Source organism: Candoia aspera, chromosome 3 (assembly GCF_035149785.1).
Source record: "Candoia aspera isolate rCanAsp1 chromosome 3, rCanAsp1.hap2, whole genome shotgun sequence".
In the NCBI taxonomy this organism is placed as follows: domain Eukaryota; kingdom Metazoa; phylum Chordata; class Lepidosauria; order Squamata; family Boidae; genus Candoia; species Candoia aspera.
This window is the reverse complement of record NC_086155.1, coordinates 79,319,976-79,441,871: the sequence shown is the minus strand read 5'-3', so window position 1 is coordinate 79,441,871 and position 121,896 is coordinate 79,319,976. Positions and strand designations below refer to the sequence as shown.

At 40.2% G+C, this 121,896-nt stretch overlaps 1 protein-coding gene across 1 annotated transcript; it reads left to right on the top strand.

The window, feature by feature from the left end:
* The first annotated feature begins 1,660 nt into the window (after window positions 1-1,660).
* Window positions 1,661-65,894, top strand: TTLL7 (tubulin tyrosine ligase like 7). The gene is made up of 20 exons (XM_063298185.1): window positions 1,661-1,839; window positions 2,585-2,716; window positions 4,050-4,171; window positions 6,684-6,751; window positions 11,479-11,637; window positions 12,479-12,695; window positions 13,969-14,133; window positions 14,608-14,766; window positions 17,998-18,092; window positions 19,127-19,274; window positions 19,377-19,450; window positions 23,065-23,200; window positions 24,850-24,936; window positions 36,940-37,129; window positions 38,822-39,096; window positions 41,900-42,028; window positions 49,297-49,377; window positions 54,804-54,964; window positions 55,822-55,995; window positions 64,542-65,894. The coding sequence occupies exons 1-20, from the start codon at window positions 1,815-1,817 to the stop codon at window positions 64,654-64,656; spliced, it is 2,712 nt and encodes a 903-aa protein (XP_063154255.1). The 5' UTR covers window positions 1,661-1,814; the 3' UTR covers window positions 64,657-65,894.
* Window positions 65,895-121,896: the final 56,002 nt, after the last annotated feature.

Below are 121,896 nucleotides of genomic sequence, written 5' to 3'. Positions count from 1 at the left end.
GTGTGAGTATGGAGAGGGCAGGCCTGAAGCTTATGTATGTTTGTCTCTCTCTCTCTCTTTTTTGCATATAATTTTTTATTAAGGATTTTGATTAAAATAGTAAAAACTAATACAAACCAAACTTAAAGAAAAAAGAATAGGAAGAATAAAAAGTGCAAGAAAAAAGAAAAAGAAAGAAAAAAGAGAAAAGAATATGATAAAGAAAAAAAGAAAAGAAATATATGAAGAAGTGCCTTCCAACCTTCATTCAAACAAGTATAGATAAATTTAGTAACTCTTCACCCCCATAAGGTTACAGACAGATACCTCTTCATCCCATATTTCATCCATTATCTACAGGCAGTCCTCAACTTATGACCATTTGTTTAGTGGCTGTTCAGATTTATGATGGTGTTGAATGAATGGTGGTTATGACCGGTCCTCAGAGTTTCAGCCATCCCAGCACCCCTACAGTCACGTGATCACGATCTGGGCACTTGGCAACCTGTTCACAATTACAGCTGGTTGCCAAGCGCCCCACAATCACGTGATCTCCATTTGCAACCTTCCCTGCCAGCTTCCCCAGAAAGTCAATGGGGAAGCCAGCAGGGAAGGTCACAAGTCACTGGGATAAGTCTCCCCCACCTGCACATGCTCCCCAGCCCCTGTATGCTCGTGCTTAGGAGTAGTGCTTGGCTATAACACAAGACTGTAGGAAATAGCGTGTGTTTATTCCTTCTACCCCAAATCCCAGTTCTACCATGCCCTATCATTCAAATTTGTCACTACTTTTTAACTGAAAGGGATAGGGGAGATACCAATGATGATTCCCAGTCCACACTGATAACTGTGAGTTAATTAATTCAAGGTACCCAAATGAAAGCATTTATTTCAGCTATCACACACAATGAAATGAAAAGGTTACATTCTGTCTGAGGTTGACAGTCACTCTAAAATGCCATGGTGGGAAGTTGTTCCTCCTTTTTTAAGCTGCACAGGTTCCTTTGAGAGTTGAATACAAATATGGCTGTTCCACATTATTGTTAAACATATACTTAGCCTATATAATTTATTTTTATATAAATACCAACTTGCAGTGACTTCGCTTAGAGAACAGAAGGTTGGACGTAGCTCCAAAACAAACATCAGGGTAGGGTGGAGAATACAATGCCTGTTTCCAAGCGTGCATCTGGTGGTGGATTTCCTTTGTGAAACATTAAAGAACTAATTGTAGGGTTGTAACTTGATATATATGATTACATTCCATATGGTATTTGTGATTTTTTTCTCTTAAATGGATACAGATAGTTCTTTTTCTTAGTCTTTAAGTACAGCTATGATATGCTTACATATTATTTTAAATTATTAAAAATTCAGGATGTGGGTCTACAGCAGGGAATATAATGGTTGTTTTATCTCTTCTAAATCAAGGAAGCAGGCAAAGCTTTCTGCCTAATAATGTAATAAGGAAATATAAAAGTTTTGGCTTAAATTCAAAGATTCCCTTCCCCCAATTAGAGTCTCTGTAAGATTGTGGCAGGGTGTAATGTAAATGTGATAAATAAACTAAAAGTTCTATTCATCATCTGCCTCTTCATCTGATTCTAAGATGTCTTGAAAAGGAATTTGTGAAAATCTGAATGCTAAAAAGTGGTCTTCAAGGAATGCTTTCTAATTGGTACATATTTCTATTTAAATACAGGCACCTGTGGGTTTTTTTAATCTGGGTTTTGCTGCAGTCTTGAACTGAAATGGTATGAAAAGAAGATTGGTTTGGAAAGCCTTGAAAATTCCTTGACTGTGTGTAGCTCTCTGATTACAGCATCCCAGTGATAATGCCATCCTTGCCTAATGAGGGAGGTAGGCTACATTATTACAGAAGGCTTATACTTTGGGCTTAGCCAGTAATTTAGGGACAGTTCAGACATTATGTATTCTATTCAATCCTAGTAATGCTACATAGGTTGTTGGATAATGGACCTGCATGTATAATTCCATTATGAGTCATACTGCTTATCCTTATTTTAAAAAAAAGGACACAGGGAATTTGGGGGTACAGGTGTGTGTTTTAAGTACTTATTAATCTACTTCCATACTGGGGCTATGCAGTGTTGGTATTCTCTGTGTAAGAACTGCTTTGGAACACACAGAAATGTAAACACAGGACCTGACTGATTCATTAAAACAACTGCATCTGCTTGCAGGATCATTTAGCAGCAGCAGAAATCCAAGGAAAAGGTGATGTCTTAATGAGTTGTAAGCAAGAGTTGCTTTCGTACACCCTATCATTTTAAAATACCCCTTTTGAATTAAATCTGAAACATTACACTGCATTGTATGTTTAGGCAGGGCTGTATGTTTACATGATAGAAGAATCACATGTGGCTCTAACTTACGTGGTTTTGCTAGGATTGAGAAGATTGTAAATTACTTCAGTGTGTGTAATACTTTGCCGCCTTAAATTGAAATTGTATAATTGGTATTTCAGAGGTTTGTAACTGCTTATTTAGCTTTGTTATGTTTTTTAAGGCCATGAGATAAAATGAGTTTCTGTTGCTGGAAAGAGAGTATAGTGATGATTTAACATATCTTTTTTTAAAAACAGATAACCAAGGAACCTCTTCTTTGACTTTGAGCTCAGGCCTATCTTTCCAAAACACAATAAGGAGAAAAGTCAGAGAGAAGAAAAAACATGGAACCATTACTGCGAATATTGCTGGCACGAAATATGAGATTGGTAGCAAGCTACATATTCTTAATTTACATTTAATCCTGTGGTAAAATAAAGAAAAGTGGATGGAGAAAAGAAAGTTGCATAGCCAAAAGAGGTTTACAGGTCAAAATATTACATAACACCAGTGGTTAATTTATTTATTATATTTTTCTAGTCTTCCCTGAAAAAGGTCAAAGTCACTGGCTTGGGCTCTCCTTTAGGCTGTGATCACATGTATGCCTCCACCACCATAGAGTGATGCACTCAGAAGTTTTAACAATAGATTAATGTCTTTCATCTTAAAAGTTAATCTTTGCATTTCAATCCCATCTTGATACATGAGTGGTAACTATTAAAAAAAAATCTTATTCTTTCTTCTGTTAGACACTTGCATATTTATGGGAATTCTTTGTCTTTGTAAATTGCTCTGTCAGCTAACATTTTGACAGTACTATTCATAATGCATTAAGCTCACTGTGATCATTCAATTTCACATTAATTTTACACACGAGTTACAAAAGAGAAGAGAGCACATTTTTGTTAAACTGGAGCTTAGCATTTCAGTTAGGGAAAATCTGTTTTTGATTGGAGGGGATTATGACGTGGTGTTATATAATCTGTCCAGTCAGTACCATATTCTTGCTATAATTATCACGTAGAGTCAAAGTATCATTATTGAGATGCTTCGTTATCCAGAAGATTTTCATACGAAATTAAATGTGACAAGATATCCTGATTTTCTTTTTGTTTCGTTTTAAGTCCCAAGGTTAGCCATTCAGGTTCCTTGATTTGTTGTTGTTTGGAATATGATCAACTATTCTTTCAACATTTTGCTTTTGCTCATCTATAGCTGTGATCTCTTAGCTTTTGTTTGGTATTTCAGTTGGCATAGGTGGAGAAAAGTACAAATATTGCCTGTTAACAGAAAGCAATTAAGCAAGAAGAGAAAAGAGTAACATCTTGTATCTTCCATTATTTACATTTAGTTAGAAAAGCAACAAGTAAGAAACATTTATAAACTGAACTCTATCAGAGTCAACATATTACTACTGATTTTGAGTAAAAATCAATTGGAGATCTTAGTGGATTAATTTGAAAGCTAAAAGGTCTTTAGGTTGGGAACAAACTAGTATTTGTTCCCAACCTAACACACAATCATTATATCTATACAACAGGGAGCATTAAATTTATAGAACTTCATATTGTGTGCTGAGCAAAGTGGGTAATTTTAATAATAATGCTATGTGCTAATATTACTTGCCGTATATCCAGATCTGGAGAATCAATGTTAGCTCTCTGGATATTGAGAAATCTAATGATTTATGTTGGTTTTCATGTACCTATTTCTGTCTTGTAGTACGGGTAGTAATAGAAGAAATGGGATTTGTGAAGACTCGTGATGATGATGAGACAGCAAACCTTATCTGGAGTGACTGTGCTGTGCAGCAAGAAAAAATTGCAGAACTCCGAAACTACCAGGTAAAAAGCAGGAAGCACTGATACCTTGATTAAAGTGGTACATTGCTATATGTCTAGGGTCTCTCTTGGTAGTGCAGGTGTTGTGGTCAATCCTGGCTCAAAATTGGGAATACAATGTTTTCAACAGATTTAGCTGGCAAAAGTATGATCAAGGTATGGTTCAGAGTGACAGATCCCAGTATCTATAGCAAGGCTCCAAGCTTAGGCAACTGTCAGCCCTTTAAGATAGTCTAGCTCAGGAAACAGACAACACAAGTAATGCTAGTACTTTATTGATATAGGCTGTATTAACAGAATATTAACCTTATATAATTTCTTTGTTCCTACCTCTTATACTAAAGAAAGTCAAGGTGGGGTTATATTGAGTTCCTTTCTTATCCGTTCCTGTTTTTCCAGGCTAAGTTCATGTTTTTCTAACCACTGCTGCGTATCTTCTTCAAGGCTACCTCTGTACTCCTTTACAGCAGCAGAACCCTGTTAAACTTCTAGCAGAGATCAAATTGTACGGATAGTCGCAACTGGGACTGGGTTCTAGGCATGGACCAGTTTAGGCTATCACAGATGTTGTTTCACTGAGCTTGATTTCTAGTATTTTCATGGATATGGATGTGTTTTCTTGGCAATGGTACAGAAATGGTTTGTCCTTATCATCTTCTGGGATACAGGTCTGTGTGTATGTATGTTTACATCTTGGTCTAGTCCGTAGCCCTAGTATTTCTCCTATCAACTGATCAGATGTAACTCTACTTATCTGGCTTGAGATAACCAAAGTTAGCTGAGTACGTGCCACCTAGCTGGACAAAGGTAAAGACACCATCAGTTGATTTTGATTGTTGGAGACTTATGCAGGACTTTATGCGAAAAGCTCTTGGCTATACTGATTATAGGGACGCGGTGGCGCTGCGGGTTAAACCGCTGAGCTGTCGATCGGGAGGTCGGTGGTTCGAAACCGCGCGGCGGGGTGAACTCCCGTTGTTAATCCCAGCTCCTGCTCACCTAGCAGTTCGAAAACATGCAAATGTGAGTAGATCAATAGGTACCGCTTCGGTGGGAAGGTAACGGCGTTCCGTGTCGTCATGCTGGCCACATGACCCGGAAGTGTCCTATGGACAACGCCGGCTCCAAGGCTTAGAAACGGAGATGAGCACCGCCCCCTAGAGTCGGACTCGACTGGACTTTACGTCAAGGGAAACCTTTACCTTTACCTTTATACTGATTATAGGTGCCAGACTACCTAAGAGTAATAGTTTACTCCTGAGTAGATAATTGCTGTCAAGGAGCTCTTCCAAGTATCTGGTACTTCTCTTCTTTGTTTTTTGGTTCTCAGTGCAGCAGCTGCCAGTACAGTCTTGCAGATTTGTATGCTACTCAGAGTCATAAATGTTGAGTTGGGCAGCCTTATAAATTCAAGAAAGAAAGAAAGGAAGGAAGAGGAAGGAAGGAAGGAAGGAAGGAAGGAAGGAAGGAAGGAAGGAAGGAAGGAAGGAAAGAATTATTGTATCACAATCAGCATCCAGAATTGCCATTTGGCAGAATAAGAAGTGGAGGGCGTTCTGTTGTATGAGGCCTCAGGGCAAGCCAATGGTTCTTTATGGTTAGGCTCACTAGCTACTGTATCTCGTTTTTGTTCCTCCTCTTGTTTGGGTGAGGGGGCCATAGTACCAGTGAATTAACTGAACAAAAGCACTTTATATGTTAAGATAATGTATTGCAATATTCTTGCTTCATTTGCATTTCCCCCCAACCACAATTCCAAAACTGATTTTCTGGAATAGTAAGGAACAAAGAACCATTGTGTTCCTAATTCCTAATGTTCCTAATTCCTAATGTTCAGGTTAAGATTTCAGTGATCTAGGACCAAAATGCTGAAATTGAGAGAGAGAGGGAGAAAGATTTTGTAAAGAGGATGTTAATCACTCTCTACGTAAGATTGCTTAAGAAGCCCATACAGGTAGTCCTCACTTAGCAACTACAATTTGGACTGGCAGTTCCATCATTAAGCACTGCAGTTGCTAAGTGGAAAACATGACTGCAATGGGCTTACAATGTCACTTCCCATTTGGTTATTAAGTGAGACATCATGTGACAGTGACTTGAAGTTTTATTTCCATGTTCTCCATTAACTCTGCTTGTCGGAAGCCAGTTGTGAAACACAAGAATGTCAATCACATGACTGTGGGATGTGATGGTTGTAAATGCGTGCTGGTTGCAAAGTGCCTGAATGGTGATCATGTGCCTGCAGGACACTGCGACGGTCATAAATGCAAGGACTGGTTGCAGAGCCTTTTTCCCCCCACCATTATAACTGAACAGTCACTAAATGAAGCAGTTGGTAAGCAAGGACTACCTGTACATATTTCTAGTCAATACATTATTTACTAAATTTCAGAGACTACAGAACGTATTTAGTAATATCCTATTGCACTTGTAGTTATTGATTTTTCAGGTTTAAAATGTATCAGCTTTGTGTCAGAAATCCCTAGCTAATGAGTCTATTCTCCTTTTTCACCAGAGAATCAACCATTTTCCTGGAATGGGGGAAATCTGTAGGAAGGACTTCTTGGCACGAAACATGACCAAGTAATTTGCTTTCTGGTTTGTTTGTTTGTTTTTTAACAAAGAACTATTGGTTACAATGCAAGTTAAGAAGTTTACATGTTGTTATTGATTTTTTACTGGATATCCAAGTAGTCATTAGTGGTTCCTGAATGTCATCCAGTTCCTAAGGATGGTCTAAAAGGTCCTGATCCTTTACCAGTCTCTGGTGGTTCTTCCAAAGAGCCATGAAGGATGGATCTATCAATATCTACTTATCAGGGCAGCCATATGTCCAGCAGCTACAATAGGTAATATTTGATGTGAGGGCAGGGGCAACTACAAAAGAAATTTGTATTCTTTATACCTTACTTTTAAACTTCTTGAAGGCTTCTGGTTGGCCAATGTAGGAAACAGCATGGCTTTTTGGCCTGATTCAGGAAAAGTTTCTTTTTTAATTCATTTGATTACTTTTTCTTTGACTTCATAAATAAGCAATAAAAATGTATTTCAAATTGAAAAAAAAATTACCAGTTTTCTGTGTAAGGAATTCTTCAAGTATGTCTATCTTAATGGATGTCTTTAACATGTGAATTGAATGTACTCTCCCTTCCCAGATAACATATGGCTCTAAGGAGGCGGGACTTACCTATTCTGATGTTTTCTACTTGGGGTAGTAAGGATGAAAGTTACAATTTCCTGAGCGCTGTTAAGCCATAATGGAATTTGTTTGGCTTTAGCTTGTCATGGCAATTTGTAAACCAAGAGCTATGGCTCAGCACGCTGTTCAACACCCCAATTGTGGTATATTACATACGTCACTGTTAAACACACCTTGGCTTAAGGTGGTATGTAAATCCATATCCCTAAACATATGTCCATTTCTTCCTCACAATTACAATGTATTCTCACTCGCCCTTCCCCCAATAAATGTCTGTTGCCTGGCCTCATTACACTCTGTATTTTGAAGGAGAAGCTCTTCAGTGGGAACTATTATACCCATTTGAGCCGCATGCATTAATTGGAACTGAGTACAAACAGAGGGTGTTGAACTGACCACTAAGACACAACATAGGGTGTTGAACTGACTAATAAGTCCCCACTCTCTCATGTATGATTCAAACTCTGGGTGAATAAGACCCAAGTTGAGATTAGATTGGCCCCATCCCTGTTGGCCTTTTGTAAGGCCTTGGAAGCCTGGCTTTGTGCTCGAGCCTGGGACCCTGGGCATGGGTTAGAACCCATTGCCTGGTTGAATGGATGATAGATCATTCCCAGCTGCTATGTGTTTTTATTTTTGCTTTATATTGTGTATTTGTGTTTTTATTTGTTTTATTGTAAGCTGCCTAGTCATGTAAAAGTGAGATGGGTGGCTATATAAGTTGAGTAAATAAATAAATAGTGCTTCTGTGGGTAAGAATTGGAATCTTGAGGGGAAATGGAATAGTGTGAGATAAAAGGACTGCCAACTCGTGACTTGGAATCTCTTGCTTAGAGTCCTGGGAACCTTCAGACTTAAAATTATGTCTGGAATCCCACTCCAAAGGTAGATTTATTCTTAAGAACAAATAAAAAGGATAGGAACATGGAATCAGAGTTACACCAAGCCATATAAACAGACAGAGCTTCACCCAGAATATGACAATATATCTTTCTGTAGAAACTCAACCAGCATTCGGGCACTAGCAACAGAAGATAATAAAGAAGATCAGTTACCTCAGAATCTAGCAATTCACCCTGAGGATTTATATCTTAGTCTCTTTCTCCCACCCTTACCTGATAACAGACTTTTTGCTATTTATTTCATGGCCTTGAATGTGGAGGGTACCAACACTGACAATGGGCCCGTCTGGTCTTAGGCTCTTTGCTTTCAGCCCTGGCAGCTTCAGCCCACACAGATAAGCTCACTTCTCCTATTGGAACCCAGTTGATAAAAAAAAGTGGTATTAAAGGGCGGTGTAAGTCTGGGGGACAGATAGTACTGGATTCTGATTGTCTTCTTTCATGATTGGCTATGCTGACAACGATTGTTGTCAGAGTTGAACAATCCTGAGAAGGGCACATATGCTCCATCTCAGCCTTTAGCAGAAGGAGAAAAGGCCATGGGTGACTTGAACAGTTCTGAATCAGGAGATTCCAGAAAATGTTTCAGTTTTCAGCACTTCTATTAATTTTTAAAACATATTTAGAGTAAACTTTTATATACTGACTTTTGGTCATAATTTTCTCCTCTGAAGGCAATTGTCAAAAGTTACACGTTTTTAAAAAGCTTTTTAATATGCTTTTTTTTAAGATTGAAGGCCCAGATGTGGCTCCTGTGCTTGCAAGCTCTGCTTTTATTATACAGTATTTTACCTTCAATAAAAGACAAGTTTATGACTGAAAAGAAGGAAGCAATGGCTTACTGATGTATTTGAAATCATCTGTAGAAAAAAATCGAATTTAGCAACAAGCAATCTTGCTCCATATTTTCTTAGTTACCTTCTCATTCCCCTTTATTTTCAAAAAATGGTATATTTTGATATAGTTTGGAGTTATAACAAAAGAGGTAGTAGATGTGCTTGGACAGTGATAAGCTGCTGCAGTCCATACGCGCGCATGCGTGCGCACACACACACACACATACTTATTTTGATTTTTACCTTATGCTGAAGAGAGTTGCTAGACAACTCTCAGTTAAATTTGCAAGCATGAAAATAGTTATCCTGAGATAATGCCTTGTTTTTTTTCATCTCTATTGTATTTGTGACATTATTAGTAAGGTAGCGGAGAAGTGTAATTAGAAACTCAGAAAGCTGCTTTATACTGAGCCGAGCTACACTCATGGTTTGCTTGTGTGCGTATGTGTGCGATAAGACTCTTAGTTTACGTTCTCAAATTTTGGGGTGGTTTTTTTTTTAAAAACAAAATATATAGATTAGGACTAGTGGAGGTTGACACATCTACTTGAAACCTTACGTAAAATAAATAAATAAAAGTCAAGCTAAAAATCAGCAATTTTGCTACCAAATTTCAGTGGTGTGACCTCAGGAGCTTTGGGCAAGGGAGCAGTGTACAGAAATGGGCTGGGGGTTGCCCTTCCATGTCCTAAAACATATAGTATAATGAGGGGAAGCATTCATATCAATACTTTAAGTACTCAACAAGCAGAGCAAATGTTCTGACATTAACCACTTTAGCTTTCATTTCAAAAAGGGCTTGAGCCAATTAACTGAGCATTACTAATGCCTTAAACCTTGGGAAGACAAGTCTGTATGAATACTTCTTTGTTTGATACTTGAATTATCTTACTGTTTTCCAGATTCCTGGAAAAATAGAAGGGGCTTTATAGAATGGGTTTCTTTTCTTTTTTTTCTTTTTCCTTCATCGATTAGGCCACTTTTAAAGCTAATGGGATTTTCTCCCACTCTGTTTTTCTAAGTAGAGAACAGATTCAGCTGTGTGAAAGAAGCATCCCACAACAGTTTCCCATATCCATGGGAAACTTTCTCTCTCTTCCCTAAAGTAGCACCCTCCAGATTTGTTCATATACCTCTGAGCATTCTCAGCTGATATCCCAATAAGAGATAATGGAAGATGCAATTTTACACATCAAGATGGCAGTGGATTAGGGAAGACCTAGTCTTGACTTTTGGTGGCACCCTTCAGAATATACTGAAGTGCTGCTTCAGCAAGCAGGGCATGTTGTTCATCAATTTATGACCAGCAAGAAGTTTCTACCACCTCAAATACAGATCTTTCAGATATTTAGGATGTGAGTCATCAAATAATAGAGTCAATCGGTGGGAATGAAGATATGAGCCAAATCTTAGTTTGAATGTACTTGTAGCATTAAGAGTATGAAAAGATTATAGCTGTTTTGTAGTTAAGAAAGGCAATAAAGCAATTCTGCAGTTCTGAATCACAGCACTGCCAATACTTTGGATCTATAATGGCTATAAGCACAATTATAAACATTGTAATGATGGTTGTGGATTTTTTCTGTTTTCATTTTGAAGTATTCCTTGCACAATTAGCTAGTAGCATTTGTAACAGTCTATTGTACAAAGACCTTGACGTTCTTGGCTCCAGTCCTGGTCTGCAGATGTATGCTTGGCCATTTTTGCAACTTTTGTACCAGCATAAGCAATTAGGAATATAATCTCTCACCAAATTAATAGAATGACATGAAAGATGTTAAGGTTTTCTTGTTGTTTTTTTCTTTTTATTTATTGTGAAGAGGTGAATAGTAATACCTGGCTTGTACCAACATTTCTTTAATACAGTCTTTGGGTATATGAAAATGCTTGGCTGTCATTTCTATGATAATTCTCATATATCTTTTCTTATATTTCCCCCCCCCCTCCTTCAAAGGAAGGATAAATTGTAAGCAATTTAATACATATTTTTGTCCCTAGAGTTTCCATGTCAGTTGCTGAGAAAGACTGAGTGTGAAAATATTTTGAACAAACAGAAATTATGCACATTTAGTTTAACGGAAGTAACAACTCACATAGAAATTCAGATCTTACAATGGTAATATGTACTGCTGGATAATCTTAAATAATTTTGGTGTATGCCCTGTTCAACTTGAGAGTAGAGGTTTCAGTGAAGCAGTTAAGTCACAATCCAAAATAAATATGGGGATAAATGCCATTACACTTGGGGACTACTTCTAAGTATATAGGAGTATGCTTTTCTTTTTCTAGTTTGCTGCTGCTTAATACTGGAATGTATCAGGTTGAAACCTCAAAGTATGAAGTATACACTGTTCTTTTTGTTCTGTTTTTCAGAATGATCAAATCTCAGCCACAGGAATATAGCTTTGTTCCTCGGACATGGATTTTCCCAGCAGAGTTTACTCAGTTCCAGAACTACGTAAAAGAACTTAAAAGAAAGCGCCGACAGAAAACCTTCATAGTCAAACCAGCTAATGGGGCAATGGGGCATGGGTAGGTGCAATGGTAACCCTGGAGTTCTTTCACATATGTACAGTTGTTTATATTACTGAAATTATAATTAGATACTTTCTTAGAAATGTTATTCATTAATTTAACAAGGACGGTAAATAGGCTATTGATAACTGGTAACAAACATTTCCTTCCAAATAGTGGATTAGATTTGTTAGCTTTGTCTCCATTATTATAAAAGTACTGGATATAATGTCACATTTGCATTATTATACTAACCATATGCAGGTAGTCCTCGCTTAATGATGTTAATTGGGACTGGAAACTATATCTTTAAGTGACAGGCCGTAAGTCAAAAAACCATGCGACTGCTTAGCGACAGCAGTTCCGTCAGTCCTGGTCACTGCTGTTAAGTGAGGACTGTGCAGGTTGTTAAGTGAGGACCTCACATGACCGCAACTTCTGACTTCCTGTTGGCTTCCCCATTGACTTTGCTTGTGGGAAGCTGGCAGGGAAGGTCACAAATTTTGATCACGCGACTGCAGGACACTGTGATGGCTGTAAAAATGAGGTCCAGTTGTAACTACCACTTGTTCAGTGCTTTTGTAAGTTCGAACAGTCACTGAGTAAGTGGTCATTAAATGACGACCATCTGTAAAATGTGTTTATTATTATAGTGTAGTATAATATTATAGCTGAGAGATATTCAAACACTTGGTAAACAATACGGTATAGTAGATTTGGTGTACATGTCTAAGAACTAGGTTTGGTAGGCCTGACTTAAGGCAAATGAAAACAATATCTTAGTATTTAAGGGACATGATTTATGTAAATAATTAGCCAGGATGGAAAGGTTTCAGTTTTTCTTTTTTCTTTTTACTAGGATCTCCCTTGTCAGAAATGCAGAAAAACTTCATTCCCAGGAGCACCTCATAGTTCAAGAATACCTTGACAAGCCCTTCCTTATGGAAGGTTACAAATTTGATTTAAGGGTGTACATTCTGGTAACTTCATGTGATCCACTTAAAATATTTTTATATCATGATGGATTAGTGAGAATGGGCACAGAGAAATACCATCCACCCAATGAATCAAATCTGGTAAGTGAATGTTTGGGTGAATAAAAATAGTGCAACAATACATGCTTAGGCAAGTGTATATATTGTAACAGAGAAAATTGACTTGAGGTATTGACTGCAAGAGAAATTGCTTTAGAATGATTACATTTGCCTTTGTTTTTAATTTCTGTTGAATTGAGGGCCACAACAATACAATGGTAGAGGATATCAAAGGCTGCTGAGAGGCCAAAAAGGCCATGATGGGCCCACAACCCTTACCTACATCCTGACAAAGTCCATCCAGTAGTGTGACCAATCCGTCTCAGTTCCATGAGCACTTACTTAAAAGGTCCAGAAAATCCATTCCCTTTAGAGTTCTCGATGGGGTTAAGTTTAGCCTTTGATCCTAGAAATAATATGTAGATTTCATGATTAGATATATTTATTCTTCATCAATGTATTTTACTGAATTTTATGGTAGCAGATTTGACCAGTTCAGCTTGGCATATATAAAGAAGTTCTTCCTTTTGTCAGTCCTGAATTTCCAACCTTGGTATTTCATTGTCATGTTCACCGTTCCGGTGTTTGTCTACATCGTAACGGTTCGCTTGCCAAAGTGCTGATACGTGTCCGGGCTGGGAGGGTGCTGCTGAGAGCCTTGTACAGAAGACGTGCTGATCTGTGTTTAGGCTATCTCTGAAATGTCAAGGTCTTTTTGCCCATTGATCAGCAGAGCTCATTAGGAGCACCTGGGAATGTGGGGAGAACTGTATGTGAGGGAGGGGGTGGGGTGTTGTTTGCAAAGACGCTATTTAGTTTGAGTTTAGGCGCGCTGTTCTCATTCTCAGCTTTTTACCTGTTTGCACTCTTTTCTAAATAAATCCAGAACCTGAATTGACATTTTGAGTCTGAGAGTTTTATTTAGGATAAGGCAACCATCACATTCATTGGATAAATCCTCTTCTATATTATAATTAAGGGAGAAAACTACATGGCTGATTTTTTTCCACATCATGCATTTTTTTTAAAAAAAATAATTCCTCTGTTGTATTCCCTATTATTTAGTTTTTTTAAACCTAAACAAATCTGTATGTATACTTTCTTGTTCATTTTGATTGATATCACTTACAACAGACTACCTACCTTTTTTTAGATTTATCTATTTTTTCATACTACTGAGCAATGATGTATCATTTTTGCAGTGTAAAAACTGTGCTTCATTAGAGTCATCCTCATTCAATCCCTGTTTAAATATAGATGTGAACTCCCTTTCTCTACTTGTCACTCAGGAATCATTTTCTGATTTCTGTTTTAGAGCCAGTTGTATATGCATCTGACCAACTACTCTGTGAATAAGCATAATGAACGTTTTGAACGGGATGAAACAGAAGATAAAGGCAGTAAGCGCTCTATAAAGTGGTTTACTGAGTTTCTGCAAACAAATCACCTTGACGTTTCCAAATTCTGGAATGATATTTCAGTAAGAGAAAACTAATATGCAATAGTTGTTCTGTGTTTTGTCAGCATAGTGGCAATGCTCCGTACCTTTCCTCTTGGACTAAGGAATAATCCGGATTTTGATACATGCAACTGAAGTCCTTATTTAAATGTGGCATTTTTATACAGTTAAATTACTAACAGGCAGAGCTAATTACTGTTATATGTAAAAATATTGTCATTATGTCAAAAAGGGAAAATGGGCAAAATACCAGATTTTTCCAGGAAGCTGAATAATGTGTTCAACAAATTATTAGAATTCTTTGGCAGTCCTGATTAAATCTTTAGGTATTATTTGTCCTTGAGTTTTTGTGATTTAGAGCAAAGCCAGCTATCAATCAAATTCTTATTTTGTTACTGTCTGATTTTGCTGTTTAATGAAACATCTTTCTGTAAATTCAAATAAACAAAATAATGATGCCACGCTGCTGTCCTTACTTTCTGCACAATCCCCCAGGAATTAGTGGTGAAGACACTTATAGTAGCAGAGCCACATGTTCTTCATGCTTATCGTATGTGTAGACCAGGGCAATCTCTTGCAAGTGACAGTGTTTGCTTTGAAGTTCTGGGATTTGATATTCTGCTGGACAAAAAACTCAAGCCTTGGCTTCTAGAGGTAAGCAGCTTTAGAGTAATTTCAATAAATGTATAAAGTTTACAAAGAAAAACATAACTGGCATGCCACTCAGTACTATTGTTGAATTAAAAATTACATGTTCCTATCTAACCGCTGGTTCATATATTACACATTAAAAAAATAGAATAAGAGGCTTCTGAAAATATATATGTACATACTCTGTATGTATATACAATATACAATATATACTATATATATACACACACATACATATATACATATAACGTGTGTGTGTATACACACCCACAAATACATATAATAGAGCCAATTTGCTGTGGTGATTAAAGGCCCTGCTCTAGAGAATGGGAGACCATGAGTTCTAGCCTTGCCTTAGGCACAAAGCCAATTGGTCACTTTGAGCCAGTCACCTTTCAGCCATAGGGAGAAGACAGGCCTTCATCCTGCAGTGGATTGATTTTTTAAATTTTTTTAATCCTGCCTTTATTATTTTTATAAATAACTCAAGGTAGGGAACATACCTAATACTCCTTCCTCCTCCTAATTTCCCCACAACAACCACCCTGTGAGGTGGTTTGAGCTGAAAGAGAGTGGCCCAAGGTCACCCAGTGGCTTTCATGCCTAAGGCGGGACTAGAACTCTCAGTCTCCTGGTTTCTAGCCTGGAGCCTTAACCACTAGAACATGACAATGATCGTGATGACATCTGTATCTATCTATCTTGCAGTTAAGTAGCAGCTTTCTGGATCAAGGCTCAGATTTTTAGAAAATTACCATAAAAATATTCTCAGATGCAAAATGATAGGGATAATATTGGTTACACGTTCGAACCATGAATCAGGACCTCTTTTCTCTTTTCTCCAGCTGTGCTCACATAGTTTTTCCTCTAGCAGAAGCTTGTATCTCATCTTAAAAGTATTTTGTACCATCTAGTGGATAAAAAGTGAAATGTTTTGTTTCAAATAGAGTAATCTTGCCCACCTTGTTTCATCTTTAATTTTTTTGGATAATGCTGTTTCAGCATTTGCATTCAACAATATATTAATAGGTATCAAGGGAGATATATACTGTAAGGGCTTCCATATTGAACAGTACCTCTTTCTTCAGGGCAGTTGGCGACTCTATTATGGCAGAGGTAGCTTTTTCAACTGCCTTTGAATTCCAAGAAATTTAGAGAGAGTAAATAAGTTACAGATAGATTAGTGTGCTTGAAAGTAATTTTCCTCCATCAGATGTGTTAACCACTATTTTTCATAATCTCCAGTCAATGTTGTGTACAGGAATAAGGGATTTGTAGTTTAACACATCTGAATAACACCAAACTGTAAAGCTGCTTTAGAATATTTCTGCTCTAGTGTTTATAATTTTATGATATTCCATTTATCCATCCAGTAGCAGTAGTTGCATATGAATTTATGAGAAACATAACACACAAGACATAAGAAATGGGCCTTGTTGCCAGGGAAGAAAGTTGTTGAAGAGAATGAGTAAGGTTTGTCATTCTCCCTCAGGCTCTTATTTCCAACCATGTGGCTGTGTTTTCCCAACCTTTTGCCTGGAAACCTTACTCATCTCTATCTTAATGAATTCCATGCATGCAAATCTGTTCCCACTTTTCTTTTTCTCAGGATCTAAGCTAAGGGAGGGGAAACTGTTACACCCCCAGTGTTGCTGACCTACAATTCCCAACAGCCTTAGGCAATAGAGTCAATAGTGAGTGATACTAGAAGTCATAATTCAGCAACTTCTAAAAGACTGCAGGTTCTCCAGTTGCATTAGCACAATTGGACACAAGGAGTGTTTGTTTTAATGGAAGTAACTTGGAAGTGAATTAGTCTCATCCAACTGAGAAAATGGCAAAGCATGCTAAAAATATTGTCAGAATAACTGTGTAGTAAGCTTTGGCTTAGCCAGCTATGGCAATACATTTTTAAGCAGCTTAGTGTTTGTGAGAATTAAGTGCCCTGGTTTAACATCTTTCTTCCTGTTGGTTAGAGGGGAGAGTGCATTGTAGTTATTATTTTCTGCCAGAATACATGTTTGGGTTGCAGAAACCTACAAACCCTTAAGCAACAAAAGCACAAGATCAAAAATAGAGATCTTCTGGAACTTGTTAAGCATTTTGTCTAGTTTTTGATTTCTACTGTGGTCAGAGGATGCCAACAGGAATTCAGAAATCAAGATATAACTGCCTTTTTGTTGTTTCAGAAAAATGTCACTAGTAAATCTTTTACTGTGAGATTGTGTAAATGCTGACTTGGCATTGCAAGGGGAAGATAATTTCCAGGTCCATGTAAATGCACTAACAGCTATAGTCCCCACAAGTATTCATGTTATTGAATAGCAGCAGCATTATTATGAACTGCAGTCAACTGCAGAAATAATTGATTGAACCATCATTAGCTAATTGGGTGATAATGATGATGAAGATGATTTGCTATTGAATTAGACTACCATAAAGTACATACAATAGCTTACATTCAGTGATTTTAAATAGCACAGAATTCAAATTTATTCCATGTATAGCATGTATGGGGAATCTGGCGCACCAGTTGTTATTTAATTATAATTTCTAGTATCCCTAACAATTGACTATGTTGCCTGGCCCTAGATGCAGCACCGGAGTGCCATGAATTCCCAACTTTGGTCCTATTGAGAATAAAAAATGAAGTGTAGCTAATTTTGTATTTTTGAATCTTAGTTTTTCTGTCATAAGGAATAATATGCACATATATATCACCTTTTTTCTATTAAGCATTAATAAAATCCTGTATACAAATATGTTCCCATGCTTTTCAGATTTTTTTTAGTTGCTTTATATTATTAGTTTTAGGTAAAAATTAAGTTTTATTTGTGAAAGGCCAATAATGTAAAAGCTCTGAAATATGAATTAAAATGTGTTACAATGCATAGTACAATACTTCACTCTTTCTCCACCTGTGACTGAGTGTTCATGCTCCAATTATAATAGCAAATAAATAAATAGTAAATGCGTTTTAAATGTAACTCATTATTTCGGATATTTTACGTGCCATAAAATTTGTAGCATTTGTGTAAGTCATACCTACTATGCAAATAAGAGAATTTTTTTTTCATATAATAAAATATGGATGCTTGAGACAATTGCAAGTAAGGATCTTGAAAATAGGGTTTACATGAGACAGGCATATGTATGAGTAATGGATTGTTTTGTGCATACCATTTTGTGGATTAAATGTTCCTGAAGATGTTCTGCCTGTTTTTATTTTCTCAGATTAATCGAGCCCCCAGCTTTGGTACTGACCAGAAAATAGATTATGATGTGAAAAAAGGAGTGCTTCTGAATGCATTAAAGCTGCTCAACATTAGGTAAACATGCATGGGTCAGTTGTCATTATTTATTATGGTTATAAAAAATAGAGGTACATTTACCCTTTTTTCCAGAAGCAAGAACTTGTTTTCATACAATTTAAGGTAAATCCTTTGGCTCTGAACATTTGATCCAAATATAATATAATCTTTGCCATTATTGGAAGAGAGTAGGTTAAATCCTAGTTTGATCCAAGAGCTATAGTGGCCTGGCCAGATTTTTATGAAGTAGTTTCTTCAGGCAGAAGAATGCCACATTCTCGTCTCTGTTATCCACCGGATTAGATTTAAGAATATTACAATGAGACTGGAAATACTGTGTATCTGTGCAATATGAGTGTAAGAATATCTACAGCCACAATTAGGATTTTTTTTAAACCGCCTATTAAGTTTATGAATGAGGCCCCTGAGGACATTGTATATTTCTCTGGTCTAGTTGATGGTAGGAGTTCCAGTATCTTGTTTAGCACCTTCTGTCCAGTGCCTTTAGGAGGAGCTAGATGTACAGGTACTGCCAGGCTAAGCATCTGAAAGCAGCATGGCCAGGCAGTTGCCAGGCCTTCAACATCCTATCAGGACCCGACGTTAACAACCAAAGGTCTTCTGAGGAGGATTGTTTCTGAGGAGGACCTATTTCTGACAGGTCATTGCCTGGTTGGCAAAGATAGTTCCCATCTGCTATGTCCCGGGGAGACATTTATACTAGCAGCTGCTTTTCCCCCCCACTGCAGCTGGTCAGTACCAAGCACTCATTGGCTTGCCAGAGCAGGTAGATAAAGGGTGTCTTGGAATAGCTGCCCTGTGGGAAAAGAAAGGAAAGTGGGTGGCATCTATTCTGCAACCCTGGCAAACTGAGGTGTTTGTGCTTCTCCATCTGGAAGGCTGGTGGATATGGGAAAAGGGACTGCTGCTAGCTTGCTGGTCATTAGCAAATAAAGATAGCCTCTGACTCTGATACATCACTGTGCCAGAAAAGTTGGAAACCCCATTTTGGTGGCTTTTTTGATCCTGTCAGCCTATCATTTCCTTTTCAGGACAAGTGATAAAAGAAAAAATTTAGCCAAGCAAAAAGCAGAAGCTCAGAAGAGACTGTATGGCCAAGGCTCAGCGAAAAGGCTGTCACCTGTATCTTCTGACTGGGAAAAACAACGTCGTTCCCTAGAAAGGAGGAGAGAAGAACTGGTAATTTAAAACATCTATGTATATATAAATGAAGGAGCCACATTTTCTACCTTTTTTCTCTAGCGGTATGTTCAGTCATTTCCACATGTTCTTGGCTTCCAGAAAGAGAGACTTGCACAAGTACGCAGGCAGATCTCCAGAGAAGAGCATGAAAACAGGCACATGGGAAATTATAGGTAACTATGTAATCCATAGATTCCTTTTCAACATGTATCTTGGATTCATTTGATTTAGAATGTAATTCACTTTGCTTGTATCATGCTTGTATAAAGGTGCTTTCTTGTTGAATGATGAAATGGGCTGATGATAATAGACCTTAGGATGGGTATAAACTATTTGTTCTCAAAATGTTATTGCCAGCAACATGATGAATCATGGTTTTACAATTCTCAGAAATACTTATTTTTCCTATTCAGAGTGAATTATTTCCTGGCTAAAATGGAAGTTTAGTATAAGGTGTTAGGACAGATGTAGTATGAAATCAAGGCCATAACTAAGCCAACTTTTTCTTAACTATATTTTCCCCAATCAAACTCAGATTATAAAAGCAAGATCTTACTGAGCTTTTCTTTTTGTTAAATTTCAAGACAGATTTTGAGATGTATCACTATCAGCATATGATGGCATGCAGAAGTATGTCTTGTCATGCATCAGGAATTCCTAAAGAATCATGATGGCTAGAACTGTTTTAAAAATGAGATACAGAAATTTATTCCTTCTGAAAGGAATCCCAAAACCCCAGTATGAGGAAAGATGGGAAAAGGAGAACTAGGTAAAGTTTTAGGATCTTTATAATAGGTTTTCCTCGCATGTAGCAGCCAGAATACCTGGGATAACTGTTGATGGTGCCTGACTACTCTCCAATTAAAAAGGAAAAAAAAACCCTGAAATCTAATAAAATTGAAGATAAAAGTGATAGACTTTGTTGTATCTGTGCTCTTTCATGAGATAAAATTTAGGGCAAGGATATGGGAAATTTTGGCTATACTAATTTTTTATTATCTTGATTTTTAAATTAGCAATTTTTCAGCACTTGCAACATGATGCAAAATTGTATAAAATTATCTGCTACCTACAAAGGTTGCTGATCACTGCACTTGCTGTTTGGACATCTAGCAGATGCCTCACAAATCAATAAAATAAGGTCCAGAACTGGGTCTTTTCATTGTTAGCCCCCAGCCCACCCACCTGGTCTCTGGAATGAGGTTCTTCTGGTACCAACTTGATTGTCTGTTTGGCACCAGGCAAAATCATGTTTATTCTGTGTGATATTTTAATCCATTAAGGTGTTGATTCAATATAGTATTTTTTTTGTATTCTACAAAAAAATTGTAGAAATGCTTTATGTTAGAACTTCTCCTTTGATTGATATAATGTTAAATATTTTTATTACTGTATTTTGTTGTATATTTTATTTGTTTCAGAATTTTGGGTGATATTTGTGTGTTTTAAGATTCCCTGGGAAAACCAGGTTTGGAAGGATGGCATATACATTTTAGATACATAAATAAAGTATGCTTAGGTGTCTGCTGCTAGAAGCTATAGGTCTTGGTGTGACTATAAGGAAAAGTTAATCAATTTCCAGAATTGTTTAGGGGATTTAATTTCCCCTGATTAGGATGGGCAACTAATAGATATATAGGAAGCATTCAGCTCCCTAGTTCTTTTTTATAGCCCTAGGAAACCCTTCATTTTATGCCACTGAAATCTAGTGAAGTTATTTTATTTTTTAAAAAATTGATCACAAAAAACCCCAAAAATCTGAGCATTCTAGTCCTTTCCCTCCCAACTTTTCATTATCAAAGGAGAAAAAAAAAAGCATAGCCCCTGGCCACAGAAACATTGCTTGTGTAAGATGGCTTGAGTCATCCTTAGCAATACTGTTGTGAAGTAATCTTCCCCCCCTTATTCTAACACTGCCAAGTGATAACCTCAGTGTCTGTAAAGCACTTCCCGATATCCGGGAAGTTGTCATCTTTAGTTCTGTATGGGGTTGCACTGCCCCATTCAGAACCAGTGCAGACCCTGGGGGTCCTCCTGGACTCACGACTCCTGCTCAAAGAGCAGGTGGCAGTCATGGCCAGGAGGGCCTTTGTGCAACTTTGTGTTGTACACCAGTTATCCCCTTTCCTGGATCAAGATGCCCTCCGAACAGTCACTCATGCCCTGGTCATCTCCCATACAGACTACTGCAATGCGCTCTACATGGGGCTACCCTTGAAGAGTATCCGGAAGCTGCAGCTGGTCGTGCGGGCACTTATTGGTTCCCCAAGATCGGCACATGTGACCCCACTGCTGCGTGAGCTGCACTGGGTGCCAGTTTGCTTCCTGATCCAATTCAAGGTATGGGTTATGACCTTTAAAGCCCTACCTGGCATGGGGCCAGACTACCTGAGGGACCGTCTCATCCCCATAACAGCCTGCCCCACCCAGTCATGCAGAGAGGGCATGCTACGGATCCCGTTGGCAAGGGAATTCCACTTGGCGGGGTCCAGGAGGCAGGCCTTCTTTGCGGTGGCGCCCACCCTTTGGAACATTCTGCCACCAGAGGTGAGGCAAGCTCCTTCGCTTCCGCCCTTCCGGAAGAATTTGAAGACCTGGTTCTGCCACCTCGCCTGGGGGGGGAAGGGCAATAGCTCTTCCAGGGGGTGGCTGGTGGTGTAGAGTTCTCTCTACCGAATGTAATCTTTGCCACTTGGATATTATATTTATTTATTTTTATTATGTCAGTTATCTGCCTTGTAATTATGCATTGATGGTTTTAAATGGTTAATTTTATTGTAAACCGCCCAGAGTCCCCCTGTGTGGGAAGATGGGCGGTGACAGAAATTTGAACAATCAATCAATAAAATCAATCAATCAATCAATCAATCAATCAATCTGTAATACTAAATGTAGCCTGCTCTGTAATGTGTTTTGAAATGTACCATCACAGAGAAAAGTTGTATGTTTGAAAGAGTTAGTTTTTTTCTCTCATTACACATTGCCAGTTCCATGGCATATATGGAAGGATTCCAAAGTAGTTGTAATACTTTGCATATTTATCTATGCAGCAGCTTTAATGTACCTGGTATGTCCCAGAATTTGTAAACAGCAGAAGGAAAGGCAGGTATCTGTCCTGAAGTATGAAACATTTTTTTCTTTAGTGTTATCCAGCAATCCATACTAGCCAAGCTGGATATTAATAATGAATTACAGTATGGATGTGTGAGGAGGAGAGGAGGGAGCAGTCCTCCCAGCTGAATAGAAGGGAGGAAATGGGTTGTGATTGATAGTTGTTTTCAGAAAAAAGGTAGTGGGCATCTAATGTAATTTTTGTGGCTTTTGTAATGTTTTTCTCAAACTCACTCTCCATATCTCTGAATTATGAATGCAATATATAATGTTTCATGTCTCATGCATACCTGGTTGACATTTCAGTGAGTATTTGAACACTTAAGCTTATTATTATAGAAAGACAAGCATTATTCCTATTTTGCTTTTATAGTTGTAATATCTCCTTCCCCCAGTGAAAATAACACACAGTAGATTTTAAGCAGCATAACTGTTTTTATAGTCTGTGTTTTATATTAAAGACGGCTACCAAGTCAGTGTGTTCCCTGAAAATCTCTGTGGCTTAGCTCTGTGCATAAACCAATTCAGTGCTCTCATGTATGTATCCTTTTGAAACAACAGAAGCCATACATTTTGTTTAACTTCATTTCAGTTAAGCATGTATAGGAGATAACCTAGTGGGTTGTGGAGTTGCCTACATCTCATAGATTTTTCCTTTCTTTTATTCATATTGTAGGCGTATTTATCCTCCTGATGATAAACTACTACTTGAAAAATATGAAGGTTTGTTAGCTACAGCTTTTCAGACATTTCTTGCTGGGAGGGCAGCTTCACTTCAACGGGAAATGAACAACCCTTTGAAAAAGATGAAGGTATCAGTAATGCCATTATTGACTTAATGGTTTAAAATAATTGATTTCCAAGTTTCTCAAATCTTCTCTTAATAAAAAAATTGTAGAAATTTTCAGTAGATTTTTTTTCCTTTTGATCCAATTTTATTACTGTCGTACTGAGTTGTATTTGTACCCCAGTGAGGTCGACATTGTGTTCATACATTTTACTAAGCCATGATTTATTTAATCATAGTTTGGTGGAAAAAGTACAATTTGCTGGTTTCATAGAACATGCTTACTTTTAAATTACGATTTAAAAACCAAAATGGTTGGATTCATACTGCATGGATTCATAAACCATGTGTTACATCTTTGCATGTGGCAACCTATTGTGGTTTGTCTCCAGTAAACTTTTTCTGGCTATTCGTTTATCAAGTTTGCAAATAACACTCTAGAAGAGAAAAATATGTCATGTTACTTCAGCATTTCCTGGGAGAAGGTCTGATAAATGTTGCCTGGTTTTCAAACCTCAAGCAGCTTTTTAAGGAAATGCTAAACTGCTTGTTTGTCATTTCATGCTTGTTTCAAATGGCCTTGCATGGAAAGCTGTGCTGGAATTCCCATGTAGTAATCTCAGCTGTGGTTAGCTAGTGTAATCTTGTCTTTCCATTGTGAAATGTTAATGTTCATAGATTCATAGATCAATAAATGTATACACCTGCAGTAGATTATTTAAGTTATATTAATTCCCTATTCAGTGCAGGAAGCAAAACCTTTTCAACTTAAAAGTTTAGCTTTTGGGTACCCATCAATAAAAGATGGCAAAATCAATTATACAAGGGTTGAATAAAAAGTAATGCCTCCACTTCCGTAACTCAGTTTAAATAGGGATAATTTAATAAATGAAACAGGAATATAATCCTTGAAATGAGCACTTTTGTTACCTATATTTACTTTTCCACATAATCACCACCATTCACTCCACACTTCTGCCAACAGTGGACAGTCGTCACAAAAGAACTCCACACTTTGTCTCTTCAACCAGGTCTTGACAGTCCTTTCTGCCTCTTCGTTTGAGCCAAACAGATGCCCACTAAGGTATTCCTACAATTTTGGGAAAAGATGGAAGTTGCACAGCACCCAGTCTGGACTCTTATGGCGGATGAAGTAAGAGGTGAGATCTAACTTTGCAATTGCCTCTTGGATGGCTCATGAGGTGTGAGGTCTAGTGTTGTCATGTTGCAGTAAAATTTCTTTTTTGTGCTCCAGACTCCATGTAATTGTTGTTTCAGAGTGATAAGAGATGGAAGAGATGGAAAGGACTGTCAGGTCCTGGTTGAAGAGATTAAAGTGTGGAGTTCTTTTGTGACAGCTTTAAGAAATTTGGACATCATTGGCAGAAATGTATAGTGAATGGTGGTGATTATGTGAAGAATTAAATATAAATAGCAAAATAACTTATTTCAAGGATTATTTTTCATTTTAATTTATTAAAATTACCCTATTTAAACTAAAGTTACGGAGGTGAAGGCATAACTTTTCTGTCAACCCTTGTAACCTCAAGTTTCCACTGGCATTGCTTTTAGAGGCCAGACACCGTTAGATGAGAAAAGGGCCATGTTCATAACATACTAAATTTTGTATGCATTCTGTCTTTTTCACATTTATTCAAGAATGTATCTTTTCAGGAAGAAGACATATTGGATCTTCTGGAACAGTGTGAACTTGATGATGAGAAACTAATGGGGAAATCTGTCAGATCACGTGGACCAAAGGTATTTACTGAGTGAAATTAAATTATCTCTGCATTTTTAAATGAAGGAAGTGCATCTGGTTCATCCAAAGCTTGAGCTGAATTAGGCTGTTTTGGACCAATTCTGTGGTGCCACATGCCAAAACTGAATTTCATCTGAAGCAACCAGAAACTGATTGCTGCCTTCACAAAATTTCATGAGCAATTTAACATTCTGGAGGATTACAAAATGGCATTTCATTTGCCAAAAAAGTTACTATGCTTTCATGTTGCTAGAAATGGAAAATACCAGGGTGAGGCAGAGAGAATGAGAAGGGAATCAATTGACTGATTGAAACCATGACTGCCAAGTCTACCTTTCAGTTCAACAGTTAATCAGAAGCCCTTCAGTCATACTATTTTGCTATATGCTGTTCACTCTTTATAGTGGTTTCTCAACACGATGGTTACACTTTAAAGAACTTTCCTGTGGTGTTAGTGAAGTGTGTGTTTGTACTTAATTTTCTCTCTTCCCACCCTGAAAATCAGCTTTGATGGCACTTAATGTCAGAGGCCACAGACTATGCTTTTTACAATTGGTCAGGTTTCTTAGCAAAGGGTACCTCTATAATGTTTGTTATCACAGAATTAGACCACCAAACAAGAGTTCCATTTCTTACCAAATTGGGCCCATGGTAAAACTCCTTCTGTCTGAAATTTGGCAGGGTTTCTCCTTAGACCAAGAGCAGTGGGTTGGCACATTTTATCTAATTCTGAATAACACTGAAAAAGGTACAAGCACTTTAAAGAGTCAATATTTGAAGGAACATATCCACATCACCCCTCTGTATTTGTTTATATGACTGCCCATAGAAGGTTATACTATTCCTGCAAACTTCATCCTGCTTCATTATGAAAGGTTAAAAAGTTACTGCTGTTTGTGGGTTTCCAGGCTACTAAATGTGAGTCACTAAGCTTTGTTTTACAAATCTCATTTTGAATCACACAAAGCTAACAGCATCTCAGTCAGTTTCAATCAAAGTGGGCTATTTCCTGAAACAATACCTAAGCCAAATTGTTTGGTCAGTGCATGTTGTGAATAGCTAGCCTACATTCACAGTACTGCAGTCTTCCTGCCATTCTAAATGCTGGACAGTATCTGCATTTCAGTCAACATTCAAAGGGAGAGAGGCTCTTTTTATCAACTTTGCAAAAGGCTTCTCCTCCTAGATAGAGAAAAAGCCTTGTCCCTTTAAAAGAAAAAAATAGAAATCCGGACAGACACACACAAAAAAGAAGTTGTACTTGAGCTGGGGGAAAAAAAAAAACAAGTGTACCAACTTCCCAACAGTTCTGATAAATGGCTGGAATTACACCAGAGGAGATCCAGGGAAAAGAAACGGACTTTGCTTTAAGATTCAGGTTGTTTCTGTAGAAATAGGTGAACGTTTTTAGCCAGGAACCTTCAAAAGAGGTGAAAGTGAAGTGTGAAAGTGATGTCCAGAAGGTTAGCGCAAGTCATGTAAGCTGTATGTTTAACACAGATCAGATCAGAAAGGAGGTCAGGTGAGGTGCCCCCTGGAAGGTATGTGGTGATATCAATATCTGCCAAGCACCTCCACCAGGGCAGAAAGTGAAGACAGGATGTGTAGACCCAGTGGGCTTCTTGAGGAGGAGGTTTGAAACCTCCAGACTTTCAGTCAGTGGGCCCTGCCATACTGCTACATGGTGGTAGCGGTGGGATCAAGAACACTGGAGAGCAGCCTCAAGTAATAATAATAGTAATATTACTATTACTAATAATATATGGTTTTCTCTCTTTTTTCTCCTTTCTTTAAAGTTTTTTGAAAGGATGTTGTTTTCTGCCTGAAAACAGGTAGGCGGGCAGTTTATTTCCTTTCCCCCCTTCTTATTTTTAAATTCTTTATAGCAGAAATATTAAAGGGCCTGGCATGTTATTTTCATTTTTAGCTTCTAGATTTGACACAATAGCTAGGTTAGTGTTAGCTATTCTAGCATTACAGGGTAGAACTATCCTCTGTGCCAGTGTTTTTCAGTCTTGGCAACTTTAAGATGTGTGGACTTCAACTTGTGTGTGTCCACACATCTTAAAGTTGCCAAGGTTGAAAAATGCTGCTGTATGCTATTGAGAATTGAGAGAACATATTTGCCTATCCAGGCATCAGTAGACATTTCAAGGGACAGTGTGTGAGATTCCAAGGCTGTGGTTCCAGAAGACTCTTATGGGATTCATCAACCCACTGGAGTTCAGGAAATCAGAAATCCAAGCCCAGGTGGAATTAAAAAGAATAGAACTGAAGGAGGAGGAGAAGCATAACAAAATGAAAGTAGAGGAGAAGGAGAACTTAAAAAAATGGAGCTGCAGGGGAAAAAAAAGAAAGACTGAAGCTGTAGAAAGGAGAAAAAGTATGTGCCGATCAACTAGAAAAGAAGAGGTTGAAGAGCAGGGTGTATTCTTCTGTAACTCCAACACTTACAGCAGCTCTTGTAGGAAAGTACACATTTCCAGAATAAAAGGAGGGCAAATATCCAGACCACTTCCTGGACAATTTTTAAAATACTTGCCTTATCTACAAAGTGGGGGAGACTTGGTATATTCAGTTTTTTAGATTAACTAGTTCTCTGTTGTCAGTGGTCTGTGAAATGACTTGGGATGATATGGGCAACTATACAGTATTAAAGAATTCAAGACTAATTCAAGAATTCAAGCAAATTCTTGGCTAGGGACACCAGAAGGAATTTTATGGCTGAAGGCATCTGATTCTTATACGATCTTTCACCACAACATGAAAAGAGCATACAGTAGCTAGTGAGATCATATGAGAGTCAACATGATTTGAAGTCACAGAGCTAGCACAATTTGTATAGTTCATGGCCCAAGTGCCTGACCAGCTCTATGACCTTGTTTCGTATTGGGACTTAAGACCCTAGAAGCAGTGGGAAAGATGGCCCAGAAGCTAGATTATTCGAGTTCTCTAGGAGCCAGGGTTATAAATCAATGCAACTCTACGAAGATGTTTCTAAAATGGGAAGAAACCTGGCTGATCAGGTTAACTCAGGGTCTACAGCATGTTCAGTTCCAGCAACATCATGTCAAAACCAGCTTCATAACAGCAGGCATCACTCAACCTACAACCAGGAGGCAAGTTTCTTGATAGGCTACCTTTAAGTGCTTTAAATTCAGGACATCTCAAGAGGGATTGTCCCTAAGTGAAGGTTCAAGAAAATCAAACTGAACCTTGGAGCTACAGGCCAAAGAAACCTCTCAGTAAAGACCTTCCTAAATTCAGTGTGGATGCTATTACACTCATGAGGTGAGTAGAGGTGGTAATAGTTGGACATCAATTAGTGGCTTAGAGAGATACTAGAGGCATGATCTCCAGTATAGATAGTTCACCCATCAAGGACTAACACATGGCCAGGTATTATGATTGCACATATTGTTGCCAAAGGCCGAACTGAAAATCCCCTTGTTAAACTACCTATTCAGTGGAAAGGCCAGAAAGAGGAATGGGAGTTTGTAGTGATGGAGGATAGTCCCCATGCCATGCTATCTGAAGGCGTATGGGGGGACTCTCCCATCAGGAAAGAAAGATCAAGAATCAGCAAAGAAGTGTCTCCTAACCCTAACAGCAAAGGGTTCCCCAGAACCTCCCTTGGAACCCTGGGAGACCCTCTAGGAGAAACAGATGGAGCAGAGGAGCTCTGGTCAAAGAAGTTAGGTGGTTTCAGAGAATGGTCCCACCTACCCAGAGTCTGACTGCAGTTAGATGGCACAGAAATAGACCATTTGAAAGGAAGATAATCTACAAAGATGCCAGGAGCAGTCCTCAGAGACAATGCAAGGAGTTACGGAGAAAATGAGAAAGGCCATGACTGGTACACAATATGGACTTGTGTAAAGGCTGCCTAAGACACAGCCACCATATGCTCTTCCAACCGGAGTGTGATTCCAGGAGGACCTTCGGATTAAGAACCAGCTGTGCTTGGGGAACCAGAGCTTGTTCAAGGCTAAAAAGAAGATGGAACACTCCATCCCTCAACAAAGCTCAGAATTCAGCTTCATCAAAAGGAAATGACTGTTGTGTCAGTGTAATGATTGCCTATTCCAATAAAAGGAGTCTCATCAGTAATTACTAGAGAAAACTAATTTATTGAATGAATAGTATGCAAAGTACGAAGAAAGCTGAGAATGAGCAAAAGCGCGCCAAACACAACTTAAAAAGCCTTGCTCCCGTTGCGAACCCTCCCCTCAGGCTAGCATAGCAACCACCCACCCCAGATGCTAGCAACCGTTAGAATCGGCCTGAGAAAGTAACCTTGAACAGCAGAGATAACCCAAACATACATTCCAGAAGATCACAAGTCAGCACAAAGGAAATTTACCAGCGTGGCCAGGCAGGCACGCAACTGCAGATATGACATGTGAAACGTTACGAGGAACCATAAACATCGGAACGGGAACATGACATACCACCCCCCCACAAAGAAAAAAACTTAATTGTTAAGGTGCAGGTTTATCAGGGTAAGCAGCATGAAACTGAGCAACCAAGTGGGGAGAGCACACATGTTGTGCAGGGACCCACTCTGGATGAAAGAAATGCTTCCAGCGAATCAGATATTGCAGAGTGGAATGGAAACGTCTAGAGTCTAGTATTTCCTTGACTTCGAAATGTTGTTGACCATCAATCATTATGGGGGGAGGTGCAGGCGGCTCAGGATGCCAATGGGTAGACTCCACGAATGGTTTAAGCAAACTGCAATGAAAAACAGGGTGTAAGTGCTTGAGATTGTGAGGTAAGTCCAACTTAAAGGTAACAGGATTAATCTGAGCAACAATAGGAAATGGACCTATGAACTTGGGCGCCAGTTTTTTGGATGGTTGAGGGGATTTGATGTATTTGGTGGAAAGGTATACCCTATCCCCTATTTGAAAAAGAGGTTGTGGTGCCCTTTTTTCGTTGGCATGTCGTTGATAAGTGGCTTGAGCATCGGCTAAAGCTTGCTGTAGTTTTGGCCAGGAATCTGCCAGTTGTGAGGCCCAATCGGTCGGGGAGGTGGGCGAAGTAGACGGTGGAGGCAATTCAGGAATAGGGACAAAGTCATGGCCGAATACAGTACGAAAGGGCACCGCCCCAGTACTTTGATGCACAGCATTATTGTAAGCAACTTCAGCAAATGGCAGGAGGTCTACCCAGTTGTCTTGTTGATAATTAACAAAAGCACGTAAATATTGCTCCAACGTGGCATTAACCGCCTCAGTATTCCCATCCGTTTGGGGATGAAAAGCCGTGGATAGCGCCTGTTTAGTGCCCAATAGTTTCATAAATTCCCGCCAAAAGCGTGAAGTAAATTGTGTTCCTCTGTCGGTCACCAAGCGGGCGGGGCTACCGTGTAATCTGTACACGTGAACTAGAAAGAGGCGTGCCAGCTGTTGTGCAGATGGTAGAGACGCACAAGGGACGAAATGACCTTGCTTCGAGAAAAAATCCTTAACAACCCAAATGACAGTCTTTCTCTGGCTAGGAGGTAGATCCACAATAAAATCCATAGAGATTTCCTCCCAGGGGTGGGAGGGATTGGCCACTGGCTGCACAAAGCCCTGGGGTTTCCCCCCTTTTCGTTTTGCAGTAGCACAGACAGGGCAAGACTTGACATAGGCTTTTACATCTCGCCGGAGGGTTGGCCACCAGAACTGTCGACGCACTAGATGAATAGTTTTTGTAAAGCCAAAATGCCCAGCTGTTTTATCGTCATGAGACCTGAATAGCACGGTTTTGCGCAAGGTTACAGGCACATAGAGGCGATCATCTTTCCATGCCAAACCTTGCTTCAAAGTAACCTTGCTCTGATTGTTTTGCAACCAAGTATCCGATTTCAACTCTGCCAGAAACCTTTGTTGCAGATCTGCCGGAACGGATACATGTATCGCGCTAGGACCGGCAGGGGTGTCAGGTTGCTGCGCTCGCGTCTGACTGCGAGTGACTGCTGCTAGTGCCATTTGGGAATCTGTCCAGAGGGTTCCCACCACATCTGGGGCTGTTCCTGAATCCTGGGGTTGGCGCGACAGTGCATCAGCTAAAAAGTTTTTCTTTCCCGGAATGAATCTGAGTTTAAAATCAAAGCGGCTGAAGTACTGAGCCCATCGCACTTGCTTAGGGCTGAGCTTACGAGAGGCAGTAAGGGACTCCAAGTTTTTATGATCAGTCCACACTTCAAAAGGGTGTGCCGCCCCCTCCAATAGATGCCTCCAATTCTCCAAAGCGGCTTTCACCGCAAAAGCCTCCTTCTCCCAAACATGCCAGTGTCTCTCTGTCTCAGAGAATTTATGTGACAGATAAGCACAAGGCTTTAATTGTCCTTGCTCATCGCCTTGCAATAAGAGGGCACCAATAGAAAAGTCTGAGGCATCGACTTGCACCACAAATGGTCTGTCAGGATCAGGGTGTTGCAAGATTGGTTCAGAGGTAAACAGTCGCTTGAGTTGGTCAAACGCCTGTTGACAAGCAGGCGTCCATTTTAGGAGTGCCCCTGGATTCTTTGATTTGCGGGTGTCTCCCACACCCTTTGTTTTGAGTAATTCAGTTAGGGGTAAGGCAATCTCAGCAAATTTTTCTAAAAATGGACGATAAAAATTCGCAAATCCGAGAAACGATTGTAGTTGTTTGCGTGTGCGTGGGGGCTCCCATACTAAAATAGCCTCAATTTTGGCAGGATCCATTTCAATGCCTTTATCTGAAATCCTATACCCCAAATAATCAATTTGTGTTTGATGAAATGCACATTTGGATAGCTTGGCATACAAGTCAGCCTTTCTCAATTTGGTTAACACTTGCCTAACCAATTGCACATGTTCCCTCATGGTTTTTGAATATATTAACACATCATCTAAATAAACCAAAACCCCATTGAACAAGTGGTCGTGCAAGACCTCATTTATCAACTGCATAAAAACCCCAGGTGCCCCAGCCAATCCAAACGGTAACACTTTATACTGAAAAGCCCCAAATGCACAATTAAAAGCTGTTTTCCATTCATCCCCCTCCCGAATGCAGTGCAATTACATTAGACTGTTTATATTGTATTGTAATACAGTGAAACTGAAGTTGGGAACTGTAAAACTTCAGAATGCAGCAGGACTATAGACAGAGGCAGACAACAAGGCTTATGCCAGAACTTTTGTCCAAGGTTTCAGCATCCTTGGACAACAATATCAATAAAGCACTAATTTCTTTTACTTTTTAATGAAATAAAAGACATTCCAAAACTGCACTGACTTCAGACAAGATGTTCTTTCTTCTGCCCAGTATTTGTTTGCACTGAACTGGCAGTTGGTGTCCTCTAGAGGGCATACTGTACTTTCTTACTGGAAATTCTTCATAGTCATTCACATTGGCCTAATACTTTTATGCTTGCTAATATCACATTTCTTCTAGTTATTGCATATTCACAAAATGGCATATGTATGTATCGTATGCATATTACCTCTTTCATCCTCTGTCTGGAAAATTTCCTAAGGCAGAGTTTTGAATAATTCTGACTTGTTGCTTCTGTGTGGGGTGAAGGAGAGAGGAGGCCGTAGCACTTCAAACTTGATACTAAAAACTTGGATCCTTTGTGTTTTGAACTACATCCCTCCTTCCCCCATCCATCACAATATCATAACTTAAATTTAGGAATAATGAGAGTCGTAGATCAGAGCTGGGAAAGACCATGCAGTTCCAGACGTAACAACAAACCATGGCTTAGGAAGACAGTTGCTAAACTCCAGGTTTCCATAGCTGCCTGTAAGAAGGAGAATAGCATCTGGGATTTTGTTTGTGTAACAGCAGTGACCAAAAAAACAAAATAAAAACCCAACCCAACCAAAAAAACCCAACTGATTAGCATTTTTTCTATGTTGTCTTGTTATAGCCTGAGTTTACACATGGGTTTAAACCAAATATATCTTCTAAATCCAACTGTCCATGACCAAACAAACTATGGTTTAACAAAATACTAGATTCAGTGTTCTTTAATAGTTATCAAGACGTATATGTTTGCTGACATCCATTCTGTTCATCCATCAGGAAAAAAAAATGAATACAGTATCAGATCCCTCAAATACCCCTAATTCTGATTTGGGCAGATTTTGAACAGACTATAACTGTGTTGGAGAGTAAGATGAGATTTAAGGCCCGTTGTTTGGGAGATGGAAGCTGGCAAAGTGCCCCAAAACTCACCCCCTTGGCCCTCCAGTTTGGCTAAGGGCAAGAGATAATCAGAGTTGCAGTCCAAAATCCCTAGAGGACTCCTGATGGTCTACATATGTCTCCCCACTTCCATGCTTCCATGAGATACATAAGATACATCATGGTTACTGCTTGCTTAACCCATTAGGAGGCAGTAGCTATTGCTGCTTAGCAGTCCCTTCAGTGCATTTAGTCCCACTGGAGAACATGGGGCATTTAGATACCTTTATCTATGGATTTTGCCTTGTGGCTCTTGAGATGTCAGTTTAATGACAGCCCTGTGGAATACAAAGGACTGCAGGGGATATCCTAATCCTCTTCTGGGCATGTGGCACAGCATTGGAAGATAAATTAGCTACTTTGTGTCAAGTGACCTACTTTTCACTTAAGTTTTTATTTGCCTCTGTCCCAATAATTCCTAACAGCATAGCTGGTAAAAAGATTAACAGTCTCAGCTGAGGAGGGCATTGAGGGCAGATTGCAACAAACGATACCTTCAAAGAGGATTGTTTGCACTGATTCTCTGTTCTGTGTCTGCTGTATGGAGGAAGGACACCTAAGTGACCTTGTCTGTTCCTCTGGCTGTTTTCTGTCTTTTGCCCATAGTTTTCTTTTCCCTTCCTTTCAAAAGATAAATGAACTATCCCATATGCATTTGGGATTACAGTGAGATTTACAGAGCAAATTCTGTTTCTGTTGCGGAAGGGTTTATCCCCCAACAATGAACTATTGTTTTTTGTTTGTTTTCTAATTAGTTCCAAATCTGTATTGTAGTGGCTTGTGTTGGATCATTACATTAATGAGCATGAATCAGGAGTAAAAAATTAAAGCTTTGTGGCAGTTTTGGGAAATGTCTAATTTCTATTTTGAAATAGTTGTGGTGGACTCTTTTTTCTTCCATCGTTATTTGCTAAAGTTTTAAAAAATGAGTATAATTGAACTTCTGGGGTCCTTGATTGTGGTTGTTAATTCTGTTTTGTGTTTATTGTATTTTGTTTCTTTGTTTTTACATGTTTTTAACAATTTGTAAGCTGCCCAGAGTTGCTGGGAGTTGGGTAGCATATTAACTTAATAAATTATTATTATTATTATTATTATTAGCAAAACTTCTCATTCTAATTTTTCTTTTTTTGTTAGTGTTCTTATGTAGCTTAACTCTCCAAATGCATCAATGCATTTTAAAGGGAATGGCAGAAATACATTAGTGCTACACTTGATGTGGCAAGCAGCCATTGTAAGCACTGGGCCTATTCGTACATACTTATCTCTATGGATAAATATGGTAGCAAAAGCTGGGACAGCCAACTGGGATTGAAGTAACTGCCAAATCAAAGACAAACAGTTGTTGTGGCATTCCATATGGGCAAGTAATGAGGCTTTTATTGTATGTATGTATGTATGTATGTATGTATATATGTATGTATCCTTGCAGATGCTCAGCTTGTCTTTTACCTCCTTTCCTTCTCAGACCCAACTGCTTATTAATACAAATACTACAAATCCCATTTCAAAATCTCTAAACCTTAAGCTGGCAGGATGTCACATCCTGACAGTGCCCAACCTTCAAAATCCCATTATATTATATTATATTATATTATATTATATTATATTATATTATATTATATTATATTATATTATATTATATTATATATAATTTAAGTATTCAAAACAACAGCATTTTTCCACAGGAAGGATTCTTATTATTAGGTTCAAAATCTTATTTCAAATCCATCTGGACCCTTAGTCCATTTATAACTTTCCAAAATCAATGTTCTAATCACCCTTTTGCTGTTTATTCCAAAAGAAGAATTTTAAATCCCTAAATTTGTGTTTAGAACTTCTTTTGCTAAGGATTGAAGGAAACTCACACAGTGTAGTAAAACTTGCCATTCTGAAGGTTCCTAATATCTGAAAAGCAGTTAACAAGCAATTTCCAAAAGTATTTAGGAAAGGAAGTATGCGAACCCTGGGTCCATGAAGGCTCTGACCACAGTTTGAACAAGATGGCATTCCCTTGTCTCCCAGAGCTCTAAACCCACCAGAGACCACTGTCTTGTGGTCTCCTCGCAAGGAGCAACTGTGTGGAGTACTTGTGGGCGATCCCTAGTCCTCTCCTTCTCTGGAGAGAAATCCCAAAGAGCTGGTCTATTCATTGACTCTTCAGTCTGCTGCAGTTGTCAGCTCCACTCTCAGTGAAGCTGTCTTCAGTTCACTATTTCTTCCCTGGAAGTCCTGTGAATGGGTGTTTTTTTTTTTTTTTGGTGAGACAGTACCTTCTTTGCGTGTCAAAAGCCCCACCTTCAGTTTGTGGTTTCTCCAATTATCAAGTAAATCCTCAGATTATAATAAAGATTTTCTTCATATTCCTTAGCTGGTGTTAGTCAAAGGAGGTCTAGATGGCTTGACTAGGTATAAGATAGCTTGATATATTTTAATGACCCTTGTCCTCTGACACTAATCTATAGCTGTTTTCTTTGGCAGGTGGCCTGAGTCATGGAAATTACTTCATGATGTATTTATTTTCTATTAGCGTTGTTGCCATCTAACATAGCAACGAATCATATGATTCCAGCTACCTGTGTAATTGGATATCTGCTTGTGTTACTAATGTAGTGTGAGTCCACTGGAATTTTGCAGTGACAAATATGTTGTGGGTGATCTCTGGTAGGAGGTCTGTCAAAAGCTTCAGCTTGAAAGTTGGCTGATCTTTCAGAAGCCCTGTATAGTTTTAAATTAAAATACTAGCTTTCTCCCTGATTATCTGTTTTTCATTTAAAATAAGATAAACTCTAATACAGTGGCATAAAACATATTGAAAGTAGGTTTCCCTCTGTTTGGGAAAACACCTTGAATCATTTAATATACACATACACATTTGTGCTACTTTTAACTAGTCTTCTCCAATATCCCTAAGATGGGTACTGTCCTGACTAAGCAAAGACCACTCCAAGACAAGGAGAAAGTCTCTAGTGTTTTATTAACTGCTACTGTAGACAGAAAATCCTACCAACCTGAAGAAGCATGGAAAAACCCCGACAGATAAACCCCAAAACTCAAGGCGGGTCTGTTCTGGGTTTCTTTGAATGACAGCTCAAAGTCTCTAAACTACGCATGCGTTTTCCTGCCTGGATAGGGGCCTCCTCCTGCTCAGCATCCGTACTCATGACAGGTACATTTTTAAAATAAGAATATTGAGCAGTGCTGTTTTCCTTCAGAGAAATTTCAAGCATTTTCTTAAGAGTTTTATACCACAGAGAATTTCAAAGAGCGTGCATCTCCTGAAATCCTTTCTTCTTCTGGTCTCTTAAAGGTGCAGGAACCATATTCTGTTGTGCATCTGGTCATCTTACACCCAGATCATGGGAATTTAAAGGTGTCTAAAATAGGTTTAATGGCGCTCCTTTGAGCTCAGACTTCTCCAAAGTAGTGTTTCTTCAGAAATGTTGGACTTCAACTCTCAGAATTCACTTCTGTTCTGGGAGTTGATTCAATATATCTTGAGTTTCCAAGCTGTGGATAGTTGCAAGATTTTAACTGTCTTTTACTTACCAATGTATTGTGCCTTGGAATGGTATAAAAAACTAAACTCAGATTGATGCATAATAGTAGTTATATATGATATGTACAAGGATTCAACTCTGATATGCAAACTTTATTACAGTCAGTAGAACAGATCTGAGCTCTTGAATGGATTATTTAATTTTCATCTTAAAATTTCTTGCAGAGGAAGGATGAATTGATGAAAGTGAAGGCTGAGCAGAGGCTTATTCGGTTTTTCCTCTTTTCCCCTGCAGCCTCTGTATTCCATGCCAGAAAGTGCACAATTCATGAAAAAGAACAAGAACGACAGCAGTGGGAGTAGTCGTGAAAGTAGCAGTGATGTATCTGAATGGGAGGAGGAAGTTGAGAAAGACGATGGAAATGGGAAGAAAGAGAAAAATGTCTCATTTGATCTTGAAGATAGGAAATTAATAGAGCGATCCAGTAAGTTAAGTAAGAGTGGAATTTATTAAGTTTTACATTAAAACACATTTTTAAAAAAAGAGATTTACTGCTCACTTAATTTTATAAGACCACTTGATTGAGAATATTTTCTAAATGTGCAAATGTATGTGATATCCTGAAATATTTCATAAATTAAACAATACATGTTCCGTTGCTGTGGGGAGGCAGAAAAATGCTAGGTTTATAAGAATTAAAGCACACTCCAAATCAAAAAACCACTCTCCCCACCCATGCCTGTTGATTGTTTTTCTCCCACAGTCCTCATATTACAGCAAGGAGACCACAATTACAATTCCCAGTATCCATTACAATTGGCTATGTTGGCTGAGGTTGCTGGGAGTTATAGTTCAGCATCCTTAGTCTGAAGTAAACAAAGACTTTCAGGCAATTGGTCTAAAAAAATTGGTGGAGTAATGAAGTTTGATAACAGCAAAATGCAGGTAGAGAGAATCCAGATGAAGCTCTCAGGGCACTGAAGTCTGTATTGAAGGCTCCATTGATCATAACTCAAAAGATGTTGATCAAATTCACCAATAACTGGGGGAAGATTTTGTAAGAGATTTGTGGGTGGTTTTGTTATTAGGCATCTTTTGATAGCTAGTGACTATCAAAGTGTTAACACCTTTTGGCTAGATGGGGGCTGTGTGTGCAGACTGATGATGCAAAGGACAGGGCCAGAATTTCTTTTTCTTGAATTTGGTGGTGGGTGTGTATTTATAGTATATTTTAAGCCTACTTCATGTTTTATACAACAGTGTTTGAGTGTTTCCTATATCAAATTAGGAAACAGTACTAATGGATTTTAGCAGCAATGGTCAGAAATAGCCTGGGGTTGCGGAAGGGAGCACATTAAGAAGGGTAGGCATGTGCTCTTGATGTCTGATTGCCCAGTCTGCAGTAGAGTAATATGCTCTGAAAAAAGACCAAAGGCACAAGCCAGACAAGAAAATAAGACCATCAAAACTCTTCCAGGTACATTTTGGAGCAGCTGAATTTTATGAATAGTTTTCATACTACCTGTCCTAGGTCATGTTAGAGTATACTAGGTATAGAATTTCCTTCAGGGGGGAACACAGGCATTGAGCCCATAATTGTGGTAAAGAAAAGTGATGGAGGATAGATCTATAATGCCGCATCCCTAGGAAAGAGACAGATACTACAAGAACGTGGTGCGTAGTAATCTTACTCAGCAGAATCTGGTGTAGTTTACTTTTTTCATAAAAATCATGGGATGGATGAAAGTAATGTGAGTGACACTCAGTATTATCTGGTGTATTTTATGTTTCCATAAGACTGATAGGATGGGAGGAATTAACCATTTATACTTCTGCTAGGCTAAAGAGGTAGGAGTGAATAAGTAGGTGAGTTTGGGGTAAGTTAAATTCTCTTAATCCTATTTTCTTGATTCCCTTTCTTTCCCCATCAGTTTTGCATACATCCAAGGCAAAGTCCAGGGTATTGGAAGATAAGAGACAGGATATATGAGGAAAGGTATTTGGAGAGCACTTGCACCACTGGGTTGAAAAGCCAAGAAATCCACACAGAATTGGGGTACACAGGAAGAACAAGAATCCAAAATATATCCTGAGCAGATGCATGCAAGTTTGGGATTTTTTAAAACCTAGCATTGTGATGTGAGAGAGGAGTTGAGCCTTTTGTATTCATTTCCAGGCAGAATGCACTGGAAGCAGCCTCTTAAAAAAGTCACATCTTATGTGTCTGCCGCCTCATCGACTAGTCCTATCAGACGTTCTGTAAGCTGCCCTCGATCCATTTCAGCCTTGGCTATGCAAATACAAACTGCTGAAAAACGTCCTTTCACAGCCAAACCAGCAGGGCGGCTCTCTCGGTCATCTCCTGCCAATAGGTCACACTCTTTAAGCAGAGGCTCATCTGCTGTCAAAGTGTCTCACACTGCCAACCAGGGTCCTGTACATTCATCTGTGGTAAGTTAGCAAAGTATCACAACTTTGTAATAACAAATATTAATAAAGTATTTGGGTGGCGGAGGGAGATTAAAAGAAATGAGGTTAATATTTCCCGTCCATTTTGCTATCCAAACCTAATTTTTTTACTTCTACAATGAGAAATTCGCAACTAGTTACACTTGTCAGTGGAAAAGAAGGAGATTTAGGCATGGTATTCTACACAACAACCTTGTTCTAAATGAAAATTTTGGCTTCATTTTGGAAAAAGAAGAAGTATAATAGGAACAACACATTTGGATAGTCAGAAGTAAGATTTGGAATCATTAGGAAAAATACTACCTAGAGGGAAGTTTTTGCTGAAACTTCTAGGATGGGGGTGGGAACTGGTTTACCTATTTTATAAGATGAGCAAGGATTATTTGGTTAGCTTTTCGTTTACACGTACATCTATATTTTAAAAAGTCTTTTTGCTGTTCATGGCAATAGTGTGGATTCCCACAGATTTTTTTTTAAAATCTGATGTTCATTTTTTAGAAACTGATTTGAGAAATCCAGCTAAAAGAGACTTCTCTACAACTCAGATGACAGTACTGAAAAAGGTCTACTTATAGCTGTCTTTTTCCTATCAAAAAATGGCAGAGAAACTATTTGTGGAAGACCTGAAAAAGAAAATATGTTAGATGCATAGACTCATAGGGTTGAAAGGAAACTTGGAGGTTTTCTAGTCCAGACCCTGCTCAGGGCAGGAATCCCAGACCATCCCAAATGGCTGTCCAGTGCTTGAAAGTGTCCAGTGGTAGAGCCTTCATGACTGCAGCAGGCAGGCTGTTCTGCTGGTTAATAACTGTAACAATTAGGAAATTCCTCCTTATATTGAGTTTGGATCTCCCTATATAAAGCTTGCAACGGTAGGTTCTTGTCCTTTCCTCAGGAGCTATGGAGAATAAATCCATACTCTCTTCCCTGTGACAGCCCTTCGAGGATATGAAGACTGCTATCCTATCTTCCCTTAGCCTTCTCTTTTTTAGGCTAAATATACCTAGTTCCTTTAGCTATTCATGATAGGATTTAGCCTCTGAACCACTTCAGCATTCTTTTCTGCATTTTCCAATTTCTCAGCATTCTTCATGTACTGTGGTGACCAGAACTGAACACGGTATTCCAGTGTCTGCATATTGACCAGTGCAGCATGAAACAGTCCCTTCCTATTTCTAAGTTATTTTTCAAAAAGCTAGTTGCAGTGTGCGTGAGGTTGGTTGTGGATTATTCTTTCCAAGTTTACCACTGTTTTTTTTCTGATTGTTTTTGTACATGGTTTTTATTGTTGTTCACCACCCAACAATAAAAATAATATTTTTTTAAAAAAATAGCTGAAGTTAGATAAATGTTCAAAAAGCCTGCTTCTGGAAAATTTCCATGATTTCAGGAAAATTCTCAGGGAATTACATTAAAAGTTATAAACGTATGAAATTGCATGCAAATATTTAATTTGTTAGGAAAAGTTGCAAAATAAAATTGTATTTTTAAAAATAGATCTTTAATTTTTTTTTAAATGATTGGCTGAAATACTGCCCTGCTTACAGTACCTGGAGAATCAATTGATCTGAATTTATAATGATCCACCTATTTCTACTGTATAGGTAAGGATGCCTATGGGAAAGACCTAGATAGCTTCTTTCTTAGATAAAGAAGGCTGTAGGATTTATTTTCCATGAGCATTATTGACTAGAAAATCTTTAGGGAAGAGTTTCATGCACTCTTCATTGCTACTGCAAGTGATGGGGAGGTTTTCCATTTTAAACATAATAGAAGAAAAATCCTGAAAGAGCTTATGTTGATATTGTAAAAATATAATTAATTCATTCCCCAAATTTAATTTTTCAGGGAAATTCTTCATCTTTTCAAAATACTCCTTTTCCCCTGCTTAGGATTACCAGATCTGGGCTGCAAAACTCTAGATGACCATTACATGTCAGTGAAGAGATATAGAATATTCCAACTCTGCTGCCATCTTCTGGTTGTCTGGATTTTTGCAGGATAGAATTGGTGGGTCTGCCCCCTGCCCTCAAATGCTCCAGAAGCCATAATGGTAATGTGTGTGTTATTATATTACTTGTTTACAAGTAAGCATACAGTCTTGTATTTGGCCAACAGGCTAAATGAAAGTGCTTTTAGAATGTAGAAAAAGTACTAATTTAGAACAGCTATCTATAATTTAAGCTGAGCCATGAGAAATTTACAGTGTAATACTATATGTATTGTTCATTACTAACCCCCATCACATTCAGTGGGAATTACTCTCAAGTAAAAGTGTAAGAGATTGGTTATTACTGTTTGATTAAATAGTGCTGTCATCAGAGAGGATGCTAGTGCTGATGATGTTACCTAGTCGGGTAATGAAATGCCTGCAAGCAAAGAACCAAGCTCAGAGAGCACAGTTCAACCCTGAGCTACAGATATTCTCTTCTATTGGAACTGTACAAGTGTGCTGTTGCCTTCCTTATCAATTAATCTACATTTGTAAAAGAAACTCCATGAGAATACATGGACTGCCTTTACGGGGTAGGCAGCAGCAGGCCAAACTGGCTTCCATGCCTGTGATCCCTTCACTAGATCATAAATTAAGGCATGCTATTCTACTAATTTCCATTGTATGAATAGTATTACTGTCAAGGTGTTATCTGCGTATGTTGAAGAGCTAGCTGCTAATTCAGTTTTATATGGAAAGAACTGACAATTTAAACACTGAATTGCTTTACAGCTTTCTGACACTGAAATAGAATTCTGTAGCCATCTCATACCCTTCGTTCTGACTTAGCAGGGTGAAATGCAGGAGAGAACAAGAGAAGAAGAGGAATCATTGACAAAGGAAACTTTAGCCATTTTCAGTGACATGAAGATACGATTCCCAGGGAAAACAAATGAAGAAGCAGATCTAATCATTGAAGATGTAAGTAGCACAGAAGAAAATTGTCACTAAGGCAATGTTTAGTTGCAGGTGGAGGTGATGGTGTAGCCAAAACCTGCTAGCAGTAGTAGCTGCTGTACCATATTTTGCAGTGATAACTGAGTGATAAACAGAATGAGAAAGTGATAGACAAAATATTCTCACAGAAAACTTGCTCAGACAAATCAGAGGTGTTGATTGATTTGATAACAGCATTTTTATCCCACTCATCTGCCAAAATGATTTATATGTAATCGGTAAACAAGGCACATTCTGCCTGCAGGCACACTGTCTAAAAGCATGACATGACTTCCGGTGGGGATATGGTGCACTGAACAGCTGTGCCCTTGGGCTCAGTGGGCAGAACTGACAATGCAGCAGTTTTTTTGGGCTCAGGCAGGTTTTTCCTGAAGCCCAGGAGCATTTTTCCAGAAAAAGGAAAATGCCTGGAATCACCCCATCTGTCCTCCGGTTGGCTGCTTGCATCTAGAAGATCACAAACAGTGTTCACGCTTGACTAGTAAGAGCTAGCCGGGAGGCTGGGACGTCACCATTTCCAAGCCACACACTAAGACCAGCCACCCTATTTCTAAATCACCCAATTTATATTTCTTGTAAGTACGTGTCTTCAGCAAAGGATCGTTACCTTGTTGTGGTGCTGAAGCTTGAGCACCTCAGTGATGCCATAAGCTAAACTGTGAAGGGCCACCCAAGACGGGAACGTCATGACAGAGAGGTCAGACTAAATGCGATCCCTGGGGAAGGTAATGGCAACCCACCCCAGTATTCTTGCCGTGAAAACTAAATGGATCTTGTAAGATGATGCTGTCAAGGTAATGCATGCTATATGCCAGCAAATTTGGAAAACACGAGAATGGCCATCAGATTGGGAAAAAATCAACTTATATCCCCATACCAAAAAAGGGAAACACTAAAGAATGTTCAAACTATCGAACAGTGGCACTCATTTCACATGCCAGTAAGGTAATGCTCAAGATACTGCAAGGTAGACTTCAGCAATTCATGGAGCGAGAATTGCCAGATGTACAAGCTGGGTTTAGAAAAGGCAGAGGAACTAGAGACCAAATTGCCAATATCCACTGGATAATGGAAAAAGCCAGGGAGTTTCAGAAAAACATCTATTTCTGTTTTATTGACTATTCTAAAGCCTTTGACTGTGTGGACCATAACAAATTGTGGCAAGTTCTTAGTGGTACGGGGATACCAAGTCATCTTGTCTGCCTCCTGAAGAATCTGTATAACGACCAAGTAGCAACAGTAAGAACAGACCATGGAACAACGGAGTGGTTTAAGATTGGGAAAGGAGTATGGCAGGGCTGTATACTCTCACCCTACCTATTCAACTTGTATGCAGAACACATCATGCGACATGCTGGGCTTGAGGAATCCAAGGCTGGAGTTAAAATTGCTGGAAGAAACATTAACAATCTCAGATATGCAGATGATACCACTCTGATGGCTGAAAGCAAAAAGGAACTGAGGAGCCTTATGATGAAGGTGAAAGAAGAAAGTGCAAAAGCTGGCTTGCAGCTAAACCTCAAAAAAAACCAAGATTATGGCAACCAGCTTGATTGATAACTGGCAAATAGAGGGAGAAAATGTAGAAGCAGTGAAAGACTTTGTATTTCTAGGTGCGAAGATTACTGCGGATGCTGACTGCAGTCAGGAAATCAGAAGACGCTTAATCCTTGGGAGAAGAGCAATGACAAATCTCGATAAAATAGTTAAGAGCAGAGACATCACACTGACAACAAAGGTCCGCATAGTTAAAGCAATGGTGTTCCCCGTAGTAACATATGGCTGCGAGAGCTGGACCATAAGGAAGGCTGAGAGAAGGAAGAGAGGGTTTCTACAGCAAGGAGAAGCAGGTTCTCTTGGTGCTTAACATAATTTTTGGGATCAATTTTTTTAAAATCTTTTTATGGTTTTGGACTTTGTTTTCCATTCAAATATTAAGGAAGATTGAGAGTAAATAGTTGTCTCCCTGTTATTATTTCTGTACTAAATTTGAAGATATTACCATTTTCCCACACGTTGAATTGGCTGTTTTGAACTTTTAGTTTTCTGCTTCTACTTTCCCTGGGGAACTGTCTGCATATCTCACTTTCACTTGTGTAAATACATTCTGGAATTTTTTCATATCTTTGACTTTCACTGGTTAAGCTTCTAGGGGGTGCCATAATCTACTGTCTGAGACATGGAGGATTTTAAACAGACTTTCTCTGACTTCCACCAAGATTTTAAACAGATTCTTTCTGATTCCTACCAAGTTTTTATGGAAGGCATTCAGGACATTGTGGAAAATATGAGGTCTAAAATGTGTCATCTGGTTGGGGATGTCATGGATGAAATTGAGGAATTTAACAGCGACAGAAATGTCTCTTCGACTTCTGTTGAAGGATGAAAATCAGGTAGTCAAGTTGAAGAAATTAAAGGGAGAGATCGAGTTGCAATAAGTGAAATTTATCTTCTGGTGGAATGTCATGGAAAAGAAGGGGTTATTATATATGGGAGATCTCCTGAAGAGAAGTCAGTGCTTTTGAGAGGGGCAGTTGGGCTGTTCAATTTTTTAAAGAAGAAAGCTCTGTGCGCATTGTGGGGATATGCAAATACTCTGGTTTATTTTGAAGTGGGATAAGAGTTTAAGAATATTTATCTGGATTGCTTTTAGGGTTTGGCTTACTTCATTTATCTTTAACGATTTGGATTAAGATTATTAAGGTATAATAAAAATAATTAATGTCTGGTTTTGGGTTTAATATTAAGATTATTAAAATTGTTGTATTATCAAGTACAATGGCAGACAATTTATATGTTTTTTAGTTTGATCTTTATTATAGTAGACAGGAATGTATAGAACAGTAGGAAGGAAATAACTAAATAAATGTTATCTTTTGGGGGAGGTTTATATATATATTTCTTTTAATACAAGGGGAGGGAGCAACTGTATTTAGTGATTTTTATAATGTGTCAATGGAATGATTTATAGAAATAATGTGATTTTGGTTTAATATAGAGTAAGGGATTGATTATGGTAAATTGTATATCCTTGCTGTTAGAAGTTGGAAGTCACCTCTTTCTGTAATTTAAAAAAAAACTTCTCTTGTGTTTCCACACTTTTTTAGTTTTTTCTCTTTTTTTGGTAGTTTTTTGTTTTTCTGTAGTTTTTATCTTTGCTTGGAACTTAATAAAATTCTTATAAAAAATTAATAAAAACATGACACAAAAGTGGGGTGTGTGTGTAGGAATAAGAAAAAAAGCAGTCTCTGGCACTTATTCATCAAGATAAAGGGTAGTTCTTGCAATGAAAAACTGGAATGGAAGCAGTTCAGGGAGAGGAAAAGCTCCCTGAACCCTGATTTCAGCAAGTTGGCATAGTTCTCTTACCTCTCTGTGCTGAAACCAGGTGAAAGGCTTGTTCTTGTTTTGGTATCAGTGCAACACAAGTGATTCAATCCTGTAAACAGTATAGGTGGAATGACTTGATGAGTTTTTCTAAAGTTAGGAAATAACTGGAGTTTGGAGATGGAAAAGATTATTTTCTCTGGGTCAAATTACTTTCAATATATAGTATGTAACCTGGCTTGTTTTCCTGAGCTGTATAAAACTTTCAGAGGAAATCTAGCTCAGTCATAAATCACATGATGCCTTTATTCATTCCCAGGCATCTCCTAGGGTTGGTGGTTGTTTTTTTTAAAGGCTTTGGTATAAAGTGAAGGATGCAGCCTTTCAGCAAGTCTTAGGATTGATGATACATGGTCCAACCTGAAACCACATCTCCCAAAAAAATGCAAAATGCCTCAGGGTGAACCTGTTCTGAGTGCGAGAACAGACTGTGAGAGTACCTTGGAAGCACTTCAAGCTTGAAATAAGGTTTTTCACTGTGCACAGGGCTGTTCTGATCTCCAAACACTTCAAAAGCAGCCTTTTCTCACTCAAAGCAGTGTTTCGCACTTGAAATGGGGTGTTTGGCATTTGAATAAGGGCATTTCTAATTTGAAATGATTTGCTCTGGAGTGTTTTGCCCATCATTAGTACTGGGTTAGGGTTTGCTTACTCTCAAAATGGCTGCCATGGGCAATCTCAAAACAGCCATTATTGGAAGACAAAGGGGTATGGTTGCTCCCCACCGTCCCCACTAGTCCCTAGGGCGCTTTCTATCACCCCAGCTTGTTTTTAATTTTTTAGACAGGTGGATCTAAGGTCATCACCTGTTTTTATTTCCTAAGAATGCCCTTGGAATCTGTGTGAGGGATAGTAGCATTCTTGGTTTGTTAGTTATTGCTGTTGCTGCTGTTCTTGTTAAAAGTGATCCTAAAGGCTGGCTCTTTGCTTGCAGTAATCAGCTTCCTATTAAATGATAAAATCAGGTGGGGGCACTACACTTCCTGAGCCAATGATAAATTGGTGGTGATAAATTTCCAATAATTGTCAATGGTTCTTTAATGACTGATTGTTCCTGAAAAACTGACATGGACAGTTTCTGCATGTGGAAGCAACAGCTCCATTTCTTCCTTCACCATGTGCAATTGCTTGCAGGGATATTTTACACGAATTCATAGGTAGATAGGTTCATAGTCATGGCTGCTCAACAACACATTTTCCCCCTCATCTGCAACTTTTCTGGCAATTGCTGTGGTTGCATTCCTATCCCCCCCGAGTGTTCTATAAATGTTCCCCACTAGAGTGTTGGCACTACCTTGACAAAGGAGGCTTACATGTTGGGGAAACTACAGAATAAGCTAGAAAGTCAGGTACTAAGAAGTATTCAGAAGATATGGACTATAACTATCAAATTTCCCATTTATTTCATATTTTTGGTAAAGCAGGTTTTGCAGATCAAAAGCTTATGCCACAATCAATTTATTATTCTTTAAGATGCAGCAGAACCCTTTATGTATGTTACGGAGCTACTACATGGGACTGCTTTTCAGTTGGTAATAACTTTTGGAAAGATTAGATCCTAATCCTTATTGGCTTATTGCCAGGATATTGTCTCACTGTTGCCATTGTTGGTATGGGCAGAAAGGCATCTGAATATAATTTTTGTTTGAAGTTTCCACCTGTGGGGGGTGGGGAGGAGAATATGAAACTTCTTTTACTTTTACATATAGAGTATTATAAATAATATTGTTAGTCTTTCAGCAAGCTCTTTTTTAAATAACATATTTGCACCATCTAGTGGCACAACTAGTGTAGTACTTAGTAGAACTATCTACTGTACAGTATTTTAAAAGAACTTTTGTGTTGCAAAGTAGTGCTTTAACATCAGACTTAGTTTTCAAAATTTTGCATACATACATCTGTATACAAAAATGACAGCTGTAAAACAGAACAAATAGGAAATGTGCATTTAGGAACATGTTAGGAAATTTCCATTAGCAGTCTCAACAACAATGGGATAAAAGAACAGCTAATCCTTTTGGATTGCTAACTCCTAAATAGACAGTTTTCAGTTTAGAGAGATATTTAGAAGAAGGATTCCCCCAGGAACTGGCACTTTTCAGTCTGTTTAAAAATGAGTAGTGAGATGGCCAGGTTTTTGGTGATACTAAACTATTCAGAGTAGTAAAATCAAAATGGGATTGCAAAGAGCTCCAAAGGATTGTGTGCATAAGTCTCAAAATGGCAAATGCCTTCAGAGTAAATAATGTAAGTGCAAATTATTGGTATAAATATTTGAAACTTCACACTTACATTATTGGGATATTAAGATATGATGTTCTATTAATGAAGTGTTAACATAGCATGCAGGTGCTCTTAAAAAGGGAAATTCCATGCCTCAAATCATTAGAAAAATGATTTGTAAAAATGTAAAAATAAAACCAGTAATTCAGTGATACCCTTAAAACAATTTGGAAGGTAAGATATAGTTTTGGTTACCAACCCTCAAGGATGACATTGTAGAGTGAAAACAAAACTGAAAAAATTCCAATTAAAATTATTATGGGTTAGAGGAGATCCCCTATGTGGGAAGATACAGTTGAGCTATACAAATTCATGGTAAGAAAATATACGTAAAGAGAAGGGTTTTTTTCTTCCCTTTTTCACTTGGGGTTATCTTTAAAATTAAATGAGAGATTCAAGACTGATAAAAGGAAGTGATTTTTTTTTTACATAATATAGTGAAAGTGTGGAATTTGTGGTTATCAGGTACAGAAATGGCCTTCGGTTTAAATGGTATTTCAAGGATACTAGGCACATGCATGGAGGATCCAGCTATTAATATTGGTGGCTATATACAGAGAGGGCATGTTATGGACCCTGTCCATGAGAGAGTGTCAATTGGCAGGGTCCAGGAGGAGGGCCTTCTCTGCCATAGTTCCTGTCCTTTGGCATAAGCCCCAGAGATAAGACAAGCCCCCACTCTCCTGGCCTTCCGTAAGGGCCTCAAGATATGGCTGTGCCACCTCGCTTGGGGTGGGAGGGGGGATAATTCATCATGGGGGTGGCTGGCACCCTGACGCGGCCTCAGGGAATTTTAACAAGTCTGCAATTTCGCCATCTTGGGTTTATATATTATATTTAATATTTTAGAGTTTTTATTATATTTGTAGATTTATATTTTTATAATGTATTTTTTGATTTATATTCAACTGTTAATTGTTTAAAATCTTTTGTAAACCACCCAGAGTTTTGAGATGGGCGGTATAAAAGTACAACAAACAAACAAACAAACAAATAAATAAATAAAATGTCCTGAATCACAGACAGCCCACCTTAAATGTCAGCTGCTATGGGGCAATAGTAACAGAGGACTCTTGCTTTCCTATGTCTGTGAGTTTCTTGAATGCATGTGAGTGGCCACTGTGTGAACTAGGTGAGCCCTTGGCTTGATCTAGGAAGGTTATGTTTTTTACATTAGGTGGCTCCAACTGCAAGCAGCACCTCGCTGGGATGTATGTGTAACAGTATGATGCACATACAAAAGGGGTGGAGCTTCCATTGCAGGGAGTGATGCTAGTTTTGTCAGACTGACTACTTTGACCTCCTCATGGATGCTACTGCCTTATGGTTAATTTGCAGGCAATTCTCACATATGCACAGTAATGGTTGCAATGTTTTCTCCTGCATAGTGGCTAACGTTTGTTCTCATTAGAGCACACTAGCAGAGAAGCAAATTCAGTTGCATTTGACATGTGACAGTAGAATAAATGAATGAGTGAAAGAATGAGTGTATGTGCATAATTAATTAATTAGAAACTACACCGTTCTCCATTCTAACTTTAATTCTTTGGTCTTTGGTACAGATAATGGATAACTGGAAATACCATAAATCAAAAGTGGCATCATATTGGTTAATAAAGCTAGATTCTGTAAAACAGCGAAAGGTGAGTAGCAAATTCTTGTTTTCACTCTGTTAGCCATGTGAACAACTATATTAGTCATATTTGCTTTGTTAGGACCTACTAATGCTATACCTTTAAATTCAGTAGTCCTCCGTATTTTTAAGAATGAGTAGGAGGCATATATATATTTGCCCATTTAAAAGTATCCTTTAGGATGCTAAATACATAGGTTTAAAGATAAAAGAGGAAACTATGATTTCCATCAGCAAGAGTAGACTATGGTGAGCATCAGACTCATAGACTTCCATTTCTCCAGTCTTTCTCATGCTCACAGTGAGAAATGATGCAGTGCTTTTTCACCACATCATCTGTGCAGATGGCACATTACAGAGTAATGTAATGATAGGAATTGCCACCTAAACAGAGCAAGAGAATTACAATTCCAAAGTAGCAAAATGGTGGAACATGCTATACAGAGAAATGTCTCCATTTTCTTTTTATCCATGGGTTTATCGGTAATCCTAAAAATACAGTGCATTATTTGTAGTGCTAATAAATAGAATATTCAAATAAGAGCAGCCCTAAGAGGAAAAGCATATTTTGTTCAAACCAATAAAGGTAATTTAATAATGAAACCTGTCATCTTGACAAGTGATTTCATCTAAAATGCAAAGTTTTTACATCACCCATCAAGTTCTAGCTAAAGTAACTGCACCATTAGGCTTCTTGTAATTTTCAAAAGCAAGCACATCATTGCACAGCTTTAAGGACTGGATGCACTCCCACAATCTGTTATGCACTCCAAAACAGATTATGCACAATTGCACAATGATCAATTGGCATAAATAATATTCTGGTGCAGTTGTCAGTCTGGATACTTGATTCTTGCGTCAAAGGACATTTTCCCCCTCCATTGCAGAAAAGGTCCAGCTTTGATTACGCAGAAAACTTGCCACCATGAAAAATGTTGGTTAGGGGAAAATGTGTCACATACTTTAATATTGAATCCCAGAACATAGAAGGAATTTTGAATCTACCTCATGTTCTTCTTACTGATTTTCTAATCAGTTTCATTCATATTTAGAAATAAAATCTTGGAAATAGCTCCCTGTTCCCTGCTTTACTTCATCTATCTAACCAACTTACTCATGTATTCCTTACTTACGTTACTTACCTATTCCTAACTCTTTATCACTATACCTATGCTATGTACCTAGGTGCCTATGTTCTAAATTCTAAAAATTCCTATTTACAGTTTTCCCCTTTTTCTTATAGGCAGGCTTGAATTCATTACACCTGCATAAAATAACCGGCTTTGTCAGCGCTGTCCCTGGCTATTCTCCTGACCAGGGATTGTGGGGAACACTCCTGAGCTAGAACCACCTCTTTACCCCTCCTTTATTTACCTTAAATTTGGCTGGTTTTGTCGCTGGCTGGGATTTTAGTATTTCAGCCAAGTACAAGTGGCTGCCAGCCTGAACTGGTGCAGGGACCTCGGCATCTCCTAGGTGTTCACTCTTTGGAAGTGGGAAAGATGTGTTACCAGTATCTGGCAGGCTGTTGGTTGTTGGCATTTCCAGAGGAGGTAGAGTGGCTGTCAGCTTCACTGCTCAACTCAGCTTTCAACTGCTGGGGGATTGGACTCCACCCCTGCTTTTCCCATGGTCTAGTTTGGTCTAGAGGTTAAGGCAACAGGCTAGAAACCAGGAGACGGAGAGTTCTAGTCCCGCCTTAGGCATGGAAGCCAGCTGGGTGACCTTGGGCCAGTCACCCCCCCTCAGCCCAACTCACCTCACAGGGTTGTTGTGGGAAAAATAGGAGGAGGAAGGAATGTTAGGTATGTTCACCGCCTTGAGTTATTTATAAAAATAATAAAGGTGGGATAGAAAATAAATAAATAAATGTCACCTACTGCACACTGCACTTTATCTTGGTGCTTCCTCTTGTTTGCCTGCAAGAGCTAACAGTCTTGGTGTCTCTTCAGTCTCTTGGTGGATGCAGCTATATTCAGGTGCTGGGTGCTAGAGGCATCTTCCTTTTATAGTTAGAACATGGGTGTGGTCCAATTACTCATGCTGCCTTGAAGTCTCCGGGGGGCGGGGATGGGGGGAGATAAAAGGAAGGGAGGACTGATGTGAGGCTATTCTTCTGCACACATCTCTATACCATGTTCCATTGGTATCTCATGGATCATTTCCTTCCACTTTCCTTCTCCAACATCCTTCTCCTACATCCTTCCCAAGCTACTGCCACCTAAACATGCACAAGCATGGGATTTCACCATTCCTACAGTCCCCAGAATTAGGGTGTCAAAAAATAAGGAATATTTGTGCTATTTTATTTCTCCTTACTTTGTAGTTCCCATAGCTGTGCTTCAAACTATTCAATTATTCTCATGCTTGGCTATTCTTAAAACCATCCCAACCTGTATTTTCCTATAGGTGGTTAAAGGGGACCCCCTGAAAAAAACCTACATGTCAGCAGCTTTTTCCCACTGATTTAAGTGATACTCCAGATACATGGGCTAAGTCAGGATGACATACTAGATCATTGTGTAGAAAATGTGTTCACTTGAGAAAAGCATGCCTGATGACTGAGAGGATGAATGTTATCTGAAGTACTATTGACTTTTCAGCTTCTTCTGGCAAGCAGTGGGTTGCGGTAGGCTTCTCTGTATTTAATCCTGATCTTGTTTTTAAGGTTAGGTTTGACACTGACATTGCACCTTAACGTATGTGAGTACACAGTGTGGCCTGGTCTCAAAACCCAGTGCCTTCTGTGGTAGCAAGGGCAAGTGCTTAGGAAGGAAGAAGCAGAAAAGAGAAAGTGGCAGTATAAAATATATCTGCATACAAGTAGTCCTCATTTAACAACCATTCGTTTGGTGATGGTTTGGACTTAAAATGGAGCTGAAAAAACTGGCTTGCGACCGGTCCTCACACTTATGACCATTGCAGTGTCCCTCTGGTCATGTGATCACGATTTGGGCACTTGTTAATGTGATTTGCTTAATGACCACATGATTTGCTTAACGCCCACAGTGATTTGCTTTAATGACCACTGCAAAAAAGGTTGTGAAATCGGGTTGGATTTGCTTAATGACCTTTGCTTAGCAACCAAAAATCCGGTCTGGTTTGTGGTTGTTAAGTGAGGACTACCTGTACATTTTTGCAAGATATTTGTTAAGGAGAGTATACAACAATTGTGACAAATCAAAAATACAAGCCAACACTTGGGTGCATATCCATTTGAAGGATTAGGTTAATGGAAAATTTGTGTCTGTGGCCAGAATGGTTCTGCTGCAAAAATGGTTGGCAGATAAGATAGAGGGGGTTTTGGTAGCCATATCATGTATGGGGGTTGTTATAGAAACTTGTTTCTAAATCTGCTTCCATTGTATTAGATTTGTGATAACTGTTGTGATTATATTAGCTTGACTTGAAGCTGCAATTTGTCGCAAAGCTCAAGGAAGGGTATTTTTTTTAGAATATGCTATCAATAGATTAGATTTGTGAAAGAAGAATTTGCTGTTCTGCAGTTATTCTTACACAATACAGAACATGTCCGCAAAACCATATAATGACTATATACAATACAAAACATGTCTGCAAAAAGAGTATTGGTTTTTGTCCCTGTAAATCTAAATTCAGTTTTCCTGCATTGTGTATAAAATTACCTGTGGTTTCCAGGCATTTGTGCACCCTGGTATGTCCGTCCATCCATTTATCTATACTACTTTGTGTAGAGTTTCTGGTCCAGGCATTCTTAAATACATTTTCTTTAAAACCAGCCTTTATTTTAATTCATAGTCAATTAACCTTAAAGCCACAGAATAGTTTCTGCAATGATCTTATGTTTACATTTTCACATTTGATGCTGAGCGGAACATGTTGGTCCAGTATAAAGTCTATGCATTTCTAACCTTCATTTACAGAAGATTGGAATTGATAAGTTAATTGCAGCAAGAAGTAAGGCTATGACATCTAGTCAACACTGAAAGGAATTGAAATAAAGTAGTTACTGTCCTAAGGCAGAAGGACTTGGTTTCATGTGAACAGTTTTAATTTCTCTTCCAAGGCTGTGTATATATTCCCAGCAGTGAGGTCTGCATCTAAGTGGCCACATGGCCCTTTAATGTGCCTGTCCTATGTCATTTAGTTATAGAAATCAGCCCTTCAGATATTACATTACTGAATGGTAAAGAACAATGCATATCCCAAGAAAGAAGAAATACTTCAAATAGTAGGCTAACCATGGCTGGATCCAGAGGGCAATAAAGTTATGCATTTTGTTTAAATACATAAATAGAAGACAAATTAAAGCTGCCATAAGAATAATTGTGACCTATTTTTTTTTTAAAAAAGGTAACAATAATTTCTCACTATGAACCAGAAGCAGTTGTACATAACAGTCTAGTACAATATTAAACAGGAATGGCATCAGTTTCTATTTAAAATGTCATATTTGCCATGCCAGTACTGCCATAATTTAGTGGCTTCCTATGTAATCAAATGAAAGAAGTCACCCTCAAAACCATCTGCAAGATATTCAGAAAACGATAAGAATTGTAGATGCCTTGTGTTTGAAAACATTTATGTAGAGTTTAACTTGGACATGATTTAGGTAGAAAAATAGTATCAGAATGTTCAAATAGTGTCAGCCTTATAGGAAATCAAGGGTGGCTATTGAAGCACAGAAAGGCCAGGGATTGGCTTTTCTCAGCAGGTTGAATTCGGTATTTGCTTGTGCTTGGAATATCAGTGGCATGAATATTTATTAATCAGGACATTGAAACTGGATCGCTTTAACATCTTTTCCCTTCTCTACTGTATATGTCAAGCAGAGATTTTCTCATTTTGATGTACTATAAAATCCGATTCAAAACATCACCATTATCATGACTAACCTCTGTTTTAAATTGAAACACTGTTCCAGAGTTCATCTCATGACATCAAAGATTTATAGCCAATCAATACTGTGTGTAGCCGTCTTAGGTTGCACACAGGAAGAGTGGGTTTCCTTTGAATTTGGCCTTTATGAGAAAATGCTACATCTCAACCACCATGGTAAATGGATTCAAATTATATAAATCTGGAAGCATCCTGATAGGAGTGCTTTATACTCAAAAAATTAGTTCTGGTTCATGAAAGAGAAAATAAAGTGAACTCAAAAAACGAAGGCTACACAACTTTTTTTGAAGTTGCCTCCTCCTTATTTCCTTTTATATTTTCTTTTGTTGTGGTGGTAGGAGTTTCCATGTGCCTAATAAATAAATAAATAATTTATATTTGTTTTTAAATAATATTTCGATTGCATATATTTGAGGTAACTTGTGACAACAAGCAAGGGGCTAAAAATGTATTTTTTTAAATTAATTCATCCTAGAACCTGTCACATAATTTTCAAGTTACTTTTTCAAGTGTTCCTTAACTTCTATTTATTTTTTCTCAATGTAATCTTTCCTGTAGGTTTTAGACATTGTGAAAGCAAGTATTCGCTCTGTCCTGAAGCATATCTGGAGAATTTCAGATGTTGAATGTTTACATTTGTACCGACTTTTTAACCGTGTGTTTAATCGTCTATTATGGAGCCACGGCCAGGGGCTGTGGAACTGTTTCTGTAATTCAGGGTAAGAGTATACACTCACACTCACACAGACACAGACACTCTGGTGGCTTTCCTTGAATAAAAACAAAGCTCTTTCTCTTTTGTGACTGCCGTGGATTTTGCTTTCCTCATAGTTTATTTAGTAATACTGTTTACTTGCTGAGAGTTTCTCAAGAATATTCATTTCTCTAGTTCTATATTCTGTATTCTTAGTGTTGGGAAGATTGTGGATTCAGGACTTTTTAATCAATATAGACTTGCTTAAAATCATAAGCATACCCCTTTGTGAAGCAGTGGTTTGAACTGAAATTTCACACAAACACATACGCAGGCATTTTGCTGCTTTGCTCACTTGCTCAGCTCTATAGAGGAGTGTTCCCTCAGCATCTGGTGGTCTAAAGACCACAGTCATCCTGGCAGGAGATGATCAGAACTGAAGTTAATCAGACCCAGGAGGCAGAAAGCTGGGGAAAGCTGTTCTAGAGTCAAGAGCAGAAGTAGCTCCCTGTGTCTCCTGAAGTACTTTTTGCTCCTTCCAGAGCCCATTCTGACAATGTTGCTGGATTTCAGGGGAACAGTTGCTGGGGAAAAAGAATACAATTCCCATTCCAAAACTTTCCTTTCCTCAAAAACAATTCTGCCACAGAAACTCTGACCAGTGAGGCTTTTTGAAATACAAAGGCTGAATTATTAATTAGTATTTTCCTATTTCCCACCATCTGCTGGTGAAACAGAAACAGTTCTTTACTGTAAACTAACAAGGTCATACATTAATTCTCTTCGTTCTCTGTGGCTAAATTTCTCATGTAGAGCAGTAAAGATTTCAGATTGTCATTTGTGACAGAAAGCATGAGGTCATGTCTGTTTCCATGTCAACAGGAGCTCTTGGGAGACAATATTCAGTAAAAGCACAGAAGCAGTGACTGCCGATCAGCTCCAGTGTTGCCAACGAATAGTTGAGCTTTGTAAACAGTGCCTGCTAGTGGTTTACAAATACTCGGCTGATGCTAGAGGGTCCATCCCTGGAATGAATCCTGATTGGGATGACACAAGGTATGCATGATGCTGAATTTGACATTTTGTGGTCTGATGTTAAAAGCAATGCAGGGATGCCAGGGTGTGATTATGTATGTGATTATACTGTTGGAGTTTGTTGCACAATCTCAGTTGACACCAAACTAAATTAAAAGTTGAATTTAACTTTTAATGTTTCATCCCAGTGTAGTAACTCCAATCCAGCAGCTTACAGGTATTTAAACTGATTCTTATATATGCAATTCCTAGTTTCTGATTGTTGCCTATAAATTTTAGTGCAGAAGTATAGTCACTTTCTCCCTTTAGTTTTCCAGAACTTAGTGATGCAAAATATCTGAGGGGCACCAAGTTGGTGCATGTTAATGTAATGGAAGTGAATCCCATGCATTGAATAGATTGGCATAGGATTGATGAACATCTATACAAAGCCACCTTTTTGGGGGGTGGGGGTGGGCTTTTTAATAAGTAGAGCAAGAAATGTATTAGAATTTCTTCCAGTTTTGAGTTCCTGTAAACCAAAATGATTATCCTTCTTTCATTTCAACCAGAATAATTTCTGAAAAGCTGTTACTTAATGGTGAATGATCTAGAAATCTTTGACAAAGGTTTCTTCAGTTAGTAATAGCATTCAGAATAATTTTTCCATCAGCCTCCCAATTCAGTTTTGAATGCTATGCAGTCGTAGAAAGTACTTTTGGTACACATGCTATGCTCAAGACATTTTGGTTGCTAGATTAGCCTTATGGATATTGATGTCCAGGGCATAGTCAAAGAGATGTAAGGTCGTATTGCAATTCTAAAAAAACAATAAACTTTACAAAATGGATCCTTAGGCTAACATTTCATTATATTTGCCTAATTCTCTGAATACAACATCAGGTTTGCATCCTGAAGTAATTTTTAAATGAATGTCTGGGCAAATTAATAATAATAAACCCGCCGAGAGCTTCATCTATGGAGATTTTGATTTAACTTATAGATTTGTTGCTATACATTGTAATAACAGCCATAGGTTTTATCCCAGCTGTGGTTTATCCTTCCATTTATTTCTGGACTGATACCTGGCCATTGCTCATAATGACTGAGAATGATGGAACTTATAGGCCATACCTACACCTGCTGTATATTGAGTAGCTGAGAATTAGAAGAGTATCATGATAAACTTATGCATACCAAATTACCCATGGTACTTACAAGAAATCAAAAGCATTTCCCCCAAAATGTCTAACAAGCCATTGCTGGAAATGATTCTAGGCTAGATGGAACATTATTTTAATTCAACAGGCCTTTCAAAAAGAAGCAAAATTAAGGATAGGCATTATTTTCTTAGAAATGTAAACCCAGCCAGGTATATCACCACTGCTTATGGAATTTCCTTATCATTGAACCACAGTGATCAGGATGTGGCACATCTTAGACATAGCTATGATATAGAATGATCTCATTGCTCTGAAGCTGACTTACTTCATTCTGAAATAATTCTATTTGTGGTGAATGCTTGGGATACATCCCCAAAATTCAACATGTTAGTGATCTTGCCTGCCTTACTCCATTACGTTGGAACATGTATATGACAAAAATTGAAATACATTTCCAGAGGGTAGCCTCGGCATAAAGTTTTTTTTTAAAAATATGATGTTCGTCTAATTTTTAAGGTGGCAACCTTGGATTGGAGAAATCCAGGTGCAAGTCTCCATCAGACTAAGAACTTTGGGCCAGGCATTTTTTCTTAGCTCTTTAGTTTTACAGGCCTATGGTGGAGGAGGTGGAGGGATAGAAAGAAGGGAGACTCCATGTTAACCAATCAAAGCTTCTAGGAGAAGGGTGGGATATAAATGTAACAGAGATATGCAAAAAGTTTCTTCCAACTCTTTTGAGCCCAAATCATTTCAAAAATCTCCGAAATCTCCTGTTCAATATACTGGTGTAGGCTTTCAGCCTGTTTAATGTTCAAAAGGGCATTTTAAATTCTACACAGTTCAGATTCAGAGAGTTTCTCATATCTTTTTAATGTAGTAAGACTAATGCCCAAATAATCACGCAGTAGCCCTTGTCATAAAAAAAGCTAGTTTCAACCAGTTTGACAACTCTGAGAAAGAGAACGATGATTCCTGACGGGTGTCCCTAGGGCTGAGAATTTCATGATGTTGCAGTAAATCCACCCCCTTCTAAAGATCCACTCTGACTTCTTTTTGTTATAACTAGCCTTTCTTGGAAATGCTCCAGTCCTTAATTTCCAGTTCTGAAGTGTTTAATTTCTTTCCAGCAGTTAACCAACAGTCATTTGGTCATCAGCATTGCCTTTGGAAAGAATTGAAATGTCCACTCTCCATTTCTAAGATCATATGAAATTGCCATCAGAGTGCTCCTTTTTTTCCTGAGGAAAGTACATAGTCTTCTTGATGCCCTTGCCAAACCTGCCTTTCAAATAAGATAAGGGATGGCTCAAATCCTTTGAATTCGTGTTTCTGTCTCCTTTTCCATACACAACATAGTTCCACAGAAAATTGCCACCTCAGTTTGAGTAATTTGAAATAATCAGAACCAGATTTTGATGGGGAAACATCTCAAAGATGAACCAAACTGCTGAGAAGCATCGTCATTCAGGGCCAGCATCTTCAGTTAAGAAGACCTCAGTAGCAAGGCTGGAAAAAGTCCTTGCCTGAGAAGCTGGAGAGCTGCTATAAGGTAGGGTTGTAGTCCAACGTATCTGGAAGGCACCATTTATTTATCTGTTAGATTTATAGATCTACCTTTTCTCTAGGAGTTCATGGCAGCTACATGGACTCTCCCTTCTTTTTATCCTCACAACAGCAATCCCAATGAGGTAGGTTAGGTTGAGAGGGAATGACTGGCCCATTGCCACCCAGTGAGTTTCCAGGGCTAAATGTAGACTTGAGCCTGGGTCTTTCCAGTCCTCATTTGATGCCTTAATGACAGTACCACACTGGCTTATAATGGTTTTCATAACTTTTATTTGTAAGCCGCCCAGAGTCACTTTTATAGTGAGGTGGGTGGTATATAAATTAAATAAATAAAATCCTAGCCCAACGCTTGGGGGAAGAGCCAGGTCTTCACAGCCCTCCAGAAGGCTAAAAGGGTAGGGATCCCTCTGAACTTTGGTGGGAGGCTGTTCCAAAGGACTGGGGCAGCCACCAAGAAGGCATGCCTCTGAGGTCCCATCAGATGACAACATTTAATGGAGAGGATCTGGAGCATACCCACCCTATCTAACCTAGTAGGATAGGAAAATACCCCCAGGGAGAGGCAGTCCCACAATTAATCTGGACCTGTGCCATGTTGGGTTTTAAGGTGATAACCAGCACCTTGAATTGCACCCAGAAAGCAAATGGAAGCCAGTGCAGCTCATGCAGCAGTGGTGTTACTTGGGTGAAGTGTAGGGCACCCAAAACTGTGCATGCTGCTGCATTCTGGACCAGTTGTAGCTTTTGGATGGTCTTCAAGAGCAGCCCCATGTAAAGCACATTGCAGTAATCCAAATGGGAGGTTACTAAGGCATGGTTGACCGTGAGAAAGGCCTCCCATTTGGATTACTGCGGTGCATTTTACACATTAGCAAAGGCAAACTTAATTTTGCAAGTGATCATATGCATATTTAAAAGAGATCAGTAGCTGCAGCTTCTGGACAGAATCTGTACAGTAATGCATTACACGTGTTTAGTAGATGCTTCTTTGGAGGGGCAGAACGTGTATAGAGTAGTGTCCATATGGAATTAGTTCTACTAATCTGGATGGAAGTTCAACCTGTGATTGAGCCAGCGATTTTTTATTTTAAAAGTGCTGAGATGGAGATTATGTCTAGCACTCTTGGTTTGTTAATTTAGGAGCACAAAGGCTTGAAGGAGGCATTTTTAATTCCTTTGTTAACCACCACCTTTGATTTCTGTAGCTTGCATATATTTACTTGGTAGGATTTGCTGAAAGCAGAGTACTTTTTTTTTTTTAAGTGCTCTAGAGTTGAAGCAATAGGTGATGATGTTCAGTTCTTTGGCATCATTGTCTTACTAGGTACTCAGAGCCACTGGCGTCATGTAACTTGAAGCCAAATGTAAAAAGCATTTGGTAGGGCAGACAGTTCCAACAAAACAAAACATGCGTGGCTAACAGTTTATCCTTATTCAGTGTTGATCTAACGTTAATCAACTTTGACCAAAGATCATTCTTGCTCTTCATGATTTACATTACAGGGAGTTATTTGAATGCAGCTTGTATATTCACATTGAGTCAGACTTACACAGTTCAGCTAACCACTATCTGTTGGCAAAATGTCCAGGAATATCTCTTCATTTCTGAGTGATAAAATGCCATAGTAAAGACTTTATCATTAAGAAATGTCTTTAAAATACTCCACTCCTTCTCTATCTCTTCCTTTGCCCTTTACAAAAAGCTCCTTTTCCCACTTTTTTGTATAATTTATTTTTTTTTCCCATGAACCTTCAAAACCTGTAATTAATGTGTCCTTTCTACCGGCTGTGGACATATTTAATGATCTTTGCATGCAGCCTTAGGCATGAACTCTGCCATTTTACACACTTCATTGGATTTGGTCTGGGAGGAAGGAAACCTGAAATACAGACATCATTCCATTAAAGCAGGTCTTTGTTTGCAGTTACAAAAGGGAAGCCTTTCATAACAACAACCTGACTTTAGCATATGCAGTCACGGCATTTAATCATTGTGACTGTTACTGCATGGTGCATAGAATTCATCAACTAATGATGTAACATTTTCTAAACAGTGTGCTTTATTATGTGCACTAGTTCTAGCATAAGCATTACTCGTAACGTAGCTTCTGCTTAGGGTAGGTGTTATTTTTATGCATTTTTTGAGCATTTATCTAATACCTGCAAGTAATTATAGTATGTTAGTAATGGGAAATAAATTAAAGGGTGATTATTAGACAATTTATGATAAATTATTGTTTGTAGGTTTTTATTCAAGTTCTACTTCTGCTGGTATTGCCTGTGATTTAAGCAAATAAATCAGAGAGTCATTGATGAATGGCGAATTAGCAATTTGCTAAAATCTTGATAATGAGATGGTGGTTATATCACAACTTCATTAAATAACAGTCTGGTTTAGTCTGGTATAGCAAAATTTGGTATGATGCTTCTGGGTCAGGGCTTGTTCAGGCTTGTGCATATATCAACAGATGTCATGCGCTGCCTATCTCTGAATAACGTTCAGACACTGGTTTGCGAATCAGGCTCTGGTTTATTGCAGGGCAGGTACAGCGTTGGTAGAAAAAAGCTGAGAGTGACAGGAGCGCGCCGGTGCGGGGTTTAAATACCCCGCGCCGGTCAGCGCCCCCTCGCTCACGGTCACGTCACCCCCCTTTTGTCCCATGCGTTGCCCTGCCGGTGGGTGAGGGTTTCCGGGATCGCCCATCATCAGGTTTCCATTCCTCTGCTGATTGCTTTCAGCTGGGCGATCCCCGTTGTATTGCCGCTGATGGTTTGGGTGGCTCCGTGATTCATTTGGCTATTGTTTGTTGGCCGTTAGTCGTTGTAGGTTGATGGCTACTTAACTTGTACCCCTTCACCTATTTCCTTGTCATTGTCATGTGTGCCATTGCGCTGATGACTTTAGCTCAACGGCACTCATGACAACAGAGCAACACAAAACAATTTACCCCTTAATTCTATGTCCTCCCTCACACTGACCCTGTCATAATTTTGGATAAGCAGTATAAAGGCCACATAGAACATGCTTGTCTTTTTAAAAGAAAATACAAGGAACAGTAGAGTGGAAAAGCTTTTAAGGTAGAAAGTATTTTTCTTAAGTGGCTCATGTTCCACTTGCTTTTAAGTCTTAAAGTTCTGTAGGCATGTGATGGGTGAGGAAGGGAAGTGTTACGTTCTGATTCACACATTTCCAGTATGTGCATATATAAATGGTAGTACCACATTGTATGTATGAAGTATAACAGTGTGCTAGGCATAAAATGTTTTCCACAGAAATCATAATGCCTGGCCTGAGCACTGGGGAGAAACATGAATTCCAGATAATATCTGGAAATAACGTATCTGAATTCATTTCAAAGAAGAAGTTAGAATTGCTTGATGTACTTCCAAAGGCAGTATTTATCAACTTTTAATGTTGAAACTACCCAATTTAAAAAACATTTCCAGAATACAGAATTTATGTAAAAGGGTAACGTGATTTACTGAGTAAGCCTTAATATTACAGCATTGTGAAGAATCTTCCTTGGCATTTCCCACAGAAGGGAGGGAAGTGGGTTGGGCATGGGTTGGCCTAGCCAATGGATAGATTCGCTGGTGTGTGTTTGGCCAATTTTAAAAAAGGGGCAAATGATGTTATTATCAAAGGAAAGTATAGACATTATGTTGTTCTATACTGAATAAAAGCTTTATCCCTTGGTTTTTAAAAGATCTGTTCTAGATCTTACAAAAGAGTGTCTCTCTCTTTTCTGTTCCCTGCTCCAAAGGAAAATGACTTGCACTTTCCACTTTCACTTCTAAATTTCTTCTTGACCTGTTCCAGTCTGATTCTTGCTCATCATCCTAAGCAACTGAAAGATACATCTGTTGAAAAGAACTATGCGTACAATCTTCTTAGGCCTATATCTGTTTGAAAGCAGTGCAGAGGAATGCCCAGGGAAGTCCTGTTATACATTTAAGGAAGTGAATATGGCAGGAAGTAAAGTTATGTGAATCCCTCTGTCTCTGTCTTCTGCCTCATAACAGGCTAATCCTCAAAGTATAGAGAGTTTTCTCAAATATGATAAGTTTCTCCCCTTTTTGTATTTTTAAGTAACATAGAGATGTATTGGAACATGTTCGTTACAGCACTGTATACCAAACTATGTGTTTACAAAGACTTAAGCTGAAATTATAAAACTGACCATCAGTACTTTGAAACTCAAATACAGAGCTTTGAAATATAAACTTTACATTAAATAAATATACTGTAAAATATCTTAAGTTCTGTCCATTGCAATGTTGCTGAAAATATTTGGTTCTGCTTTACTCTTCAATGATTTTCTCATCAAATGCAACAAGTGCAGAATTTGGGACACATCCCATAGAAAGGTAGGCATGTCAGAATCCAGTTGAAATCAATGGCATTTTAACATTTAACTGTTCTCTTCTATACACTGACTGAGGGCTTTTTCACATGCTAATTCTCCTAGGAAACAGGAGGATTGCCAGATTTGTACATAATGATAAACCTAGCTTATTAAACTACAATTTAAGCAAGCAGCATGGCAGCTGATGTTGCTTCAGTTTTTCCTTGCCTCAGGAATGGCTAAAAACACTTGCATTCTATTTCTTTTCAACTGGTGTGCATCAAACATAGAAACATGATGAATTTCTGCATATTACTCTTAATTAATGTATAATGGTCATCACCTATTCATGAATAAGAGCACCAAAATTGCTTCCATTTTGAGATAGGAAATACTGAGAACTGTAGTAATGTAAATGTAAGCCCTAAAATAAGTTTCCTTAAGAAAATTCTTAAACTGTCCCATGAATTCACAGACAATCTTATCCACACCCATTTTGAATCATTATTATACCCCTGTGTCCCCTGGCTATTCTCCCCAGCCCCTCAGTATTAATTGTGGCTGCTAGTCATCAAAAGACTGTCAACCCTTGAGGTAGAACTTCCATTATCCTTGATCACTGGCCATGCTGACTGGGTTTGATAGAGTTGAAGACCAACAATATCTGGAAGGTCACAAGTTACACATCCTAATGTAGACACACTGAAGTGTATATCTCTAGTTTGCAATCTTCTCATACAAAAGGGTTTATTGAAATTTGTGTGGGGTGATGGTAGCATTTTGTTAAAACATTGTTTTAGTGTGTGTGTGTGCGCGCACACGCGTATTTACATTGGTACATGAAGATTAAATGTTGTAATGAATATATTCTGCAAAATAAACAAATACAGAAAATATAACTAAATGTGAGGAATGCCAAAACTTGAAGTATGAAAAATAGAGCAAAAACATGGCATATTTCTCATATATATTCAAAGTTTCATTATGGATCAGCTTCTTTCTGCAACATCACAAATAAGCATTTGTCCTGCTGGTTGTGTTTGAAAACTGTGAATGGAACACAACTTAACAATGGGAACAAAAGCCTACATTGCAGAGATTGTGAGATTGTAATTTGGATGAGATAGAAAAAGTATGGTAGGAAAGATTGAATCATCTTTTTTATAAATGCTATTTTGACAATGTTCTGAGTGGAATATAACCAGCTTGCCAATCATATTATTCAAATGTATGTTTGGAAAATTTTAACATATTGCCTTAAAACCTGCTAGGTTTTCTTTGCATTGCCAATTGCAGTATCAGTAAAATTATACCTTTCTTATGGCAAGGTAATAAAGGTATTATTATATAATGGTTGGTCATATTATGATGGAATCACACAAATGACTGTTCCCTCTTTCTTATAGATTATTTATTTATGAATGCTTGTTTAGCTGAAGGGTTGAATTATTTTGCCTTTGTCTTAAACCTTATCTGTTGAATTCTTACGCCTTTGTCTTAAACCCTCTTACAGGTATTTGCTACCAGGACCGTTGCAATTCATCATGAAACCCTCCACCGGTTTTGGGTGTAGCTCATCTGGAATGACTCGCTCGGTTTTGTTTACATCAAGCTATGACCACTCATGAAACTAAAGGGAATGTTATATGAATGGGCAATTTGCTTTATTTTTCTCCTCAATTATAAATGTGTGATGGAACTGAACTTAGATACTGTTATATATTTATTACCGTATATAAAATGTAGCTCAAAAATCTGCTGTAAACACATAACCTTTCTCAGAATATAATAAACCTTATTAAACTGTTTACAGAGGTATGTGAATGTCCACATTTGCTAGATGACTAAATACTTTGTACTAAAAATGATACTTTTGCTGCAGAGGCACAGAGGGTGCAGTCCTATACTGAAGATCTCTCAGCTGAGGGGCTTTAGACTTTAGTGGAAGCCCCGCTGTCTGGTGAAATACCAGTTATGTTGCCATCTTAACTCATGCGCTAGTAGAACTCTCTGCAGGCAGAGGTGTTCTCTCAGTGAAGATACCTTTACTGAAAGGCTAGAGCATAGCAGAGATGTGAGTTGAACAGAGGAGAACCAACCTTTGGCATATCCCATACTACTATGATCTGTGGCTGTGTTCCCACAGGAGGTGCAGTTTTACCTTAGGTCCAGATCTGGTGTATTTTCTGTCCCATTTTGCTTACTGGGAGAGGGGAGATCCATGAGTGCATCAGTCGTCTTGCCTGCATTGCCAATACGTGGGACATATTGTGGCTCAGCACCCAATTATAGCAAATCATCACCATATATAAAATCACAGTCAGTATATTATCCACCACCCTGATGAAAATGTGCATAGCAAGAGGGGCTATATTTGGTCTCATAATGCACATGTTTCAGAGGCTATAAGACTGCACTTTGGGGAACAAGAAGAAAGATCATTATGCAGAAGAGCACATTATGAAATTCTCATAGAGCAGATTGCTAACACTTCTTTGCCTAGAACCCTAACTGGCACTTCGCTTTGAGACATTAGACATAATGTCAACAATAAACTTTGTTTGTGTGACTGGGGGATGGCAGGACAGAGTTCCCCATTTAAGGAAGTGAGGGAAGAAGACTACAAAGTATAATTGCTCTGGTTGATCCCACTCATCTAAGGCAAAACGGGCAAGGATGTCTACAGCAGGAACAGGAAGAGTTGGTTAGCCACCAGCTTACTAAAAAGAGAAGTTAGTACATGATTGCCGACACTCCCTCCCTGGAATGTTTCAAAGCCCCAGAGCAACACAGTTAATGGGAATACTGCACCGACAGCCAAGAGAATTGGGAACATAGCCACAGAGAAGCCAGCGTCCCAGGGAAAAACCCATTTCAATTTAGAGTGAGGGGAAAGGATCAGAAAATGGTTGTCTATATGGCCAGACTATTTTGAACGTTCTAACCCTAATTTATACTTGTCCACTTTGTGGTGTAGCAGACAGCTTACGGGGACCGTTCTACTGGTCTCATAGCTACAGGACTCCATTCTCAGCATTATCTGAGTATAGGATTGCTTTGCCCAAAAAAACTGACCTTGCAGGACCTATTACAATTTTAGATTATTTTATAGGCACAATGTCTTTAGATTTGAAATATTTATGCAAAGCTTACTGTTTTCTGTTTCTTGTTTTCCTCCTCCTCTTGTACGGAGCAATGTGCCATTAGGATAGATGATAAGGCTTAGGGGAATAAAGATAGTAAACTCCTAAGTATGTTATTTCTGTTTCACAGTTAAAAACAACATGTGTAAATGCCAAAGGCTAATGTACCTTTGGGCATATTTTTAACATGAAGAGAAGGATAAGAAATGTGCAATTTTTATTTTTCAGTAAGGGCATGCTGAGACCTCTTAGTTTAAGTGAAGTCAATCCTCTGGGTAAATTATTCAAGACCATCCATTCTGATCCATAGCTTCTAGCTGGAGCGTTGTAATATTATTATTAATAATAAAAAACACAGGCAGCAAACATTCATGTTGGCTCTTCTATTCATGTCTTTGTTTGTGTGTGTGTGTGTGTGCGTGTGTGTGCGTGTGTGTTGAGCTGCTTGCTTTCTTCAAGGAAATAGTTTCCAAGAATATGTGCTTTCTTTCCACCATGTGATTGACAGTGCAGATACCTTTTAAAATCCTTAGGATACTACCATATCCTTTTCAAATATTATATAATACACTTGTGTAATGAGATACACTTCAGAGTGTTGCAGTGAATCCTGGGGACCAGGAACAATATTCTATGGATTTTAATAGGAAGCATTTGCTTTTCAGAAGGGAGGGAAATACTGTGCCACTGCCAAAGTAACTGTTATGCTACCAAATAAATGTATTGTTGTTTATTAAAACAGCCTAGCCTGCTTTTCTTTAAAAGCATTCTTAAAAAGGTCAAATCCAAAGCAGTAAATGGAATAGGGAGGACCCCAATGGCCTCCTACACTCTATCCATTTGGGATCTTACCCTGTCTCTCAAGTACAGAACTGGGATACTGGTGTGTGGAATGATAAATAGCAAAATGAAGGCAGACGGTTCCATCACATGAACATGTGAAAACTTGAAAACAAGTAGATAAGAAGGGCAGCCATATAGTTTGCCTGGAGAGCCAAATGAGTAGGATCGGATGAGCATATGCATGCTGTCCTCTACTCAGTCTGAAGCCCTTCCATGTTTAGTTAAAGGCAGCACAGTCTGAAAATTCTGCTTAATCAGCCACATTTCCATCTTCCTCTCCCTATCCTGTTTTTTCCTGGGGTTTAAATGTCTTACCAGATGAAGAGCTTTTGGAAACTTGAAAAGTTACCCTCTTCTTTGCAAACCTTCATTGTCTGGATCAAGGCAGCTCCTCAATAAGAATTCTGAGGGTCTCCCCTCCCCTTATGGTCAATATGACTGCTTTTGCTTTGTATCTAAATGTTTTTCAGATATATATGATCATAAAGTAGAAAAGGAGAGTTTACTCTGTTCTGTCGTATTAGAATTCTGAAAAAAAAAAAAAAGGAAAGCTCTTTTGGCATTAATCCAGTGTACCACATTCAGAAAACAGGCAGAGGCTGAAAAACTGAGCAAAGTCAAAATTAAATGCACAAAGAAACATTTTGCCCAGCCAAATGCTACTTCTGACAGGGTTGGAAAAAGAATAGAAAAGCTTTAGCAGATGAAATAGCACATTCCCATTCAAGCACATATACACAATATTGTCACAATTGAAGACAAACATTTCCTAACAACTAGACATTTAGGAATCTAACAAGTACGCTTGGCAATTTTGGCATCAAATGGGATTTTTGAAAGGAAGACAGAGCTACAGTTTAAAAAATAAATTTATTCCAGAATGGTGGTAAAGTTCAACTTGTATAAACTCGGTACAGCTAGTACACACTACTCTGGATATTTTTAATTGGTTTACTTCTTTATTAATAGACTAATATTTCCAGATAAGAGAAGCTAAGAAGTATTGGGGTTTATAGCTGGGTTTCAGTGGTAAACAAGGAAGAGGACTTGGAGTAGGGCTACTAGATCTGGGCTGCAAAAAACTAGAAACCACTAGATGGCAGCAGAGAATAATTTTTTTGTAGCTTCAGGTGGCCATTAGATTTTTATAGTCTGGATTTGTGACCCTATTCTGTGGGTTGCTCCAAAATGTATAGGGAGACACAGCTGTCCTTTTCTTAGCATTCATCACCCTTTTCCCACTAACAGTTGTTGAGAAGACACCCTTGAAACAACTCCTTCCAGTAGTGGGATTTGGAGCAATATTGGTGGGAGAAAGAGTCACAGCTTGGCCTGCTAATATGGGACCCCAACATCTCTAAGGTAAAGTTGAGAAGATGCCGTAACAGGATTTCTTTCTCTTCTTGTCAAGCAAACATTGGAAGATTCCCTACGGTGAAGCATCACACAGCATGTACAACAATTGTCCGCTCTGCCTGTTGTAGGTTATTGCCGAGTCTGGGATTGAAGATATGGTTAAGGCCACTTTGTTTCCAATCCCCAGGCTTCCCTTTCAATACTGGAATGCAAATAATGAGAATATGCTTGAAATGTCAGCCTCATATGTAATTAACACATACTCTGACAGGCTCTTGCATGTGATAGATTTAGAGAGAGAGAGAATGCTTATTTCAATTATTCAGTTATGCATAAAGTAATAAAACACAGTTACAGAAAATCATACCACAGCAGCCTTCTGTTGCACAAATCATTGTTGTTGCTCTTGATGGTGCAAGTGCTTGCCTTCCAATTAAACATGCAGGCAAATGTGATATATTTCTTAGTAAGACACATCTTCTCTAAGACCCTGTAAGGGCATAAAGGGACAGCTCTGCATGCCATTAAAGTCAATAAAATTGAATGGCTTTTTGAGCGCACTGGTTACAAGGTAGTCTGTTTCCAAAGGCCGCTTACATATTTTTCATTGCATATTCTGCATAATGACAACACCCAGAAGTCTTAATTTAATCAAAGATTATGTTATCAGCATTTTTTACTTCAAAGTTCAATTTGGCACATAAAATAGGAACTGGAAATACACTCCCACCCCATTCTGCAACTGCTATAAGTCCTATAGTAATAGGGATTTCACTGTATCTTAGGAGTTATTTAAAGCCTATTCGTTTTTTTACTGGGAAAACAGGAAACTGAATCATTCACTTTTCATGTCAGTCTGTGTGTACTGATGGGTGTCAGGGATTGCTATAATTATAACCAAGAACTTTCAGTTCTGGGAGTAGATGGCTGTCTTGTAGAGCATGCCATTAATACTCCAGAATGCAACATTTTGGCACTGAAATATTCTCAGGATGCAGGTTGACAGCTGGATCCTCCTGGACAGGAAAAGCTAAACAGATTTCCTTGTTGGCTGGAACCTTGATTAAGCAACGTTTGTTGGTATGATCTGATTCTATACATTTCCTATCTTTGATGTTTAACTCATAATTCCCAGCTGTCGCTTCACGTTTGGTCACTTCCTATGCTCAACCCTGACAATGGCCTTACTTTTGTTGAAATAATCTTCTGAACGGTTCTAGACCTGTTCAGATTGTAATGCATTTTGGATCAATTCACACTGCAATCTTAATCTACCTTAAATCATTAACTAGACCATTCATTATGAACAAAAGTGAGGCTGGAACGTCTGCCAGACAAAGCAGCTCAATCTTCAGCTTTAAAATGTCTAGAGCAGCCTTCCCTGACATGAAGTTCTTCATATTTATTTGGCTGTAATTTCTACCCTCTCCAGCCAGTAGTGGCATGCTGGCAGAGGGTAGAGCGACATTTTGACAGTGTACTAGGTTAGGGATGGTTGTTCTGGACAAATCCGTCACATATGTTCCTCTCAAAAAGTATGGCAGCTATTTGTTGAGACCCTTCCATCTTTCCTCCCCCCCTCGCTTTCTGCCTGCCTGCTGTTCAGTTATAGTCCTAGATTTTATTTTAACACAAATAGTTCATTTCATCCAGAACATGTTGTAATTTGTCTTCTCAGAGAAGCATACCCTACCCTTTCAACAAAATGAGCATTTACTTCCCATTTGAATTGGATGCAACCAATTCAAACAGCTTAGGTTTTGCTTGGTTAAGAATGCATGCCAGGAAACACATTCCAAAGGATCCAGCATGTTTGTGAGCAAATCTTTGCAGCCACATTTGCAGAAATCGCTCTCTTCCCTGTAAGGTATCTTCCTCCAAAATCTATACTTTTATGAGGTAATTCTAAAGATGAAAGCAACAAATCACCTCTGAAGTTGCCATTACATTGTATCACTCTCTAAACAACTTTGGTAAACCCATGAAAACTATAGGTAGTTAACCTCTTGAAAAAGAACCTGTTTCATCAGAAGGTGTTGAATAGGTTTAAGGCCGCCATGTAAAGCCAGCAGGTTGTTATGAAGGCTGTCATGATGGATGTCATGAAACATGCCTTGAATCAAGCACAGTCAGGTCCTGCAGACTCATTGTAATGCTAAGACCAAGCAGTTGGCAATGTTTAGGATGAGATCGATTTAAGATAAAAGCAGAGAGGAAATACATTTCATATGCATGCTAGAAGCAGAGAAAATTTTAATACTGCTTCTTGGTAGCAAAAGAAATACTAATCTCATTGTGTGGTGGTAAAATAGATTGGGGCAATTCCTGACTGTCCAGATGTCATTGATCTTCAAGATCCATTCAAAGTCCATTCCAGCTCTTTGTTAAAACTGCAGCTCAAGACTCAGATCCAGTCAGATTTATTATGATGATCAAAGATTAGCGCATCAAAGAAATAACGCCAGAAAGACAAAATTAATAAAATGAAATAAATAAAAATGAGTCCAGACTGGGAAATTTGTCACGTTGACACTAATTGTTGCCGCATTTTCATTGCAGCCCCATAGAATCTGGCTATTGAGTTGGTGATAGCACAGCTGGAGTCTGGAGGAAGGTTAGCGAAATACGATTCTGTCTTTGCTAGGAGATTGTAAAGCAGGGGTAGTATGTAATCTCTGAGCAGACCCCTATAAAACATGCAGTGAAACCATCCATTATGGTTTCTATTTCTCTACAGCAGTTTTTCCCAACCTCAGCAACTTTAAGATGTGTGGAGTTCAACTCCCAGAATTCCCCCAACTGGCTGGGGAATTCTGGGAGTTGAAATCCACACATCTTAAAGTTGCCAAGGTTGGGAAACACTGCTCTAGAATCACCCAGACAAGTGTTTTGTGAGTGGGGTTTTGGTGAATCTGCCCTGTAGTAGTACAGCCAGAAGCCCATTGTGCCTGGCTCTAAAAAATCCTTCCTCATACTGGGGAAGGTTAATATATGTAGATAGCTTGCAGATTGGCAAGCTACCAGGATTCTGCTGTTGTGGGAAAGGGTACAAACTTTGATTTGGTATTCAATATCATTCAACTCTTGAAGAACTGTCTTTTTGCCTGATCAAAACTGGAAGATAGAAGCAAGTATATAATGAGCCCAGAGCACCTCAGTCTCTGATTACTGCTCATATCATATCCATGGTGAGGGGTGGTCATCCTTCAAAATGAACAGAACCAGGCCATTGGGGAAGAATATATCATAACTAACCACCATACCTTTACTTCTATTTTGGGCATTCCCATCTTGAGACTTAAGCACTGCACTGGGGACATCTGTGGAGCTTTAATTATAGGCCTTAAATTTTTTTGTTCAAGAGTATTTTATTTCATATAAAGTCCTACCTGTGCTCTGTATAAAATCTGGGCAAGGATTTTAGCCTCAAACAATGTTAGGGCTGCTGGTATAAATTTCTTTCCTTAAGTGTAAAAGAATAACTTAATCACCATTGAGGATCTTGAAGCACCTGTTTGGTTTTATTTCCATTTATTATCCAACTGCCCTGCTTTGGCTTTCTTGCAAATACCAGCACTTTTGATTTTTGGTAATGTAAGTTCAGCTTATTTGCTTTGCTGAATGGAATTATGTGTTTCATGGCCCTCCTAAGTCCAATGGGGGTGCAGAAAAGGCCTGCTGCATCATCCACATAGAAAAGAAGAAGAAACCGAACAGGTCAGTTGCACAGAAAACCTTCCTCTGATTTTGCAGGCATCTGGCATTAAGTACAGTTTATGATTTGTAAAGCACTGACATGGATGGATTGCAGAAGTGGATACTTCTCTGAGAGAATTATATACAGCAGGATCTTTCATGGGAACTGTCCAGAAAACAGGCAATGCATTAATGGAAGGAGAAAGAGCCAAATTATGGAAAACAATGGGTCATATTAATGATAAAATGGATTTTAAAAGTTAAGAGCTACCATAGCTAGGCTGCAAAAAATTCAGACCATCATTAGATGACAATAAACAGATGGGTTAAATGGTCGTCCTTTGCTGCCATCTAGCAGTTGTCAAGATTTTTGCAGATAAGGTGGCTCTATTAAAAGTAGGATATGTTTTTACAACCAATCCTTGAAAAGACTGTTTAGCCGATTAAACCCCATTTATGAACTTGAAGGTTTAGTATTTTAAAGTTCTGTTTCACACACACACACACTCTGTTCATCCCCTTTATTAGCTGTTTTCCAGATGCCAAAAGCAGATGTCGATGAATAGTTTTTTCCAGTTGTGTGACATCTGAAGAAGCATAAAGCACACTAAACTTTGTTGACATCCTTGTTTTATAAAGCTGAAAAAGCACTGTATCCTGAATAGAAAGGAGCAGCTGAAGAGGAATTTTGCATGAATTACATAGCACAGCAGGTTAAAAGCTTTCACTAAAAGATGTTCCCTCCAGATTGTAAGAACACCTTTGCCTTCAAAACATGTGCAACACAGAGATATAAAACTGAGATGGATGTGCTAAAAATTTGTCTAAACAGCTATTCTGGAGGTGGGAAAACATGACCAGTGTGGTAATGCCTTTAGATAAATTTGTGGTGCAGACACAACTGGGATACTAGCTGGAAAAAAGTGTCAATAAAAAGCACAAATGATCGGCTTGCTAGAGTATTTCTCCCACGAGCTGAAGATGAAGTAACTAGTTTGGGTTTTTGTTTGATTCAGAAAAAAATGCACTTTGGTGAGATGAACTACTTGATGACAGACACTGATAATGTTATGCATGATGTGGAGAAAATGTAGTTATGACAGCAATCTGGTCAGAATTCACAACTGTCATACTATTTAATATATTTAAAGATTAGATTATTGCAAAATGCTCTAAATCAGCATTCCTTGAAGTGAGCTCCCACCAAATTTGTGAATTTCAGCTCCCAGAACTTCTCAGTCCTCACGGCCATTGCTGAGAATTCTAGGACTTGAAGGCCATTCATTCGAAGGGGCCTAAACTGGAGAGAGGTGCTATTTTTGAAGAATACACTTCAAGGCTGTTGAGATTGTGCATACCTATGGGATCATGTTACATCAGGATAAAGAATCTGTTTCTCTTCAGATACTGTGCATTGCATCACCTTCCATCCCTAGATACTGAACATGCTCAGAGCTACCAGATCTGGGCTGCAGAAATTTGAACAATCACTAGGTGACAGCAAAGAGTTAGGGTTTTCTCATTTTTTTGTTGTTGTCATCTAGTGGTGATTCGGATTTTTGTAGCCTAAATCTTGTAGTCCTAATCATGCTACTTTGGGCTGATTGGAGTAGATTAAAAGAAACATCTAGGAGAACCAAGCTTCTTATTGTATATTGCCCCAGTCCTGCAACAGCTACACCTACTACTGGCTAATTGTAAACATTATACATAATGCAGGTAGTCCTCACTTACCGACTGCCTTGTTTAGTGACTGTTCAAAGTTACAACAGTGTAAATCAATAGCTTTGTGACCAGCCCTTGCATTTACGACTGTCGCAGTGTCCTGCAGTCGTGCAATCACCACTTGCATGCTTCACAGCCAGCTTCTAACAAGCAGAGTTAATGGAGAATGTGGAAGTAAAATCACAAGTTGTAGTCACATGATGTCTCACTTAATGACTGAATGGGAAGTGATGTTGTAAGCCCATCACAGTTATGTGATTTTCCACTTAGTGACCATGGCACTTACAGCAGCAATGGAGTTGCCAATCTCAATTGTGGTCGCTAAGTGAGGACTACCTGTATTAGTGATCTTCTTTAAAATCCTGATGGATCATTTCTTCCCATAAGAACAGAATAAGATTGGTTGGATTGGCTCAAATCCCTATTTAGTCCAGCATTTTATACTTAAAATGGCCAGTGAAATAAGACCAGACATGCATACAATTAATACTACAACTCAAGTTATTGAACAATTGATATACAGAGGCATTCTGCCTCCCTTACTGAAGCATGTTACATTTAAGATGCACTTTTGTGAATTGACTTTTCTTGAACCACTTCCTATTGCGTGCACAATTTATTGTAAGACTCACTATGGTTTAGGGTAGACAGATTTTAGGACATACTCCATGTTGCCAGACAGAATCAGACATGAAAAATGGTGGGCTTGTCCATGAAGCACAAGCACAACAACTTCAACACATACACACCTGTAAAATGGGAGATGGGTTAGTCATGGTAGGTTCAACTCTTCGTTCCCCATTTTGTTTTTTTTTGTCTATGGTGGAGGAAATATTTGCTATTACAGGTAGATAAGGAGAGCATATAACTAGATTAGGTAACAGTAGACTCTCATTCTAAGGATTGCAACCTGGCAAATTTAACGTTATAATGAATAAACCAAAAACTTTATAAATAAATTATACAGATGGAATGGGGTGAGGGGTGGGGCTGTGAGATTACCTGACAAATGTAAAGTTGATCATTTTCAGATTGATTGTCCAGTAAACAATCTTAATACTTAAGATTCTTAATACTCCACTGAATCTTATTTAAAATTTGAGACTGCAATTAAAAACATCCATCTCGAATAAAGCTCAGCTAATTTTCTTTTCGGCTTTTATGGCCTAAGTGCAGATTTTTCTTGCTATTTAAACTATAAGATAAGGGGAAGGGGAATCATCATATTTTAATTACCAGTAAATTCCTATCAGACTAGAAATGAATAACACATTGATCATCAACATGCTAACTCAAAAGAAACTGCCATGGACTTCACTCGAACTTGCTTCAACATAAGTGTGTTTAGGAATGAAGTCTCAAGGTCAACAGCAATAGAGCTGTCTCCATATGAGACAGCTGACAGAAATCAAAGTGAGTACAAAGGCTGAATATTAATGCTTACTCAGTAGCTTAATACTTCTATTTCAGCCCCTGTAGTGAAGGTTTATGAAGAACATTTTCCTCTTGTTTTCTTTGCATCCATAGAATCCAGCTGCATTAAAAAGTTATCATTTGGCTGCCAATAGAATCTCTCATGAGGCGTTCAGAGGGAGAAGGAGCTGAAAAATCAAACTTTAAAAAAATATAAAGGTAGGCACACTCTGTGTAATTAACGCAAGGTATACTCACTCATCTGTGGCTGTTCTCTTTAGTAGTAATCAAGGTGTAGCTGGAAGCTAATATTTTGCTATTAGGAAAGTTGAAGGCTGAGTAACAATTTGACCAGAATTCTTGAGTCTCATTGGTTGCATTCCCCTACTGTGCTAAATCATTATGTGACTTGTTTAATTTTGGCTTACTATGTTGTATAAACACAGCCATTCTGGTTTGAACAGAATAATGTAAGACTTATTTAGTGCATGAACCCAACATGCTTTATATTGGAGGTTGAAGCATTCTGTGGGTTCTTGTGAATGTTCCCAGGGCTGCAACTAGGGTCTGTGTCACCCAGGGCAAACATGGATTCCGCGCCCATTTTGGCACCCTCCCAGTGCTCATTTTGGCGCCCTCCAGCGTGGTGCCCAGGGCACATGCCTCGCTTGCCCCCACCCCCCAGTTGAGGCCCTGAATGTTACTGACAGCAAAATCTCACCTGAACAATGATTAGTGAAGCAGGTTTTATAACTATAACCGAAGGAGATTTAGTTACAAAAATTGCATTATAAGGTTAGGTACAACCTATACTATCAGAAATAGTATCGAAGAATATGTGCTCTGCATATGTGTGCCTGGAAAAAAGGCAAAAGGAAGGACCTCAGATCATCAACCACTTAGACAAAGATCAATCAAAGTAATAGGCAAAGAGAGGACAGATATTAAATCTTTAGCTATCTATATTCTACAGCCCTTTTGCAATAATTAGGTCATGAGATGCTAAAGAGTCACTACTTTTGGATTTGGACCTCCAACACTGTATTCAATAAACCATGATATGGCAACCTAAATGTGAACTCAGTCAAATCACAAATGCCAATGGCATGTGAAAAAAAAATCAGCAAGTGACTAGTTTTATAATGTAGTTCCCTGTTAAGTGGGAAAAGACATGCTTGGCCACATATGGTGTGGCAGTACAGACAGCCAGAAAACAGAAAATGACAAGAATATAGATGGATATTTAGATATGGACATGGACCTTTTGACTGAATAAGACATTAGTCCTAGAGTTTTAAGTAATTCCTGATAGTGCAATTCTATGCATGTTGATTTAGTCTTGCAGATTTCAGTGGAATATACTAGACAGAAATGCAGTCTAAAGTTTGAATTGTGTCCTTTTAATATACTAATATTTAAAATAATACCAGGACCTATATGTGTCTTTCCCAATGGAAGGATAGAAGAATATAGCTACATGCAATTACTCAAAAGGTCCTAGACCTTTGTTAGAAATTACAAGTGTTGTTGACATAGGACACAAAGAGTACATGTCATCCTTCCCATTAAACAAGCATTTATTTCTTGTTAGTTCAGGTCTAAGGCAAACCTTTCATTGGGTTTTTATGATTTATAGGAAACAGTGACTTGATCGGATGAAAGGAGAGCAAATGAAAATTAATTAAGTCAGTGTCTGTTATAGTGCGTAGATTAAACAAATGTCAAACACTGATTATGGACATTCCCACAGGAGTGCGATCTGATCTAATCACTCTGCGGCATAATCACTTTTCTTTTGTTTTTCCACACCAATGGGATTAAAAGTATTGTAGCTACATCAAGTCAGTTTTTTTATTTCTTCCCCAGTCCCACTTCGCTTCATGTCTAACATGCTAGTTAACATCCAGTTCTGGAAAACTCCAAAGCTTGTTCACCATATTATATTTTGGTTGTTCATTAAAAAGCTGGTTTTATCAAAACATATTCTAAACAACATGCATAAAACTTGATTAAATGTAGAGTTATTAAATAGATTATAGACTCCATTTTATCACCCACTAACAAATGTAGACTTGCAGTACAGTATGTAGCATAGAGGAGCACAAGAAAAAGAAAAAAGAAATTAGGAAGTGATACTATTCTGCCCCCATTGCCTCTATGACATGTCATTTAGATCCTTTAATCTATTATATCTAGTACAGATTGTATATAATTTGGCTGTGAACAACCCACATGTCTTAGATCTTAATCTAATCTGCTAGCTGGGGAATTCTGGGAGTTGAAGTCCACATCTTCAAATTGCCAAGGTTGAGAAACACTGCTCTAGAGATTAGCTGAGCCTTGGAGTCACTGATTTAGGAGGCTGTCAGCCTCCCTAGCTACACCATACCAGGAAATCAACTCCACAGGAAGACTAGAACTACTTTTAGTGAGTTTAGCTACAATAACAGAAGCTTGCAAATTTGATTGTCTGTACCTTTCCCCCTTCTTATACTCCAGTGAATTAGGGAGGTGTCTGCCTGAGCCACTTCTGAATGTTACCATACATACTCGTGGATAAGCCCATCCGCAGATAAGCTCACTGTCCTGTTCAGACTATGAGACAGCCAGGCAAAATTACTATTAAATTCTTTATTTATAAATAACTATTTACAACAATAAAAGTCGCTAGAATAGATTAGGCAGTGCAGTTCAGTCAAGTCCACCCAGGCAGTGGAGGATAAAAAGGCAAGGCTGCAGATTCAGAAGTAGAAGGAGATTGTGGCAAAACAGCAAGGCAGAACTCAGCTAATCCTCTCAATGAGGTGGCAAGACCTAGTGTAGATAGAGCACATGGCAAGGAGGAGGCTTGAGGCACAAATCTTGGACTGGGCATGGAGGCTAGACTAGGCTTGACAATGGAGGCTAGGCAAGGCTTGACTGGAGCATCAAGACAAGGCTCAGGTCTGGAGACAAGGCAGGACTTGGCTGAAATGGCAAGGCAAGGCTTGGAACTGGAAGCAAGGCTGGACTTGGCTGGAGCAACAAGGCAAGGCTCGAATATGGAGGCAAGGCTGAACTTGGCTGGAACAGTGAGACGAGGCTTGGAACTGAAAATAAGACTGTGCTCAGCTGGAATGGCAAGATTAGGCTCGACTGGAGTGGTGGGTAAAGGAAGCAGGTCCGTGACGGCAGGAGGAGCTGGCTCTGATTCTGTGTTGGCTACAGGCGAGGATCCCGACTCCGGTAAGGACTCTTCTGCAGATGCTGTGAGCTCTAAAGATCGGTCATCTCTGGCAGCTTGCTCTTGGCATGTGTGCCTTTTAAAGCAATTCTTTCCGTGCCATTTTTCCTCTGCAGCCAACTGGGCTGCCTTTTGCTTTACGTGCTTCTCTGCTCTTCTCTCTCGAGCACTGATTGGAGAATTCAAACCTCCCTCTGAAGTTTGTCCAATCAGCGTCTCCAATTTCTCCCGGTCTGCTGAGTCACTCCTGGTTTCTATTTCCCCAATTCCCTCCTGATAAGTTTTGTTTTCCCCTTCTGGCTCAAGATAAGTTTTGTTTTCAGAGTCAGGGTCAGACTCAAATCTCACACTATCCACCCACAGGACCCCCCTTCCCTGGGGATTTTGGCCCTGGTTTTAGACGGTAGCATGAGTGGAACTGCTGGACTTTGCTCAGAGCATGAACATCTGAGGCAACTTCCCAGGAGTTTTCTTCAGGCCCATAGCCCTTCCATTCAATAAGATACTAGAGCTTCCCAATGTCTTTTGTGGGAATCTATGATTTTGGAGACTTCATATTCTGCTTCCCTGTTGAAACAGATAGGAGGCAGGGCAGGTCTAGATGATCTTAGTGGGCTCAGAGGTGTAGATGGAACTAACAAGGACCGATGAAATACTGGATGGATCTTCATGTGATTCGGCAGAGTGAGGCGGAATGCCACTGGATTAATGATCGCCTCTATAGGAAACAGCCCAACAAACTTGTGGTCTAACTTCCTGGAAGGGCATGCTGAAGGCAAGTGTTTAGTAGATGACCAAACATAGTCCCCCACTGCCAGTCGGTTGCCCTCCTTCCAATGGCGGTCAGCAAAACGTTTATAATTGTCCTTGGCGCAATCCAGTTGATCTTGAAGTACCCGATGACAGGCTTGGAGTTCTTCCAAGAAGTGATCAGAGGCAGGGACTGAGGAATGTGGGAGTTCCAAAGGAAACAGACGCAGATGAAAACCATATGTAGCCATAAAAGGCGTTGTCTTGGTAGACAAGTGTAGAGAATTGTTGTAGGCAAACTCTGCCAAGGCCAATAGCTCGGACCAATTGTCCTGTTGATAGTTCACATAGCATCTTAAATATTGCTCTAAAATAGCATTAACACATTCAGTCTCCCTGTCCGATTGGAGATGATAGAATGATGAGAGGTTTCCTCGGATTCCTAAATTTCAAAGAAGTGCCTTCCAAAATTTAGCAGTGAATTGTTCACTGTGATCCGAGGTTACTCGCTTGGCTAGGCCATGAAGGTAGAAAATATTTTGAATGTACATTTGCACTGTCTCTTGGGCAGTAGGAAGTCCTGGGCAAGCGATGAAATGTGCCATCTTGGTCATAGTGTCTACCAACACTAGAATAGCCGTGGCTCCATTGGACTTTGGGAGATTGTTGATAAAATCCATGGACACTGACTCCTATGGTTTCTCTGGTGTAGGAAGTGGCATAAGAAGACCTTCAAGTTTGCCCGTCTGATGCTTCACTGACAACATTCAGGACATGAAAGCACATATTGTTTGACATCGTTCGACATGCGAGACCACCAAAAGTCTTGAATCAATAAATTGAGGGACTTGAAAAACCCAAAATGGCCTGCAGCTGGATTGTCAGAACACCATCGTAGTATCTTTTCCCGAAGTTTTCCGGGGGTACATAGTAGTGACCTTGGAAACATAGTAGTCCATGAGCCCAACTCCACAATGCGACTTGCTCGGCTGGGAGTTCTAGCTCACCCTTTTGTTTCCAAACGAACAGGTTTTTCTGCTGATGTTCCTGGAGCTGTTGCATGAGGTCTCTGCTGAACTTGGTTGCTGCAAATTTCTCTATTGGAATTACTGAATGAGGAGGTAACAGAGGTGTTTGTCTTTCATACTCTGGTTTTCTAGAACGAGTGTCTGTTTGTTGGTTGTGCCCATGAGGAATATACGTGACTCGAAAATTAAAACGTGAGAAGAAAATTGACCAATGAATCTGTCTTTGGTTCAAACTGTGCACTGTTTTTAGATGCCCTAGGTTGCAATGATCCATTCTCACTTCTACTACATGCTGGGATCCCTCCAAATGATGCCGCCAGACTTCAAATGCTACCTTGATTGCCAGTAGCTCTTTATCCCAAATGGTGTAGGCACCCTCCGTCTGTGACAATTTTCTGGAATAATATGCACATGGACATAGCATCCCAGTTTGAGGATCCTTCTGTATTCAAATGACCCTGATTGCCACCTCAGATGCATTGGTTTCCACAAAGAAGGGTTGACTAGGATCTGGATGCCTAAGGATGGGCTCAGTCATGAATACTGCCTTGAGTCGTTGAAATGCTTGTTCCTTGACCTCACCCCAATGGAATCTGGATCTTTTCTTGAGCAAGTCAGAGAGCGGAGAGGTACGTTTTCAGAGTCAGGGTCAGACTCAAACCTTACACTGACCCTTGACATTTTTGTATGTTTTAATTTTCACAATTGGCTTATCCATGGGTGGCACATTTTTCATGGTATTTTGGTTAAAAGTTCAAGCGTTGGCTTATCCATGAATGGGCTTATCTGCTATATATGGGATTTAGGGGTATTTTTAAAAAGCTGAGGAAAAAACTTACCGTATATACTTGCAGATGAGCCCATCCACAGATAAGCTGAACCCAATTTTGGGGGTGTATTTTGGTACCTGAAATTATTGACTTATCCATGAGTGTATCTTGTTTCTCAAGGCTTAAAAATGTTTCAGCCCCCTTTGCCCAGGTAACAGCTCTTACATATTTTTGTCCAAGTCATCTTCCTTGCTCTGTATACAGAGTGCCTGGCTGGCATTAGACATCCTGGAGATTCTCCATTTTAGTTGTGATCACAGGCTCAACATCTGTTTAAGCCAGCAAAGTACAGTACAACTCTTTTTTATCTCTTCATTCTACCAGCTATTTAATCATCTCATCTCTGTACCAGTGACCTAAACTTCATCTGTATTCCCAATACTGTATATCTGTACATTGAAACTTTTCAGGCTGAACTGGTTATAAACAATAAACCTATTCTGGAGTATAAGAAAATAGCCTGGAATGATGTGAGCTGGTGCTGTCTGAATAGTGAGATTCCAGATTTCAGATCTACATTTGAATGGGTTCAGAATAGATATCCAAAACCTGAAGCTTTCTCTTGAAGACTTCCCAAACTCCATTGAAAAGAAGAACTGAAATAGCAAGAGCAGGGGTTTACACCAAGCTTGCATACTAAAGATTTAACTGTTAATCACAAAATGTTCCCTCAGGATTTGAGTGAAGAGCCAATCACATATGTGCTTAGTTTGCTTTTCCTGCTAGGAAGCAGCTCTACCCAATCCCATTTACAGAAATAAGAATCCTAGCTGTTTAATGCCAATGTATTTGTGTAAAGGCCTGCAGATCTGATACGTTGGGGCTCTAATTTATTTATTCTGCTCAGCTGATTCTGTTAACAAGAAGGAGCCACAGGAGGGCTTGATTTGAAATATGAAGGCATTCATCTTTTACTGTCATGTCTTATTGTCTTTCAGATTTGTATAGTTGTGCCCCTTTTTCAAGCTGAAAGCTTGACAAGCGTTTGGCTATGCCTCCTTCTCTCTGTTTTGCAGTTCCAGTCAAACAAACAGACAAACAAACAACCCCCCCAAAGTGGGGGGAGGAGAGAAGGAAGAACCCCCCCCCCAAACTATCCAGGACGTTGAGTAACTCCCTGTCATGGCCATGTGGCTGTTTAGCTCAGCCTGTCACAGATTATGTGGGAATATTTTATCTGAATGGCTTGAAGGAAGCCTGTGGATTGAAACGAAGTAAATTGATGTGTTTTTTTTTAAAGAACCCTGCCTGGCTGAGATCCAAAGCACAATTCCACTGGCCCAGTGGAATTTCGAAATTTGAACATCTGACCCCCACGTCATATTCTTAAATGCCTCTTTCATTCACAGCAGTTTATCACGGGGCATTTTCCTGAGGTATCTGTTTCAGAAACGAATAAACAACTCAACAAAAGTCTGTAGTGTTCCTACCCTTTCTGACTTCATTTCATGATTTTTTGGACCCTGGCCCAAATCTTAGCTATAACTGCAGTTATTTTAATAATTCTTTATTTGGCCTACATTTTGGATTAGTGCAAGAAACCGCCCATCTGTAGGTAATTTGTATTTGGATTGAGGCAGGAATTCATAAAAGTATGCATTGATTTTGGTGTCTGCATTATGTTTTAAATGCCCCTTCTTGCATTTTAAAATATACATGCAAGTTTGACTCAATGCTGTATTTTTAAAAATGTTTGACATATATTTCTTTTCCACTGACCTATAGAGAAGATAATTTTCTCATTGATTATTCTTGTGTGGAAATGATTTCCCCCTGTGTTACTTATATTACCATATTTCTTCTTCTCTGTCAATAACATTAAAACCTTAATCTTCTTGCATCACTTGTCATCTCTCCCTCTTTCTGTTTCTCTCCCTCCCTGGCTTTTCATTCTGACATTTGAATGAAACAGCTCCAGCTGTTTCTATTATTACCACATATATAACATCCTTTGGTCCAAAAATGCACCCTTGTTTTGATTCCTTTCCACTGTCTGTTGTTAAGAAAAACATGGAACAATTAATTAAAATGGCTGTATTCCTGCCCCAGAGGTCTTGTGCTGTTTATAAATTATCCCATGATGCTGTCAGCATTCATGGCTTCAGTGACAATCATTTGACTGAAATATGGCTCAATTAATCTCTCTCTCTCTCTCTCCATAATTTATACATAATAATTAATTCATTTTAAAATTTCAAGCACCAGGATCATCACATCGAGGCATAACAACTTCAAGTGAGTCCCGGGGCTTGAAGTGCCTTCGGAATACTAAGCAGTGGAAGAGCAGGCACTGGCGTGGCGGATGATTTCAAAGGCAGCCTCTTCAGCTGAGCCATCAGAAGCCTTTCTGGTTTTGAGGTAGGCCTAGTAAACCTGTGCGGAAGGATACAAGTGCTTAGGATCCAAATGTATTTCAGGCCATACAGCTTGTTTTCAGAGACACATTTGTTCCAACCTCATGTCCTCAGATGTGCCTGGCCAACAGCTCTGCTGATCAAGAAAACTGGGAGTTGTGATCTCCCAGTACATCTGGAAATTGCTATGTTGGAGAAAGCTGATTGCTGTAAATTAAATGTCAGTATATTTCCTAGGATGGATCCTAGGATTATGGTGAAAGTAGTGTTGCACTGATGCTCTGGCTCTTTCAGATATGTGTTTGAGGTCATGAGACAAGTACACACGCCATCATGACACGTGTACAAAAGGGATGGAGGTTGTATTGCAATAGTTCTACCCTGATTTAATCACACCAACCCATTTGACCTCCTCTGCCCCAGGGATTTCACTGCCTTATAGTGACTGCATCCACTAAGCCAGCCTCCTCCAATTTGGTGCTCTCCAGATGTGTTGGATTTCGTTCTCATATTGCCCCAGACAGTGTGTGTAATGGGATGTGAGAATAACCTTGAGGAACAGGAAGAAGAGCTGCAACCAAGACAATGGTCAGATAAGAGAAATCTGAGTCCAAAGCAGGAATGTAATTTGAGAAAATGTCTTAGACGTGACCCTCTGTAGTTCTCTTGAATGTAAAGGCAGGGAGCAGGAAAGCATATTCAGACTTGCAAGATTCTGTTACCATAACCTTATAGTGAAAATAATATTAGCATTCATAAGTTTGGTTTCCAGATCTGGACTACCTCAAAGGATTGACAGTATGGCTGCATTAAACCTTTATTTTTAAAATTAGCTTTAAATCCCACCTTTCATTCAGTAGCTCCAAGTAGCCTACTTAGAACTATTAGCCTACTATTTTTCTCTACAACATATTAGGGCTTATTTGGCTTTGGCATGTGTGTTGCAAGATTAGGTTGGCCAGATGTCTGGAATGATGCTGGACAGTGTGGATTTTATAAAGTTTGCCTTCATTCATCTCCACCCTCTGATGGAAACATTTTTGTCTGCCTTTTTTCTGTTTCTGACTTGTCTCCCACCATCTCATGGAACACTGTCATGTTCGCCGTTTCAATGTCTTTGATGCATCGTAACGTTTCGCATGTCATTAATTGGATGCGTGTTTCATCTTTCTGGGGAGGATGGGAACGGTTATCTTTTGGCTTTGCTTTGGAATGTATTTGTATTATCTACTGCGCTCAAGGTTACTTTCCCAGGCTAGCAACTCTGACGTTTGCTAGCACCTGTGCCGGGCGGGGCTGTTACGAGGGAGGCGGGATACGTTTGCACCAAGGGTTTAAGTTTGTATTTGGCGCGCTTTTGCTCATTCTCAGCTTTCTCTGTATTTGTCTTTAGTACTCTAATAAATCAGATTTCATTTAGCAGCCTCTTGTGAGTCTGAGTATTTGGGGCTAGGGCAATCATTACATAAAGCTGAGAATCTCAAGTTCCTAACTCCGCTGGTCCCTGTCCAGGAAAGACAAGCGTCTAACCCTGTGAGGGAGAGAGCCCGCGATGACTGAACCCGACATCATGATGATGGAGGAAGGGGAACCGGACTCGACCGTGAGGCAGTCCGGCCGACCGTCCCAAGGTGGGGAGCTGTCAGCCATCCGAGAGGAGGCGAGCTCCGAGTCGGAGAGTGAAGCCGGGGGGCTGAAAACGGCCCCAGAGACCACCGTAAATTCTCCGGGCGAGCTGCTCACCTGGGATGAGACCCAAGGAGATGCCACGGCGGCGGGGGGTCCCTCCTGGAGGCAGAGATACCCATTATCCCCCAACGTGGTGCAGGTGCAGCCAACGGAGGGCTCACCCACTCCGGATCGGATCCGAGTGTTGGAGTCCAAAATGGATTCGTTGGAGGCTATATTGAAACAGCTGAGCTTGGATGTGACCTCGTTGCGAGAGGTCCGGGAAGAATCAAGCCAAAGGCATTCAACCCCCTCTTCCCAGGGGCTGTCCCCGGAACGGCGACGGGTGGTGCGGAGGTGCGAAGGGGACCAGTCGGTCCAGATGGAAATCGCAGCATCGCCAGGGCGATCGCCCCGGGGCCCTGTGCCGCCCCGAGCCAGGGAAACACAAGCCGCGGCAGCACCGGTGGTGGGGCGCAGCGCGGCGGGAGGCGGCATGCGAGACTTCCCTGTCAAGTTTGATGGGGACCCGACCAAACTCTCGTTCTTCCTGACGAACGCGAAAGCCTATATGGAAGAATGGGGGGCGTTTTTCCAATCGGAAAAGGCAAGGATCATCACCATTGCCACCAAACTGAAGGGGAGGGCGGCAGACTGGTATGTCCAGATGTGCCAGTCGGAGGCGCCTGAACTGGAAAGTCTCGAGGAGTTCCTCGGGGCGTTGAAGCAACACTTCGAGGACCCCTTAGCAAAGGAGAGAGCAAAGCGAGCCCTGAAGGAACTCAAGCAGGGGTTCAGATCAGTGGCCGATTATGCTTTGGAGTTTAAAGCGCTAGCTGGGAAGGTGGATGACTGGTCCCAAGCAACCATTATCAAGCTCTTCAAGGATGGCTTGAATACAGAAGTGCTACGCTGGTCCCTGGGGAGGGATGACCCATACACGCTGTATGAGTGGATCCTGCTGGCGGGGAGGGCTGAACATGCCCAGGAGATCTTTGCCCAGCGGAAGACCGCCAAGTCGGGGCGGGAGGTGAAGCCCAGCCGCCCATCGACCACCGGGGGGAAACCGGGACAACGACCCTGGGACGAGGAGCGGGAGAAGCGATACGCAAAAGGCTTGTGTCTGAGATGTGGTAAGGAGGGGCATCGAGTGGCAGCATGCCCGAAGGTGAAGGTAGAGGAACGGCCCGGAAAACCGCCAGCAAAGTCCCCTGCATTGCCGAGGAAACAGAAAGCTGCGGTGGCTGAAACCGAGGGAGACGATGTGATGTTCTTCGAAATTGAGGGGGAGACCGAAATCCCGCAGCCGGCGGGAAACGCCAGCCACCTGCTCTAAAGGGCGCCGCTGGGCAGGTGGTAGAGGACGGGCGCGAGCCTCCATCGGTGAGTGGCACTTACCGCATACTCATGGTGAAATTGAAATTGGGCTCCCAATCCAAGACTGTGGAAGTATGGGCCATGATTGATTTGGGGTGTTCCCGGTGTCTTATGCACCCCGACGTGGTGGCGGCTTTGGAGCTCCCCACGTTCCCTTTACAGCGACCCATCGCTTTTACTCAATTGGATGGGTCCGTGGCAGGGGGCAAACCGGTCACCCATTTTACAGGGCGTGTAGCCTTGCAACTGGGCAGTCACCAGGAAGGGTTGTCTTTTGTCGTGGCTCCTGTTGGGGGACCATTGGTGGTGTTGGGGGTACCCTGGTTGGTGCAGCAAAACCCCCAAATAAACTGGGTCTACCGAACTATCACGTTTAGGGATGGGTTTTATCAAGCGGCAGAGGGTAAGGGTGCCCCAGAGGAGATGGTGGGGGTTGCGGCAGCTGCGACTCCGCCTTACCCGGCCTCTCCTCTGGAAGGCTTGCCGGCCGAGTACTGGATGTTTGCTGATGTATTCGGTGAAAAGGAAGCCGATCAGTTGCCCCCCCATCGAAAGACGGACTGTGCCATAGAACTGTTGCCCAATACCCAATTGCCTAAACCAAAAATTTATTCCATGACGCAGAAGGAACTGACTCTGTTGAGGGAATTTGTGGACAAAAATCTGGCGCGCGGATTTATTGAGCCGGCGAATTCACCCGTGGGGGCGCCGGTTCTTTTTCGCCCAAAAAAGGACGGGACATTGAGACTTTGTACGGATTTCCGCGGATTAAATGCCGTCTCAATTTCCAACAAATATCCCTTGCCATTGATAAAGGACATGTTGTCACATCTGGCCAAGGGCAAGATCTTCTCTAAGCTTGATTTAAGAGAAGCCTACTATCGTGTACGAATCAAGGAGGGGGATGAGTGGAAAACTGCATTCAATTGCCCGTTGGGAGCTTTCCAGTATAAGGTGTTGCCGTTTGGGTTGGCTGGGGCCCCTGGGGTATTTATGCAATTAATCAATGAAGTTTTGCATGAACATCTGTTCAAAGGGGTACTAGTGTATTTGGATGATGTGTTGATTTATACTGAAACCATGAAAGAGCATGTAGCTCTGGTAAAGCAAGTATTGTGTAAACTCAGATCTGCTGAATTGTATGCCAAGCTGTCGAAATGTGCCTTTCATCAAACCCAAATTGACTACTTGGGGTATAGGATTTCAGCTAAAGGCATAGAAATGGACCCTGCCAAGGTGCAGGCTATCATGGACTGGGAGAGTCCCCGCACCCGCAGGCAACTTCAAAGTTTCCTGGGGTTCAGCAACTACTACAGATTGTTCATAAGGGGGTTCGCTGAGATTGCCTTGCCCCTAACTGAGCTACTGCGAACCAAAGGGGTGGGAGATACTAGGAGAGTCAAGAATCCCGGAGCGCTGTTGAGGTGGACGCCTGCTTGTCAGACGGCGTTTGAGCAGCTGAAAGCAGCTTTCGTCAAAGAGCCCATTTTACAGCATCCTGATCCCTCAAAGCCGTTTGTTGTACAGGCAGATGCCTCCGATTATTCTATTGGGGCATTGTTGATGCAAAAGGACGAGGCAGGATGCCTCAAGCCCTGTGCCTACTTATCCCGCAAATTTTCCGAGACTGAGAGGCGTTGGCATGTTTGGGAGAAGGAGGCATTTGCCGTAAAAGCTGCATTGGAAGCTTGGCGGCATCTGTTGGAAGGGGCAAATCATCCCTTTGAAGTATGGACTGACCATAAAAACTTGGAGGCTCTTAGTACCCCTCGAAAACTGAGCCCCAAACAGGTTCGTTGGGCTCAATTTTTCAATCAATTCAATTTTCAGTTCAAATTTATTCCAGGGAAAAAGAACTTCTTGGCTGATGCCTTGTCAAGGCAACCTCAGGACTCTGGGGCAGCGCCAGATGTGGTAAGCACCCTATGGACGGCGCCCCAATTGGGCATGCAGGCTGTGACGCGAAGCCAAACGCGCGCGCAGCAGCCGCCCACCACAAGCGCTGTTCAGCCAAGTGCTTTGTCAATTCCCTCCCAGTTGCAACAAAAGTTTCTCAAAGAACTAAAAACGGATACTTGGTTGCTTGCGAATAAAGACAATGTTACTTTTGACAGAGGCTTCGCTTGGAAATCCGACCGCCTCTACGTTCCTGAAACCCTCAGAAAAGATGTGTTACTATGTTCACACGATGACAAACTCGCAGGTCATTTCGGGTTTGTAAAAACCTTGCACCTCGTTCGGAGGCAATTCTGGTGGCCCACATTACGTAAAGATGTTAAAGACTACATTGCCTCCTGCACTGTTTGTGCAATGTCCAAGCGCAAGGCGGGCAAGCCCCAAGGACTGCTGCAACCAGTGGCAGCCCCTTCTTCCCCTTGGGAGGAAATCTCCATGGACTTTATTGTCGAGCTACCGCCCAGCCAACGCAAAACGGTCATTTGGGTGGTCAAAGACTATTTCTCCAAACAGGCTCACTTCATCCCTTGCGTGTCCATTCCGTCGGCACGTCAATTGGCTCGCTTATTCCTTGTACACGTGTACAGGTTACACGGATGTCCCTCCCGCTTGATTTCGGACAGAGGTACACAATTTACCTCGCAATTTTGGCGGACGTTTCTCAAGCTGTTAGGCACGAAACAAGCCCTGTCCACGGCTTGGCATCCTCAGACGGACGGGGCCACTGAGGCGGTTAACTCTACTTTAGAGCAGTACCTTCGAGCTTTTGTGAATTATCAGCAGGACAATTGGGTAGACCTCCTACCGTTTGCTGAAGTGGCTTACAACAATGCAGTGCATCAAAGCACTGGCCAAACCCCATTTCGGGTAGCTCAGGGTAAAGACTTTGTACCTATCTCTGATCTACCACAACCTCCAACAGCTGCAGTCACTCCAGATGATTGGACAACACAACTGGCTGACTCCTGGCCAATGATTCAAAAGGCATTGGCTGATGCTCAAGCGGATTATAAATTGTATGCTGATCGGAAGCGGGCCCCCCAACCTGCATTCCAAGTTGGGGACTCGGTGTACCTTTCTACCAAGTTTATCAAGTCATCACAGCCTTCAAAGAAACTTGCGCCTAAGTTTGTGGGTCCTTTCCCGATTATCGCTCAGATTAACCCTGTGACTTTTAAACTTGACTTGCCTCATAACCTTAAACGCTTACACCCTGTTTTTCATTGCAGCTTACTCAAACCGACTATTCCTTCTGACCGCTGGCATCGTCAACCTCCACCTCCCACCCCCATCATGATTGATGGTCAGCAACACTTCGAAGTTAAAGAAATTCTGGACTCTAGACGCCTTCGCAATACTTTGCAATATTTAGTTCGTTGGAAACATTTCCCTCATCCAGAGTGGGTCGCTGCACCAGATGTAGCTTCCCCTGTTTTGGTGGCCCGCTTCCACTCTGCTTATCCCACAAAACCGGGTCCCTAAGTGTATTTTTAGGGAGGCGGTATGTCATGTTCGCCGTTTCAATGTCTTTGATGCATCGTAACGTTTCGCATGTCATTAATTGGATGCGTGTTTCATCTTTCTGGGGAGGATGGGAACGGTTATCTTTTGGCTTTGCTTTGGAATGTATTTGTATTATCTACTGCGCTCAAGGTTACTTTCCCAGGCTAGCAACTCTGACGTTTGCTAGCACCTGTGCCGGGCGGGGCTGTTATGAGGGAGGCGGGATACGTTTGCACCAAGGGTTTAAGTTTGTATTTGGCGCGCTTTTGCTCATTCTCAGCTTTCTCTGTATTTGTCTTTAGTACTCTAATAAATCAGATTTCATTTAGCAGCCTCTTGTGAGTCTGAGTATTTGGGGCTAGGGCAATCATTACACACAAATTGAATGCTAGGAATACCAGATCTGGTCTGCAAAAATCTGGATGATCTCTAGATGGAAGAAAGGAAAGAATTAGAGTCTTCTGTGTGTCTCTGCTACCATTTAATGATTGTTTGGATTTTTCAGTCAATATATTGTAACCTTAGTTTTTTTTTTAAAAGAAGCCAAAAATCCAGTGTGTATGTGTGTGGGTATGAGTAAGAGGCAGTATATTTTATGGCCTTGTCCAGACTACTTTGGATGTTCAGACTACTTCTCCCACTTACTATGTGGGAGAATGTCCAAACAGAAATTAAGATTTCCATTTGTGTAAGGGAAAGATATCATTTCTGACTGTTCTGCCATGCCATGCCATGCCCTGCCGACCAAACCAAACCAGATATCAACCATCCTCAAACAGAATAGGCAATGCAGAGAAGTTTCTAACTAAATCTTGTGTCTTTTGGTTCTATAGGCATGACTTAAAAAAAAAGGCAATATAAAGGAACATTCAAAATGGTATATCTCATGCTAGCAACTCAGCATGTTAGTAACCTCATTCTGCTTCAGATATAACTCTAGGCCTGAGGGATAGCCTTGAAGCTATCTGCCTTTTTTATGTCTCTGAGTGCCAGCAATAACCTATAATTTGATAGTTGAGGATTTAAGGTTGTGTTATTTCATAGACCATTTCAAATTTGCATATTCTGAGATATTGCTGTCATAAAGTGGATGAGCCTTCCATGCTTTGCCTTTAAGGCATATCTTAACTGCAGACCTAAACTGGTTTAATAGTCATTCCCTCACTGCAGGGTACCTGAGAACCTGCTGTTGTATGATCAAGGAGCTAAGGATCTCTTGCAGAGACTTCTCACAATTTCCAAGATTTGTGGGGGAGGGGGGCAATCATACTGGCTAAATTGATACCAGCCTAATATATATTTGCAGTACAGGTATGCTTTCGGCTGCTAGGTAGAATCTCTTGGTCTTATTATCTCAGGCATTTTGAGTGTGTCTATCAATTGCACGGAGGAAATGCCTTGATCTCCGTTATTTCGGTAACTCCAAAATTGTGTGAACTCACTGCTCAGAAATTATTTAGTGAACTGTAGGGACAGGATGAAGGTCATTTAGCTCACTATGAATTTCAACCATGCTAGAGCATAGGTCTGAAACTGTACAGGCTCACAGAACAAGGAGAATTGCGAAATATTTTTATATTGGCAGCAGAAGTAGGGGTAGCATGCTTAAGTTGCAGCTGGCAACAGCCAGGGAAGAACCCCATTGTAAACCCCCAAAACTACGATTTGGGGAAAAGCAAGGTCTTAGAAGGAGGGAGTTTATAAGTCTATACTCAGCCGTCGTGCTGAGAAATACCTTATAATTTACAGTGTATGGTATTTGGAACAGTTTGATTTAAGTGGCACATTTTGCCTTGACCAAATTGTTCTTGTTTATAGAGCACATGGTACTGTTTCTTTCAAGCAAGTCCTCAGCTCCTTCTCTTCTCTTCTCTTCTCTTCTCTTCTCTTCTCTTCTCTTCTCTTCTCTTCTCTTCTCTTCTCTTCTCTTCTCTTCTCTTCTCCAAAAGTGAACATATGTGCATATATTCAGGGGGGAAAGGACAGGAAGAGGGGAGGAAAAGACATAAAGAGATGAAACAATACAATAAGATCTACAAGAGTGGAGGCGTCAGTTTGTCTGAGTTGTTGTGCCAGCTTTTGTGCATTTCTGGCAGCGTGTGTATGCATGCATGTGTGTGTATGAGAGGGAGAGAGCAAGCGAGAGAACGATTCTGGCTGTCTTCCCAAGACTAAAATGAGTTTGCAGACTTTTTTTCCCCCCCAGAGAACAAAACAAAGAAAAAGGGCTCCTGATTTTAAAAGTTTAGAATGAGGTGAAGCAAGGCTTGCTGTTTGGAACGGGAACTTTCATTCCTCTATTAAATTGTAAATGCTAGGTAGGGTTGGCAGAGGGTGAATGAAAAGGAAGAAAAGGTTAGCATTCCATTATAGAGAGACTGGATCAGTACTGTGTTTTCACCAAGAGAGAGCAATCTAAGCTCATTGTACAAACTTAAATGTTTGCAGCCATTTCTAAGTGTACACAGGGACATACTGTTCTCCGTTTTGTAGAGCTTATTATTTTACCTCTAGGTTTGATGGATGCACTGCAATTATTAGTTAGGGTTATAGCTGCTGCTGATGTATGTTTTATGGATCACATTTTTGTCTTTTAGCTTTTTAAATCCACAATATCTTTTCATTCATTATGACCTTATTTAAGATACCTTTTATGTGGTCGCTGAAACGGTGCATGTGTGTCTGTCAAAAACAACAACCTAAACACACATACAAACATATACACTTCTCCATCAGGCAAATCTATTAGTGGATTTACTTCAGGTAAAGTGAAACCCTTATCTTTGTTTTTTTTTTTCCTTCCCTTGATTTCATTTTGGAAAGATACTAGTTGCATTTAGCTTGGTGAGAATTTGTAAACCTGTAACAGGAATATAACGAGGATTCTAAAAGACAGTTATTTTGCTTTCAGATCAGCAAGGTGTCTACTTACGGTGACTCTATGCCACATATCTTTAGTAACATCTGAAGCTTGAATTCACAAGAAAGGAGTTGGTTAATTAATTAAAAGAAGAATCCTGTGGTTCAAATCAGTGGTTCTTGCCTTCTGAAGTGGTCAACCAACTGGTGCCCAAAAGGTGTTGTGACTTCCAATCTTGCTCCTATAAAGGGTATCCTGTGGAAGGTATATGGCCATGATGGCTAATGGTATATGATTTTTTCACATTTGTCAATTTCCCTTTCTAAGCCATCTAGGCTGTGTCCCAATATCTATTTATCTGACGGGAAACCTCAGTACACTCAGTGAGGTTTTCTTTTGAGTGGACGTGTGCATGAAACTGCTGTTGCACTAATTTGTTGGAGGAGTTCCATAAAAGTGTTATGCATAGTATGAAATACTTTGTTTGCTGATCCCGAATCTTCTGCTCTCAATTTCACTTGATCACCCTGAATTCTACTTGGAAAAAAGTCCTCTGCATGTGGGTATGTGTGTGGGAGAAGATTTCTCTGTATGTTTTTGCTTCGCAATATACATAATTTTACACAATATACACATTATACATAATTCACCATGTAGTTCCCCCCGCCCCCCTCAGCTAGGAAAGAAACAAAAAAAGATTCCCTCAATTTGCTGTAAGTTTTCCTTCACAGAAAAGATGTTCCAGGTCGTTTGATTGTCTTTCCTATACTGTGATATCCTCCAGCTTTGAAAGTTGCTATGCTTTCTGTCCCTAACATATGACATTCTGCTTTTGAGCGATATAAGAAATTCATGAGAAGTAACCATGGGAGATCAGCAATCATAATTCTTTTAAAAGATGATCAGGCTCAAAACCTAACTAGTTTAGGAAAAGAAAATACATCTGCTTTTGTTTTAATTAATTAGAGGAGTATATGTATGCCTTTATACAGAATATGAATAGGGAACAAGAAAGTCATGTCTTTACTTTTCAGCATGTCAGGACTTCAAATCACTCTCTCTCATAGGTCTGAAATACAGAGAAAAAAAGAGGTTCCTATTCATACGAATAGGGATTTGTTTTTTTACTTTGCGTTCTAGCCACCATTTAGACTCTGCTCACATTCAGATGTAAATAAATAAGCCTTAATTCCCCCAAACATCGGTTTCGATAAGTATTGCATCACCAGGCCTGTATGTCTGTAATTAATTCAAATAAAATCAGATGGATAGCTTCCTGCTACATAAGGACAATACATATGCTTTGATCCTTAGTTCCAGTGACAGTGATGAGGCTCCAGCTTTGTAAATCATGACCAAACTGCATTTAATAAGCTAACCTAATGCCAACAAAGTACTTTTGTCTTCCTTTCATTCTCATACCTGGTTGTCATTATCCATGCAGCTAGATTTATGAGTCTATCTAGAAGGAATATGAAAGGAAGAAAAACTAACTTTAGGGGAACAAACATTAAAGGAGAATTGACTTTCTAATAATATCTTAACTGAAGATAGTATTCTTTAAGATTGGCTACTACTGCTACTTGTGAAGTTATCTTGTAGACTATATGGAGTCCAGTGTAGACCTCCTTGTCACTTGTGAAGTTCCAGACTTGTAGAAAGAAAACTAAGAATTCAGGGCTGTCCCTATAATTATTAGTAGGCCAAAGACTGGCAACTCTGCACACATCAGACCCCAAGAAGTTTCCCCAAACTCCCCAAAATTAAAAACTCTCCAACTCATCAATTTTGGCACCCATGTAAACTACCTTGTACTTTGTGTGCCAATCTGCTACCCAGAGTTCCAGAAGAAAAACTTGGTGCAACTCTATAGTCAAAATAAGATTCATCTGCTGATCTTGTCTACTTTGGTTCATGGGATGATGGAGGCATCATCTTATCCTTCACCCCAGGTTGCATAATGCCTTGAGCTGATATGCCTTGAGCTGATCAATTAAAGTGACAATATTTGGAAAAAGAAATGGAAAGAGAAGCATGCATTTGTACCCAAAGATACTTGAAAAAACAAACAAAGCAAAAACCTAAACAGAAGGCATGCACAGAACAATCTACTCCACAGATCCCAAGTTCTATTTTTCCCTTTCCCCTTTATATAACTCAGAAAATAATTTCATGTCAGAGTATAGTTGTTGCTAATATAATAGCGCTTGAATGGTGACAAATTGCAAAATCCAATTTTGGCAACAACTAACCTGCCTTAAAATTCTCTGGGTGGTCTTTCACGATTCCTGGACCCTACAGCTTCCTATTCTTCATTCCAAGTACTACATCATCTCCTGTAAGCTGCATACAATTCAGTCTTTCTTCTGTTTTAAAGTGAGAGCTGGTGGATCTTACTTTGTGTTCTATATTTTACATGAAGAAATTGTTGTTTTCAAAACCCTTTATAGGAACGCTGTCCTTAGAAAAATTAATTACAGCTTTATTATTCCTGGCAACTTGAGCTGGTTTGCAGATCTATGGTTGCCGAAAGTAAGAAGGTATGGCTGATTTCTTCTCCTGTTACGATAGCAGTCATCTAATTAACCTTTAAAGAATAAAAAAGGAGATAAATTTATTTGTTATTATAGCTTTTCCCATGTTTCTTCTGAGAAGCTCAGAGTGCTGTGCAATCTTCGCCTCTACCCTGTTTTATGCTTACAGTGACTATGTGAGGCAGCCTGGGCTGACCAAAAATTACTGCTGCTCTAAGAGGGGACTTGAACCTGAGTAGTTATAATCTTGTATTGCAATTGTTGCAGTACCCTGGTTCAGTTTCGTGAGGCAAAACAAATGTGATGGTTGCGAAGGGGCTTGGCTGATGACAATATCTCAAGTTCTGTTTCCCTCAAAGGTAGAGTTGGCCACTTCGATGAGAAAGGGCTTATCTACACATTTTGCTTGCTTGTCCCAGTAGGGCCCCAGCTACTTTTTCTAAAGGAGAGCAGTGCACAATGCCATCCTCAAACTGCCCCTCAAACTCTGCCAGGCTTTGGAGGGAGTGGATGGAGGGAGGCCATGTCAGGATGCTACTTTATTTTTGTAATATATAGTTACAGAAGCTTGAAAGCCTGATAGAGTTTCCCTCTGATCCCTCTTAGACCAAACAGAATCAAGGTAGAGTGATTGTGGGTTTCTTTCTCATGCTTTCCCCTTCCCCAAGACTGAGTTGGCTCTTGAATTCGTTCATCAAGGTTATTGTCCACATTCTTTTATGCTGGTAGACCAGTGAAAGGATAAAATGGTAAAAAGGTGGAAGGGTAGACCTGCCTCTTTTTTTTTTTTTAATTAGTGAACTAGTGAAGCAGTGGAATGGTAAAACACAGCAGAGCTGAGAAACACAGGGGAGAAATTGGGAAGACTTCTGCCCATTCTGCCAGCCCCTCTTGCAACTCAAGTAATGGCAAGAAGTGTCAGTAAAACTTTCTACAGTTTTCCACAAGACTGGAAAACCTTTGTTAAAAGCAGAAGGGGATTCATGGAAAAGTTTGGCAAATGAAAAAAGCATGTCCTCAAAGACCTACCTACTGAATGGAACAGGACTGGTTCTTGCTGTCTTAGCTTGAATAGAAGCATGAAAGAGGCAGGAAAATCCACCGATTGGGGCCTGGGGTAACTGCTGTCTGGGTCGAACACCTAGCTGTCATCACTGCCAAAGCAGAAGAACAGATTTAAATCTGGATGGCAATTCCTTCATTTCCAGCTTGGGAGACAAGCAGCTTAAGGCTGCTGCACAGAAGAGCTTTCAGGCAAAGCAAAGTATGCCCTACAAAATCTGTGGGGAAAGCTCTGTTTGGAAAGGCAGTGTGCATGTTAAATAAAATCATAAGATGCTGAACAAACATATAGTATACAGAATTCTTTGCTTCATTTGGTTAAAATCAAACTTCTAATCCTCAGAGTCACAAAAATGTGCTTGGAACTATGTGGCAAGGCTTGACAACATCTGCAAGGTTAGAAAACTATTAAAAAGAGTGTTCTAGTGGCAATGGGGAAGAGTTGGTGCCTCTGGTGACTCGTAGTCTCCAACCATTAGCAGAAGCAGAAGAAAGTTTGCAAACAGTCACAATTGCTGAATAACTATATAAAATAATAGGAAAAGTGGCTTAACTTGCATAATTTACAGTATATAGGCTGCAGAATTGTTCTATCTATCCCTGAACATGATGGATTCGTCCCTGGGGGAGCTGGGGGTGTTGACGACTGACAGGCAGCTCTGGTGTGGGCTGGTCCATGAAGTCATGAAGAGTCGGAAGCGACTGAATGAATAAACAACAAACATCCCTGAACTTGAGAAAACACATCTTTCTTACTATTTAGTCCTGTTCTCTGTTAGCAGAAACACTTACACACACACACATACACAAAGAGAGCAGACACACAAAATATTTCAGCGTCATCTTCATCATCTTTGTCATAACTGTATGAGATAACTCTCTTAGAACTGCCTTTTACTGTGAGGAAAAAATGGGCTTTGCATTGGATGACTCTCAGCCCTTTTTAGTTGCAACAACGAGGTCTCTGTAAAAATGATGAAGCTTCAAGACTGGAATTATCTGTGCTGAGTAAGTCGCCCGTAGCCAGACATTGCAAACTGCAAGCTCCCAGGTGATGGATGAGGGCAGGTGCTCGCTTGCTTCCTTAGGAGCTTTTTAATAAAACCACAGCTTGTTGGTGGTGCCTAAAGTCATTCCTGCCACCTGTCTTCATTCTGGCAAACCCTGAACAGTCGATCACAAACACTGCACCTTTTGCTTGGGATGACACAAATGCCCTTTACTGCAAACACAGAGCTGTCGCCAGGAACGGTCAGAAATACATGTGCTCGGAGTGGCAAAGTCCACCAGCATTATTTTGCTTGACTGTGAAAGCTTTCAGAGGATTAATGCACAGGCAAAGCCATTTGAGCACATTACTGCAAATATAATGTGAATTACAATCTCATCTTTCATCTTGGCTCTTTATATTTTGTCATGATCCTTCTGGTTCTCTGAGTCGGAGCTGTCAGTGCCCTAGCTTCTTAAAACTCTGGTGATGACACATAATCAGCTCCCTAGACTATGCATATGCACATAATGTATTCTCAGAAATCCCCAGAGTCCCACCCGCTCTCTGGCCATCCGAGTGTTCCTTCGACTGGTGAAGAAAATGTCTCAATCTTTATTTATTAGGGAAAATAGCTTTAACTCCACACAGCTTCATGTGCATTTCATTCAGATTGGTACTCAAAAATATCCCACTTGATTTGGGGGCTGCACAGATTGATAAGGCCCAGAGCTTGCTTACATAACAATCTGCCAGATGGGCCTTTATACCTAATCCCCATTAATCTCCCAAAACCCTTTGATAGTGGGCCTCTTAAAAGGCCACACTGGAAGTCATGCTGCTCTTTTATTTAGCCATTTGCTCTTATGTTCAAAAACTTAGTGGGCAATTTCATGTCCATTTAAAGAGATATAGCCTGATTAAAAGCAAAGGATTACCCCAGTGAGTAATCAGTCTGGATGGCCTGAGATGTTATAAACAGCTGTTTGAACTGACCCAGCTATTGTAATATCAGAGAACGATAGCTATTCAACTACCATTCCTCCCAGCTCCTTCTGTACAGTTGACACAAATGTCTGCTCAACATGGTTCATAAACTGCCACCTCAAGGAAACAGAGGAAGTCCTTTCTTCCAGCAGCAGGATGCAAGCATTATTCGGAGATCTAAAGATCTTGGAAAAAATCAAGCAAATTCTGGTGCAGCAGTTAAAGTCTCACATTATTTAGGTAGCCAATGGGAACAAGATTCTCCAACATATATGATGTGCCAGATCCGATAAATACTGCTGTCACAAAGATGTGCTGCAATATACAGGTAGCTCTCACTTAACAACCATTCGTTTAGTGATGGTTCAGGCTTACGACAGTGCTGGAAAAACTGACTTACGACCAGTCCTTACGAACTGTTGCAGCGTCCCCATGCTCACATGATCATGATTTGGGCACTTGGCAACCAGTTTGCATTTATGATCATTGCAGCATCCCATGGTCATGTGATCACCATTTTCAACCTTCCTGGCTGGCTTCTGGCAAGCAAAATCAATGGGGAACCACGTGATTCACTTAATGACTACGTGGTTCGTTTAATGCCTGTGGTGATTTGCTTAAAATCCACTGCAAAAAACGTCATAAAATCTGGTTGGATTTGCTTAATGACTACTTTGCTTAGCAACTGAAATGCCAGTCCCAATTGTGGTCATTAAATGAGGACTACCTGTAGAACTTGCTAGCTTTTATTGAATGAAAGAGATTCAATCTATGAGGATTTTACTGAAGCAGCACTAGAAATTTACAATATCTATACAGTAATATCCAGGGTGTGTGTGTGTGTGTGTGTGTGAATGTGTGAAAAAACTGGCAAGGCATGTCATGGTACAAGTCCCACCCCCTTTGAATATGCATGCAATGTCAGTTCATGTTCAAAAGGTGTGGGACTTGCAACCTGAGCAACGATTAGTGAAACAGATTTTATAATTCATTTATTATCTCACACAGTGATCCTAGGCAGCTCCCAAGAACCAGTAAAACAACAACATAAAAACACATCATATCCTTCCCACCAAGGTGCCAGAACCATCCATACTGTTGACTCCCCATCTCAACCCCATCCTAGCCCAATGCTTGGGGGGAGAGCCAGGTGAGAAAGGAGGTGTATTTAAGGAAATACATGACAGGTATAGGCAAAGTCTAACACCTAGTTAACTATATCCTATCAGGAAGAGAGTCCGCGAGCAACTTTCCCGTGCTTACGTGCCTGAGAACAAAGGCAGCAGGGAGTGACATGAGATTAATAATCTCATCAGACAAAGAGCAGGCAGAATGACAGACAGAGACAGGAGGCAGAGTAAATCCTAACCCCCCCCATTTACACTCCTCTGTCTCTTGTAGGCAATAGGCTGTGAGGTACTGACAAGCCAGTGCCACAACATAAGACCTTCTTGTTCATTGCTCCCCTCTTCCATATAATCTCTGTTCCTGCTTGTTGCTTTGGGTTTCTTTTCAGCTGGCTGGGCAGAAACTAATTAAACAAGTGCACAAGAGTCCAAGAACTTCTGACGTGTAATTTATTGAGGAAAAGTGAAGAAGCCGTTACCAATCAATTGCAGCAAGTGCTGAGTATCGAATCTCTTAGTCATAATAATCAGCGTCTTGCATCTTTTTCTCCTGCCCACTTTGACTAAAGGGCTGGAAGCTATTCTTTTCTGGGGAGGACCTATAGTTTCCATCCGTTCGTTGTTCTGGTAACAGCCTGATGTTTTCCTTAACTTCTGACAGTTGGAGAACTAATTTCAAAGCTGCTTCACTTTTTTTTTTTGGTCTTGTGTTATCTTGTGGAGGCTGTAGGATAACTGGTGTTAATCATTTCAAAAGGAAGGGATAATGAGGGCCAGCCCTCAAGATACTGTATCATAAACATGTTCATGGCTTAAAATAGTGATGGGGCAGAAAAAGGGAATTTTCACATGCACCATTCTGTGCCTCTTTGTAGCACCCCAGTCACTTTATACCAACATCTCTAGATGGTAGGCCATCAATGTTTTTACACTAGAAAGAGGAAGAAGGAAAATAGTCATCCCCCACCAGTAACTAAGGGGCTTCTGGGACAGTTTGGCTAAATAAATATTGTGTAGCTGGGCATCCACCAGTTTAGTTCATAGGCCACATCAGGTTTGAAACTTAAGAGCATTTTTATGATGTTTGATCTCCACCCATCCATTTATAATTTAAATTTGTAAGACACCCAGCTGCCAATGACTTTGGGTGACATACCAATTAAAAACACAATCTAACAGAAAGTCAATTAAAATATAATAAAGATGGCTAACATTGGGGGAACTGACAACTCCCATCCATATTAACATAATCCCATTCAGGTGCCCCCCCTCCAGCCTCAGACCCTGGGGAAAAAGGCAGGTCTTCAAAGCTCTTACAGGATTACGCAGTGCTTCCAATTCAAAATCAGAAGGCGTTTCAGAATGCCAGAGGCACTCATACAGCACCTGTCATGAAGCTGTGCCTATTCCAGGGATCATGTGGCTTCCTTCTGCACCTGCAGTGCCATTTCAGGAAATGGCACCTTTGTTTTACGAAGTTGCAGAGAGATGCTATATGCACATCCTTGCTCTCTCCAAAAGACCTTTCTGCCTTCAGATCTGAATAACTACAAAGCCCTAATATTTAATACATGTAGAAAGAAACAAACCCAGACTGGATTTGTTTAAGACTCAAGCTGTCTCAACTGTTTCAGTTTTCTTGGAGGTTATGAGGTTTTTCAGCTTTAATTTTTGCAAGTGGTCCTGAATTAATTGTTTGTTCCTCTTCTTTTTGTTAAAAAAAACACACACATATTTTTCTCCCTTAATCAAATGAGAGCTTTCTTAGACCTTTCCCCCTGCTCTCTCAGTGTTGTTATTTAGAAGTTGTTTCAAAAGCAAGAGACTGCTGAGACATCACTTAACAAGATTAGAAAAGATCTTCCTGAAATGCTCTCCTGGACCAGAAAACCAATAGCTGTCTGTTTGACAATATAAAACATGTTTTCATTCTTTGGCAGGGACATGGTAACTGATCTTGCCAGAACACTGGCAACATTTTCCCATAGTATTCAGGACTGGGCCTTTTTGAAAAGTTTAATTCTGTAATGCTGATTTCTTTTGCAGCCAGAATTTCTGAATGATTCTTAGTTCTACCGAGAGCTCAGGTTGGCTATATAAACAGCAGCCATCAACATAGGAGGATCAAATAAAGTGATCAGATGGGCAAGTGGGGCATCAACCAAGATTTAATCCAGAGTTTTCAGCCTGGAATATTATACCATGTAGTAAGGCACTCCAGTTTGCATGAAATAAAAGTAGAAGCATGTATTCAATCCCAGGCATTGAGTTCAGGTATTTCTCTATTGTACATTCAGTCCAATTAAAACTCTGCTATTCGTTATATCCATAATTTGTAGAACCCAGACAACCACTGTACAGGGAATATGACACACAGTGAGTCCCTTTCTCTGCTGTCCTATTAATCACAGTCACAAGCTTTAGCTAATACCTACTGGTATTCAGGCTAGATTATTCTCTTAGTCACTCCAGGATTTCTATGGTTGTCTGGTATTTTTTCAAGAATTCATTGGAAAGGGAAAGAATGCAGACAGTCATTGTATTCTCTTCCCTTAATCATTGTTCTTCTCTTTAAAAAGCTGTTAGTTTCAGTGGAGTCAGGTTTATTGAGATATCTTTTGGAAGACTGTTGGAGTAAGGACAAAATTTGTCCTCATCCCTTGAAACTGAAAGAATTAGTATTCAGGGTAGAGATGTCGTTCTGTTCCCACCTTTCCTATTACGGTGGCCACAATAATTTTACTGTAATTTTCCAAGTATGAGGCATTCAGTGTTATGGAAGAAACTAAATAAAGATTTATAACAATGGGCACTAGAAAAACAAGAATTACCTATTTAAAAGTCAAATTAAATCAAAACATATGCTAAATATTTATAACTCATTCTTAATTGGACCCCGACACAATCTTCTTTCCTTAACCCACCTCCAATTCTACCTTTACAGAAGGCTCTTACATTCTACTATTCTGAAAACAAAGACATTTCATATTTCCATGTGCTTTTATTGTCTGACCTGCCTAAACTGTGTGGTCTGAGGAGTGTTTAGAATTCAACCACAATAATTAAGCTGTGGCCTTTAAAGCATACAGAACTGGACTTATTGAGGAGTCCTTGAGCACAATAAATCTTTTCTGCCATCTTGTTTAATCTGACAGCGATTGCTGGATTGTACAGTGTTGTATGGTTAGGTGATCAGAAACTGAAAGAAGTGGAGACTTTGTGCTGTTGTGGTATGAAAGGGATGAAATAATAATAATAATAATAATAATTATTATTATTATTATTTCTAATGTACAATTAGTTATGTGTCACCCCTCTCCATTCAGTCCAAATTTGCCCTATCTCCTTCATGTACAGGGTGAAATTGAAGTAGATTAAATGTTAGGTACAGCATTAGTTAAGAAAGCAACTCCCAGAGTTTCCAACCAATTTGGCTATGATGACTGGGAATTTTAGGAAATACAGTCTCAATATATCTGGAGAAGAGCAAGCTGGGGAGGAATTTTACAAGGGTTCATAATCTATTATGAACGTTCCTTTGCATATAAAACTTGAAACTTGTCTGAAATTTGGCATGAGTATTTCATCCTGTAGAGGCTACTGTCGCTGCAATTTTCATCAAATGTTGTTCCCCAGCCAACAGAACTAGTCTTTTTTTAAAAAATCACAAAGAAACACAGCTCAGACTGCCTGAATCAATTTAAATGATATTAGGCAGACTTATTTTTACCATAAAGATCTATTTTACCTACAAATTTTGTCTTTTGGTGGACAAACAAGCAAACGTTATCACTATTTGTGGTTCTTCAACGTTAGACAATGAGATGACCAAAACTTCAGGGTTGGGCATGAAATTGGATCAAGCAATTTGTGGTTTGGTCTGGAACAAAGTGGGCTACATCTAAAGCTCTGGATCAACCTCAGCCGTGTGGTCTGCATCCACCTCTAATTTTTAACATCAAGACTAATAACATTCTCTTTCAAGAGATGACTTCGATGCAACACCCCCCCACCCAAAATAGTGGTTTAATCTAATGCATTCTGTACTATATGTAATTTTGTTCCTATGCTTTGTTCCGTCACAAATGCACATTCCCCCCACAGCAAATACATACATATATTCCTTAGGTTTGTTCTTTCTTGATCAAGAGAACCAAAAGTTAAATCTTCCATTTTGGGGCACTGACATAATGCCTAAGATAGCAGGGCTTTTGGACTCACAGCTGTAGAAGTGTGTCCTTGCTGAGCTCCTTTATATACACAGTTCTGCTCCTCAGAAACAACAGTTAAGTAAAAATCCCTCCTCCCTTGGGTTTTCAAAAGAAGAACATTCACCTACCCATCTATACCATTTGACAGCCTCAAGAAATTCAGGACTTTTGGGGAAGGGTTGTTATTATGGGAGCTCACAAGCTGGACCCTGGCTCTGAAAGGCTCCAGAAGTAAAGGGTGAGTCATGCAAAGTTCATACATCTGCAGTGGGCAGCTCAGAATTGATTAGCAATTGAAAAATTTGTGATGCCAGTAATATAAATTTTCCAGAAGATCAACAAACCTATGCATTTGCTAAAAATAAAGCAACCCCCCCCAACTCTTTGTGTCTTTAAATTTCCATTTTTACCATTCCCAACTTAAAAACATATAAGGCTCATAGTTTTAGAATTCTGTGGCTTATTCACAGAAAGAATAATTAAGTCAAGCTTAAATACTTTAAGTATATACTTTTCATTAACAAGAATAGGTTCTAGAAGTGTATCTATGGCCTAGTTTGCCTTGACTGGGCAATGTGTGTCTGGATTGTAGTATTTATACTGAAACGAGACATTCAATGATTGAATGATCCTCTACAAAAAGAAAATGGAAGACATTCTTAGGGGAAAATTGAGGCAAAAATATTAGGAAAAAAGACCCTTCTTTCATTTGCAGTACAGTATGCATAAGTATTTGGGTGTATGGCTTGAGTCTAGTCCAGTGAATTAGTGAATAGGCAGCAATGGAATATAGGAGACACACACAGGATGTAAAGAGTAAAGAACATGACGTTGATGGAAATATGCAAGAATCGTTAATAGGCAAAAGGGGCTGAAAGATTTTTTAAGTCCTAGAAATGAGATAATGTTTTGAAGTGGCTCAGGCAGTTACCTTCCTGATTCACTGGGGTATAAGAAGGGGGTTGGGGGAGGTACAACACAATCAGACTTGCTAGATTCTGTTATTATAGCCAATCTCAATAAAAGTAGCTTTAGCCTTCCTATGGAGTTGATTTCCTGGTCTGGTCTACCTAGTTGGACTGATACAGGAGTATAGACCTAATTACCAGGCTAAGCCAGTTTAAGAACCTCCTATCTTATTCTTACAGATATTATACCATGGTGGTGGAGCACATGATTCACATATCTTTGATTCTAGGTTCAATTCTTGGCCATTCCAAGAAGAGCTAGAGAAATCACTGTCTGAAACATAGGAGACCCTCTACCAATCAGCAATAACATTACAGGACTAGATGGACTGTTGATCTTATTCAGAGTAAGGCAAGTTTAAAAATTCCTGTTGCCAATCAACTCCCACTCTTTATGGCCTCCATGTCCCAGGATGGAGTAGCAGGGGCTGGTTTCATAATGACTGATGTAACTTAAGGCATACAGGGCATTTTCTGAGTTGAATTCCTTCTCCCAGTACCATTTCTAAGCAATTATCAAGTGAAAATCAGAATAATTATTTCTATTCTGAGCTTGACACGATTCTACATTTGGTAAGAGATCGAGGCTATTGGGTCTCTTCCACTGCTCAAACAATGCAAATTGAAACATTACCTTGCATTGTCACCTGTTCCTGTTTCCTAGATGGAGGCTAGACTTCTAACTTCTTTTATTTTAAAGTAAGTTTTGCTATTCAATGCCCTTGGAAAGGGATCCTTTGCTACAGAGAACTAGATGACGGGGGAGCAGGGTGCTGATTTTATTTCATTTATTTCAAATTTTATCTCCTGCCATTTCTGTTCTAAAAGTGCCCCAGGGCAGCTCATAGCAAAATAAAAACAAAAATAGGTATAAAATCATAAAATAGCATAACATTATAATGAAAATTCATATCTACTATGGAATAGAAAGAAGCTTATAGCGAGCTTGGCCACTGTTCTCCTGAAATCTCTCTGGGAAAAAAGCAAGCAATGTCTGTTTCCTGGAAGAAAGGGGCATATTAACCTCTGTACCTTTGGGAAACGGTTCCAAAGCTTTGCAGAGGACAAGAGGACCAATGAAAAGGTGACCGCCATGGATGACTGGCTTGGACTGAATACAGAATGTTGCAAGGTGCCCTGTTTGGAGCAGCATACTATGAAGAGAGCAGCCTGCGAATTTCTGAGGAGTGTTGAACTTTGGGATGCCTTTCTGTGAAGTTTCTGTTTACCTTTTCTAAGACTAGTGGGATAAGCATCTGGCATGGGAAACAATCATGCCCAGCCTTGGAAAAACTTACAGAATTGCTAAGATCTCACTTTTCACTCAGCTCATTGCCTGATTTTTTAAAAAACCCATCTGATTTGGGGACTCAGCACCTCATGAGATGGGATGGGCATATAAACCAGTTTTGAGTTCTGTTAGCTTTGCAAATCTATTTTAATTTCTTTTTTTCATTAATACATTCAATCCACCCCATTTCCACCCTTCTTTGGTGAGAAAAAAAGTTCACACTAAATGTTGTATACTGTGGTATGCAAGAAAATATTCTTGATTCCTTGACAAATCTGTTGTTCTGTATTCTTACTTCTTTTGTTGTTCCATCATTTCCTGCTTAGAACTTGGTATGGTTGTTTGTTAAAGCCTGTAAGTTTTCTTCAGATCCTGCATACATTACATACCTTTCCTGAATATTTCTTAAACATTTTGCTTGCAATTTTGCCTGATGAACACTGTATTTGCAGTTAATTTTCTCTATATAATGCATTTTTGCTCATGGTTTTCATGAATATATGCATTTTTGTGTAGGCTTCATATATAACTGGTGACTTACATAATAAAATTTGGAGATGCCTGACTTTCAGTGGATAATTGCGTTTCTATATTGATTCAAAAAAAGTAAAATTAGATAAGCTTGCATTCAAATATGAGGTAAATGATTTTCTGCCTCATTTCTATTCACTGGGTACCTTTCCTTCTAACTTTGGGTACAGCCGTCTCTTCTTTGTTTGCCTTGGTCTTTTTTGCATCTCAAAAGAGGAAAAAATGGCCTAGAAATGGTGCCCTCTTCTCCAACTCTCTCCACTGGTAGCTATTCCAGCCATTTGCTCTGCATTTAAATACCAGCTGTCACGGATCTGTGGCATCAGAGAATTTGGGCAATGGTGACTCATCAGAGTTTGGGTTGGAGGACTGGAGCGGGCTAACCTCTGTAAACAGTGCTTTTCCGGAAAGAAATAATCTAGCCTTGCTAGGCCAGCAAATGCCACACACTGGGAACAATTAATCTAGCTTCCAGAACAGGAAAGCAGGGCATTCAGGAACATCAAAAACATACGGATATGTTTGTAGGAAGGCAAGTAGCTCCTCAGGACTCCTCCATTCAGGTAATTTAGGGCTTTATAAGTCAAAGGGCAGAGTAGATTCTTTCTCTTTCATCAAGAAATCCCAAGGCTGCTTTGATTAGAGAAATGACAATATCTATGTTTATTGCTGACTGGAAACCCTTTAGGGACTTTTTGCATGAAACAGAAAAAAAATGAACCTCCAGCAGCCAGATAAATAGGGATTAACACCAGACAAACAATCAAGCATAAAACAATACCCCAATCAAGGCACTACCAAGGAGAAAACCACACCCCCACCAACCCTGGCAGGGCAAGCTGCTGTATATAAAGAGCGAGCAAACCCCACATACACTCGCACTGATGATGTCGCCTAGTCAGGTAATGAAATGTCTGCAAGCAGAGCAAGGTCAGAGAGCACCAAGGAGTCCACATATACAACACTGTGATGATCTACTCTGAAAGCTATCAAGATTTAAATGACAGTTTCCTAGGGGCACACATGTGGGTTACAGCAACCAAAGGCGATTAAACACATTCCTGGCCATATCTTCCATTTGAGCTTGTGCCAAGCTAGTTTCTTCCTCTAATGCACATCCATGGTTGGAAGAGTGAGAGAAAGGAGGGATCATCTTACTTTAATAACTGTTTGTCTCCCACAACCACCTCTTTTTCCATCTTCATCAGTATTCCTATAATAATGATCAGCTGTCGACATAGTGTTGTGCAATCAACTGACTGTTCTGTGATCATTGCTTTTATAAGCAGGAGGTGGAAGAAAGAAAAAAGAGCTATTATAAGCCCACATGGGGTTTGTAAAATAATAAAAGGATAAAAGAAAAAGAAGCACTGCCCTCGAAAATAAGGTGCTCTTCCCTTCAAGAAATTAATTTTACCCCCATGAAAGACACATTTAAAAGTGCCTCCTTTGTAGTATTAAAGAATATTGCAAATAAAGGGAGCAGGATTCAGCCCAGCTTTAATATGAACATACTGTATAGGACCATCTGTTGGTCCAGGAGCATCTTCAGAGCATGCAGGTCTGTATAGATCAGGACAGCCCTCAATCTGGGTCCTCATTAGTCCTATTAACATTTTTGTTTCTGGTGGATTAAGCTTCAATTTATTTGCCTCGTCCAAGCAATCATTGTTCTCAGGCACTGATTTGGATTGAAATGGCCTCATCTCAATTTGATGAAAAGCACAAGTAGATGCCTTTAGCTTATCTTAAGCTTCCCTCCCTCTGATTACAGAAACAGACAACTATGTGGATGAACAGAAGATGAATGCATCTTTCAAGTGGAATACTGCAGCAGCCTCCACAAAACAATGCACCCTATTCCTGCCACTTGAGAAGGATACCAGAGAAGATGGTCTTGAAAGCTGCAGAATTTAAGAAATATATACCCCTTAGATAGATGTACATTTCTTTGGATCCTTATCATTCTTTGTTTTATGGATTTTAAAATTAAATTCACCTTGCACTAAAAAAAGGGGAAACCTTCCTGACATAGCTGCCTTTTGTTTTTATACCCCACAGATAGTAAACTGTGGTGGAAGTCTTCAGTGAAATCTAAAATCAATGGAATTTTCCTTCTTCACACATAGGTGTTCTAGGGTGGTTCATTCTGTGATTTGTACAACTTTGGTGGGGGACACATTCAAAGCATACGATGTGTGTTTATGGCAATAAACTGTTCCTTTCTAATTGCAAAAGGTGAACTTTTTTTTTGTTAAGGCTACATTATGCATTTAAGGTCAAATTCTGGGTGTATGAAATAATATTTCCACAAGGTTCTTAATTTTTAACACAAGACTTTAAGGTCAGTGGTCCAATGGTATAAATTATTAAAAATGTATGAATTTTTCATTAGTCTCTCTAGCCATATCATTTTGGCTTTCCTCTCCTAGTTGTGAACTTGGAACTGCAGTATGTAAGTGATGTTATCTGTCTAGCATTTATTTATTTCATGATACGAGTTGCTAAGCATGATCTTAATTTTTCAGCAGTCATTTGTTCTTTCTCCTTTCCTTACATTTAATGTATTTCATTGATACAAATATGTGAGTCTTCTTTTCAGTCCACCAAGCAAGAACATAGCTGTATTTTTGCATTCAGTAGGCTCTGAGATTTTTTGGTTTGTTTGTTTCCAGTAATTCCTGGCGCACCCAGGCTTATCCCAATGTTACTGTTTCCCCCTTCTACCTCCAACAAGAAGTTGGTTTTGATTGTTTGGCCCTCCTTTTTGACTCAGTGGGATTTAGTTTAGGGTTACAGGGGATTGGCCTATCAGTACAGAACATATCTGATCAAAATGGACTAAACATTTTTATTCAAAGGCATAAGAAAAGGGCTTTCACGCTGAAAAAATAGCAATAGTTAAGGTCAGCCCCATGAGGAAGACCAGATTAAGAAATTAACTCCATGGGAAAACTAAAACTAGGTTATAAGGTTGGCTTATAATAACAGAATCTTGCATGTCTGAATGTGCTGTGGCTCCTCCTCCTCCTCATAGTTCAGTGAATCAAGATGGTGTCTATCTAAGTTGCTTCCCAATGTTATCTGGATGTTCTGGACTTAAAAAAACATTTTAGTCTTTTTTGCCTAGACAACAGCACTTGCATATCTCCATTGTAGTCTTCTTCTTCTTCTGGTGACTGCCTGGACTAGTCCCTGCAGTTTTCTTGGCAAGGTTTTTTGGAAGTGGTTTGCCATTGCCTCCTTCCTGGGGCTGAGAGAGAGTGACTGGCCCAAGGTCACCCAGCTGGCTTTGTGCCTCAGGCAGGACTAGAACTCAGCATCTCCCAGTTTCTAGCCTAGTGCCTTAACCACTACACCAAATTGTCTCATCTTCCTTACTCTCCCCCTTAAGAGATGCCTGAGATACAGGATGATACTTTCCCACATGATGGAGCAGGCAAGACATCTGAAAGCAATTTCTAACCATCACAGAAAACCTTTCTTAGAACCAGCAGGAATCTGTGTTACATTATTAGGTAGGCAACTGGTGAGCATTTCAAATTTCAGTGTGTTTGTCTACTCCAGGAGAAAGAATAATTTTCAGGAAGTCTTGCAGATTCAGTATGAATTGTAAAAGAAAATCCCCAGGATCTGAAGACTATTTACTGTGGTTATTTTTCATAGTAAGAATATATGTATATGTATATATAAAGGCAGAATAGAATAGAATAGAATAGAATAGAATAGAAATAATAATAATATCATTGAATCAATCCTCCTCACCTCTTTTTAGGAAAAGTGTGTGTGTGTGTGCATTCACAGGCACTTTTGTCTACATTCTCATATACTATTTACTGTGTACAGCAGAAGTCACTCAGGAAAAAAAAAGTTCATAGACAGGATTCCAAATAGGAGGAAACACACTTCATATGGAATCTGAAATGCAACAAGAGGCCAGTCTTTTGCTTGGGCTCCTGAGCATTTAATGCCTTTTGTAGCATCTATCAGCAACAGTTTACAGGTTACACAGAGATATGCAGCAAGTCATTCTAAGGAACAGAAGAGTTGAGGCAGGAGACAATCCAAGGTCACATTCAAGAAAGACAGGAACTAGGCAAAGAGAAAAAAATATGCAAGAAAGCCAGGGGTCCAGACACAAATGAGTTCATACATCAAGCACTGTGCAACCACAGGGCAGCTGTGCTAATACCAGATGTTGCTCTGGCAATGGCCTGTTACAAATGGAAGGATTTTATGTTCCAGTCTTCAGAGCCCCACCTGTCCCCGGCTGCAACTAACTGGCACAAAAACTATAATAAAAATCTTCCTCCTGACTAAGCCTGTTCTTTCAATGGGGTTTCCTCTGCAGGCGAGCTTTTCTATGCCTACTATCTTTCTGACTTTGAATTTTAATGTTTTGGTATTTCTGTGGACTCAAGCAATGATTTCACATCTTCACTGCAGTTGGATATCAAGCATTAGTTCTTCAGGCATGTTGAATTGTTCAGGTTTCAAAACTTTGCTCATCCTCCAGGGAGAATTCTTTCAAAGGATTCTTGGGTGTAAGTCTAATAAAATTAAATGGGATTTCCTCCCAGGAAATGGAGCATGGAGGGCAAACAACGATATAAATACACATTTGTTTTATTTGTCTATTACAATATTTTATCCCTTGCTCTCATTCATAGGTTTTGGGAACTCACAACTCATGAAAGCATAACCCCCAACAATTGTTAAAGAGCACCAAACAATTATACCAGATTATCAACTAAAGCTAAACTTAAAATTAACATGTATTAACACCTTAACACCAAACACAGAAAGTAACAACAACTCAGTGAGATAATCTCTATGTCCCAAACATTAACAGTAAGAACATACCATCTTCATTGCTTTCCTATACCGTAACTGAGCAGTGTTCAGACCTTTGGAGGTGCCACCAAAATTCTTGCCCTTGGATCCCCATCCCCCTAATATCCCCCATCCCTCCCAAGGGAAGCCAACAAATCCCTTCCTGTGATGGATGCACAAGACAGATTCTATTTGGAGAGGACAGTTCTGCAGGTAACAAAACCATGAACCATGTTGCAGAATTTAGATGGATTAAATATATAGTGTTGAATATGAGCCATTTTGGTAAGCACCATATCATTTTAATGTTTTGCATACCAACCTTCCCTGACTGGGTCATTCAGATGTACTGAACTTTGGCTATGCTGGAATTGTAGACCTAACCTATCTGCAGGACTGCAGGTTGGGGAGGGTTGAAGTGTGATAGCATTTAATAACCACCTTGATTCCTTCTTAATCTTGTCTCAATGTTCTGTTTTCAGTACTTAGTAAAGGTAAAGATGAGAGCCAGTTTGGAGTAGTGGTTAAAGCATCAGGCTAGAAACTGGGAGACCATGCATTCTAGTCCTGCCTTAGGCACAAAGCCAGCTGGGTGACCTTGGGCCAGTCACCCTCTCTCAGTCCTAGGGAGGAGGCAATGGCAAACCACTTCTGAAAATCTTGCCAAGAAAACTGCAGGGACTTGTCCAAGCAGTCTCTGAGAATCGGACACAATTGAATGGATTAAAAAAAATGGTAAAGATGCCCGCAAGTCAAGCTCTTCTCCTGGTGACTGATTCCACACAGTTCTTTTGGCAGCCACATGGAAAGGGTTTGCCACTGCCTTCATCAACTTTCCAGTCTGCCCTCCAGCCCTGAACTTCCCAGGCAGTTTCCCATTCAACTCTTACCCAGGGCCAAACCTTCTGAACTTCTGTGATCAGCCAAAGTCTGCCAGATGCTCCCTCCTGCTGGGACAAGTACTTAGGGTATGTGTACTCCTCCTCAGCGTTGCCTGACAGAGCTGTCTCATAATGCCCATAAGAACATTTGCTTTTTCCTTGGGCTTATGTCCAAAGCCTGGCCCTACAAGTTTGGTCGTGACAGTAATTTGTAAGCTGCTCTGGATGCTTAACTCATGCACAGTCCCAGTGGTGAGCACTTTTCAACTGTGACAGTCACAGGTAAATCCCCAAAAGGAAACTTGGGCCTTGTGCAAATAGACCATGACAGTATGTTTTATTTCGGTGACTCTGTCAATGACTGAGGCACTGGCAGCTGCTCCACTGGGGGGAAGCGAGAACCTCACATGTTCTTTGAACTTAAACAAGGAACGGCCTTCATCAAACACTTGGCAACTTGAGAAGGGAGCAAGTTCCTGGGGCTGGCTGCTTCCCATACAAAGTGATAGAGGGAATGCAAAGCAGCAACTTGTATCTGTGACTGTGAATCGCCTGGAGAAAGCTTTCCCTTCCACCCCCTCATCCCTTTTTCCTCTCCATAAAAGCCATAAAGGCTGTTAACCAATCACACAATATCCTCACAAGTGACACAGAGTGTAGCTGAACAGAGCTTTCCAGCTGAGATGAACAATTTACAGTCTGTATTATTTTCTCCTCACTCTTCTTGAATAGAGGAGATTAACAATGGCAGCGGGTTTTTTGTTTTGTTTTTATTTACTAGGTAGAGAGCAAACTGCATTTTCTGGGTTTCGCCTTACAACAGACTGTGCTGAGGATATTGGGATGTTGATGGTCTGTGGGACATTAAAATCCAGAAATTCTTAGTAGCAATGCTGGGACAAGAGTAAGAGACTGTAAGTCATAATGATTCATAATTGCTAGAGCAAAAATGTGAACTGCATGTCCAGCCGCTGCTTTGGGGAATCCAAAGTTATTTCCCTTGCTTCCTTCTTTTGTATGTTAGACTTTTACAACAGATGCGGTGAATTGGAAATGTTTGTTTTAGAAGCAGTTGTCCCAATTGATAAATTGAGATATCTGTCTGTCTACCTCACTTCCTTATAACAAATAGTTCAAAGAACTGCCATCTGGAGCCAATGGTGTGAGAGTAACATAGACACAAATAAATGGATAATTCCTTTTGTATTGGGCTAGTGTTGAACATCATGGTGAAAATCAGTCCCTGTGGTTATTAAGAGTCAATGCCAATTTAATGGCACATGATCAGTTAATCAAGTGTTGAACAATCTAAACTAGTGGTTCAAAAGTTAGGCCGATGTGTGCCTCCTTGACCATTGGGGGTGGATTCCAAAGTAAAATTCTGTCTATTGCATCTGAAGCCTGCTGAATGGAGATCTACCAACAACGACAACAACAACAACAACCCCCCCCCCCCCGTAAAGTTATATAAATAAAGTTAAGTCCTGGAGTGAATCTTAGGTTTGCCAGGCCAACAAGAAAAATCTCCTGCCAGGTAACTCATAATTAGAAAAGAAATAAAAAATAAAACTGCTAAGATTGTAATTATTGTATATATAACCCTGTATGCTTTGTCAAGTTCTGCATCTCAGAAAGGATTCTGCACAGGTTGAAAACTTGTAGAAAAAGGGAAGCAAATGATGAGGTGAAGGTTGGAAAGTGCAAGGCACGGGTCCATTGCAATAACGGTGCTCAGATGTCAACTGCCCCCTGTGCCCCAGGAGAAGTGACTAGCTGTCAGTCTGTTAAGACCTACAGGCAGAGAAAGAAACACAAAGTCTGAAACTGGAGACTAAGGCCTGCTGGCTTTCTTCTGTAGCTTATCAAAGAATGGTGTCCTTGAATTTCTACCTGCTGTCCTTCACGTTTCAGTCAGGATCTGGATGAAGGGCTGGAATAACTCCCATACAAGGAAAGATTACGGTATTTAGGGTATTATAGGTTAGGGAAAAAGACAGCAGAATAAAGAGGAAAATGATAAAGGTATATAAAGCTATGTATGGTATAGAAAAATAGATAGGGAGATTCTCTCTCTCTCCCTCTCCCCCTCTCTCCCCAAATACCTTAATCCATAAAGTTAAATAGTGAAAGATTCAGAACAGAAATAAAAAGGGACTTCTTCACTTAACAAATGGTTAACCTGTGGAACATGTCACTTCAGTAGATAGTAATGATCACCAATATCAGTTGGATTAGACCAACTAATGGAAGATAAAGCTAGTAATGGCTAATAATGACAAGGGCCATATTTAACCTCCAGTAAATTTTAGTTGCTGACATACATATGTGAGAGTGAGTTATTGCCCTCAGGTCTGCTTGTTGGTATTCTCTGGTGTATTCACAGAAGAGAATTATGGTTTATATATGTAAAACAGTGAGTGGGAATATACTTTCACAGTGGGGCCATAGCTGAACAAGACCTCTGAAATCTTCACCCATGAACAATGTTTTGAATTGGTGTTTGATATAAATTACATCACTGTTGTCATTGTTGGTCTCTAGGATGCTTTGTAGGGAATCACCACAGCACTGATTTCCTTCATCTCCAATATTCTCAAGAGACTCCTTTCCAGCCCATCTCACTGTTTTTTTCTCTCTGCAGTTCTTTGGCAGTTTATATTTGGAATGTTTTCAAGTGTTGCACAAATGTGCTTTGGTCTGCAGAGGCAGATTGCTATGCATAAGAAATGCTTGTGGAGTAGAATAATGGAAATGATGAGACATTTGGAGAACTGGTATTTGAGTGAAATTTTTTTCATCAGTATGGTATAACACTGTTCCTTTACGAAATCTTGAAATAATGGCCATTTCCTCACTACTGTCTTATAACAACTTCTAAGATCACCCAGCCATTGCTGGGGCAGTGTAAAGCCTGTCCTAATTATTCTTATATCAATGTGATGGTTTCATGACAACAGAAGTTGCTACACAGGCAGTCCTCAGTTAACAACCCTTTGTTCAGTGACTGTTCAAAGTTACGATGGCACTGAATGAGGAGACTTACAACTGGTCTTCGTAGTTGTGGCCGTTGCAGGACCCCTGTGATTACGTGACCATGATTTGGGTGCTTGGCAACTGGCTTGCAATTATGAAGTTTGCAGCATCCTGTGGTCATGTGATTGCCATTTGCAACCTTCACTGCTGGTTTCCGAAAAGCAAAGTCAATGGAGAAGCCAGCAGGAGGTCACAAATGGCAACCACGTGATGTTGCACTTAATGACCCTGTGGGATTTGCTTAACGATTGCAACCAGAACTGCCACAATTGCTGTTGTAAGTTAGCATTGTCACATGATGTCACACTTTACAACTGCATCGCTTAGTGATGGGGTTGCCGATCCCAAATACCATTATTAAGCAAGGACTACCTGTAAATTAGTAATAAGGAAATGCCCAGTGTCATGGCAGGATGTAATCTGACTATAGAAAGAGCAGTTCCAAAATATAACTGAATTTGTTTTTAATAAGCATAGGTGGCAGCAAGTAACCTCTGCTTGCAAGCAGTATGACCCAGTGTCATGTTCATTGTTTTGATGTGTTTGTACATTGTAACGGTTCGCATGCCAGAGCGCTGATGCGCGTTCCTAGCTGGGAGGGAGCTGCTGATAAACCTTGCACCGAAAGCTATATCTCTCTGTGCTAAGCAGGAATGTGTTTGGGTTATCTTTTTGTGTCAAGGTCTTTTTGCCCATTGATCAGCAGAACTCGTTAGGAGTGCCTGGGAATGTGAATTTGAGATGATTGAAGTGGGGGTGGGCCTCTGTTTGTAACGGGGCTATTTAGTTTGATTTTAGGCACGCTTTTCTCATTCTCAGCTTTCTTTGTGTTTGCACTCTATCCTTAATAAACTCAGAACTTAAACTTTGCTTTTGAGTCTGAGTACTTTATTGGGAGAGGCATTCATTACATAAAGCTGAGAATCATTTTAAAATACCTCGCTAGTCTCTACCAAGAAATTTTATTGCGAAAGAAGAAGTTAGCGATGGCAGAATTGAGACAGGAGTCCACGGGGTTCGGAGAGGCAACCAGACAGCTCCTTGAGTCGGCATTCCCAAGCCGGGATCCGAGCCCCCTCCCATCCCACCTCGCACGCTACCCAGGGAATTCCAGCTCCAGCTCGGAGTTGGGGAGATCGGTGGAGGGGGGGGGGGAAACGGAACAGCCCGTAACAACTGGCTCCCCTCCTCCGGAGATGATGTGGGATACGATGGGGGACCCCAGACCAGGGACGTCTCACACCTCTTGGAGACTCCATTACCCCCTGACTCCTGAAGTGGAGTCTACGACGGTGGCGGCGGGACGATAGCCCGAGGCTCCACGACAGGAAGAAGCAGTCACGCCCGAAAGGATAAGAGTGATAGAGGTGAAACTGGAATCTATAGAATACATGTTGAGATCCATTTCGCTAGCAATGGGTGGCAAGGTGAGAGGCGATGGGAGTCCAGGTACCAATCAACCATCCAACATCCCCCCTCCCCTGCCACAGATACCCAGGGGCCGCGGACGGCCGCAGGACACATCTCCGCCACAGAGGGGTCCAGCACCAGTATCCGGGGGGATGCCTGCTTGTCCCGCGGCTGGACCCACGCCAGCCGGAGGGGTCGCTAAAGACTTTTCCGTTAAATTTGATGGTGACCCTACCAAGCTATCCTTCTTCCTCACCAATGCCACAAGCTACATGGAGCAATTCGAACATTGCTTTGCTTCGGAAAAGGCTAAAATCACGGCAGTGGCCACGAAGCTTAAGGGCAGGGCAGCCGACTGGTATGTACAGTTAACTGAGGCAAAAGCCCCTGCTCTTGGTTCTTTTGACAATTTTTTGGCTGCCTTAAGGTGATATTTTGAAGATCCCGTTGCTAAGGCTAGAGCCAAGGAGGCTCTGAAAGAGCTCATTCAGGGCCAAAAGTCAGTTGCTGACTATGCCCTAGAATTCAAAGTCTTGGCAGGAAAGGTACCCGAGTGGTCAGAAGCGACTTTAGTAGACAGATTTAAAGACGGGCTCAACCGAGATGTTCTGAACTGGGCGCTGGGCAGAGATGATCCGGAATCACTACATGATTGGATCTATCTGGCCGGTAAGGCTGAACATGCCCAGCATACTTACATGCAGGCCAGATGGCATGACAAACCACCCTCCGTAGGGAAAGGACCACAACAGGGAGCCGCAGTGGCATGGGACGACGAAAAGCAATGCCGGTATGCCTGTGGGCAGTGCATCAAATGCGGCAAGGCAGGTCACCGGGCTGCAGACTGCCAGAAGGGCAAGACTGCAGAATGCCCAACGAAGGTACCGCAGAAGACAAGCTACCCCCCCCCCCCCGGGTCGACTGACTGTGGCCAAGGTGTCAGCGGAAGAGGAGGAGGATGTCTACATCACAGGAGATGTGCTAACTGCCTCCGAACAACTGGTGGGAAACGACTTCCACCTGCCATAAACAGCGCCGCTGGGCAGGTGGTGGAGGATGGGTGCGAGGACGACCTGGTGAGTGCTGACTGCCCCATTTTAGCTGTAAAGGTCAAGTTGGGTTCCTGTAACAGAACTGCCGAAGTCTGGGCTTTGATCGACTCGGGGTGTTCCAGATGTCTAATCCACCCTGACCTAGTGGCCGCATTGGAGCTCCCTTGCTTTCCCCTCCAGCAGCCACTGGTTTTTACACAATTGGATGGATCAACGGCAGGGGGGGGGGCAGCAACGCAGTTCACTGGCCCTGTGGCAATGCACATGGGCAGCCACAGGGAAACTCTAAAATTTATTGTCGCACCAGTGGGAAACCCGCTGGTAGTCCTGGGGATTCCCTGGCTAGCTAACCGCAACCCATACATCAATTGGGCGCACCGTACTGTTACTTTTGAGGATGGGTTTTATCAAGCTCCAGTGCCTGAAAAGTCCATCACTGTGGGGGTGGGGCGGGCTGAAATTGTCGAACCCCAGCCATCCGGGCTGTCCATGGAAGGTCTACCTGCCCGATACCAGGACTTTGCTGATGTGTTTGGGGAGGTGGAGGCGGACCAATTGCCCCCCCACCACAAAACTGACTGTGCCATAGAACTGCTTCTGGACACTCAGCTGCCCAAGCCAAAGATCTATGCAATGACCCAAAAAGAACTTGCCGCATTACGCAACTTCATTGACAAAAACCTTGCAAGGGGTTTCATTGAACCGGCTAACTCGCCGGTTGGGGCTCCCGTCCTTTTCCGCGAAAAGAAGGATGGCACCCTTAGACTTTGTACAGACTACCGCGGCTTGAATTCGGTCTCGATTTCCAACAAGTACCCTTTGCCTCTTATGAAGGACATGTTAGCCCATTTGTCAACTGGCAAAGTCTTCTCCAAGCTCGACCTCTGCAAAGCGTACTTCCGCATTTGCATTCGGGAGGGGGATGAATGGAAAATGGCGTTTAACTGTCCCTTGGGTTCTTTTCATTACAAAGTCCTCCCTTTCGGTTTGGCAGGGGTCCCAGGTGTTTTCATGCAATTGATAAATGAAGTGTTACATGATCATTTGTTCAAGGGGGTCTTGGTCTACTTAGATGATGTCCTCATTTATACGGAAGCAGAAAAAGAGCACGAACGGCTCTTGAAACAAGTATTGACCAAGCTCCAAAAAGCTAAACTGTATGCCAAACTTTCCAAATGTGAATTTCATAAAACTCAGCTTGATTATCTAGGGTACAGGGTCTCGGACAGGGGTATTGAAATGGATCCTACAAAGGTTAGGGCCATTCTGAGTTGGGAACGCCCCCGAACCCAGCGGCAACTTCAAAGTTTTTTGGGGTTCGCCAACTTTTACCGCAGTTTCATCCAGGGGTTCACGGACATTGCATTACCCCTCACCGATTTGCTGTGCACCAAGGGGCTCGGGGAGACACGCAAGGTGAAAAACCCAGGGGCGGTGCTTAACTGGTCTCCCGCCTGTCAAACTGCCTTTGATAAGTTGAAAGCCCTTTTTACTGCTGAGCCGATTTTGTCCCACCCCAACCCTGAACGACCTTTTGTTGTCCAGGTTGATGCCTCTGACTTTTCTATTGGGGCAATTTTGCTTCAAAAAGATTCTAGCGGGCACTTGAAGCCTTGCGCTTATCTCTCCCGTAAATTTTCTGAAACTGAGCGCCATTGGCATGTTTGAGAAAAGGAAGCTTTTGCAGTGAAGGCTGCCTTGGAGGCTTGGTGCCACATTTTGGAGGGGGCTAAGTGCCTGTTCGAGGTTTGGACAGATCATAGAAACCTGGAGGCGCCCTGCACTCCCCGGCATCTCAGCCCTAAGCAAATCCGCTGGGCTCAATTTTTTAGCCACTTCGATTTCCAACTCAAATTTATCCCTGGAAAAAAGAACTTTTTGGCTGATGCTCTGTCCCGTTTGCCCCAGGTTCTGGGCCGGTGTCAGAGCCTCAATTGGGTTTGGTCGCTGTCACTCGAAGCAGGACTCGTGCACAGGCATCCTCCCCCTCACACCCCTTGTCACAAATGGCTCTGACTGGAAGCCCTTCTGGGCACAGGCAACCCCAGATGCCGGGTCGCTTGCGCGCTGATTTTGTCTCTGCTTTAAAGTCTGATCCCTGGCTCTTGGCAAATAGGGACAAGATCTCTTTTGACCAGGACCTAGCTTGGTTGGGTGACCGTTTGTACATCCCTGACTCTCAGCGGGCTGCCGTGCTCGCCCGTTCTCATGACAGTAAACTGGTTGGTCATTTTGGCTTTCTCAAGACCCTACATTTGATTCGGCGGCAGTTTTGGTGGCCAACCCTGCGATGTGACGTTAAAGACTACGTTGCTTCTTGTCCTGTTTGTGCCATGTCTAAATGACAACCTGGCAAACCTCAGGGGTTTCTGCAACCAGTTGCTAACCCCTCTCGCCCGTGGGAGGAGATTTCTATGGATTTCATTGTAGATCTGCCCCCAAGTCAGAGGAAGACTGTCATTTGGGTTGTGAAAGATTATTTCTCGAAGCAAGCCCATTTCATTCCCTGTGTGTCTGTTCCCTCTGCACAACAATTGGCACAGCTGTTCCTTGTGCATGTCTACTGTCCCCATGGATGCCCCTCCTGTTTGGTGACTGACAAAGGAACACAATTTACTTCTAGGTTCTGGAAGGCTTTTTTGAAGCTAATTGGCACTGAACAAGCATTGTCCACCTCCTCGCATCCCCAGATGGACGGATCTACTGAGGTCCTTAATGCCACCCTTGAGCAGTTCCTTAGGTCCTACATTAATTACCACCAAGACAACTGGGTGGACTTGTTGCCTTTCGCTGAGGTGGCATATAACAATGCTGTTCATCAAAGTACTGGCCAAACCCCCTTTCAGGTGGTTTCTGGACAGGAATTTGTTCCCATTCCCGAGTTTCCACATCCCCCCTCCCCTGCCGTGTCTGCCTGTGACTGGGGTGCTCAGCTGGCCGATTCATGGCTGGTAATTACGCAGGCTCTCGTTGATGCTCAGGCTTCCTATAAGCTCCATGCCGACAAACACCGAGCCAGGCAGCGCGCTTTTCAGGTCGGGGACCTTGTGTATCTTTCCACCAAATTCATCAAGTTCCTAGCTGGGAGGGAGCTGCTGATAAACCTTGCACCAAAAGCTATATCTCTCTGTGCTAAGCAGGAATGTGTTTGGGTTATCTTTTTGTGTCAAGGTCTTTTTGCCCATTGATCAGCAGAACTCGTTAGGAGCACCTGGGAATGTGAATTTGAGACGATTGAAGGGGGTGGGTGGGCCTCTGTTTGTAATGGGGCTATTTAGTTTGATTTTAGGCACACTTTTCTCATTCTCAGCTTTCTTTGGGTTTGCACTCTATCCTTAATAAACTCAGAACTTAAACTTTGCTTTTGAGTCTGAGTACTTTATTGGGAGAGGCATTCATTACACCCAGTGGATGTAAGAAGTATTCCAAAAAGAACCAGGAACCAGGAGGTGTAGGATAAAGGCAGTACCAAACAGTAAGTCAGAATTAATGTAATACTCTAACAAATCAGAAGACAGAATTGAGGAGCAAACTAGAAGCCAGGACCAAGAAATGACTGAATGATACAGGACATTCTAGACTTTAGGAAAACCTGGTTGCTCAAGCATGGCTTAATTGGAACTTATTATTATACTCTTTCCTGTTCAGGAAGATACAGTGGCCAACTAAGAAGAATGCAATTAGTCCAAGTATGGATGTGGAAGAGATTTGCTTATTTTGTATCTAGTTGTGAACTTATTTAGTTCACATTTTTTTTATCCAACATATAAGCTGAAACTCAGCTGTCCTTCAAAATTCAAGCCTCTCTGAATTTTGATAAACTCTTTGCCAAGAGTCGTCAGAATCCACACTCTCCCTATATTCTGGAAACATATAACATTCAATAATACCTGCTGGAAGTGTTAGATTGTTTGCAGAAGATCCTCTATTCTTATAATGGTATGTGGGAAAGACGTTGGGAGACTGGTCAAAGAGTCGCTGCCAAGAAACAGTTAAATAAGAGACAGCATAGCCAGCAACTAGATAGTGGGTGGGGCAAGTGGCTCAGAAGGGATCCTCCCTAGTTTCTCAGGCTGTAAAGGAGATGGGAGGAGGATTATACTTGCAAGTCTAACTTGCAAGATTCTGCCAATGTAGCTTTGCAATAAAGTAGAATTATCTCATCTGGTTGTGATTCCTTTGTGATTTACCCCAGGAGGCTGACATCAACCTTGCAGGTCTCCTTTACAGCCCAA

What these genes read in the sequence shown, in the direction of transcription:
- TTLL7 (XM_063298185.1), top strand. Translation starts at nt 1,815, where the DNA reads ATGCCATCCTTGCCTAATGAGGGAG. An exon ending in ATCCTTGCCTAATGAGGGAG is followed by an intron (nt 1,840 to 2,584) that starts GTAGGCTACATT and finishes TTTTAAAAACAG; the next exon opens with ATAACCAAGGAACCTCTTCT. An exon ending in CCTGATTGGGATGACACAAG is followed by an intron (nt 55,996 to 64,541) that starts GTATGCATGATG and finishes ACCCTCTTACAG; the next exon opens with GTATTTGCTACCAGGACCGT.